We start from the raw sequence: 142,212 nt of genomic DNA, 5'->3' as shown, positions 1-142,212 counted from the left end.
TGGGGAGTGGCCTCTTTCTCAGGTGCTTTATCTCAGCACTAGGGATAAAGGCTACTCCCTATATTTGCTATTCTTTGGAGTGCTCTTTACCTCTTAGTAGCCAATCTCCCATTACTCCAATTCCCTGTTATAGTTAATTACTTATATTAAACATGCTCTCTTCAAACTCCTGTGTGATTTCTGTCTCTTGATTGGGCTCTAAGAATAAACTAGGTAACACTGGAGTGTTCTGACTAGTCAGTGAGCACATTTAGTGCCCAGATCCTGTTTCTCAATACCATTCTCCAATAAAAGGAGTTAGGGCTTCTTGGAGAAGTGGTTGAGTCCAGGGCTGGAGCAGGGAAACTACAAGATGAACCTGAAACATCTTGTGGTGCCAAAAAGTAAGAACGTACTCAAAAAAGGCAGGGCGTGTCAAAAAGATACAGAAGCCAACCCAGAGGAGCTCCTAATGGCCAAAGCTAGAAATCTGAGCAACAAAACATAAACAATAGTATTGGATTATAACCCATGAAATAAAAATGAATATCCATAAGTCCATACTGATATAAATACATGATTGAATAAATTAATAAATGGGAGAGATGAGACAGATAACTTGGAGAATTTCAAATAATGTGTGTAGATATTTCCCCGTCCAGGAAGTAGTGGTTAACATCCTCTCCCCATCCCTGGGTGTGCTTAGTGACTTGCTTCCTAAGAGTGGAGTATAGAAAGGGGGTGGGGAGTAACTTTATAGTGGAGAAAGCTGGCAAACCTCTGCCAAGGCAGTGATCAAGGTTAACATTATTGGGGATAAGTCAGGTTCATAGCATGTACCCCTGATATGAAGTGATGAGAATGGCACTTCACTTCTGTGGTATTCTTCCCAAAATCTCAAACCCTAGTCTGGTAATGAGAAAAGTGTCAGATAAAACCAACTGAAGAATGTTCTATCAATCACTTGACCAGCACTCCTAAAAACTGTCAAGGTCATCACAAACAAGGAAAGCTTGAGAAACTCACAGTCTAGGGGAAGCCAAAGAGACATGATGAATAAATGTAATGTGGTGTCCTGGATGAGATCCTGCAACAGAAAAAAAAAAACATTAGTTTAAAACCAAAGAAATGCAAAAAAAGTGTGTAGTTTAGTTAACAGTAATGTACCAATGTTGGTTCCTTAGTTGTGACAAACATACCATAGCAATGTAGGATGTCAACGATAGGGAAAACTATCTTTGAGACTTTTCTATAAATCGAAAGCTATTCTAGATTTTTTAAAGTTTATTTAAACAATAAATAAAGGACACATTAGCCAACCTGAAGGAGCTCCAAATGGTCACAGCTGGGAGAATGTGAGCAACACGATCAATAATGCTAGTTCAGTAGCTCCCCCCTTATCCATGGGGGATATGTTCCAAGATCCCCAATGGATGCCTGAAACCCCATATTGTACCGAACCTTATACATACTATTTTTCCCTATACACATACATGCCTATGATAAAGTTTAATTTATAAATTAGGCACAGTAGAGAATAGCCAAACTGCCAGCATCACTACTCCTGCACTTTGGGGCCATTATTAAGTAAAATAATGGTTACTTGAACACAATCACTGCTATATTGCAACAAACGGGTGGGATGCACTGGATGAAGGGATGATTCACAGCCCCAGGCAGGACGAAGCGGGATGGCGGGAGATTTAATCACACCACTCAGAATGGCACACAATTTTAAAACTTATAAATTGTTGGTTTCTGGAATTTTCCATTTAATATTTTTGGACCACATTGGACCATGGGTAACTGAAACTGTGGAAAACTAAACTGCGGATAAGGAGGGGCTACTGTATTGGAGGATAACCCAGAGAATAAAATAAATATCCATGAGTCCATACTGATATAAATTAAAAAGTGAATAAAAAGACAATAAATAAGTGAGAGGGGAGGGACAGCTCTTTCTTAGAGAATAATCCCAATTAATAAATGTAGAAGGAATGAAGGAAATACAAAACCACTATTGGGCAAACACCACGGTAATAATTGTTGTAGGCAAGATCCACTGATAAATGCTAAAATTAGTGGGCAAAAGATTGAATAGAAACAGAATATTCGCATAGTCTCAAAGTATCTTCCCCAAGGTATTTATTAAGTACAATGCGAAAAATAGAAACTTTACAATGGAGAAACCAGCAGATATTACCTTAACCAAGTGATCAAGGTTAACATCGACATCACGTACCTCCTCAAGAAGTGCACTGAGGACATTTCTGTGGCATTCTTGCTAAAATGCAAAACCACAATCTAATCATGAGAAGATAACAGACAAACCTAAGTTGAGAGACATTCTACAAAATACCTGAACTGTACCTTTCAAAAGTGTCAAGGTCATTAAAGACAAGGATAGACAGAGGAACAGTCAAAGGTTGGAGAAGATCTTGAAACAAAAAGAACACTAGTGGGAAAAATGGTGAAATTTGAATTAGGTCTATAGCTTATTTAACAGTATTGAGCTGGGGGAAAGCAGCTCTGGTGGGGATCAACTGAGCATGTGCACAGAGCCAGTGAGGACTGAAGGGCCTGTGCGGGGCATCAGGGGGTAGCGTCTCCCTGACTGGGGCCTGTGGTCACCTCCACCCAGACCTCGCTCGCAGACACCCTGCAGGGAGCTGCCTCCCCCTCCTCTAGGCTGTGGGGCTGACCCTCCCATCTCACCTTTCCTCCATCGGCTGCATCACATTTTCCACTGAAACAGGAAGGGCTCTGGATGTGGGACACCAGCCACGTGGTGTTCATGCAGCAGGAAGATGGTGACCTGTCTCAGGGACACCAAGTCTGGAATTTGCCTCTGCCCTGAGGCCCTGGTGATCAATATCAGGTACCTCATTTAATTTTCACTGCAACCTTGTCAGCTACCTGACAATGATCATCATTAGGACCATTTGACAGTAGAAGCAGCTGAAGCACAGTGAGGTGAAGTCGGTTGCCCAAGGTCACACTGCTAGCAAGTAGAAGGACCAGGAAATACTTGAGCCAAGTTCTGCTGACTCCAAAGTGCCCATACTCAGTCATTCTGCGATTGTTTTTTTTTTTTTTGGCCGTGCCACGCGGCATGTGGGATCTTCCCCAACCAGGGATCAAACCCATGCCCTCTACATTGGGAGCGCAGAGTCTTAACCACTGCACCACCAGGGAAGTCCCTGTCACTCTGCGATTCTGAACCCCATTCAAGGTTGGCTCCCAATAAACAATATTCCTATTTTCCATTGTCTTCAAAGTGCTCAGGCTGACGGGAGACAACATCTTGTGTGCATAAACTGAGCTTCTGCATGTTTCAGTGCACATCCAGGGCAACCTACCTGGTCCTCCCTCTTCTGACAGAGATGAAAACTCAAACTCACCCTCCCCACCCACTTCTTAGACACTGAAAACCAGGTGTGCACCAGGTCCTCCAGTGATTGACGAACTCAGGAAAGTTGATCTCTGGTCACGTGAGGTCCCAAATCCCTGGGACCATGCCCCTGATTCCTCTGGCTGCCAATCATTCACTGACCAGCAGAAGCCACCCGTGGCTGAACTACAGGGACTGCCAGTGGACACTTCAAAGTCCCCCAATCACTGGCATGGCCAGACTCTTCATATCACTAATCCACAGTGATGACCACAGGAACCCTGAAGAATGCCCAACACAGGCACACCAGTGCCACACCCCCAGCAGGTTTCCAATCATCCATATTCCCAGACTACCAGTTACTGACCCACATAGTTTCTAAAACCGAAACTATGGAGCAGCCAAACACTGAGCTTTCCTGAAGGATGTTATGACTTTCATTTCAGAAACCAACTCATTGCCTTTCATGGATGTGCATAGCTACATTATTCATAATAGCTCCAAACTATCCAACAACAGGTGACTAGTTTAACAACCGTTGGTACATCCATACAATGAAATACTATTCAGCAATAAAAAGGAACAAAAAACTGATACATGCAACAGCATGGAGGAATCTCAAAAGCAATATGCTGTGTAAAAGAAGCCACAAAGAAAAGAGTACAATCTGTATGATTCCATTTACTTGAAGTTTTAGAAAAGCAAAACTAATCTATTGTGATAGAAGTCAGAATAATGGTTACTAATGGGTGGGGAGGATTGACTGGGAAGAGATCATGATGAAACCTTCTGGAGTGATAGAAATATCTTGGTAGGGGTTGAGGCTACATGGGTCTATATATTTGTGAAAACTCAACACCCTACATACCCTAAGATGGTAGCATTTTATTGTATGTAAATTATACCCCAATAAAGAAAATAATCAGAAATATTGTGGGAATGTTTATTTCGGATCTGTTTGTACCAGCAAGATAGTTACTTGTATGCACGTCTATGTAAAATCCGCCGGATACTGACTCTTGGGAAAAGATCTGCTGGGAACCAACGGAAATGGAGACCATGGGAAGAGACTGACAAACAGCTCCCACTGTTCCACCTTATTGCAGCCCTCTCTCCTTGAGTGAGGATTTTTCTTGCACACAAACCAAGTAAGTTGTGGGGAACCATGCACCTTAAAAAGTTCAGAGATGAAATGTCCTCTCAGTTACTGTAGGAGGCTTTCCAGTGTCATTCATTCAGCACATATTTATGGCACTAACCCTGGTCCAGGCATTGTTGAGGTGTGAGGAAGACAGCATCAAACAAAATGGAGGGCTTCCCTAGTGGCAGCGCAGTGGTTGAGGGTCCGCCTGCTGATGCAGGGGACGCGGGTTCGTGCCCCTGTCCGCGGGGATCCCACGTGCGGCGAAGCGGCTGGGCCCGTGAGCCATGGCCGCTGAGCCTGCGCGTCCGGAGCCTGTGCTCTGCAACAAGAGAGGCCACAGCAGTGAGAGGCCCGCGTATCACAAAAAAAAAAAAAAAAAAAAAATACAAAAAACAACAAAAAAAAAATGGATCCATCCCCTCTACTCAGGCAGCTATCACTCAGTCCCCAACGCCTTCAGGTGAGACTTCAGGCAGGGAGAGGACCACAGAGGAAGATCCCATGGGTGCAAACGTTAGAAAATTAGAATCTGTCAAAGCATCAATATGCTTGGGAAAAACAGACCTATGCCTCTTGGAAAAGGTGTGGGTTACTATTATTCTGAGGTAAATCCTGTGTTCTAAGTTTTGTTGTTTTTTAAAAAACTTTTCTTTTATTGAGGGATAATATACACAGTAAGGTATATAATGTGCTCACATATTAAGTGTACAATTTGATGAGTTTTGACAACTCATTCAAATCAGAATATAGAATAGTCCCCAGAAGTCTCCCTCATGATACTTCTGGTCTATACACCGCCTCCAACCTGAGGTAACCACTGACCTTCTTTATGTCACCATGGACTAGATTTGCCTGTTCTAGAGTTTCAGGTAAACATACAGTACAGAGGCATGCATATGGAGTTATAGAGTGATATGGAGTTTAGATATATGGGGTCACACAGTATGGTCTTTTGCGTCTGGCTTCTTTCACTCAGCATAACACTTTTGAAACTCATTTGTATTGTATGTCAGCACTTTTGCTTCTTTTTATTGCTGAGTAATTAGCCACTGTATGGATGTATCACAATTTGTTTATCCATTCACCAGCTGATGGATATTTGGACTGTTTCCTGTTTTGCCCTATTACGAATGAATTCTAAGACTTACCAGATGCATTATAACTCCATCCTTGACTTCTTTCTTGCATTATAGATGGTCGGGAGGAAAAACAGGAAGCCCAAAGTCACTGAAAGAGAAAGAAAATGCAACTTGGAAAGGAATGTGGTTGTGAAGCTGGCCATGGTCCTCATGGCTAATACAGGGGAGCTAGAAAGATAAACAAACTAATAAAAAAGTTTCGCCAGGGTTTTAAAAAATTTTTTTACCAACTTCAGGAAAGGAGAGTGAGAGCTTTCCAGAACAAGTCCCCCCAACAAGGTGTCAAAGTGAAGGGATTTCTGCACCCCACAAAGCAGGGCTTTTCTGTGATATATTATGGGTAGGTTGGACAGGGAGAGATCCTACGTCCAGTTACATGTTCAGCTGATGAGAATAGAAAATGTTAGGAAAAGACAAAGAGGCAGAGGACCTAGGCACAAGCATTCCAGATCCCAATTAGGGCATAATTATGTTCAGTCTTTCCCAGAGCTTATGGGACATAACTCTTGGGGTGGCAATGAGGAAGAGAGAAAACACTTGGAGTACCTCATCCTACATAATTGGCCACAAGTGAACGTAGTGTCCACATTCTGCTATTATAAATATGTCATTCCTGTTGCACATATTATGAAAACTTCATGTGACAGCTCTGTTTTCCATGGCCCAGGGCACTCATAAGCCCCTCACAGAATAACAGTGACCTGCTGAGAGCCTAGAAAGGTAATGGGATTTGGGAAGGGAGATCCCGCTGAACCTTGGCATTTCATCTAGGCAGAACCAGCGATGGAAGTGATGGGCAGAATAAACTTTCCAACACATGCACTATATAGTTTATTCCCAACTATATCCCCAAGGGATAAAGATTTTTATTGCCGTTTTACTAATGAGAAAACTATAGCTTATAACTGAACCACTTTTCTGTACACCTGAAACTAGCACAACATTGTTAATCAACTGTACTCCAATATAAAATTAAAAGTTTATAAAAATAGGACTACCATATGACCCAGCAATCCCACTACTGGGCATATACCCTGAGAAAACCATAATTCAAAAAGAGTCGTGTACCAAAATGTTCATTGCAGCTCTATTTACAATAGCCAGGACATGGAAGCAACCTAAGTGCCCATTGACAGATGAATGGGTAAAGATGTGGCACATATATACAATGGAATATTACTCAGCCATAAAAAGAAACGAAACTGAGTTATTTGTAGTGAGGTGGATGGACCTAGAGACTGTCATACAGAGTGAAGTAAGTCAGAAAGAGAAAAACAAATACTGTATGCTAACACATATACATGGAATCTAAAAAAAAATAAATGGTTATGAAGAACCTAGGGGCAGGACAGGAATAATGTAATGACGCAGATGTAGAGAATGGACTTGAGGACACAGGGAGGGGGAAGGGTAAGCTGGGACGAAGTAAGAGAGTGGTATGGACTTATATATACTACCAAATGTAAAATAGATAGCTAGTGGGAAGCAGCTGCATAGCACAGGGAGATCAGCTCGGTGCTTTGTGACTACCTAAAGGGGTGGGATAGGGAGGGTGGGAGGGAGACGCAAAAGGGAGGAGATATGGGGATATATGTATATGTATAGCTGATTCACTTTGTTATAAAGCAGAAACTAACAAAACATTGTCAAGCAATTATACTGCAATAAAGATATTTAAATAAATAATAAAAGATGAGGAAACTGAAATAAACAAATAAATAAATAAAATTAAAAGTTAAAAAAAGAAAAGAAAACTATAGCTTAGAGAGATTAGATTAACATGTCTGAATTCACATAAATTCTGTGGTAGAGTCAAATATCTCTCAGCGCTGGAGTGATAGCTGAAGGTGCTCATTAGAGACATCTCGTCTGAGTTGTCCCCCGACATCCTAGCCAAGTACAAGTGATAGTTGAGAGCAGTAATGTATGATATATATTAGATTTCTTTTCTTTTTCCCTAGTAGTACTATCAACTTTGTCTTGTATGTCTTGAGACTATTTTTTTCATTTTTTAAAAATTTTATTGAAGTACAGTTGATTTACAATGTGTTAATTTCTGCTGTACAGCAAAGTAACTCGGTTATACATATATATATTCTTTTTCATATTCTTTTCTATTATGATTTATCACAGGATATTGAATATAGTTCCCTGTGTTATGCAGTAGGACCTTGTTGTTTATTCATCCTATATATAATAGCTTGCATCTGCTAATCCCAAACTCCCAATACTTCCCTTCCCCACCACCTTCCCCTTGGCAACCACAAGAGACTATTATATATTAATGCATATGATTTTAGAATTAAAACTTCTTAGTGAATTGAACTTTTTATCATTATGCAGTTATTCTCTTTATTTTTAGTATTTTTTGCCTTAAAGTCTGTATTGTCTGCTATTAATATAACCACACCATCCTTTGACTTTCCACCTTTTCTGTCCTTATGTTTTAGATGTCTCCTATAAACAGATGGTAACTTGCATTTTTTATCCCAGTGACAAAATTTAATCTTTTAGCTGGCGAATTTCTTCTATTATATTTATTGTGATTATTAACATATTTGCATTTATTGCTACCATCTTATTGCATGCTTTCTATTTGTCTTATTTTTTCTATAGTTTAAAAATTTTTATTTTTGGTTGCGTTCAGTCTTCATTGCTGCACGCGGGCTTTCTCTAGTTGTGGCGAGCGGGGGCTACTCTTCGTTGCAGTGCATGGGCTTCTCATTGTGGCGGCTTCTCTTGTTGCAGAGCATGGGCTCTAGGCATGTGGGCTCCAGTAGTTGCAGCACACAGGCTCAGTAGTTGCAGCATGTGGGCCCTTAGAGTACGTGGGCTCAGCAGCTGTGGTGCTTGTGCTCTAGGGCACGTGGGCTTCAGTAGCTGTGGCACGAGGGCTCAGTAGTTGTGACTCGTGGGCTCTAGAGCACAGGCTCAGTAGTTGTGGCACAAGGGCTTAGTTGCTCCATGGCATATGGGATCTTCCCGGACCAGGGATCAAACCAGTGACCCCTGCCTTGGCAGGCGGATTCTTAACCACTGCACCACCAGGGAAGTCCCTTTTCTATTTTTGTTTGTTTATTTTTCTTGCTTTCTAGCTCTTTTTTAAGACCAAAGTTTTTTTGTTCTCAATTTTCTGTCATTCCATTTTTCCTGCTCTGACTTGTAAGTTGTTCATGTCTATTCTTCTAAAGGCTATTTGAACTACTAAGCATCCATAACTACATAAATGTCTGTGAGTATTTTTACCTATATCAAAATAGTACAAAGGACTAGAAAATTTTAAATCCAGCCTGACTTTTCACCTGTTTACAAAAGGCACAATAAAAACCTAAATTTCCAGAAAGATTGAAAGTAAAAGAATGGAAAAAGTAAACATGGTTAAAATGGCACATTTTATGTTATATATATTTTACCACAATAAAAAAGAATGGAGATGTACCAAATAAACAATAACAAAAAAGCTGATATAGTATATTGATACTAGACAAAACAGACATTAAGGGCAAAAAGAAATGCTGTCTTTCTTGACTGTCTCCAATTCCTGTCCTTCCACTTTCTCTCTAATCCACGCCAATCAAGATTTTGCCCGTATCACTACTTAGACAAAGTCACCAATGACCTTCACAATTTTCAGTCCAAAACTAATTCCTCATCTTACCTGACCCTATCAGTACTTGATAAAGTTGATCCCTCGCTTCTTGAAACATGTTAATCACTAATTTCCTAGATATGATTTTCTTATTTCTCCACTCTCTCAGTCTCCTTTGCATGTTACTCCTCATCTCCCCAAGCTGTAAAAGTTGAAGTACCCCTGGGATCAGTCCCCAGATCTCGTCTCTTTCCTATCTATACTCACTCTCTAGGTGATAACATCTAGTCTCATGGCTTTGAGTACCACTTATAGGCCCAAGACATTCAAATTTATATCTATAGCTTTACCTCTACATCCAGACTCATGGAAAACTGCACACAGACATTCTCCACTTAGATGCCATCTAGGCATGTCTAATTTAACATGTTAACAACCAAACTCCTTTGTCCTCACCACTGCCACCCATGCCTACTGTTCTCACAGTCTTTCCCCCTGAGGAACTAGAAACTATGATATTCTGATTTGCTCATGTCAGAAACACTTAGCTGCTACTTTTGTGTCATTTTTTACTTCTTTTTTTCTCTCACATACCACATCCAACCCATCAGAAAATACTGTCAGTTCTATCTTAAAAATATATCCAGAATCTGACAACTGCTGCCACCCTAGTCCAAACCACTATTATCTCTCACCTGGATTTCATAAAAGCCTTCTAACTGGTCTTCCTGCTTCTGCCTTCATCCCTCTACAGTTGATTCTAAACATAATAGCCATAATGATCCTTTAAAACCATATGTGATATCATTGATATCTCTGCTCAGAACCGTCTAATGGATCCCCACCTCATTGAGAGTTAAAAGGCAAAGTTCTTATGGCAACTTATAAGGCCTTATATGGTCAGGACTCGCTACATCTCTGATTTTACTTCCTTCCACCCTTGCCTTTATTTGCTCAAATTCAGGCTCACTGTCCTCCTTGCAATTGCTGGAACACCCCAGCCCAGCTTCAGAAACTTTGCTCTCTCAATTCACTTTGGTCTCTTTTCAAATCCCTTAACTGGGAGGTTTTCCTTGCCCATCCTCTACAGAATATAAACCTCAACCTCCCCACTCTCTATCTCCCTCTGCATGCTCTTTCACTGCATTTACTGGTTTATCATCCATCTTCTCCCACCCCACCCCACCCCCGGCACTATAATGTAAGCACCATGAGGGCAAGATGAATGAATGAAAATTCACTGTTAGTGCAAAAAGATGATTCCTACATAAGAATAAAAGGAACAATTAACCAGAAAGAAATGAAATGTCCAAACTTCTTTGTACTTAGTAACACGGCCTCAGGAAAAAGAAAAGAGAAAAAGATATCAAGATTACAAGGAGAATTTAACAATCCATAATCATAAAAGAAGATTGCAACACATGTCTAGCAGCAAGTGACAGGTTGAAATAAAAATTCAATAGTACAGGGCTTCCCTGGTGGTGCAGTGGTTGAGAGTCCGCCTGCCGATGCAGGGGACACGGGTTCGTGCCCCTGTCCGGGAAGATCCCACATGCCGTGGAGCGGCTGGGCCCGTGAGCCATGGCCACTGAGCCTGCATGTCCGGAGCCTGTGCTCCGCAACGGGAGAGGCCACAACAGTGAGAGGCCCGCATACCACACACACACAAAAATTCAATAGTACATATCATACTTGAAAACACATTTAAGTGTGTTTAACACAAGCACAATCTAATAGACATATATATGAAGTTTTGTAATAAAATTATAGAATATACATTTTTTTCAACTACACATGGATAATTTTTTTTAACCTATTCCGGGGTTTTATTCAGCTGTGATAGACACCATCCTACACACAAAATGGTGACTTAAACCGAAAGCAAGTTTACTTTTATCATGTCACAAGAAGTGCAGAAATAGGCAGTCTAGGCTTGATGCAACCACTCAAAGATGGCATTGTGGAGCCAAGATGTGTTTTTTGTAACTCCATCCTTAGCCTGTAGTTTTAATCCTTGTCATGGACCACATATTTGTGTCCTCCCAAAAGTTGTATATTGAAACCCTACCTCCCAATGTGATGGTATTAGGAAGTGGGGCCTTTGGGAGGTAACTAGGATTAGATGAAGTCATAGGGTGGATCACTCATGAATGGGATTAGTGGCCTTATAAGTGTCACAAGAGAGTTTGCTTCTTCTGGTCTGCTTTCAACCATGTGGGGATACAACTAGAGGTTGACAGTCTGCAACCCAGAAGAGGGCTCTCACCAGAACCCAATGTGCTGGCACCCTGATCTCAGACTTTTAGCCTCCAGAACTGTGAGAAATAAATATCTGTTGCTTATAAGCCACCCAGTTTATGGTTTTTGTTTTGTTTTGTTTTGTTTTTTTTGCGGTACGCGGGCCTCTCACTGCTGTGGCCTCTCCCGTCGCGGAGCACAGGCTCCGGACGCGCAGGCTCAATGGCCATGGCTCACGGGCCTAGCTGCTCTGCGGCATGTGGGATCCTCCCAGACCGGGGCACGAACCCGTGTCCCCTGCATCGGCAGGCGGACTCTCAACCACTGCGCCACCAGGGAAGCCCTATGGTATTTTGTTATAACAGCCTGAGCAGACTAAGATAATCCTTGTGGCTATAAAAGGGCTCCTCCAACCCTAGGCATTGTGCCTACTTTCCTGACAGGAACAATGGGAAGAGGCAAAGAGAAAATTGTGAAGAGAGTAAGCCTGATGACACACTTCCCTTTTCAGAAGTTTCTTTGAAGCACCACCCAGTGATTTTTTAAAAAAAATTTTATTGGAATATAGTTCATTTACAATGTTGTGTTAGTTTCAGGTGTACAGCAAAGTGAATCAGTTATACATATACATATATCCACTTTTTTTTTTTTTAGATTCTTTTACCACCCAGTGATTATGCTAACTTCCCACTGGCCAGGCCTATGGATTTTAGACTGCAAAGAAATGGCTGGGATAGAGATTATATTTTATAGTACATGTTACTAAGCTAAGAAAAATCAGGGTTTCCTAAGCACAGAAAAAGGGGAGAATGGATAATAAGTAGTTAGAAGTATTTGCTACTTTCAGCTATGACAGAAAACAAGTCCCAACAAATATCAAAGAATCAATTTAATAAAGGCAGTGTTCTTTGTACAAAATTTGATGTTACAAAACAAAAATGTTATTGAAATATCCACATACTGATATTACATAAAATACCCGTAAATAATCCACGGATCACTTAAATTGCCATTATGGAGATTTGACGATATTTATAATGAACTCTTAATGCAAATGCTATATAAGCCTTGTGTGATGTAATGAAGTACTTACTTAAAGGGACACTTATAGTCTTAAAAGTTTACATTGCAAAAGAACAAAAATTAATGACTTTAGTGGTCCACTCTGAAGATGAGACACTGACAAAGGCAATTACATATCCATAATATTTATAAAGTCTTGCTCCCATTTTAACTCCTTTTATGCACAGTAAGTGAAAACATCCACAGTTTCCCTCCAGCATGAGTCCTCACATGTTTCCTAAAGGAAGAATAATCACCAAAGGCTTTCCCACAGGACTTGTGTGGATGGAACGAATCAATAAACAATCTGTAATAGGAATAGAAAAGAGTTTCATTTGAGCCAAACCGAGGACAATAGCCTGGGAGACACAGATTCAAGAAGCACTGAACTGTGTTCTACAGGACTACAAAATGGGAAAAGGGGGTGTTATAAAGGCAAAAAACACAAAATTTCATAAGTTGTTTGTTAAGAATTAGGATTGGAGCTAGCAAGAAATAAGTGTGCTTGTTAAGTAAGGATTTGTTGGGGTCTGAAATGGTTGCATAGTTACAAGAGACCTTGAAACCATAAGCTTGCAGCTGGCAGCTGCTAGCAGGATATTATTTTGAGGACGGCTGGTGGTGTCCTTGAGTCTGACACAGTTCAGAAAATTCAAGTTCTCAGTGATGCAAGAATGTGTCTGAAACCACATCCACAGTGGCCACTTAGCTTCATTTTGGATTCCTGAACCACAGTTACTCCATTTTGATTTTTAAATGCATTCTTTTCTTTAATGGTTAAAACAGATATACAATGTATGTTTGACAGGCCACAAAACAGGCTATAATAATTAATATAAATTTAAGTTAGGGCTTCCCTGGTGGCGCAGTGGTTGAGGGTCCGCCTGCCGATGCAGGGGACGCGGGTTCGTGCCCCGGTCTGGGAGGATCCCACGTGCCGCGGAGCGGCTGGGCCCGTGAGCCATGGCCGCTGAGCCTGCGCGTCCGGAGCCTGTCCTCCGCAACGGGAGAGGCCACAACAGTGAGAGGCCCGCGTAACGCATAAAAAAAAAAAAAAAAAAAAAAAATTTAAGTTAAATCATGTATAAGCCAGAACGACTTCCACATACCTCAATATGTGAAAATTTCTTCCATCACTTGCATTCATAGAGGTTTCTCCCCAGTATGTATTATCCTGAGCTCTCAGACGGAAGTCTTTTCTACATTGATTATACTCATAAGATTTTTCTCCAGTGCAATCTTCATGTGACTCCTAAGGGAAGTAGAACAACTAGAGGCATTTTCAGGATAACTTTCATAGAGTTTCTACTCATTATATATTCTCTTCTGCTGTTTAAGGTGAGAGTTTGTGCTGGAGGCTTTCCCACATTGATTTCACTCATACCATTTGCTCTTTTGTGAATTCTCATGTATGCCTTAATGGATATACTTACACCAAAGGTCTTTCCACACAGAATTCATCCAAAGGATTTCTCTCCAGTGTAAGGGTTTTTTTAAAATAAATATTAAAAATTTATTTATTTTTGGCTGTGTTGGGTCTTTGTTGCTGTGCGTGGGCTTTCTCTAGTTGCGGCAAGTGGGGGCTACTCTTCATTGCAATGTGTGGGCTTCTCATTGCGGTGGCTTCTCTTGTTGCGGAGCACGGACTCTAGGCGTGGGCTTCAGTAGTTGTGGTGCGTGGGCTCAGTAGTTGTGACTCGCAGGCTCTAGAGTGCAGGCTCAGTAGTTGTGGCACATGGGCTTAGTTGCTCCACGGCATATGGGATCTTTCTGGACCAGGGATCAAACCTGTGTCCCCTGCACTGGCAGGTGGATTCTTAACCACTGCGACACCAGGGAAGTCCCTCTCCAGTGTAAGTTTTCACATGCTTCCTAAGAGAAGGGAGATCCCTGAAGGCTTTCCCAAAGTCATTGCATTCATAGATCTTTACCCTGATATGTATTCTCCTGTGCTGAGTAAGGTTAGCCCTCATGTTGGAAATTTCAAAAGAAATATTATATTAATTGGGTTTCTTTCCAGAATACACTCTCCTGTTAATGAAGAGATGAGCTATGACTGAAGAAATTCTTCTATTCATTACCTTCATTGGAATTCTCCCCTTCTGTTATATATACAGTGGACATTATATTTTTTAATGATTTTCTATGGGTGTATATGGTTCCTGCCTTAAGTTTTTTTCTTTTTCAGGTTGAAAGGGTGACTCTTCTGCAGTAAGGCTCTATCATGCTCATTATCTTCATATGGAGATTTTCTGATAATTGTTTAAGGCTGAATTATTTTATAAACACTCAATATCTGAGTCAAATTAATGGAAATATGTATGTATGAATTCCCAGTGAAAAACATGTTTTGAGCTAAGTTAATAATATTTATAGTATCTTTCCTGAGATACTGCTTTCTCCTGTGTGAATTCCACTTGCCTAAATGACTTTCCCAGTTCTTAGATTGCATATTAGTTTCCTGTTGCCTCTTTAAGAAGTTACTACAAATTTAGTGGCTTAAAACAACACAAATTTTTAATCTCACAGTTCTGGAGGTCAAAATCTGAAATCAGTTTCACTGGGCTAATGTCAAGGTGTTGGCAGGGCTGGTTCTTTCTGGAAGCTCTGAGGAAAGAATCTGTTTCCTTACCTTTTTCAGCTTGTAGTGGCCACCTGTATTCCTTGAGTATGGGTCTTCCCTCCATCTTCAAAACCTGATTCTCTCATCACATTGCCTTCTCTTCTGTAGTCAAAACTCTCTCAGCTTCCCTTGTATAAGGACACTTGTGATTACATTTAGGGCCCACCTGGATAGTCCAGCATAGTCTCTCTGTCTCAAGATCCTTAGCTTAATCACATCTGCAAAGTCTTTTTTGCCATGTAAGGTAACATTCACAGGCTCCAGGGATTAGGACCTTGATATCTTTGGGGGTGCTATTATTTAGCCTTCCACACATGGCTTTTCTAATTCAGGGCCTTTTCAATATTCTCTTAATGTAAAGGACAAAGAATCATCCCTTGTGACTCTTACCATGACAGTTCAGGTCATTGCATGGCTGTTCCCCCAAACATCTCCGACTGAAAACTTGACCCTGGGTGTTTAAGTAAACTCCCAATCAGAAACAAACTTGACAAATATTTAAAACGTGGAGAAAGAAACACCAGAATAAAGGTTTAGAAAGTCAACATGGGGGGTCAAAAGGTATAAACTTCTACTTATAAAATAAATAAGTCATGGGGATGTAATGTCCAAAAAAGTCAGTACAGCCAATACAGCTTTCTTCCAAATTCAAAATACAGACCCTTAATTGGAAAAGAATGCAATCATGAGTAAAGACATACTTTGAGAACCTTGGCTATATGAACGTGTTGGCAATTACAGGGATAAGGTGTAGACGTTTAGTTAATTTGCTAACAATAATTCTATGACAATTGAGACTGATGTTGACAAAAAGAAGTTATTATCAGAAATCCCCAGTGGAGGGACTTCCCTGGTGGCACAGTGGTTAGGAATCCGCCTGCCAATGCAGGGGACACGGGTTCGATCCCTGGTCCGGGAAGATCCCACATGCCACAGAGCAAGTCAGCCTGTGCACCACAACTACTGAAGCCCGAGTGCCTAGAGCCTGTGGTTGGCAACAAGACAAGCCACCGCAATGAGAAACCAGCACAACACAACAAAGAGTAGTCCCTGCTCGCCACACTAGAGAAAGCTCACGTGCAGAAATGAAGACCCAATGCAGTCAAAAATAAATAAATAAATTTATTTTAAAAATTAAAAAGAAAGAAAGAAATCCCCAGTGGAGAGAAATTAAGAGCCCATATTAAGTGCAGAGCCCTAACCACTGAACCGCCAGGGAATTTGCTAAAATGTTAAATTTAAAGAAGATAAATAGGCCTTTCTCTGGAATTTCTATGCCGAGTTTGCATGGTTAATGCTCTATTCATGGGAAAGAATACATGAAGTGGGATGACTGTATAGAAAATAAGACCTTCCATGAAACAGCTGCCAACATTTTCACCCTCAGGGATTATAAAAATAGGCAAGTGTGAATGTGAGAGCAGCAAATGAGCATACCAAATCTCTCATCAATCAAATAAAAGTCTTTAAAAAGGATCCCAAACTCAAATATCCATTCTGTGCCTCTAATATACTGAGGATCTCTGATCTGAAACTCATGCCCAAGCTTAGATACATATTTAAGGAAGCCCAAGCATTTTAACCATGGAGGAAATAAAAAGTCAGTAAAAAGTACAGGTCTTCATTTTCGTTGGGAAGTCATTAGACAATAAGCCTCATGATGGCAAGGATCATTTTTGTCTCATGTACTGGTGTTTTCCCAGTCCCAAGCCCACATCCTGGAACCGAATACGTGCTTAAGAAATACTTGCCTCATAAATGACTAAGCGAAGGAATGATGCCATCTGTGCATATTGTCACCAGATTGCTGTAGTTCCTCAGCATCACATCTCTGTATAAGTTACGCTGAATGAGGTCCAACAGATTCCACTCCTCCCCAGGGGAAGTCCATAGCCACATACCTGAAGACTGCTGATTTTAGTAAAATCATACAGATTCTGTCTTAGTGAGATACTATATCCTTTAATGTTCATATGAGGACGAATGAGGTGATAGCCCTGTGGTATGAAGACCACATTCACAGGAAATTGAGTTGGGTCTTCTCCCCTTAAGGCTCAGTGTCCACACTCACTCCCAAAGCAACCATATCCAGTCTCATGACTCTAGTAGCACCTCTAACACATGCCTTAGCTTATATTTCTAATACTAGAGTTCCTCTAAACTGATTCCTCTCTTTCTCCAACACTGAGCAGAGTCCCAAGAACAATGTAGGCATGAGCAAAACACTCAGTAACTGAAAAATTATTTCCCCACTGAGAACATGGACCTCTTGAGGCAAAGACATTTTATCTCATTCTGTAGTGTCCACCGTAGCACTCAGCAGAATGTGATGCCCAGGGGAGGGCATGTCAGCCCAGGCGAAGAGTTGAATGGGAGCATTTCTGTGTAGTCCACCCTACCCACAAGCAGCCCAGAGACCTGACAAAACATGATCAGGAATCCAGGCAGTTATTGCTGCAGTCTGTTTTAGGAAACTCCTAGCCAGGCAAAGGAGAAATGTCTACCTGGTGTCTGCTTTTTGAAAACGAATGAAATTCCTACTCACCTGTGAAAAATTTGTCATCAACCCAGAGCCATTATTTTCTCCCCTTGTGTCTCTTTCAGGAGACAGGCAGGCTAATGAGACAGTGGAACCAAGAGAATACAGGCTTCTTACATTTCATAGTCACAAGCCTGGATGCTTCCACATACACTAATTCTGAGCTCCTCCTCTCTCCTTACACAGTTACACACTGCTGTCATAAGAATTCAGGGTAGTCATGTCTCACCCAGCACCAGAAAAGAGGACTCTGGATGGCAGGCAGGGGGAGAGGGAATTGGATGAAGGTGTCAAAAGGTACAAATTTCCAGTTTTATGATAAATACTAGGGATGTAATGTACAACATGATTAAGATAATTAACAATGCTGTATGTTATATATGAAAATTGTTGGGAATTCCCTGGCAGTCCAGTGGTTAGGACTCTGTGCTTTCACTGCCAAGAGCCCAGGTTCAATCACTGGTTGGGGAACTAAGATCCTACAAGCCACATGGCATGGCCAAAAAAAAAAGTTGTAAGAGAGTAAATCCTGAGTCCTTATCACAAGGAAAAACCTTTTTTCTTTTTCTTTTATTTTGTATCTATATGAAATGATAGATATTCACTAAGCTTATTGTGGTAATCAATCACAGCAACATGTTTTTGGATCCATCTGTTAGAGTAATGGAAATAAAAGCAAAAGTAAACAAATGGGACCTAATAAAACTTAAGAGCTTTTGCACAGTAAATGAAACCATAAACAAAGTGAAAAGAACCTACAGACTGGGAGAAAATATTTGCAAACAATGCGACTGACAAGGGATTAAATTCCAAAATACACAAACAGCTCATAGAACTCAATAACAACAACAAAAAATACACCCCAAAATCAAAAACTGGGCAGAAGACCTAAATAGACATTTCTCCAAAGAAGACATACAGATGGCCAATCGGCACATGAAAAAATGCACAACATCTCTAATTATTAGAGAAGTGAAAATCAAAACTACAATGAGGTATCACTTCACACCAGTAAGAATGGCCATAATTAAAAAGTCTACAAATAATAAATGCCAGAGAGGGTGTGGAGAAAAGGGAACCCTCCTATACTGTTGGTGGGAATGTAAATTGGTACAGCCACTATGGAGAACAGTATGGAGGTTCCTCAAGAAACTAAAAATGGAGTTGCCATATGATCCAGCAATCCCACTTCTGGGCATATACCTGGACAAAACTATAATACAAAAAGATACATGCACCCCAATGTTCATAGCAGCACTATTCACAATAGCCAAGACATGGAAACAACCTAAATGTCCATCAACAGATGAATGGATAAAGAAGATGTGGTATATATATACAATGGAATACTACTCAGTCATAAAAAAAGAATGAAATAATGCCATTTGCAGTAACATGGATGGATCTAGAGATTATCATACTAAGTGAAGTAATCAGAAAGAGAAAGACAAATACCATATGATATTACTTATATGTGGAATCTAAAAAAATTGATACAAATGAATGTATTTATAGACTCACAGACATAGAAAACAAACTTATGGTTGCCAAGGTGAAAGGGAGGGAGGGATAAATTAGGAGTTTGGAATTAGCAGATACACACTACTATATATAAAATAGATAAACAACAAGGACCTACTGTATAGCACAGGGAACTATATTCAATATCTTATAATAACCTATAATGGAAAAGAATCTGAAAAAGAATATATATATGTATATCAACTATATTCAATAAAAAATTTTAAAAACTTATTGTGATAATTATTTCATGATGTATGTAAGTCAAATCATTATACTGTACACTTTAAACTTGTATAGTGCTGTATGTCAACTATATATCAATAAAACTGGAGTAAAAAAAGAAAAGAGGACTCTGGGCCTTGCTGCCCATGAGGAAGAGATTAACAGTTCCAGCTTGAGAATATAGCTGGCCAGGTCAACTTCATTCCCCCTTGATCCAGTGGAACCTGGAGTCCTGTATTATCACCAATCATCAACCAACAGTAATGCGACCTAAATCATTAGCTATCTCATGGCAGTGGACCAGACCACACATGGGAAAGTCTTTTAAAATGTAAAGTGCTCTACTATATTCATATTAATTTTTAAGTGCCATTTACTGAGGACTCACTGTGTGCTGGAGATTGTCCTGAAAACTTTACCTGCATTTGTCCATTTAACTCATAATTCTGCCAAGTACATATTATTCCTCCCATTTAATAGCTGAGGAAACTTGGGCACAAAGATGAATATTAACCTAAGACAGACAGGGTTATTAACATGCCCAATGGGAAAGTGGTTGAATTAGGATTTGAATGCAGGTCTGTCTGTCTCCAAAGGCTAAATTCTCCTAACCACTACATTTCTATAAAAAGAACCTTAAAGTTTTGGAGTTATTGGGAATGTTATGATTCCTTAACATAACTAGGAGATGGTTATACAATGTTGCTAATTCATGTGTGGTGTGTGGACTAGCAGCATGACCTGGGAACTTGTTATAAGTGAAGAATCTTGAGCCCCAACTCAGACCTCCTATGTAAAAATGAGCATTATCCTGAACAAGATGCTCAGGGGTTTCCGCTGCATGGTTGAATTGGAGAAACACTAGGGTAGAACTCTGCTGGTCACCATAAATTACTAGCAAATGAAATGGTCTATTCCATTCCGATGTTCTGGAGCTCCTCCTGCTGGCAAAATACCTGTGTTTCAGGCCCCACTGCCTGCATTCAGGCCTTTACCTCTACTAGCTCATTTATTAAATTCAGAACTTGCTACACTGAGGCACTGAGGATTCATCAGTGAACAATCACAAATCACAGCACACATGGAGAATTTACAATCTACTGGTGGAAGGCAGAGATTAAACTAATAATAAATTATATATTGGATGATATTAAGTTCTGCTGGAAAAACACGCCAAAGACATGCACACAGCCAAAAGTAGTTGTATTGAGAAGCACGACTGATTTTGAGCTAGATAAGATAAATAATTATCTTTCTGAGCAGAAAGGTAAATAACTATTTCATAGAGCACTATAAATTGAGACCTGGTTTGCTCAAAAAAAAATGTTATTGGGGACTTCCCTGGTGGCGCAGTGGTTAAGGAGCTGCCTGCTAACGCAGGGGACACGTTTGATCCCTGGTCCGGGAAGATCCCACATGCTGCGCGGAGCAACTAAGCCCGTGCACCACAGCTACTGAGCCCACGTGCTGCAACTAGTGAAGTCCGCACGCCTAGAGCTGTGTTGCACAACTAGAGAAGCCATCGCAATGAGAAGTCCGAGCACCACAACAAAGAGTAGCCCCCACTCACTGCAACTAGAGAAAGCCCACGTGCAGCAATGAAGACCCAACGCAGCCCAAAATTTCTTAAAAACTGTTACTGAAACACCCAAAGCATTAGAAAGAACTAGAATGTCATGGTTTTTCAAAATCTCAGGAGAGATTTCTGATGTTGGTCTACTTCAACTTACCCTAACCAGAAGATGTTGTAATCAAATAGTTCTTGGCCCCCTTCATCTGTAGAGAGCAGAACTTAGGTATCCGCCTGAGATGTAAAGAGGCAGGGCAATGAGGGTCTAAAGAGTCCCCAAGCCAAAAATGTGTTCTATTGTCATCCCTCTCTATATCCATACTAAAATCTAATCAAGATAAAAATATCAGACATATCCAGATTGGGGGACATTCTATAGAATACCTGGCCAATACTCCTCAAGACTGTCAAGGTCATGAAAAACAAGGAGGGAGTGAGAAACTGTCATAGACTAGAAGAGATTGGAGAAACATGACAATTAAATGCAACGTGGTGCCTAGATTGGATTTTAGATCAGAAAAAGAACATTAATGGAAAAGACTGCTGAAATCCAAAAAAAGTTTGGAGTTTTACTTAACAGCAATGTATCACTGTTGGTTTATCTGTTTTTGACAAATAAACCATGGAAATGTAAAATCTTAATAATGGGGAAAATTGGGCGAGAGTTATACAGAAACTCTTCACACTATCTTTGCAACTTTTCTGTAAATCTAAAATTATTCTGAATTAAAAGTTAAATTTAAAAAAACCCCTCAGTTCAAATACTGGCAAAAGGTTGATACTTGTTGAAGCTGGGTGGTAAGTACAAGGTGAAGTCATTTTATTCTTTTCTTCACTTTAAAGTATGTATGAGAATATCCATAATAAAACTATTTTAGAGAAAAAAGCTCATTCTGATGCTTTGAAATATTTCATAAAGCAAACATGTCACAAAATGAATTAATAAAGAAAGGAGAGAAAAGGCATCCCAAATATAGACAACAGTCACTTTAAAAGACTTACAGAATATTGTAAACAATTATGCATTAATTCAAAACGTAGTTGATACTACCTGAATCTGCACACTAATCTTAGCATTATTAAAGGCAGGATGACAGACATTGTCAGTCAACAGGAGTATATGGCAATACAAAGTACACAACATAGATAGCCTCATCCACCAGAGGGCACACAGCAAAAGCAAAAACTACAATCCTGCAGCCTGTGGAACAAAAACCACATTCACAGAAAGATAGACAAGATGAAAAGGCAGAGGGCTTTGCACCAGATGAAGGAACAAGATAAAACCCCAGAAAAACAACTAAATGAAGTTTAGTTGAATATGCAACCTTCCAGAAAAAAATTCAGAATAATGATAGTGAAGATGATCCAGGACCTCAGAAAAAGAATGGAGGCAAAGATCGAGAAGATGCAAGAAATGTTTAAAAAGACCTAGAAGAATTAAAGAACAAACATCTAGAAGAATTAAAGAACAAACAAACAGAGATGGACAATACAATAACTGAAATGAAAAATACACTAGAAAGAATCAGTAGCAGAATAACTGAGGCAGAAGGATGGATAAGTGACCTGGAAGACAGAATGGTGGAATTCACTGCTGCAGAACAGAATAAAGAAAAAAGAATGAAAAGAAATGAAGACAGCCTAAGAGACCTCTGAGACAATATTAAATGCAAAAACATTCTAATTATAGGGGTCCCAGAAGGAGAAGAGAGAGAGAAAGGACCCGAGAATATATTTGAAGAGATTATAGTCGAAAACTTACCTAACATGGGAAAGGAAATAGCCATCCAAGTCCAGGAATCACAGAGAGTCCCAGGCAGGATAAACCCAAGGAGAAACATGCAGAGACACATAGTAATCAAACTGACAAAAATTAAAGACAAAGAAAAATTATTGAAACCAACAAGGGAAAAATGACAACATACAAGGGAACTCCCATAAGGTTAACAGCTGATTTCTCAGCAGAAACTCTACAAGACAGAAGGGAGTGGCATGATATATTTAAAGTGATGAAAGGGAAGAACCTACAACCAAGATTACTCTACCTGGCAAGGATCTCATTCAGATTCAATGGAGAAATCAAAAGCTTTACAGACAAGCAAAAGCTAAGAGAATTCAGCACCACCAAACCAGCTCTACAACAAATGCTAAAGGAACTTCTCTAAGTGGGAAACACAAGAGAAGAAAAGGACCTACAAAAACAAACCCATAACAATTAAGAAAATGGCAATAGGAACATACATATCGATAATTACCTTAAACATGAATGGATTAAATGCTCCAACCAAAAGACACAGGCTCACTGAATGGACACAAAAACAAGACCCATCTATATACTGTCGACAAGAGACCCACTTCAGACCTAGGGACACATACAGACTGAAAGTGAGGGGATGGAAAAAGATATTCCATACAAATGGAAATCAAAAGAAAGTTGGAGTAGCAATACTCATATCAGATAAAATAGACTTTAAAATAAAAAATGTTACAAGAGACAAGGAAGGACACTACATAATGATCAAGGGATCAATCCAAGAAGAAGATATAACAATTATAAATATATATGCACCCAACATAGGAGCACCTGAATATATAAGGCAACTGCTAACATCTATGAAAGAGGAAATCGACAGTAACACAATGACAGTGGGGGAATTTAACACCTCACTTACACCAATGGACAGATCATCCAAAGAGAAAATCAATATGGAAACACAAGTTTTAAATGACACAATAGACCAGATAGATTAAATTGATATTTATAGGACATTCCATCCAAAAACAGCAGATTACACTTTCTTCTCAAGTGCGCACGGAACATTCTCCAGGATTGATCACATCTTGGGTCACAAATCAAACCTCAGCAAATTTAAGAAATTGAAATTGTATCAAGCATCTTTTCTAACCACAACGCTATGAGATTAGAAATCAATTACAGGGAAAAAAACGTAAAAAACACAAACACATGAAGGCTAAACAATACGTTGCTAAATAACCAAGAGATCACTGAAGAAATCAAAGAGGAAATCAAAAAATACCTAGAGAAAAATTCCAATGAAAACACAACAATCCAAAACCTATGGGATGCAGTAAAAGCAGTTGTAAGAGGGAAGTTTATAGCAATAGAAGCCTACGTCAAGAAACAAGAAAAATCTCAAATAAACAATCTAACCTTACACCTAAAAGAACTAGAGAAAGAAGAACAAACAAAACCCGAAGTTAGTAGAAGGAAAGAAATCATAAAGTTCAGAGCAGAAATAAATGAAATAGAAACAAAGAAAACAATAGCAAAGATCAATAAAAGTAAAATCTGGCTCTTTGAGAAGATAAACAAAATAGATAAACCATTAGCCAGACTCATTAAGAAAAAAAGGGAGAGGATGCAAATCAATAAAATTAGAAATGAAAAAGGAGAAGTTACAACTGACACTGCAGAAATACAAAGCGTCTTAAGAGACTACTACAAACAACTATATGCCAATAAAATGGACAAATTCTTAGAAAGGTATAACCTTCCAAGACTGAACCCGGAAGAAATAGAAAATATGAATAGACCAATCACAAGTAATGAAATTGAAACTGGATTAAAAATCTTCCAACAAACAAAAGTCCAGGACAAGATGGCTTCACAGGTGAATTCTACCAAACATTTAGAGGAGAGCTAACACCCATCCTTCTCAAACTCTTCCAAATAATTGCAGAGGAAGGAAGACTCCCAAACTCATTCTATGAGGCCACCATCACGCTGATACCAAAACCAGACAAAGACACTACAAAAAAAGAAAATTACAGACCAATATCACTGATGAATATAGATGCAAAAGTCCTCAAGAAAATACTAGCAATCAGAATCCAACAACACATTAAAAGGATCATACACAATGATCAAGTGGGATTTATCCCAGGGATGCAAGGATTCTTCAATATATGCAAATCAATCAATGTGATACATCATATTAAAAAACTGAAGAATAAAAACCATATGCTCATCTCAATAGATGCAGAAAAAGCTTTTGACAAAATTCAACACCCATTTATGATAAAAGACCTCCAGAAAATGGGCATAGAGGGAACCTACCTCAACGTAATAAAGTCCATACATGACAAACCCACAGCAAACATCACTCTCAATGGTGAAAAACTGAAAGCATTTCCTCTAAGATCAGGAACAAGACAAGGATGCCCACTCTCACTACTATTATTCAACATAGTTTTGGAAGTCTTAGCCATGGTGATCAGAGAGAAAAAGAAATAACAGGAATACAAATTGGAAAAGAAGAAGTAAAACTGTCACTGTTTGCAGATGACATGATACTACACATAAAGAATCCTAAAGGTGCTACCAGAAGACTACTAGAGCTAATCAATGAATTTGGTAAAGTTGCAGGATACAAAATTAATGCACAGAAATCTCTTGCATTCCTATACACTATGATGAAAAATCTGAAAGGGAAATTAAGGAAACACTCCCATTTACCATTGCACCAAAAAAAATAAAATACCTAGGAATAAACCTACCTAGGGAGACAAAAGACCTGTATGCAGAAAATTATAAGACACTGATGAAAGAAATTAAAGATGATACCAACAGATGGAGAAATATACCATGTTCTTGGATTGGAAGAATCAATATTGTGAAAATGACTATACTACCCAAAGCAATCTACAGGTCCAATGCAATCCCTATAAAATTACCAATGGCATTTTTTACAGAACTAGAACAAAAAATCTTAAAATTTGTATGGAGACACAAAAGACCCCGAATAGCCAAAGCAGTCTTGACGGGAAAAAATGGAGCTGGAGGAATCAGACTCCCTGACTTCAGATTATGCTACAAAGTTACAGTAATCAAGATAATAGGGTACTGGCACAAAAACAGAAATATAGATCAATGGAACAGGATAGAGAGCTTAGAGAAAAACCCTCACACCTATGGTCAACTAATCTATGACAAAGGAGGCAAGGATATACAATGGAGAAAAGACAGTCTCTTCAATAAGTGGTGCTGGGAAAACTGGACAGCTGCATGTAAAAGAATAAAATTAGAACACTCTCTAACACCATACACAAAAATAAAGTCAAAATAGATTAGAGACCTAAATGTAAGACTGGACACTATAAAACTCTTAGAGGAAAATGTAGGAAGAAGAACACTCTTTGACATAAATCACAGCAAGATCTTTTTTGATCCACCTCCTAGAGTAATGGAAATAAAAACAAAAATAAACAGATATGACTTAATGAAACTTAAAATCTTTTACACAGCAAAGGAAACCATAAACAAGACAAAAAGACAACCCTCAGAATGGGAGAAAATATTTGCAAATGAATCAATGGAGAAAGGATGAATCTCCAAAATATATAAACAGCTCATGCAGCTCAGTATTAAAGAAACAAACAACCCAATCCAAAAATGGGCAGAAGACCTAAATAGACATTTCTCCAAAGAAGACATACAGATGGCCAAGAAGCACATGAAAAGCTGCTCAACATCACTAATTATTAGAGAAATGCAAATCAAAACTACAGTGAGGTATCACCTCACACCAGTTAGATTGGGCATCATCAGAAAATCTACAAACTACAAATGCTGGAGAGGGTGTGGAGAAAAAGGAACCCTCTTGCACTGTTGGTGGGAATGTAAATTGATACAGTCACTATGGGGAAGAGTATGGAGGTTCCTTAAAAAACTAAAAATAAAATTACCATATGACCCAGCAATCCCACTACTGGGCATACCCAGAGAAAAGCATAATTCAAAAAGACACATGCACCCCGATGTTCATTGCAGCACTATTTACAATAGCCAGGTCATGGAAGCAACCTAAATGCCCATCGATAGACAAATGGATAAAGAAGATGTGGAAAAAAAAAAAAAAGATGTGGTACGTATATACAATGGTATATTACTCAGCCATAAAAAAGGAATGAAATTGGGTCATTTGTAGAGATGTGGATGAATCTAGAGCATGACATACAGAGTGAAATAAGTCAGAAAGAGAAAGATAAATATCATATATTAACGCATATATGTGGAACCTAGAAAAATGGTACAGATGAACCAGTTTTCAGGGCAGAAATAGAGACACAGATGTAGCGAACAAATGTATAGACACCAAGGGGGGAAGTGGCGGGGGGTGTGATGAATTGGGAGATTGGGATTGACATATATACATCAATAAGTATAAAATGGATAACTAATAAGGACCTGCTGTATAAAAAAATAAATAGAAAAAGAAAGTACACAACACCCCTATGAAGCAAGACAAAAAAAAAAAATTGAAGCTAAATCTAATCCAGCATCTAGATCTAGCTCATGTTTACAAGAAATACTACCAAGAATGGGAGAAAATTTAAAAGACATTATGATGAAAATAGTCAGCTGAATCCAGGTTGTGAACCATTGTACAGGGCAAATAATAATTCTCCGCCAAATCGATTTCATTAAAGAAACATAACAGCCAAATACAAGGTGTGAACCTTCTTCTATAGCCCTGCCTTATTCCCTCCGGATTATTTTGAAGAAAATTGCAGACATACTATTATTTCTTCTTAAATATGTTTAATGTTACTTTCCCAAATAAGAATGCCTTTGAAAATAATTATTGTAATATCATTACCACATCTAAAAATCTGACAATTCCAGATTAATGGCAAGTATCCAGTGTTCAAATTTTCCCAGTTGTCTCATATATATTTTAATGAATTGTTTGAATCAGAAAGCACATATGGCTCATAGATTATAATTGGTTGATATATTTCTTAAATTTCTTCATCTATATGCTCCTCATTTACCTCTTTTATCCCTTCTTGCATGTATTTGTTGATTAAAAGAGATAGTCTTGAAGAAGTTCCAAATGAATGTATTTGGAATGAATTTCCAATTGCACTCCAGGGTGTTATTTTACATGTTCCTCTGTTCTCTATATTTCTGGTAAATTAGTGGTTAGGTCTAAAGTCATATCTTCGATATATCTTGAGTTCAGTTCCAGACCACCACAATAAAATGAATATCGCAATAAAGCGAGTCACCTGAATTTTTGGTTTCCCAGTGCATACAAAAATCATGTTTAGGGCTTCCCTGGTGGTGCAGTGGTTGAGAGTCCGCCTGCCGATGCAGGGGACACGGGTTCATGTCCCGGTCCGGGAAGACCCCACATGCCACAGAGCAGCTGGGCCCATGAGCCATGGCCGCTGAGCCTGCACATCCGGAGCCTGTGCTCCACAACGGGAGAGGCCACAACAGTGAGAGGCCTGCGTACCGTAAAAAAAAAAATATCCATGAAGAAAGATAATTATTTTTAAAGGTACCAAATGAAAATTTTGGAGTTGAAAAGTACAATAACTGAAATGAAAATTTCAGTATAGGATCTCAAAAGCAGATTTGACCTGGTAGAAAAAAGAATCAGTGAATTGTAGATCAATAGAGGTTGTCTAACTTGAAGAACAGGAAAAAAAGAATGAAGAAAAATGAAGAGAGCCTCAGCGACCTATAGGACAACATTAAGTGTACAAACATACCTGTAATAGGAGTCTCAGAAAGAGAAGAGAATTAATAGGGAAAAAAATATTTGAAAAATAATGTCCACTTACTTCCTAAATTTGATGAAAAACATTAACCTACTCATCCAACAAGCTCAACAAACTCTAAGAAGGGAAAACACAAACAGACCCACACCTAAACACGCCATAGTTAAATTGTTGAAAGACAAAGAAAAAACCTAGAAACTGACAAGAAAAAAAATCACACAAAAAAGGAATCACAATACAATTAAAGCTGACATGTCATCAGAAACAATGCAGGGCAGAAGGCAATAGAATAATATTTAAAGTGCCGAAAGAAAAACACTGTCAATCAATAACTCTATATCAAATATGTGCTTCAAAATGAAGGCAAACTATCTCTGTCCATTCGTGCCATTGTAGTTTCAGAGGGGGCTGAATGGGAAGCCAAGATTTTCATTCCCACCCTGCAGTAATGAAGCTACACCCCTTGTGATGCCCCAGACACCTAGACACTCCGTAAGGAACCTGGACTTCCACACCCAGCAGTAACAAAGATCTTACCCACTGGTGTCGGTGGAGGCCACGTGGGAAGCAGCAATGAGACCCTGACCCCTTCCTAGCCAGGGCAGTGTCAGCAAAGGCCTAGTGGGTAGTATTAACTCCCACCTCTACCCAGCAATAATAAGGTACCCCCACCAGGGTATCAACAGAGGCTGTGGGGGGAACTGGGACTTTGACCACTACCTGGCAGTAATGAGGCAATACTCCCTTTTTGCTGTCAGCACAGTATCTCATATCATAATACCCACAAGTGAAGGATGCAATGGAAAATCACTCCTAATACCAAGAATGAGGAAAATCCTATGTTGAATGAAAAAAACAAACAACAGATGCCAACACCAAGACAATACAGATGTTAGAATTATCTGACAAGGATTTTAAAGCAGCCATCATAAAAATGCTTCAGTTATGAACACACTTGAAACAAATGAAAAAACATAGAATCTAAGCATAAGCAAAGAAACAAAAGATACAGAGAAAACCCAAACAGAAATTTTATAACTGAAAAATACAATAACTGAATTTAAAAAGCTCAATGGATGGGTTCAAAAACAGAATGGAGAGGACAGAGGAAAGAATCAGTGAACCCGAAAATAGAACAATAGAAAATACCTAATCTGAACATCAGAGAAAAAATAGATTGAAAACAATGAGTAGAGCCTCAGGGACCAGTAGAACATAAACTCCAACATTTGTGTCATCAAAGTCCTGGAAGGAGGGGTGAAAGAGGGCAGGGCTGAAAAAGTATTTGAAAAAGTAATGCCTGAAATTTTGCCATATTTGGTGAAAAATATAAACCTACAGATTCAAGAGGCTGAGCAAACTCTAAACAGAATAAATCTAAAGAAACCCATGCCTGGACATATCATTGTCAAACTTCTGAAAAACTAAACACAAAAATTCTTGAAAGCAAAGAGGGAGAAACAATACTTTATATGTGTGGGAAAACAATTTGGATGACAGTGAATCTCTCATCAGAAAACGTGGAGACCAGAAGGAATTGGCATAACATTTTTCAAGTGATGAAGTAAAAAAAATGTCAACCAAGAAGTCTTTAACCAGCAAACATACCCTTTAGGAATAAAAGGGAAATCAAGGCATTCTCAGATGAAAATATCTTAGAGAATTTGTCACCTGCAGACCTACTTTGAAAGTATGGCTAAAGGAAATCCTTGTAACAGAAAAGTAATGAAAAAAGGAATCTTGGAGCACCAGAATGGAAGTCAGAACAACTGAAGGAGTAAAACAGGGGTAAATAAAATAGAGTTGATTTCTCTTGAGTTTTCTAATCATGTTTGATGGTTGAAGCAAAAATTATAATACTGTTTGATGTGGTTTTCAATGTGTGTAGAGGAAATACTTAATATTATAAAAGGAGGAGGATAAAGGGACTTAAATGGATGTAAGGACTTTACATTTTACTCTACTGGCAAAATAGGGGAAAATGTGGTATATCCACACAATGGAATATTGTTCAGCCATTAAAAGGAATAAAATACAAATAAATATTACATAAAAAGGAATAAAATACAAATAAATGTTAAATGAATGAACCTTGAAAACATCATGCTAAATGAAAGAAGCCAGATACAAAAGCTCACATATTATGTTTCCATTTATATGAAATGTCTAGAATATGCATCTCTACAGAAACAGGAAATAAATTTGTGGTTGCTTAGGGCTGGAGTGGACTGAAGAATGGGCACAGGAGTTCGATTTGGGGTGATGAAAATGTTTGAAAATTAAATTGTGGTGATGTTGCACAACTCTGTGAATATACTAAAAACCATTGAACTGTACATTTCAAATGTGTGGATTTTATTGCATATGAAGTATATCTCAATAAAGCTGTTTTTTAAAGCATCGTAAACTTAAGTGTAAAACATAACACTACAAAACTTTTAGAATAAAATATAGGAGAAAATCTTTGGGAGCTAGGCTTGTGAAGATATAACACCAAAAGCATGATCCAAAAAGAAAAATAATCAATAACTTGGACTCCAAAAATTAAAACCTTTTGCTCCGCAGAAGACCACATTAAGAGGACAAAAAGACAGTTGGAGAAAATATTTGCAAACCATATGTATGACAAAGGATTTGTATCTAGAGTATGTAAAGAACTCTGAAAATTCAAAAGTTTTTTTTAAAAAAAACAAAACCAAGCCAATTAGAAAATGAGCAAAGGATGTGAAAAGACATTTCACCAGAGAGGATATATGAATGACAAACAAGCACAGGAAAAGATATTCCACATCTTCAGCTATCAGGGAAATGTAAACTAAGGCCACAATGAGATATCACTACACACCTATTAGAATGGCTAAAATTGTTAAAATAGTGACAACACCAAATGCTAGAGAAGATGCAGATAAACTGGGTCACTCATACATTGCTGGTGGGACTATAAAATACTACAGCCACTCTGGAAAGTAGTTTGGCAGTTTCTTAAAGAAATTCAACATCACTACCATGCAACCCAACAATAGCATTCCTGGACATTTAACCTAGAGACATAAAAACTTAAATCCACACAAAAATATGTACACAACTGTTCATAGCAACCTTATTTGTAATAGCCAAAAATTGGACACAGATGTAAAGAACAAATGTATGGATACCAAGGGGGAAAGGGATGGGATGGGAGGAATTGGGAGACTGGGATTGACACATATACACTATTGATAATATGTATAAAATAGACAACTGAGGGGAACATACTGTATAGCACAGGGAACTCTACTTAATGCACTGTGGTGTCCTAAATAGGAGGGAAATCCAAAAGGGAGGGGATATATGTATATGTATATGTATGGCTGTGCAGTAGAAGCTAACACAACATTGTAAAGCAACTATACCCCAATAAAAATTAATTTTAAAAAACAAAGGCTTCCCTGGTGGTGCAGTGGTTGAGAGTCCGCCTGCTGATGCAGGGGACATGGGTTCGTGCCCCGGTCCGGGAGGATCCCACATGCCGCGGAGCGGCTGGGCCCGTGGGCCATGGCTGCTGAGCCTGCGCGTCCGGAGCCTGTGCTCCGCAACGGGAGAGGCCACAGCAGTGAGAGGCCCTCGTACCGCAAAAACAAAAACAAAAACAAAAACAAAAATTGGAAACAACCTAAATGTCCCTCAATAGGTGAATGGTTAAACACCCTGTAATACATCCATACCATGGAATACTACTCGTCAACAAAAAGAAGGAGCTATTGATACCTGCAACAACTTGGATGGATCTCCAGGGCATTATGCTGAGAGAAAAAAAATAAAGCTCAAAAGGACACATACTGTATAATTCCATTTATAAAACATTCTCGAAATTATAGAAATGGAAAACAGATTAGTGGTTGCCAGGAGTTAAGAGATATTAGGGAGGGGTGGTGTGTGACTATGAAAGGGTAGCATGAGGCAGATAATTTCAGTGAGAGAATATTTTTGTATCCTGATTGTTGTAGAGGTTATTGAATCTGCACATGTAATAAAACAGCATAGAACTATCTATATACACACATCATACTGATGTCAGTTTCCTTTGTTCAATATTGTACTATAGTTATGTAAGATTTAACCATTGCAGGAAACTGGATAAACGTGCACAGGACCTCTCTGTGATATTTCTGCAAATTCTAGTGAAACTACAATTATTTTAAAATTTCAAAAATTTAATGAAGACAAAATACATTTCTAGAGAAACAAAGACTAAGAGAATTCTTTGCTGGGTGGTCTGTCTGGCTTACAAGAAATCGTAAAAGAAATTTTAGAATTTTATTTGTAAACTTTATTATTTTGAGGCCATGTTGTTGGGTACATACAGGTCCTGGATTATAACTTTCTGGTGAATAGTTCATGTTCTCTTGTACAGATGTACCTTAATTAGACCCGTCCACCATTGATGGACATTTAGGTTGTTTCTAATATTTTGCTAATACACACGATGCTGCCATGCATGTTCTGGTTGTACTTCAATACATAATGGTGCTAATATACCTGTAGGATAAATTCCTAGAAGTGGAATTTCTGGATCAAAGAGTTAGGTGTACTTTAAACTAGTTAAAGATATTCTAGATGAAAAAGTTCTGGAAATGGATGGTGGTGATGGTTGCAGAACAGTGTGAATGTACTTAATGCTACTGAAGTACACTTAAAAATAGTTAAAATGGTAAATTTTATCTTAGGTATATTTTACAATAAACAAAATTTTAAAAATTCAAATATATATATATTCCTCTGTTTACTCCCCAAACAGCATGTAACAATATTTGCTTTCCCACATAGCTGTCAAGTGCGGCCAACGTGGAGATGAGCCTGTCAGACTCCTCTTCAAGAAAGGACTCATTGCCCAGCTTCAAGAGGTATGGTTACTTGAGAGTCTCCAGTTGTTAGCTCTGCTGCGGTTCACCTCAGCTTTAGCGCCAAGGTCCCACTATCCCCAGCCAATTACTGAGCAATGAGGTGGTTCAAAGTGTGAGGCAGGACTCCTCTAACAGGTAATCTTTGCTCTGGAGCTCCTCGTTTGGCTAGCTGCAAATTTGTCAGGCTGACATCATGGTCTGACAGCTTCCAATCCTGCCCAATCTTCCTTCCCCCCTTTTTCTTTCACAGGTGTTACTGCCCAATAAACCTGCACTTCTAACTCCATCTCAGCATCTACTTCCCAGAGAACTTAAGCTGTGACACCAACAGTATATAGCTGACCCTTGAAGAACACAGGGTTTGGGGGTCTCCCCATAAGAATCCACGTATAACTTTTGACTTCCCTAAAACTTACCTACTAATAGCCTACTGTTGACCAGAAGCCTTACTGATAAGGCAAACAGTTGATAAACACATATTTTGTATGTTATATGTATTATATACTGTATCGTTACAATAAAGTAAGCTGGAGAAAAGAAAATGATATTAATAAAATCATAAGAAAGAGAAAATACATTTATAGTACTGTACTGTATTTATTGATAAGTTTAAATCATCTGTTTACAAGATGAATCGTCTGTCAGTACCTACATCAATATTGCCTAATATGATACAAAGCACTGTAGGGACTTCTCTGGTGGTCCAGTGGCTAAGACTGCACGCTCCCAATGCAGGGGGCCTGGGTTCGATCCCTAGTCAGGGAACTAGATCCCACGTGCTGCAACTAAAGATCCCGCATGCCACAACTAAGACCCGGTGCAGCCAAATAAATAAAGAAACATTAAAAACAGAACACTGTAGATGTTATCTGTATTACTAACAGTAGACATCAAAAATGAAAAGATAATGTGAAAAAGATATTCATATTTATTTATTAGTTATGTTTCATGCATTGATAGTGAAGAAGCACAATATGATTGCTTTATGATAGGCTAGTATAATTGATACAATTGTTTCACAGTAGCCTAGCCTATACACTAATAAATGAATCATTATAAAATTTTTATGGCATACAGTATTTGTCATATTCATAATACAATATTAGAAACACTGTTACTTTTTTATTTTTACTTTTTAAAAAATTTTAAATTAATTTTTATTGGAGTATAGTTGATTTACAATGTTGTGTTAGTTTCTGCTGTAGAGCAAAGTGAATCAGTTATACATACACATATATCCACTCTTTTTTAGATTCTATTCCCATATAGGCCATTACAGAGTACTGAGTAGAGTTCCCTGTGCTATACGTAGGTTCTTATTAGTTATCTATTTTATATATAGTAGTGTGTATATGTCAATCCCAATCTCCCAATTTAGAAACAAGTTTACTGTTAAAAAACCAACAGTTACCTGTGATTATAGGCTGATACTCAGTTTCTCCAACTGAGAGAGAGAGAGAGAGAGAGAGAGAGGAGAGAGGAATACTGTATGGTAATGTTATTCTTTGAAAGCAAAGTTATAAAACAGTAAGAAAACTAACACTATTAATTTTATATTTATATCACTCATCTTATGCCTGTGTAGGGATAGACCAGTATCTACATATATTTTACACATTCATGATATACCTTTTTCTTAATTTTTTCAATATTTCTAGGCTACATGTTTCATCTGCAAGTTTTTTCAAATTGTCACAAATCTCCAAAAAATTTTCCAATATATTTATTGGACCCATGCAGATCAAACCCTAATCCTGTTGTTCAAGGGTCAACTGTATTACAAATCTTTCTGGTCTTTTCCAACCTGATAGATGAAAAACAGCATTTCATATCTTTATCTTGCATTTCTCTTTTATGATTTAGGATGAACACATTTTCATGTATTTAAAAGTGATTCGTGGGACTTCCCTGGTGGTCTAGTGGCTAAGGCTCTGTGCTCCCAATTGCAGGGAGCTCAGGTTCAATCCCTGGTCAAGGAACTAGATCCCAAATGCATGCCGCAACTAAGAGTTTGCATGCCACAACTAAAGATCCTGCAGCTGCAATTAAAGGTCCCGCATGCTGCAACAAAGATTGAAGATCTCGTGTGCTGCAACTAAGACCCGGCACAGCCAAATAAATAAATAAATAAAATTATAAATAAATAAAAGTGATTTGTATATCTATGAATTGTCTCTGTCTAGTTCCTTTTAAATTATTGGCCTTTTATATTGATTTGTAAGAGCTCTTTATATATTAAGTAAACTAACGATTGATTGTATCTCTTGCAAATTTTTCTTCACATTTGTCATTTGGCTTTAAGGCTTTTTAAGTTAATCATGCATACATTAATTTTATGTACACAATGTATCAATATATTCTCTCATGACTTGAGAATTTTATGTCATGATTAGAAAGGACTTCACTCTGAGAGAATAATAAAAGATTCTTCCATTTATTTCCTTCTAGCACACTCATAGTTTTATTTTTACATTTAAATCTTTAATCCATCTGGAATTCATTTTAGTGCAGGAAGTGAAGGAGAGCTCTAATTTTATAGTTTCCTGCTGAGTGCCATGAAATATTTCCTTCTGCTGATGAACTGGTATGCTTTTCCTTCATAAACAATACAAATCACATAACTGATGAAAGAAATTTTCACATTCTGACTTACTTCACTCTGTATGACAGACTCTAGGTCTATCCACCTCACTACAAATAACTCAATTTTGTTTCTTTTTATGGCCGAGTAATATTGCATTGTATATATGTGCCACATCTTCTTTATCCATTCATCTGTTGATGGACACTTAGTTTGCTTCCATGTCCTGGCTATTGTTAATAGTGCTGCAATGAACATTATGGTACATGTCTCTTTTTGAATTATGGTTTTAAGTCAGAAAGAGAAAAACAAATACCGTATGCTAACACATATATATGGAATCTAAAAAAAAAAAATGGTTCTGTTGAACCTAGGGGCAGGACAGGAATAAAGACGCAGAGGTAGATAATGGACTTGAGGACACGGGGAGGGGGAAGGGTAAGCTGGGACAAAGTGAAAGAGTAGCATTGACATATATACACTACCAAATGTAAAATAGATAGCTAGTGGGAAGCAGCTGTATAGCACAGGGAGATCAGCTCGGTGCTTTCTGACCACCTAGAGGGGTGGGATAGGGAGTGTGGGAGGGAGACGCAAGAGGGAGGGGATGTGGGGATATATGTATACATATAGTTGATTCACTTTGTTATACAGCAGAAACTAACACACCATTGTAAAGCAATTATACTCCAATAAAGATGTTAAAAAAGAAAAAGAAATTTTCACATATTGAGGTATAGGGAAGTCATCCTGGCATATACATAAGTTAACTTGAATTTTATGCTAACTAAAACTGCCTGTGGCCTATCAAACTTACATTGTGCATCTGCTTTAATTATTAAAGAAAAGGGTGCATTGACCAGCAGTAAAAAATGTCCATGTTAAAGATAAAGATTAAATGCCTCCCTTCCTGGGTTGCCAATGGTTGTATTCCAATGTTTAAGACGCCCTTCCCAGGTGTCAAGGCTGTACTGACTCATTCTGTACGTGCTGATCTGTTTCTTTTTTTTTTAACTCTGAAGGAAGTATCCCTGACTTGTTGGATGTTCTTTCTTCTGACATGATATAAAACCAAGCTTCTCCGGAGCAGTTCCTCAGAGTTATCTGAGAGAGACTGCCTTCCGGGCTAGAGTCCCCAATTTGGCGCAAATAAAACTCTTTTCTATTCCTATTATATTTAGATTGTTTAATGATTATTTTCATTGACATAACTAACCCAATTTCCTTTTTGCTATGGCTGTGGGAAGATCAGAGAAAAATTCACAGCTATGCACAGATGTGAATTTCATACCTACTTCCCAATCTTCTTTGATGTTAATCTTTTACTTGCTTTATATTTTCTGTGATCTTACCTTTACTTTTCAATTTAATGGGATGTATTTTTATCAGGTTCCAAATATCCAGTGGAAAATAAAGTAGGTAGTGAATGAACAAATGAGCTATAACTCACCTGGGCCTCAGTTATTTCTTACTCTTCTTGGGTAAAGGCAAAGGCAGAGATCTCTAAGTCAGAGCTGGGGGAGGTTAGGGAATAGGAGGTTGGACCGGAGGAAGAGAAAATATAAATAGAGATATAAGAGCCTCATATCTCCCAGAAGCCTGAAAACGTCCACCCATAAGCCAGTAAGAGGTCACAAGTTGAAGCCAGGGAGGCCCGTGTGCTTATTATAGTCCCAACCTATGTATTGGTGACTGACATGATAGTGTAGAGCTAGGATTGGCAAACTTTTTCTGTAACGGGCCAGATAGTAAATTCTTTAGAATTTTTAGGCCATATGGTCTCTTTGGCAACTACTCAACTCTGCCATTGTAGTGATGACAAATTGAAATTATAATGGAGTAATCACAGTTCAGACATACAAAAAATGGAGTCGGGCAGCTGTTGGGGATCTGGTCTCAGACACATCCCTGCACCACTGAGAACTTGAATTTTCTCTGAACTGTATCAAACTCAAGGACACCAGGGACCCTTTTCAAAACAATATCTGCTAGCAGCTGCTAGTTGCAACTTTGTAGTTTCAAAGTACCCCCTTTCTGAGTTTTATATCTTGTCAGAACAAAGAATATCAAACAGGTCAGGGATACATTCCTTCAAAGTTAAAAAAAAAAACAACAGATCAGCACGTGCAGAGCAAGTCAGTATGGCCTTAGCACCAGGGAAGGAAGTCCTATCATTGAAGGAGTACCAGCATTGGCATCCCAGGAAGGGAGGCATTTAATCTTTATCATTAACATGGATATTCTTTACTTCTGGTCAATGCGCCCTTTTCTTTAATAATTAAAGCAGATGTACAGTGTAAGTTTGATAAGCCACAAACAGGCTGTTTTGTTTTAGTAAGCATAAAATTCAGGTTAACTCACGTATAAGCCAGAATGACTTCCCCATACCTCAATGTGTGAAAATTTCTTTCATCAAAGTAAATGAATGAGTGTGGCTATGTTTAAAACTTTACTACTGGACACTAAAATTTGAATTTCATATAATTTTCACATGTCACAAAGTATTCTTCTTTTAACTTTTTTTCAAGCCTTTAAAAATTGTAAATAGCATTCTTAGCTTGCAGGCAGTAGGAAAACAAGGGTCAGCAAACTGGGGGCCACAGTGTGCTGACCTCTATGTAAAACTTGGATGAGGAAGTTTGTTATTGGGAGTAGGTGTACAATTGTCACTTAACACTTGCTTTACAATACAGTGACCTCCTTTAGATCAATAAATTACAGTCCTAGAAAATTTGTCACAAGAAAATAAACATGGTTGCACACAAAATTTTGAAAGCAAAGACTGTTACCTTATCCTGGATTATAACAATGAAAAAAACTGGACACATCCAAACATCGAGGAACAGAAGACTGGATCAAAAATCTGAGGCCATCCAAAAGACAGAATGCTATGCAGCCATGTCAACAATTATTGCGTGGTCTGAAACGAGAGAAAGCAAATGCTATCAAATATTAACATTTGGTGAATCTAAGTGAAGGCTATATTGGTGTTCAGTGCCCACTTTTCTGTAGGTTTGAAATGTAAAAAATAAAGTTGGAAACATTTTTAAAAAGAAAAAAAATGTTTTGGGGGGAATGTAAGTTAATAGACTTGCACAAACCCATCTCCAGCTCATCAGAACTCTGTGCTCTCCATGTTAAGTAAAGATAATAAATGTAACACCTTTTTTCACAAGAAAATGATATAGATTAACTCGATAATATTTGTCTAACTACCTAGTGTCTGTTTTGATCAAACTAAATGTAATTGTAACCATATGTAACATGAGAAGATTTACAAAAAAAATTTTTTAACTCACAATATTTCCTTTGCAATCATCTTGTTCTAAGGGCAAAGAAAAGCTTGACTTGCTCAGGTTTTGAGTATTTGAAACAAAGCTTGCTTAAAAGACACGTAAACCCGCAAATTATCTGGGGAGACTTCCCTGATAGGGTTGGGTGCTCTAGGCCCTGAAGGTGGGAATATCATTTGGGGGATCCAGCATCCAGGTTCTCCTCCAGGCTCAGGCTTGGACTTACTGGGTTAGATGCTATTATTTGAAAATTTAACATGGGAAATAAATCCATTCGGTAATTTGAGCGCTTAAAAATAAAGTAATAAAAAGCTTACACATTTAAATAAAAACATAGGAACTATTTCAGCTACAGGATAACCTGTCTTGGGCAGAGGACTTCAGTGACCCTCCATTTGACGCCCCTATTAAATGACGTGATTAGACATACTGCATTGTCAATCTCTGCTTGAACCTCAGTTAGATTGCGGGCCACAGAGCTGGAGTCATCAAAGGTGCATTTTAGAAAAACTGTCTCCTTTTAAAAACGTTTTTTTAATGCTCACAGTCATTTCCATTATCGGGAGTCAAACCCAAACTTCCCGTGTGAAAAATCAAAATCCAGGGCGATACAAGGATGTACTTTCCTTTTTACAGACCAGATCCATGATCGATTCTAGCCCGTCTGCTTCTGAAGCTCGGACTTATTTATGTATTTATTTATTTATTTTCAACACCTTTATTGGAGTATAATTGCTTTACAATGGTGTGTTAGTTTCTGCTGTATAACAAAGTGAATCAGCTATAGGCATACATATATCCCCATATCTCCTCCCTCTTGCGTCTCCCTCCCACCCCAATCCCACCCCTCTAGGTGGTCACAAAGCACCGAGTTGATGTCCTTGTGAAGCTCCTACTTTTAAATACTAAACGCTTTACTCTCTCTACTTCCACCTGTGCGTCCCGCCTCCTCTGGAACCCGCCAAATCCCATTAAACCTCACCCCCACCAACCACGCACTGTCCTCATAGGCTCCGCGCTCAGTCCCGGTTCCCACCCTCTGCAGCCTTCCTTAATCTCATAGGATTTTGTAAAGCCCCGCCCTTCTCTTCTCTCAGGCGTTTTCTTCCGTTCAGGACCATCCCACACTACCTGGTTATTTGGTTGGCCAGCACCCTCGTTGTACGTCATTTACCCGCGCCACCCGGAAGCTAAGGTTCTTACCAACCCTTCTTTTTGCCGGCGGCTCTCAGGTAACGGCCGCGTTTGGGTGTGCCTGTGTGACCGGGTCCCAGAGTTGGGAGGGGCAGAAGGCTGAACCCCCAGTTTGAGCCGGATGACCCCACTCCTAACGTTGAGAGGGTGCAGATGTACTGTGCTTGAGAGCAAACTGAGTGGTTATCGTGGTCTTCCCCCTCCTCATTCCTCAGGAGCCCATCATGGCGACGCCCCCTAAACGGCGGGCCGTGGAGGCCACCGCGGAGAAAGTGCTGCGCTACGAGGCTTTCATCTCTGACGTGCTGCAGCGGGACCTGAGGTGAGTGACAGAGTAGGGGGCGGGGCGCTTGGAGCGGTGCACGTGGTGAGCGGGGCGTTGGAAGTCAGGGCGTGTCCTTCTGATTGGTGGGTGAGGCGTTCGGAACCCGGCCCCGCGCGCCATTCGAGGGGGTAGGAGGGGCGATATCCGGGGTGCGACGGGGTGGGGGGGGGGAGGGAAGACATGGCGGTCTCAATGGAGGGTGTGTCCGCGCATGCGCGGGTTCAGATGGCGTTAAGGGTTACGAGCGAGTTTTCAGGTTCGAATCCTGACTTGGCCGTTTCGTTTTACGTGTGAACACGTTGTACCTCACCTCGAGTTTCTGTGCCTCAGTTTTTTCATCTGTGAAATGGGGAAGTTAATGCAACCTTCCTCATGTGGTGGTTTTGAGTTTTCAACGTGTTCAGTCCTTGTAAAGGATTTAACTTGGATACTAGAGGCTCAATGAGTATGAAAAATTATTATTCCTATCATTATTAATCTGAGGAGGAAGTAGAGTTTTCAGGTCTAGGATTATGAGCATCCTAAAAGGGATGGAGGATTATTTTCTAGGGTGAGAATGGGGTATCCTGATTGGAGGGAGGCATTGGGAGTAGAGTGAAATAATACTAATAAATAATAGCTAACACATATATAGAGCTTCTTGTTTGGCAGGCACTATTCTAAATGCTTTTTAGTAAACTCATTTAATCCTTCTAATGACTCTGTGAGGTAATACTCGTTATTCCTATTTTAAAGATGGGGAAATTGAATTCCAAAAAGGTTACTCACTTGCCAAAGTCTCACAGCTAGTAAAATGGAAAGCCTGGATTCAAACCGAAGTAGTCTGACCCAGAGTTCAAATCTTGACTTCTGCACTAAAACACCTCTTTAGGACATGGTGACATGAGAGTCTCAGAGGGTCATGATATGAGGTATTCCAAGAGAGACAGGGTTTCCTCTTGGTCACCATTTTACTCTTGTCCCATTAGAAAGGTGCTGGACCATCGCGACAAGGTATATGAGCAGCTGGCCAAATACCTTCAACTGAGAAATGTCATTGAGCGACTCCAGGTAAAGATGCCAGGGTTAGGTACCATCTTTTTGTGGGCAAAGGAGGGGGAAGAGAGGAGATACCCCAGACCAAAACCTGTCACCTAACCTAAAACTTGACCACTGATCCCTACCTCTTTTTCCCCGGCCCCACAGGAATCTAATCACTCGGAGTTATATATGCAGGTGGATTTGGGCTGTAACTTCTTCGTTGACACAGTGGTGTGAGTGTCTACCCACCCCTCTGAGCCCACAGGGTTCAGCTTCCCCTTTCCTTCATTCAACAAAAAAATTTTTTTGAGTATTTGCTATGTACCAGACACTGCTAGGTGCTGGAGATGTGACAGTAAATAAGATAGGACAAAATTCCTGCCCACCCAGAGCTTCAATTTGGGAAGGTGGGGGAGAGGGGAGTAAAAAAAATCTCAAACTGTGTGGTGTGCTAAACAGTGATAAGGACTTCCCCGCTTCCTCTAACCACTGTTTCCTTAGCCCAGACACTTCACGGATCTATGTGGCCCTTGGATATGGTTTTTTCCTGGAGTTGACACTGGCAGAAGCTCTCAGGTTCATTGATCGTAAGAGCAGTCTCCTCACAGAGTAAGTCCATTGCATGAGGATAGTGCCTAAAAAGCACTACCATTTGCCACACCCTTCTTCCCCCTTTCCCCATGGCTGCCTGGGATGATACTTAGGAACCCATCTCCCCTCCCCCTCAGAGCTAGGGCTGAGGAAAGTGGGGATGCAAAGCTTAGCCCCAGGTGTAGAACATAATAAGCACTGATAAATGGTCTTTTTATTGTTCACTCACACAAAAATTTATTGGGCATCTGCTGTGTGCCAGGCTCTGTGCTTGGTGGTGGGGAGGCAGCAGGGAACAAGACAGAAGGGTTCCTTGAAGGCTTACCTTCTAGAAGGCTTACCTTCTAGAAGGACTAACTGTTACACATCAGCACAGTTTTGACCAGATCCTGGAGGTCTCAGCCTATAAATCAGAAACAATAAAACAAATTACCTCTGACTTCACCTCCTGCTAATTTTCCTGCTCATCCACTGTGCTCTCACCACACTAACCTTCACAGGCTTCTTTAAACACCCTCAGAATGATCCCACCTCAGCGTGATTGCAGGGGCTCTTCTCTCTGCCTACAGCACTCTTTCCCCAGGTACCTGCATTGCTTCCTTTCTCCTTATTCAATTTAAGTCTTGCTTAAATGTCACTTCCTCAATGAGGCTTTCTATAACCTAACTTTAAAATTGCAACCCCTGGCACTCCTGATTCCCCTCCCTTGTTCTACTTTTTCTTTTTTTCCTTAGCACTTATGACCTCCTAATGTTTACTGTGTAATTTACTTCTTTACAATGTTCATTGCCTCCTCGCATTAGGATATAAGCTTTGCAAAGGGAGAGAGTTTCTCTATATCCCAAGTCACTAGAATAGCACATAGCATATAGTAGGCACTCTGTTGAATGAATTTAAAAGCATATGCTGGAAATAGATTTAAGTGGGGATTGAAGCAGATCTCTGTTGGTGGTGATGGGGAGGTAATGTGGGGATAAAGGATGGGCTCCAGTTGAGTTTAAGATTCTGTGCAGGGAACGGGAATTGGGAGTGTGGACGGGAGGTCTGAAATGTGGCTAGGGAAGGCCTCCCAGAGGAAGTGACATTTGAGTCACTTGGTTGAGTGAACAAGCCATAGGGCTCTCTGGGGAAGAGCATTCCTGGCAAGGCAACCAGTGTGCCTGCCATGTTAGGAGGAGCTGCCGAGAATGGTGAGCATTCACTCACTCAGAAGGAGTGAGTGAGGGGACGCTGAGCAAATACACTTAGATTAACAACATCTCACAAGTGTGAACCCCACCGATCTAAGATTCCTTCTAGGTTATATTTCTCTTTATTCCTACATTCATTTCTTCCAGAGTTGCCTCCCTTAGGTTGCAGTAATTCTTCTCTTTTCAAACCTTTTCAGGATTTCAGTGTCCATAGACCCAAATGAGCCTCAGACCCACTGGGATTTCTAAGTCTTACTGATCAGGCCAGTTGGTGAATAGTTTGGTCGAGGGACCTGGTTTCATAGGCCAATGCAATTCTGAACTTGGTGGACATTTAGACCAAGTCCAATTTTTTATGACAAAGCCTTCCTTGTTATGACACAGGATTCCTGAGCCTTTCAAATAGGTTTTAATTTTATGAAACTTGATGTCTTTCCCCAAAATGAGGTATTTGTCATTGCCTGCCCCCTGTCTGGTCTTTCTGATTTACTGACCTGGTCTATTAGTGTGATGAGAAATGTGAATCTCTTACTACTTTATGATAATTAGTAGGACTCCGTAGTAATTGAATCTTTCTAGGAGATGAAGATTTGAGTCTGTGTAGCTCGCTCTCTTCTTTAAAATACTTGGTTATTCTGGACACATTTTAAAGTAACTTTCTTTCAGGTTATTTTATGTAACCAAAATGGCCTATCAGTCCTTCCTGTTCTTAGTCTGTTTCTTTGAGGAGTGGGAGGATCAGGTCTCTGTGTACATTCTTTCTGATTACAGAGAAAGGAGTACACATCCATACCCATAAGCAGACATGATTATAGAAGAAACAGAATAACCATATGACTATTAACACTGCCTTATATACTAATCAGTAGCAATAAGTTAAACATATCCCTTTTGTGTTACAACTAGCATTTGGTAAACTTTATTCTTTTCTCCTCCTTTTTTATTTTAAGCGTTGAAACCTTTCACAGACTAAGCTTGTACATTGAGTGCCTACTATGTGCCACATACTGTTTTTGTTCCTGAGGATACAGTGGGAAACAAGGCAGACCAAATCTCTGCCCTTACGCAGCTTACATTCTAGTCAGGGAAGACAGACAGTAAACAAATAAGTAAAGGATGTAGTATGTCACAGGTTGACAATGTTGCAGAGAAAAACAAGGATTGGAGGTGAGAAACATTGCCTCCGAGGGAGCAGTTGCAATTTTAAATAGAATGCTTGATTGGACGTGGGGTGTGAGAAAAAGAGAGGAGTCTAGGTTTTTGGCTGAGCAACTAGGAGGATGGAATTGCCATTTTATGAGATGGAGAAGATAAGGGAGGAGCAGATTTGGAGGGGAAGATCAGGAGTTCAGTCTAGGACCTGTTAAGTGTAAGGTGCTCGTTAAACACTGAAGTAGATTTTCTGAAGATGTAGTTAAAACTCCTCAACTCGGGAGAGAGGGCTGCATTGAAAATATAAATTTGGGAGATAGTGATATATAAATGGGTTCATACTATTTTTTCCCAATTTGACATCCTATGTTGTTGCCTTCTACTTTTCTTAACAGTATTTTGTTTCCTTAAAACACTCCTACACTGACAGATAGCTCAGCCAATAAAATCCACATTCCTATCATGATATCAAGACCCTGCATGATCTAGCCCCTTCCTTCCTCTTGGATCTTATCCTGTGCCTCTTTCCTTCCACCATTCGCTTAATTTCTAACACTGGTCTCCTGACAGCTCCTCAAAAAGCTCTTTCCTGCCTCTTGGACTTTTTGTGGAAAAGACCGTCTTACTGTTTAACTCCTACTCATTCTTCAGAAAGGCCTTCCTTGATCCTTTGTATCAATTAGGATTCTTTTGGGTGAGACTGGTCCCAGTTGGCATAGATATAAGGAATTGACTAGTTCACATAACTCAACAGTCCAGAGCCAGAGTGGTTTCAGGCAGCTCCAGCTTCCCAGTTGCTTAGGCCTTGGTGTCTTTCTTAAGTCCTCTCTCGTACCCAGCATCCTCCTTTGGTAAATCCTGTTGACTCTACCTTCAAAATATATCCCAAATCCAATCATTTCTCATCACCTCAACTGCTGCCGCTGTGGTGTGAGTCTGCATCTCTCACCTGGACTATTTCAATAGCCTCCTCACTGGGCTTCCTCTTCCACACTAGCTGTCCTTATCCCTAGTCAGTTCTCCGCACAGCAGCCAGATGGATCCTCTTAAACCCTAGTTGTTTCACATCCCTTCTCTGATCACAATCATCCCCTGGCTCCCATCTCACTTAAAGTAAAAGCCAGAGTCCTTACCATGGCCTGGCAGCTTTTACATGATCTGTCTCCCCCACTTCCCTCTGTGACCTTAACTCCTACACCCCACCTTCGCTTATTTTTCTCCACCCATGCTGGCCTCTTTGCTGTGCCTCAGACATGCCAGGTACACTCCCACCTCAGAGCCTCTGCATTTGCTGCCCCTTGTGTCTGGAACACTCATCCTCCGTGTATTCACATGATTCGCCTCTTCATTTTAAGTCTTTACTCAAATGCTTCTCAGTGAAGCCATCCCTAAGCACTCTAATTAGAATTACAGCCCCCATGCCTGCACTCCTTATCCTCTCTTATCATTTAATTTTTTTATTGTACTTACAACCATCTGACATACTCCATGTCTTATTCCATCACTGTCCTTCTTAATGAGAATTTGAGCTTCACGATGCTGAGATTTTTGTTTGTTGTGTTTGCTGCTATCTCCCCAGTACCTAAAACGACCCGGCAGAGAGTAGACGTTCAATAAATGTCTCTGAATCTGTGCCGTCCAGATGGCAGCCAGGCGTCTCTGCATAGGAGCAGGTCAGGTAATCGGATGTCCTACCACCTGCCGTGTGGAAGTCATCCAGGATGTAGGTAGTTCCTGAAATGATGAGGAAGCATCATCCTCATGATCATAAGTGGGGCCCACTTTGCCCTTTCTTGTTTCTTTTCTCCAGGCTCAGCGACAGCCTCACCAAGGACTCCATGAATATCAAGGCCCATATCCACATGTTGCTAGAGGTGAGAGCAACTCACCCCATTCCCAGACACTATCTCCAAATGTTTAGGGCGGTGACCTGAGGAAGAGAGAGAGCCAGAGATGGGAAGTACCATCTTTCCTCCTAAACTGGAGTCAAATTGGAGCCAAGCTGGCTCGGAGGGAAGGGAGTTCTGAGCAAGCCTGGGGTAGGGCCTGGACCCAGGCTCCGTTCAGTCTTTTCTGTTCTCTTTTTCAGGGGCTTAGAGAACTACAAGGCCTGCAGAATTTCCCGGAGCCTCACCATTGACTTCTTCCTACCTCCCCTGACATTAAAGAGCTTGAATGTCTTTGAGTCATATGGCCCTTCTTTCCCCCCTTAACCCTTGCTGTTTGCGAAAGTGCCCTGTTTCTAAAGCACAAAGTTACTAGGAGGCCCAGAGATCCAGTCTGTATGGAACCTTTAAAAACCACTTAAGTCCCGTCTTCAGCCTGTCCCCTGGCAGAATGTGCCACTTGACTTTCTGATTTGCCCTCTATACCATCGCCTTCACAATCTGGGCCCCCACCTGACCCTTCCATTTCTTTTCCTGTACAATACTCTCAGTTACCTTAGAGAATGGGCCGATTCAGGGTGGAGGTTTGTTCCCCAAGGCAGCCTTTCACTCCTGGCCCTAGGGTTTACCCTTCTCCCACACCCCAGTCATTTCTCAGGTACCTTAAATTACACCCACACCCGTCTAGGCCCAACTTTGGCGTTGCCCCAGCTTCTAATTATCAGTAGTTCCAGCTTCCAGCAATGGGCCTAGGGCTGGTCCAGCCCCTATTCTAGGTTGAGTCCAGCTTCCGCCAATCGATGCAGAGCCTGATTCCACTGCTTTATTACTGGCTGCAGCTCGACCCGCCCCCGTAGGCATTTAGTTTCCGCCACTCAACACTCCTTCGCTAGTCTGGCAGCTGCTCGGTTCTAAATTCGTCTTTTCTAGCCAATCACTACAGAGTTACCCTGCCCGCCTACGCAGAACCCTGGCCAGACCTCCTCCCTGCGGGCTGCTACGCCTGTGTACTTCTATACAAGTCCCGCTTCCGCTGAGCTGCGTAGAGTTTGGCACCTCCCCGTTAGGGGTTCTGGCAGCTAAGAGTCCCTCGGCCGCCAATAAGCAGAAAGCAGGGCCTAACCACCCCTATCCTCGGACGCTGGCTGTCTTCCATCAATCCCATATAGGCCAATCAGTGCGAGGCAGGCGTCCCCCGAACCTTGTCTGTCGCCCATGGCCTAGCAATCTGTCTTGAACCAATCAGTGTGGAGCACCGGCGGGGCCGAGCACGCCCCCTCGGAACCCAGGCGGCCATCTGCGTTCCATCAGTTCCCCTCGGGCCAATCACAACATAGCTCTGTGGAGCAAGGCCCGCCTCCCCAGCCCTGGAAGCCGCACCGTTGATCCACGGTACTTTGGCCAATCAGCGAGCAGCGGAACGTTCGGCTCCTCCTTCGTGGGCCCACGTGAGCAGTGGGGAAACGCAGGGGCGGCTTCTAGGTGCTGCCGCCGCCACCACCGCCACCACCGTCGCCTCGGAACCCGGGCCTGGGGGGCGGTGGGGCCGCGCATGGAGCCCCCGCCCCCCGGAGCTGCCAACACCGCCGCTGCGCTACACACAGGTGAGCCCGGGGCCTGGAGGGTGGAGGGCCTGGTCCGTGACCCTACGTATCCTTCCCGCCCCCGCGCGGGGGGATGTGGCTTGGCCTGTGGCCTGCTGGTGTTCGACTCCCCACCACCACCACCTCGGCTGGTGGACCTACCTGTGCTATTGTCCCCTCCCTTTGGCCCTTTGCCCCGTAGCTTAACCCCCCTTCCTGTTTTATAATGGGTCGGCCTGCGTGCTTGAATTTCTCCCCACCCCACCTTACAGTAGACTCGGCCGTGGTCTTGCCCCAGATCCCCGCTTATAGGGGACCAGTCTCTGGCAATGTCCACCTCCTTGACAGTAGGTGCGTCTGAGTGTTTGTATTCTCCTGTCCTCAACTTTCAGGGGCCCCGTCTGTGGCCTTGTTTTTTCATCCCTACTGTTCCTGTAGTGAGTCAATACGTAGCGTTGTACCCCCCCCCCGCAACAGTGAGTTAATCTGTGAATTTGTATTCCTGCTTCCAATCCCCCAATGCATCAGTCTATGGCTTTATCAAACACACACACACACACACACACACCATTTTGCAGTGGATCAGTCTAAATGCTTGTTTTCACGTCCTCCTGCTTATCAGCCCATTGCCCTGTCCTCCCTTTTTTGTAGACTATCAGTCCAGTCCTTGGGCTTCTTCTCCCTTCCTTTTACTAGTGGGTCAGTTTAGTGCTTTATATCTCCCCATTTTCAGTAGCCCAGTCCATGGCCTTGTCCCCCTCTCCTTTTAATCAGTCTGTGGGGTGGCTTTTCTCCCTCTCCACTATTGTGCATGAGTCAATGTGCTTTTCTTCTCTCCTTGCCCCTAGTAAATAAGGTGAGCCTTTACACACACACACACACACACACACACACACCTTTTCAGTGGATCTGTTCATTGGCCTTCCTGCCACCCATGTGCTTGCATTCACACCCCTCCAGTATACCCTCCTGTGAGTCCAGTGCTTTGTAATCCCTCCAGGAGGGTCAGACTGTGCTTTTATTTCCCGCCTCCTTTCCTTGTGCTGGATCAGTCTGTGGCCTTCCCTGCCACCCTCCCTCCTTAATAGTGGATCAGCCTGTGTGCTTGTTGAACCCAGGACTTTTTTACTCTAGAACACACCCTCTCATACACACTCTTAACCAGTAAGACATCTTGCCTCCCTCCAGTAAATGAATACATTAATGATAGTGATAATGCCAATAGGAGCCAACACTTATTGAGCACCTACTGTGTACCAGGCAAAATGCTGTATGTTAATGAGCTCATTTAATCCACCCTATGAGCTAGGTACTGAGGGAAGTTTGGCATAGGGAGGTTAAATACCTTACACAGAGGTGATCAGTAGGTACCAGGTTAGGTTACCCCTCAGAACATAGGATAACTTTTTTTTTTTTTTTTTTTTTTGCGGTACGCGGGCCTCTCACTGTTGAGGCCTCTCCCGCTGCGGAGCACAGGCTCCAGACGCGCAGGCTCAGTGACCATGGCTCATGGGCCCAGCCGCTCTGCGGCATGTGGGATCTTCCAGGACCGGGGCACGAACCCGTGTACCCTGCATCGGCAGGCGGACTCTCAACCACTGCGCCACCAGGGAAGCCCCCTAGGATAATTTTTGAGGCTTTCCTCTCTCACTACATCTCACCTCACGCGAGGCCCCACTCCTTAAAAACCAAATTAGTTCCCATCTCCATGCTTTTGTTTTTGCTGTTCCCTCTGCCTGCAGAGCTGTCTCCATTCCACACCTTGTCTCAGCACCCATCCACCCCCGATCCCAGCAGCTATGTGACCTTAGTGGCTTAACCACTTTCTCTCTGCACCTCTCTCCTCACTGGTTAAATGGGGGAATCAGAACTAGAATACCCTCCAATGTAAATAAAGAATACCTGTGAGTTAATAAAACAAGTAACTTCTCTGGCCTTACCTCCTATGCACCGCCCCCCAACTCTGTTCCAGCCACATTGGCCTCCTAACTCATCCTCAAAAACACCAGGTGTGACCCAGCCTTGGGGCCTTTCCCTTGGCTATTTTTTCTGCCCAGAACACTCTACCCCCCTCTCTGTGTGGATCCTTTCAGGGCTCTGTTCAAATGTCAACCCGTCCCTGACCATCTGAACCTACACAGCCAGCAGGACTTAGACCCCTTCTCTGCTTTATTTGTGTCTTTGCCCTTTATCACTGTCAGGCACACTGTATATTTTACCAGTTTGTCATATTTATTGTCTTTCCCCGTTAGAATGGGAGTCCCATGAGGGACTCTTTTTGTCTGCTTATTTACTGCTGGGCCTCCAGCACCTAAAATTCTTATCCAGTACTTGATAAGAATTTATTGCACGACTGAATGGAAAAATATAATGTCAGATAAATCAGGGTAGGGGGCAGATGGAGATGAAGAGGGCATAAGAGAGCTAGTTAAAAGAGGCTGGTTAGTCGGGACTGTTCATTCAACAAACACTTACAGAGCACCTACAGAGCACCAGGCATTCTAGGTTCTGGGGATATGGGAGGGAACAAAACAGGCAGAAATTCCTGCCTTTGTGGAGCAGACATTTGCTAATAGTGCAGACTGTATAAATAAATAAGTCTAATTAGTTAGCATGTTAGACAAGTGCTAAGGAGGAAAAGTGAAGTAGGGAAGGTAGGAATAGAGTATCAGGGTGGTTGAAATCTTAGGCACAGGGCAGGCCTCACTTAGAAGGTGCTTCTTGAATTAAGGCCTGAAGGAGTTCAGGAAGGGAGCCATAATGCCTAGGGAAAGAGTGTACCAGGCAGAAGGAACAGCCGGTGCAAAGGCCCTGAGGTGGGATTGTGCCTGGCATGTTCAAGGGCCATGAAGGAGGCCAGAGTGGCTGGAGCAGAGTGGAGGGAGAGGTAGGAGGCAAGGTCAGAAAGGTGGTGGGAGCCAGATGGTGAGGCCATACTGATACATAAGATTGTGGGGGAGGGGCTGGGGAGGGAGAAGAGTGTCACGCCAGCTAATTGTAACATTTGAGTGTCTGCTATGTCCCAGAGATAACTTTTCTAAGTCCTTTACATACACTGACCTTTAATCCTCACAAAGGCCTTTGAGAGTAGGTGTATCTTGCAGATACTTTACTTTGAGGGTGACATATCCCCCATTTTACAGGTACAGAAGCAGAGCCAGAGAGGTTGAGTAACTCGCTCAAGGTCACACAGCTAGAACAGGACAGGAGTACGAGGCTGGAGACCCAGAGAGAAGAACACATTTGCAAGGACAGACAGGTTATTCGGCACATTGGATCACACAGAGGAAGAATTAATTCTGTCTGGGAGATACCAGAACTTGATGATGTGTGTAATAAAGGGTTCATCATGTGTGGGGAAGGGGGAAGGGCACTCCTGGCAGGGAGAACAGCACATACATATTTTCAGAGATGGGAATTGGATTAACTCAGGGTGCCCATGCCAAGCTTGGGCCCACCTCAGAGCCTTTGTGCACACTGTTCCCTGTGCTTGAAGCACCCTTCCCACAGATGTCAGCATGGCTTGCCATCTCCCCTCCTTCAGATCTCTGCTTAAATGTCACTTCCTCAGGGAAGCCCCCCCTGCTCACCCTATGTAAATTAGCATCCCTGTCCCCCTGTAGGACCTTACCCTTCTGTTTTGCTCTATAGAGAGCTGGTGGAGCAAGGTGTCCAGGATCACTGCCTAGTGCCAAACTGCCTGGGTTTGAACCCTGGCTCTGCTAAATTCCAGCTGTGTGACCTTAGCCAAGTTACTTTACTTCTCTGTGCCTCCATTTCCTCATCTGGGAAACGGGAGAGTAATAATAATGCCCACCCATAGTGTTGGTTTGAGGATTGAATGAGTTAAGTGACTAAAATGGTTTGCAGTACACAGTAAGGGCTCTGTGACTGGTTCCTATTGTTTAGATTAGTATTATTCCTGGCATACACGTAGGTATCTCACAGGGCCTCTGAGACTGACCATCTCCAAAACTGACCTCCTGATCTCCCCTCAAAACCTGCTCTCCCACAGTGCTGCCATCTCAGGTGATCAGGCCACAAACCTAGAATCACCTTTGGCACCTCTCTCACTCCACCCTACCCCCATCCTATCTGCCAACAAATCCTGTTCAGTCTGTCTTCAGATTTTATCCAGAACTCAGCCACTTCTCACCAGTTTCACTGCTGTCACCACCATCTCTTACGTGGACTATTGCAGTGGCCTCTTCAGCCTGTACAGTTGGTTCTTCTTACAAGAGCCAGAGGGATCCTGTTAAAATCCAAATCACAGGCTGTCACCCCTCTATTCACAGCCTTCTCATGGCTCCTGTCTCACTCAGAGTCAATGTCAAAGCTCTTCCGGGGCCCGAAAAAGCCTTACTCAGTCTGGCCTCTGCTGCCCCTCTGTTCTCATCTCCTGCTACTTTCCCGTCACTGCCTTCTCTCCGACTACGCCAGACTCCTTTCCCTTCCTCTGACCTGACAGGCTCTCCAGCTTCAGGGCCTTTCACCCTATTTCCTCTGCCTGGATGGCTGCTCCCCAGGTTGTCACAGACCTGACGCCTTCACCTCTCTTAGGTCTTTGCTCAAATATCACCTCCTCGTGACTACCCTCCCCTGACTACCCTTTCAAAAATAACAACTCCTTCCCTGCTTCGTTTTGTTTTTTTTTCCCCCAGAGCTCTTATCACCATCTGACATATTCTTGTTTATCTTGTTTCTTGTCTGTCTTCCCCACTAAAATGTGAATTCCACCAGAGCAGGGATTTTTGACTGTTGTATTCACTGCTGTATCCCCAGCACCTGGCCCACAGTAGGCCCTCCAAAAATGCTTGCTAAATGAACGAAATAAAGAGAAGTAAACACATCTGAGTGAGGCATATGACTAGAACTCTTATTAGGGGTCACGTGGGAGACGTGATAATAAACAAAATACAAAACCCCATGTGCTGCTGAGGCTTGAAGCCAACCGTCAGGTTTCACCTTAAGTAAAAGATTCTGTAGCTACTGAAAGAGGAACTGGTAAAATTGCCTGTTGTCACCACCAGGAGTCACTGGTCTCTTTGTGCCTCTGAAACAAACAGGCCTTCCAAATAAAAACCCAGCAAGGTCTCTGATGATGGGACTCTGATCTGGACACTTCGTGGCCTTGTGACTTACATAATTGCCTAAAATTGTGTCTGCAGAATGAACTTCAGAATGAATAGCTCAGATATAAGAGGATCAGACTGTATTTCATTACAGATTAAAGACTCAAGCTATAAATAATAGAGGGAGGTTCTTTGAAACCTTCCGATTTGGAAGGTCTTATTAACCCAACAGTCCCAACAGCTGGGTGAACAGTTGATTGATGAAAGCTCATTCCTTAAGGAAAAGGAACCTCATGTTTATTTCCAATTCACACTCAGCAAAGGGAGCAGTTATGGGGTGGGTGGGGGCGCCAGGAGGGTCCTGTTCTCTGCTCGACATGCTGAGGGAGCAGTCAGTGCAAGGGGCAGTTTAGTCTAATGGTTGAAAAGATCAGACACCTGGAACTTGGCTGCCTGCGTCCAAATCCTGGCTCTGCCACTTAGGGCTGTGTGGCCTGTACAAGTCATTTAGACATTTTGTGCCTCCGCTTCCTCATCTGTAAATTAGAGATAATAAGAGTACCTATTTCCCAAAGTTGTGATGAGAGAGAAATGAGTCAATAGCTATAAAAATAGCAATCCAGGTCTACATGCCCTTATCTAAAACCCTTGGGGCCAGATGTGTTTCACAATTTTGCATTTTTCAGATTTTAAAAAGGTGACAAGGTATACATACAAGATGTTACATAACACCCTTAGTGGGCTCTGTAATCAGCCACATTCAGATTTCTGCAGCAAGATAGATGTATGAACAGTCACACCAAGTGAGGATCAGTGAAGACCACAAAAGGCCTTATTTTGTTTCAGATCAGGTTTTGGCATAGCAGATAAGGAATTATGAACAAATTAGAAACTAATATTTCATAAGAGCTTATCATACCCCTGGCATAGTATATTTAATCTGTACGATAACCCTATGAGCTAGGTGGTATTATTATTATCCCTATTTTACAGATGGGAAAATTGAGGCACAAGAGGTTAAAGAACATGCCCAGTGTCACACTGCTAACAAGTAGCAGAACCAGGATTCCAGCCCTGGCGGTCTGGCTCTGGAGGGGCTGATTGTCCAGTAGGCCATATTGCTTCTGATTGGTACAATGCCTGGCATGTATTTAGCACTCAATAAATGTTCATTATTGCTGTTGTCAAGAAGGAGAACACAGAGGGACAGAGACAGGTCAGAGGAGCGTGGGATAGACAGACAGAAGAGAGCAGACATTCAGTGTCAGGAATTTTCATAAAGGCAAGGCCCTTGGGGCTGGTAACTGAACAATGGAGAAGACTTCCAGGCAGAGGAAGGGAACCCAGCATGAAGTGAACAGCCTTTGCGAGGAGCTGGCATAAGGAACCTCCTGGAAAACTTAATATTTGATGTGGTAGAAGATGCAAATGAAAATGTTCAGGTGAGGGGCCTTATTCTAGTTTCCTATTCGTGCTATAACAAATTATAACAAACTTATAACAAACTGATTAAAACACAAATTATTCTCTTAGAGTTCTGGAGGTCAGAAGGCCAGCACAGGTCTCACCAGGCTAAAATGCAGGTGTTGGCAGGGCTGTATTCCTTTCCAGAAGCTCTAGGGGATGATTCATTTCCTGTTCGTTTAGGTTGTTGGCAGAATTCAATTCCTTGAGGTTGTAGGATTTGTATAAAATAAATAGGCAACAAGGGTATATTGTAACCACAAAAAAAGTTCATGTGATGAGATTGAGCTCACCCAAATAGTTTCTAGCTTAAGGCCCATAACCTTAAATTCACCTGTAAAGTTCTTTCTGCCAGGTAACATAATATACTCACAGGTTCCAGAAATTAGGATGTGGACATCTTTGGGTGAGGGGCATTATTCTGCGTATCACAGTCTGCCCTCTGGACCCCAGAGGTTCACATTTGTCCCACACGCAGAAGACATTCACGCTATCCTAGTATCCCCGGAAGTCTCATCGCATTACAGGAGTCATCCAAAGCCAGGCTGAGGGCGTTCAGGGAATGGTGGTGGCAGTTGGAGACAGAGGTGGAGGCAAGATGGCAAGAAAGGAATCCACCTCCTGCTGACCTCTTCCCCTTCCTGTGTCTGCAACCTCTCAGCTCTGAGCTTTCTGCCCTCCAGGTACCCCTGGGATGGCGTGAGCGCTCGCGCAGCAATGGACCCTTCTGTGACGCTGTGGCAGTTTCTGCTGCAGCTGTTGAGAGAGCAAGGCAATGGCCACATTATCTCCTGGACCTCCCGGGATGGCGGTGAGTTCAAGCTGGTGGATGCTGAGGAGGTGGCCCGGCTCTGGGGGCTGCGCAAGAATAAGACCAACATGAATTATGACAAACTCAGCCGGGCCTTGCGGTACTACTATGATAAGGTAAGGTGTTTGAGACTAGGGCCAGGAACCCCACCCACTCGCCTGTGCCAAACATTTAAATCAGTTACGTCATTTTCTTGCCCAAATTGATAGAGCTCTAACTTTGAAAACGATATTAAAATTTACCATTTCTTACCCCATCCTCTGGTACTCTTACACGAACATGGGGGCCCCTAAGCATTTATCTCAGTTGTTTTATTGTATTTTATTTTAGCTTCGACTAGAACCTTCATAGCACCATTAACACTGACCCCCTACTCACTCCACTCTCTCTGAGATACCCAAAGTCCTGCTGTCGCACCGTGCCCCGCACGACATTTCATCTTCTTGCCTTATTCCTCTGGCCAAAACTTTTGAAAACTCTATTACTAATGACTCTTCCTCATCCTGGGCCAGTCCTGGGTTCCCCCAGTTATTTCATAATCTGCTCTTATCCCAGAATAAGAATTCTGGAATATCCTTATTCTTAGAATCAAAGCCTCCATGACAGCATTATACTAACTTTTCCTTACCTTATTCTCCAGGACCCTCAACGTTTTTATCAATTCTTTTTATCTCTTACTCTGTTAGCTAAGACCTCAAAAACAACATGTATAATGCCTGCTCCACACCCCATCCTCTTGTATTCCCAGAGCAACACTGGTCCACTCCAATATTTATATCAATTATTTTATCATCTTATTCCTATAGCTAAAATTATACATTCTCCTTACCCTTTCAGACTCCCAAACCAGTGCTAGATACCCCCCCATATTTATGCCAGTTATTTCAGTTTCTTATTTCTTTTTTGAAAAAAATATTTGTTTATTTATTTATTTTTAATAAACCTGCACCGGGTCTTAGTTGTGGCATGCAGGATCTTCATTGCTGCGTGCGGGATCTTTAGTTGCAGCACGTGGGATCTTTAGTTGTGGCATGCGGGCTCTTAGTTGCGGTATGCGGGATCTAGTTCCCTGACCAGGGGTCGAACCCGGGCTCCCTGCATTGGGAGCGCGGAGTCTTAACCACTGGACCACCAGGGAAGTCCCGTCAGTTTCTTATTTCTTTACCTGAAACTTCCAAAACAATATTTTTCTTCTTCCAGTTTTATTGTGATATAATTGACACGCAGCACTGTTTAAGTTTAAGGTGACAGCATAGTGATTTGACTTATATACAGTAAGAAATGTTCATCACGATAAGTTTAGTGAACGTCCATCATCTCATATAGATACAAAATAAAAGAAAAAGGAAGAAAAAATCTTGTGATGAGAACTCTTAGGATTTACCCTCTTAACAACTTTCATATGTAACATACAGCAGTGTGGATCATATTTATCATGTTGTACATTACATCCCTAGTACTTATTTTTCTTATAACTGAGAGTGTGTACCTTTTGACTGCCTTCATCCAATTCCCCTTCCTTTCAACCCCCTTTGAAACTTCCAAAACAATATTAATGAACCCTCCTTTTCATTCCTTTTCTGAGAAACACAGACCCACCCTGTGATATACATGAACAACACTTAAGATGTTCCCAGGGTGCTCTAGTGCCCTCCAGATACCTCTTGTCCCCCAGAACAGCCCTGGACCTGTGCTGCACACCCTTAACTCATTTATAGCATTTATTCCATTTTTATATTTTAATCCTTCAGCTCAAACCTCCAAAACAATATTAATAATGAGGCTGCCTCACTCTGTACTCTGAGACCACCAGAATATCCCTGAGAGCCTCCAGACCTGTCCTGAAATACCCCAAACGTGCTCTGTGACCCACCCAAGCCAGCCTTAAGATTCTCCCAATATTTATACCAGTATTTTAAATTCTTGTTAGTTGCTATCAGTGACTTCATTTTCCAATTGCCTCAGCTTAAACCTCCCCAACAGTATTAAGAATGAGGCTCCTCATCCTGTCCTCCCTGATGACCTTGCCCTGTTCCACGTCTGTGTCAAGAGCTTTAAATAATCCTGTAATAATTCATGTTTATTAACAATTCATCACCACATTCTTCTACATTCATTTAGTCTCTTCCAACATTTATTATCAGTGACTTCATTTTCCTGTCTTACTGCATAAACTAGACTCCAAAACTGTCCTGGCAGCCAGCCCCAGGGCCTGGCCCTTGTTAGCCCACAGACACTCCTGGTTTCTGGAGCCAGGAGGAAAGCCTGCTCCTGGATCTACTCCCCTACGTGGGCCCCAGTGTGGAGAGGAGCCCGTGGGTGTGGCTTTGTGTATCTGAGGTGGGGGTGGGGGAACTGGACAGATGGAGATGAAGAGAGTGTGACAGAGGGAGACTTGGAGGGGGATGGACAGGAAGGAGATGTGGAGGGGAGAAGGGCATTAGACTAAAGGAAGGATTATGGGTCGGGGGGGACAGAAAAGGAGGAGAAGCTGGGGGAGAATACAGAGAGGGGAATCAGGTTGGGGGAGAGCGGTAGAAACTGGAAGAGAAGGGAGGAGACCCCAAATTAGATGAGTGAGCTGTGAAAGAAGCTGGGAGGGGGAACCTATGGGGAGGCAGACACTGAGGTGGGACGGTGTATATGTAAAAGGACAGGAGAGGGGCACGAGGAAAGAAAGGCACTATAGGAGACACACCCCTTCACCCCCTCACCATCCATACCCTCCCTGGCCCTTTCTTCTAAGACCCTCTATCCTGTCTCCCCCTTCCCAGAACATCATCCGCAAAGTGAGTGGCCAGAAGTTCGTCTACAAGTTTGTGTCCTACCCCGAGGTCGCGGGGTGCTCCACTGAGGACTGCCCGCCCCAGCCTGAGGTGTCTGTCACCTCCACTGTGGCAAATGTGGGCACCACAGCTGTACACGCCATCCCCGGGGACACTGCCTCTGGGAAGCCAGGCACACCCAGGGGTGCAGGAGTGGCAGGCCCAGGCGGCTTGGCACGCAGCAGCCGGAATGATTACATGCGCTCGGGCCTCTATTCCACCTTCACCATCCAGTCCCTGCAGCCGCAGCCACAGCCACCCTCTCATCCTCGGCCTTCCACAGTGCTCCCCAACACCGCCCCTGCAGGAGCAGCAGTGCCCCCCTCGGGGGGCAGGAGCACCAGTCCAAGCCCCTTGGAGGCCTGCCTGGAGGCTGAGGAGGCCGGCCTGCCTCTCCAGGTAAGGACTAGAGTATGGAAAGTCAGCAAGAGGAGGGATGTACAATTCCCAAGTGAGGAGGGGGGCTGGGAGGAGGGGAGACATAAACGTCCTATTAAAGGAGATATAGTGGAAGGAGGGACACAGAAGTCCCCTTGGAGAAAGGGATGGGGAGGAAAGCTATGCAAAGCCTTGGAAGGAAGAAAGAAATTAAGCACACAACAATTAGTAGTGCACCCAGCATGTAGCAGGTGTCCTGAATGTGTTTGCTTAATGCACTGGTTCTCACACTTTTAGCACTCATCAGAAAGCACCTGGAGGGCTTTTTAAGCCACAGATTTCGGGGGGCCACCCCCCAGAATGTCTGTTTATGTGGGTCTGTGGATGGGTCTGAGAGTTTGCACTTGTTTAACAAGTTTCCAAGTGAGGCGTATGCTGCTGGTCCATAAAGCAAATTTCTGAGAACCACTGCTTTCGTGAATGGGGGCAGCATCTCCTGGTGTCCCGCCCCTAAAGGCAGCTGTGCCGCTATCAGGTGTCTCACCCCTCCCCTGCCCCCAGATAGGAGGACCTACTCCAGAAGGAGCCCCACTTCCTTGGCAAAGTCCCACGTCTTGTTGGAGGACCTGCTCCCACTACCAGGTCCTGCTTTCCAAGGGAAATAATTGGCTTCACTACCCCAGCAATCTTTAGGCACCCCCTCTGCACTTGTTCCTCTCCCAGGTCATCCTGACCCCACCCGAGGCCCCAAACCTTAAATCCGAAGAGCCAAATATGGAGCCTGGGTTGGGCCGACCACTGCCCCCAGAAGTCAAAGTGGAAGAGCCCAAGGAAGAGTTAGAAGCTGCAGCCACTGGGGAGGCGGGGTTTGTCCTGGAAGCCGTCAAGGCCGAGCCCTTTGAGCCCAAGGCCGAGCCAGAAGCCCCTCCCGCGGAGGGCGTGCCAGCCCGGCTGCCTGCGGTCGTTATGGAAACTGCGGCGCCGGTGGGCGGCCTTGCGGCTTCCACAACTTCCACCACGGAGAACGCCCAGCCTCAGAAGGGCCGGAAGCCCCGGGACCTGGAGCTTCCACTCAGCCCGAGCTTGCTGGGTGGGCCGGGACCCGAACGGACTCCAGGATCGGGAACTGGTTCCGGTCTGCAGGCGCCAGGCCCAGCGCTGACGCCTTCCCTGCTACCTACGCACACATTGGTGAGAGCCTTTGTAGGGGCGGGGCTGGCACCTGGAATGAATGGCATTGGGGCGGGGTGGTGGTGGGAGGAGTTAGGCTGACTGCGAGGGCCAATACGGTTACCTCTGAGTGACTGGGAGGGTGGAGCCTTCGAGTGGGGTTGGCTGCGCGGAAAGACGGGGCTTGATTGCTACAAGGCGAACGAGCCTGCAATGCCGAGGGGTCGGGTCCCCAAAAGAAGGCAGGTCTGGGGAGTTCTGTGGGCAGGGACTGGGGGGCCCGAGAGACTTTCTGCAGGAACTGTTTCTGGGTTGGAGCATAGCTTGAGGAACCTAAGCGGGGCTTTTGGGTCTGGGATTTGCTTAGCGGGTTTCCTGTGAGGTATGCAGGTGGGGGATAAGAGTTGGAAGTTGACCCTGAGCTACTGGGATGGTGAGGTTTGAAAGCGGCATGTGGGTGGGGTCTTGTAGGTGGTCTTGCCCAATGAGGCTGGGGTGGGCCCTCAGGAGTTAGAAGGGGTTGTCTGTGTAAAGCTGGAGAGCTGTCACGGGCATGGCCTTAGTAGTTATGGTCTAGGCCTGTGTACTTTTGAGGAGTGATCTCATAAGTATGAGTGGGAAATCTGGCGGGGCTGGAACCAAGTTCCTTTGGTTTTCCCACACCTGCCCTCTTGCTCACTTGCGCCCTGACCACCCCTTCCCCACAGACCCCGGTGCTGCTGACGCCCAGCTCGCTGCCCCCCAGCATTCATTTCTGGAGCACCCTGAGTCCCATTGCACCCCGTAGCCCGGCCAAGCTCTCCTTCCAGGTAGGATCAGCTCCCCCCATCTCGGAAAGGGTGAGAGGCCCTAGCACGGTCCCAATCCATGACCTCTCCCTATTTTTGTCCCCAGTTTCCGTCCAGTGGCAGCGCCCAGGTGCACATCCCTTCCATCAGCGTGGATGGCCTCTCAACCCCCGTGGTGCTCTCCCCAGGGCCCCAGAAGCCATGACTATCACCACCACCACCCCTTTCTGGGGTCACTCCATCTATGCCCTGAACTTCTCTCCAGCCAGCCGTCTCAAGGAGAAACGTAGTTCAGCTGACAGACTCGTGCTGTGGTCATGGTTGGGTGGGGATTCTTAGGAAAAAGGATCTCTCAGTAACCCTTCCAACAGAAAACATACAACTTCTCTCTTCTTGGTCAGTCCCCCAGTGGCCGCTCTTACACGTCTCCTACTGCAGTGGTGGGGACGGTTTATTTATTTATTTTTTGAAGGCCACTGGGAGGAGCCTGGCCCAACTCTTTCGTGGGGCGGGGGCGGTTGGCGAGGGCATCTCCCCCATCTCCACATTTTTTCCCCAAGGTGAGATTTTCAGGGTCTGGCTTGAGAAGGAACTAACTTTATTTATTTCTCAGGCTGCCCTTGGGGAGCTGAGGAAGCCCTGTCTCCATTTTGGGGTGTGGGTAGAAGAGCTAGATTGCTGTAGTTTATTATTCCTGGCCCTCCACAAGGGTCCAGGAAGAATTTTTGCTGTTTAACATTTTGGGAGTTTTGGCCAAGGAAGACTCACACCCTTGGGAATGGGAATTTCCACCTCCCCCGGCCTTTCTCTCAGACAGCTTGTCCTTTTTCAGCCACCTTTTTTGGCCGGGGAGGAATGCCCCTTTTGTTCTTCTTCCCCTGAGAAGCCATTCCTGTGTCTGCCAAACTCCTGGGGTCCTGCCTGTTACCTCCCAATGGAGGGTTTTTTTGGGGAGTGGTCCCCGTCTGGGGGGCCCCCTCCAACCAGTACTCCAGGTCTCCCTGTCCCCCACCCCCTGCCATTTTGATAGTATAATCTATTTTTAAACAGGGCTTTTCAATAGGGGAGAGGGAGGCATCTCTTCCTATATCTGAGATAGGGTGGGTGGGAAGGAAGGGATTTGGGGGGGTCTTCCTGCCGCCCCCAAGTGTTTATTTTTGATACCAAACGTATTTTCAGCTCCCTCCCAGCCCCCCAATTTCCTGCGGGCGGGTACAAAGGACCCTTTAAGTGTCCCTGGAGTTGGGAGGGAGGAATGAGGGACATAAAGCCTGTCCTGTGTGAATTCCAGGCTGGAGAAGGGCGGGTTCAAAGGACTCCTGGGTTCACTTCCCGTCAGCACCGGCCCAGCCTGGGCCTGGGGACCTGGGGGTTGGTGATTTGGGGGACGGTGCTACACCTGTCTCCACTGTTTGTTTTACTTCCCCAAAAATGGATCTTTTTTTCTAAGAGTCCCAGAGAATGGGGAATTGTTCCTGTAAATATATATTTTTAAAGGTGATGCTGGAGACTGCTAGCATTTTTTTTCCCCTAAAGCCATTGGGAGTAACTGTGTGCAAAGGCGTGACTGTGTGAAAGGCGGTGAGGGTGTGAGATTGATCGTGAGAGCGAGAGAGCATAGTGATGTGTGTCCGAAACAGTGGTAGAGACTGTAGATTGGCAACCAGGTGTGTGAAAAAGAGAACACTATGGAAAGCTGTGATTGCGCACGTTCGTTTGTGAAGCCATGTGTTGAGAGAGTGGAAGTTGTAACCACAAACTTGACATTGTGCCTATGTGAGAAATCATGGCTGGGTGGCAGAAAACCACTGTAAGACTGAATGAGTGATTAAGGTACTATACGAGAAACTGGTGGTGTGTGTGAAATAATGTTTATGAGAAGGAAGTGGGGACTGCGCATCAGTCACTGTTGAACAGGCTGATGGTGAGCAAAACAGACTGAGTAACCAAAACAACGTGTGAGAGCCTGTATGAGCACGAAAGTGCCATAGAGATCGTCAGGGACCGTGCGTAGGTAAGGAACTTCACTGTAAGTAAGCAGGTGACTCAGCGTTTGGGAGATGGCTTGTGCATGAAACTGTTCACGCAAGGCTGTTGGATCAACTAAAGTAATGGGAGTGCATGTGTGAGAGGTTGATGGTATGAGAGAAAATGTCTGTGAGGCCAGATGGGTGCCTGAGACGAAAGATACCAGAATATGCAATTGTGTGTATGAAAACCATTCCTGTGAGACTAAACTAGCAAAGACTGCGTGAGAGACTGAGAAAATGTGGCTGCAACTGGAAGAGCGTGAGAAGCTGTAATTTGTGTGTGTGTGTGTACATGTGTGGGTGTATACCTGAGCTTAGTGGCAGATTGATTTGCAGTTACTACTCCGGTCTAGCCCACAGGTTCAGGGACTCTGTAAGAGAAAATGATGGTGAGACTGAGTGAGTGAAAGTAAGCTAGAGACCACCTCACTGTGAGTGAGAGGCAATGAGTAAAAAAGAAGGAAGTCAGTGCCGCTGGAGAGAAAACTGATGACTGAGCAGCATGTGAGAGTGTGAAACGTTTCATGAGAGACTGTAAACCAGAGACTACATGCTGGTGAAAAACAGAGAAACTGGAACAGAGTAAATGAGACATAGAGACCATGTGGTCTGGTGATCAGTGTGTGTGAGAAACTGATGAGGCTGTAATTGTGTCTGAGGATACACAATACGCTGGCTGGATGCAGCAGATGATGGCGTAAACGACTAAGACGGGCCATGAGAGGCTCTGTGTGTGAGACTTACTGAGAGCCTAGTAACATTGGTGAATTAGTAACAACAGGATGTCAGAGGCTGAGTGAGGGCAAGTGACCGTGACACTGATTAGGTGACTGAGAGTGAGAAAACGAGTGACGGAGAGTGTCTGAGAAACTGTGTGGGTCTGTGTAAAACTGCAAGAGACTTTATTAAAGGATGTAGAGCAAGGACTGGACATGTTGGAAGCTGCTTGCAAAGAAATGTGAGACTAGGCGACTAAGACAGTGTCTGAGACGCTGTGCGATTGTGTATGTGTGTGAAACTCTTACCATAGTGACTCTGGGTGTGCAGAATGGGTGTGAGTGTGAAGAGGTGGGAGAAAGAGTGATTGTGGGTGTGGGTGTGTGCGCGAGAAACTTCCAGAGAGACCAGTGGTGGCTATAAATCACTAACCATTTGTGTGTGTGAGAAGATGACGGCCCGAGTGAGCGGTGGAAACATCCTATCAAAAGGCGTGACTCTGGGGGCTTCCCTGGTGGCACAGTGGTTGAGAGTCCGCCTGCCGATGCAGGGGACACGGGTTCGTGCCCCGGTCCGGGAAGATCCCACATGCCGCAGAGCGGCTGGGCCCGTGAGCCATGGCCGCTGAGCCTGCACGTCTGGAGCCTGTGCTCTGCAACGGGAGAGGCCACAGCAGTGAGAGGCCTGCATACCGCAAAAAAAAAAAAAAAAGGCGTGACTCTGTGTGGATGTGCAAAACTGACCCGTAAGGGTAACTGTGGTCTTGGCCGAAGGAGACCATAGTAAGACTGGGGGCCAATGACAGTAAACAACTCCCTGGGTGGCTGGGAGAGGCTGTGCATTTGAGTATGTATGTAAGCTTGTTCGTAAGAGACTATAGTAGAGAGAGACTGTAAATTCAGAAGTGTGTGTGTAAATATGTAAAAAAAAGAAAAAGAGAAAATGACTGAGGCTGAATTCGTGTGTGAGAGCCCATGGATGGAATGTGCCAGGCCTAGGGGAAAGCCCTCTTCCATCTGTCCTCTTCCTCCTCAGGCCCCTGGGCTGGCTTCTCCCAGTTCTCCAAAACGTGAAATGCTGGAGTTTGCCGGGGCTTTGCCTGGGCTTCCCTTCCCTCTTCTCACGAGCCAAGCCCTCTCCAGGTGGTCTGGTCCAGTCCCGGCACTTGAGACACTACTTCTCCCTGCCGTGATGCTCGCATTTTTACCTCCAATCCAGATTATTCATCTTCACGCTTATCAGAATCTCTAAAGTTCTGTTTATTGCATTTATTTACTCATTCAGCAGAGGTTTATTGAGCACCTACTGTTTGCTGGTGCCCATCCAGGACCTCCAGACACAGCAGTTAACAAAACCAAACACAAATCCCTGCCTTTGTGGAGCTGGCATTTTAGTGAGGACAACAGACAAACAAATACATCATATTAGGTGGTGTTGCAATGATTACATGAGATAAGACTCAGTCTTTGTTTAAATAAGAACTCTGCAGTCATTTTATTGCCCAAACGTGTAGAAGATGAAAGTGGTGACAGTCCTCTTCCCAAGGGAATCCAGTGAGTAGGTATACAGTTTAGGAACAAAGGAAGTATTGATTATAACATTATTAACCAGGCCAACAGGTGATTAGATAAAGCAGCCAACCAGAATTACAGGTTTCTTGCGGAGTTTGTTTTCATAGGATAACCACTGATGTCTGAAGTCCTAGAAGCATAACAAGACCCCTTAGTTCAAAGCACACTTTCAAAGACAGGCTTATGTTATCAGGAAACAGTACATCTGTAATGGATATGTCAACACACCTTATCACCCATGAAGCAAGACCAGTATTCTTGAGAAAGTTCTGTTTTAACACCTGACCAAATCAAATCCTTCAACCTTGTTATAATTTGCAGAATGGTGTTCCTCCTTGGATGCAGGGGAAATGAGACATTGCCTTCCTAATTCTTAGACTCCTTTTTGTTGATTAAAAAGATTCCTGTTTTTATTTTACTTTATTTTATTTGCGGTACGTGGGTTTCTCACTGTTGTGGCCTCTCCCATTGCAGAGCACAGGCTCTGGACGCGCAGGCTGAGCGGCCATGGCTCATGGGCCCAGCCGCTCTGCGGCACGTGGGATCCTCCCAGACCGGGGCACGAACCCGTGTCCCCCGCATCGGCAGGCGGACTCTCAACCACTGTGCCACCAGGGAAGCCCAAGATTCCTGTTTTTAAAGCAGGCTCTGGAATTTCACTCATTAGGACTTACTTAAAAACAAAAAAGGCTCTGTGGAGCATGGAAAATGGGCTGCATTGGAATTAATTATTAAGAGAAGGATTATGAAGAATAATTTTTCTACATGAGATCCACAAAGAAAAGTAAAGGGTCAGGAACTAGAATGATGGATCTTAAGGTGTGGTCCCCGACCAGCAGGGTCAGTGTCACCTGGGACATTGTTAGAAATTCACATTCTTGAGCCCCACCCCGGACCTACAGAATCAGAAACTGGGGTGGGGCCTGGCAATCTGGATTCAACAAACCTTCCAGATGATTCTGATACACATATAGGTTTGAGAGCCACTGGGATAGAGAATGAGAGGTGCCCTACAAAAAGCTGAGGAAAGCTTCTGTGAGGGAGGTGACATTTATTGTCTGCCTCTTTTAGAGCATAAATCCCCTGAGGGCCAGGATTTTGGGCTGTCTTGTTGTCTGTTCCAGCCAACGCCCAGAACAACTGGCACCCAATAGTTGCTCAGTAGATGTTGCATCAGTGTATTTAACAAACAGCACCTGCTGTATGCCAGGCACTGGCCTAAGGACTTTTAAAAATCTTAACTCCCAGTCTTCGCAACATGCCCTAACATGCCCTGTGTATGGGGTGGGGCGGGGTGGCAGGTATTACCTACCCAAGATACTTGATGGAACATGGCAAAGCCAACCATCCCCTTCCTCGGGCCCTGAGGGTGTCCCCAGCTGGCCCCTGGGGCAGTGGATATACCCAGTTCAGTCCTTCTGAATTCTCCACCCCATACTCTTGCCACTTCCCCTTCTCACTTCCCTTGTGCTGACCTCCCTTCCACATTGCTGACCACAAAGAACCTCACTTTTAGGAAAGAGGAGGGTGGTGGTGAAGTCAGGGTGGAGGATGAAGTAGTTACCTCGATGCCCACTCCACCCCACCCCATGAGGAGGGACACGCTGAGCATGCCACGCTCACTTCACCCTTGTTCAACACCCCCGTGAGGTTGGCCCTGTCATTGTGGTAGAGGGCGTGCATTTTACAGGTGGAGAAACTGAGGCTCAGAGGTTCAAGTGACTTGCTCAAGGTCACACAGCGAGGGAGTTCAATCTTGCTTCCAACTTCCAGGCTCCACTTCCCCCTCAGTAAGAATTTGTCCCAAGAGCATTGATTGAGTGCCACTGGGCTGCTGGGCGGGGCCTGGGGTGCTGGGGACACAGTGACAAACAAAACAGACCAAGCGTGAGGCAGGAAGTAGGGAGGGGAGAGGAGAGGAGGAAGCTCAGGGACAGGTGGCAAGGGAGAGGTCGGAGCTGAAGAGACCTGCACAATACCCTCTCCTCCCCGCCATCCCCCATCACCACTGCTGCCCTTCACCCTCCTAGTTCCTCCTGCCCCTGGTTCCTCTTTCGCACTGACTCTAGGATCAGATAAGCCCACATAAAGCCGGGCCTCCTTTCTGGCGGGGCTGCAGAAGTACAGTGCCCAACATGCCCACCCGAGCGCAGACCCATCGGTTACTGCTGCTACCGCTGCCGCTGCTGTTGCTCACCCTGCCAGCCACAGGTGAGTGGGTGGGGGCCCGGCTGGCCCCCAGGGGTGCCTGGGCCCCCCCACACTCCTGACCGTGCTCCCCCAACCCGTTACAGGCTCAGACCCTGTACTCTGCTTCACCCAGTATGAAGAATCCACAGGCAAGTGCAAGGGCCTCCTTGGGGGAGGTGTCAGCACGGAAGACTGCTGTCTCAATGCTGACTACGCCTTCCAGGAGCCCGGCAGCAAGCTCTGTATGGCGTGCAGGTTAGGGGGAGCCTGGGGTTTGAGGGGGGCAGAAAGGACTGTCTGCAGGGCGACCCAGAACTTGGGCTCTGGCCTTCTCTGAGATTCTCAAGCGTGGCTCCAAGGCCCTGATCGTGACCATGGCTCCGGGTGTCTCAGCCTCGGCTCTGTTGACATTTGGGGCCAGAAAATTCTTTGTTGTGAGGGCTGACCTGTGCGTTGCAGGATGTTTTGTAGCATCCCTGGCCTCCCACTAGATGCCAGTAGCAACTTGCAACAACTAAAATGTCTCCAGACAGGTAAAAATCATCCCGAGTTGAGAACTGCCATGGCTTACATGTATTGAGCGCTTCCTGCATACCAGAAGCGTTGTGGGTGGGATGCAGCTCAGGTATTTCTGAAGGTAGCTCAAGTCCCCAGATGGTGATGACAGCTCATACGGAGCATTTACTGTATACAGACACATTGCTGGAGGGGGAGAGTTTGGGCAATTCTGAGGGCAGCTGCAGGTCCCTAATTATAACGACACTTCATATTCATTGAGCACTTCCAGCATACCAGATGCATTGCAGAGGTTGGGGGTAGCCAGAAGATTTCTGAGGGTAACTCTAGTCTCCTAATCGTGATGCCAGCTTACGTGTACTGAGCCCTCTCTGTATGTCAGACATATTTTCTAACTCTTTACTATATATATCCCAGGTACACCATGGGGATGGGGAGCTTGGGGATTTTTGAAGGCAGCTCTGGGCTCCTAGTTGTCAACAGGTCCCATCTGTCTAGCATTATGCCGTGCAGGGGCTTGGATCCGGGGTATTTCTGATGGGGTCTCTGAGCTCATTGGGATGATGGCTCCTATTTATTATGCACTTCCTGTTTGCCTGCTACTATGCATGGCTGTGGCCTGGTAGGCTTCTGACAGCAGTTCTGGGCCCCTAGTCCTTGTACTTGTTTACTGTGTGCCTGGCACTGTCCTTGGGGGACTTCAAAGGGTAACTCCAGGTTCCTGATCATGAAGGTAAATGATATTTAAGTATTTGCTGTGTGCCCACCTCCTCCCCAGCATCACGAAGAGGTAGATACTCTCATCACTCCATTCCACATACATTTATCCCGCACCCCTGTCTGTGCCTACCCACACTCTGTGGTCCCATACACCATCCTTGTCAGAGCGTGCCAAGATGGGATGTGTGCTTCTCTCTGCAGGCTCCCACAATGGTCACCGTGGTCCGAGTGGGCCCCCTGCTCAGTGACCTGCACGGAGGGCTCCCAGCTGCGGCACCGGCACTGCATAGGCTGGGGCGGGCAATGCCCCGAGAAGGTGGAGCCTGGGACCCTCCAGTGGCAGCTGCAGGCGTGTGAGGACAAGCCGTGCTGTCCTGGTGAGAAGGAGCAGCAAGGCGGGCGAGCGCTGTCAGTTACCCGGCACTGGGAACTATCAGGGCAGAAGCCCTGAGGGTGGGAGTGTGCTTCATGTTTGTGAGGTCGAGGAGGAGGCTGGCGTGGCTGAAGGAGAGTGGTGGCGGGTGAGATCAGAGGGGGACTTATCCCTGTGGGCCACGGTGAGGATGTTGGCTTTTACTCTGAGTGATGTAGTGATGGTGGAAAAACATGATCCGACTTGAGTTGTGACAGATCCGTCTCACTGTCAGGACGACAGACTGTATGTGGTGAGTAGTGAAGCAAAGGGACCACTGTGAAGGCTACTGCAATAGTCCAGATGAGCAATGATGGTGGGCCAGGTGTGGCAGAAACAATGGGCACAGGATTAGCTGATGTGGGATACATGAGGAAGCCTGGACCCCTGAATGACACCACCACCTCCATCTTGTCCCCCTCTTTTCTCTCCCACAGAGATGGGCGGTTGGTCCAACTGGGGGCCCTGGGCATCTTGCTCTGTCACCTGCTCTAAAGGGACCCGGATTCGTCGTCGAGCATGTGATCGCCCCACCCCCAAGTGTGGGGGCCACTGCCCAGGAGAGGCACAGGAGTCAGAGGCCTGTGACACCAAACAGGTCTGCCCCAGTGAGTGAGGGCAACCACAGGGCAATGATGTGGGCACCCAGGGTGGGTCTGGGGGTTACAGCAGGGAACTTCCAGGGTGGGAGGACTTCAGCATGCATGACCACACTTGGCATCTCCCCACCCCAACCCCATCACAGCACACGGGGCCTGGGCTGCTTGGGGCCCCTGGGGCCCTTGCTCAGGCACCTGCCACAATGGACCCAAGGCATCTGAGGAGAGACGAAGCCGCACATGCTCTGCACCTGAGCCCTCCACGCAGCCTCCTGGGAATCCCTGCCCAGGGTCATCCTCTGAGCAGCGGGCCTGCACTGGCCTGCCACCCTGCCCAGGTACTCGGGGATGAGGCCTCTGACACTCTGCTCTTGATTTAGGCACAGATGCTCTGCCATTTCAAGGGACAGCGATCCGAGACCATGTGACCATGGAGCTCTTCGTTTGGGGGCAGTCCATCTCAAGAGTCTAGGGGCTGAGGGGGGAGATTGAGGTGGCCTTTCTCCTCACTCCTGTCTCCCCCAACAGTGGCTGGTGGCTGGGGGCCATGGAGTGCTGTGAGCCCCTGCCCTGTGACCTGCGGCCTGGGTCAGACCCGGGAACGACGGACATGTGATCACCCTGTGCCCCAGCACGGGGGCCCCTTCTGTGTCGGTGATGCCACCCGGACCCACATCTGCAACACGGCCATGCACTGCCCTGGTCAGTACCCCAAGATGCACCATTTCTATGCCTAAGCCCCCCACCCATCTCTGCTGCCCAGTTCCCACTGTTAATGCCTTGTTCCTGTCTCTAATTCCTCCATTCCTGGCTCCGATGCCTTGGTTCCAATTCTGATGCCCCTTTCCCACATCTGATCATTCCCACCCCATCTCCCAGCCCCCATTCCTTCCTCTGAACACCCTTGCTGGCTCCTTTCTTTGGTGCAAGCCCAGCTGCCCCTGTCTCTGCAGTGAACGGAGAGTGGGAGCTCTGGGGGGAGTGGAGCACCTGCATCCGCCGGAGCATAAAACACATCAGCTGCCAGGAGATCCCAGGCCAGCAGACCCGCTCCAGGCTCTGCAAGGGCCGCAAGTTTGACGGACAGCGATGTAAGGGGGAACAACAGGATATCCGGCACTGCTACAACATCCAGCGCTGCCTCTGTGAGTGCCCCCAGAGACCATGCTGTGAGCGTGCAGCAGCCCGTGCAGGGACAGGGGCTTTCTGACTCTGTGCCGCAGACCGCATGTCCCTGCAGCCTCTCTCTCATCACCCCACCAAGACCTCTAATTCTGACTCGGGAACCCCTCCCCTCCTGGCAGGGAAAGGCTCCTGGTCGGAGTGGAGTACCTGGGGGCTGTGCATGCCTCCGTGTGGACCCAACCCCAACCGCACCCGCCAGCGCCTCTGCAAGGCCACGCTCCCCAAATTCTCGTGAGTGAGGGGGCAGTGCGCCTTGGAAGGGGTCTTGATATTGATATGGTGGCAGTCAGGGTGGGAGAGTTGGCCACCCCCAACCAGGGCTTCCACCACTGGGTCCATAGGTGCCTGTCTGGCTGAGTGCCATCTCCCAGCTGTAGGAAGAGGGGAGAAACTAAAGAAGAAGCTGAGAAAGAGGATGTTGAGGGGAGAATCAGTAGCCTCCGTGCCCTTCAGTGACTCATTCAGTCACTCAGCCATTCTCCCATTCACTCCGTCCTTCCTGTGTCCATGTGCTCTGCCCCCTCAATTACCCAAGCTTTGACTTGCTCGTTCAGTCACTCATGCCTCCATTCACTTTCTCATTCCCTCAGTCACCCGTGCCCCAAAGCACTCTAAGGCCTTTTGGGTAACAACCGTTGCAGACACACAGAACCCAGATCCCATGGATTCCCCCACGGGATCCAGGTCTGCTGGGCCCTGACAGAAGGCATCTGAGAAATGGTTGGTGTGTGGAAAAGGGACTGCCACCTCAGTCTGGGTCCAGGAAGCTGATTGGGCCTCCCCTGGCAGGAGGGGGTTGGGGAAGGCTTTCCCACCATCAAAACTGTGTGAGCAGAGTCCTGGACACAGGTGATCAGCTGCCCGAAGTGTTTCCAGGTGGCCAGGGTGGCCCAGGTGTTGGAGAGGGTTAAAACACTCACTTATCCCTTCCTTATTTCCACATGCATCAAACTACTAGATTAAGTGGCCTCTTCCCAACTCGTGGAAAGCCTGCCATCTGGTCTCTGGGTTTGGGGTGTAGAGTGGGTCCAGAAGATGAGTTAGGGGTGTTGAATGGAGGCATGAAGGGCTTGACAGAGGGAGGGAATGAATGGAGAAAGGACTGATTGAGAGAATCGGAATGGGAGTGAGTGGAGAGCTTGCCTAGTGGGACAGATAACCCAGGCAAAGACCATTTTGGACATGCGGCTTTGAATAAAGTGGAAGAGAGAACTAGAGATTGACTTGGGGGCAGGGATTTGTGCCTAACAGCAAGGCTTGAATGCCAGGGCAAGGCATTTGGGTTTTTTCCAGTGGGCAATGGGGAAATAAATAAAAGGTTTTAGAGGTGAGAGAAGGTAGCTCATATCAACAAATAATTACCAGCATTTATTGAGCACTTACTGTGTACCCGACATGACTCTGAGCACTTTACCTGAATCAACTCATTTATCCTTACTCAGCCCAGTGAGGTGGGTATTACTAGTATTCCCATTTTTCAGATGAAGAAAACTGGGGTACAGGGGAGATAAAGAAATTGCCCAATATCTCACAGCTTAAAAATAAATCGTGTTGGGCACACAGTAGGCACTCAATAAGAGTTTGTTGAATGCATTCTTGCCTTCCCTGAGCTTCTCGCCTTCATCCCCCACCCCTAACGCACCAGGCCCACCGTTACCATGGTCGAAGGTCAGGGTGAGAAGAATGTGACCTTCTGGGGGAAACCGTCGGCATTGTGCGATGTGCTGCAAGGGCAGAAGGTGGTGGTGGAGGAGAAACGGCCATGTCTACACGTGCCTCCCTGCGAAGAACCCTGAGGATGAGAAGCTCTAACATCTCTCTCTTCCACTCTGACCCCCTGACCTCTCAGACTTCAATAAACCAGTCTCTTCCCCAGGAGTGGGGCCATGGCATCTTCTAGGCCAAAGAGCGCAGCACAGGCAAAGTCGCAGTGGCCTGTGGTGGAAAACAGTATTTTCCACCGTGGCCACGGTGTGACAGGAGTGAAGGCGAGTGTCCGTTCCTGCTGTAGCCCTGGTATCTGCCCCTCTTCCCCGCAGTGCCCCGGGTCACCCAGCACGTCCCTCTGCAGAGTCCCGATTTACGAATTACGGGCTTCCTGATTGGCTACCCTCCCTGGCAGGCACTTTCTGATTGGTCGGAGTGCTTGTTTTCCATCTCCCCGCTCCTAAAGCTCCCTCCGCTGGCGAATTCCGCGTCATTTGGCAATGAGGCCTGGCAGGGGTTGGCGCCCAACTGAGCGAACACCTGCACGCACCCACTCCCAACAGCCCAGCTCCAACGCTGCAATTAGCGGCGACAAATAGCTCCCGCGAGGCGGGGGGCGGACCGAGGAAGTGCCTACGAGGTGCTTTGAGCTGGGACAGGGGCAAAGAGAAGCTAGAGTCAGCATCTGCCAGGAGGAGCCCCCCAAGACGCTCAGACACATTCCTTTAGCATTTGTTCATTCATTCAACACTTATTAGCATCTACGGTGTACTAGAGCTAAGTCTGGGCATCGGGTGGAGTAGGGCTGGTAGAAGGGGAGGACATCTAAGCAAGGGAACAGACTAGAATGGGTGATCCTTTCATTCGAACATTTTATTCAACACTTACCAACGCCTACTGTATACTAACAATAGCGCTGGACATCATGGGGGATGGGGAAGAAGAGTCAGAGCCGTGTGTGTCTCCACAGTAAAGGGAACAAACCCAGGCTGTGTGCCTGGTAGTGTTTTAAGACTTTCCATAGCATGAATTCATTTAATCCACAATGAACATATGAGGTCAATATTATTATCCTCGTTTTACCAAGGAGGAAACAGGCACAGATAGGTAGTGGGCTGGACGTTTTTGAAACACCATGTCAGGAACAGAGTTTAGGACTTTGTCCTATGAGTGGAGGGGCACATCTGTGTGGGAGGCTTCGGATGGGAAATCTGTGACACCCGGAGTCTGTCAGGGCGCTCACTTCTCTGGGTCAATTTTCCCTCGTGTAAAATGGGTCAACTGATGGATTGGGGTGAAGATGAAATCGGGATAAATGTATGTGGAATGGAGTGATGTGAGGGGTTCCGGTGCTACTGCCAGGGTATGAGAAAAATATGTGTTTATAAGAAAGTGGAAATTTGGCTCTATGTGTGCGTTATGAGGCACATATCTCTGTGAATGTGTGATATGCAGACCTATGGGTCTGTGCAGGAATTAAGTGTATGTGGAGTGCGTGTGAAGTTACAACCGTGTGCACATAACAATGTGTAAGTTATAGGAGTGTGGGTGTGTGTACATGCTCATTAAAGTGGCATGAATGTGTATGTGTGAGTTATAAACATGGGTACAATACTGATTACGAACATATGTCAAGTGTGTGTGTTTCAGAGTCATTGCTTACCAATGCACAACAAAGAAATACATTCTTGGAGCCCCTTCTGTATGTGTCTTCCTGTTGGAGAAGATGAAGCCAGTACAGAGGAGCCTTACCTCTGCCTCAGGGAGTTGAGACACTCCTTGGGTGGGGGTCAGGGGAATCTTCGTTCTTCTGCGAAACAGTGTACAAAAAAATTAATTTCTGGAAAATGAGCCACCTGGAGAAAGGGAATGACACTGGGGGACATGAGTACTAGGAACCTGGCAATGGGGCTACTGGGAAGAGGCAGACTGGAGACAGATTCCTAAGGAGCCCAACTTCTCACTCCCAGAGGAGCCAGAAAGATCTGTAGACCTGCAGCTGCTCCCATCCCCCAGAGAGGGCACCACGGGCCCAGCAGAGCTTGTTTGCTTGTGTTACTGAGCAAAAACTGGGGAGCACATACTTCAAAATGTTGGGAGATACCCAATTTCTGGAGAGTTCCCCATTTGGGGAACACTGGGATATGGGATGCCAGAGAGGGTATCCATGAGAGGGGGAGGGAACGGCCAAAGCAGAGGCCTGCAGGTGGACTGAAGCTGGCTGCGATGGAGGAGGGAACAGAGATAGTGGACTGTGAGAGCCTAAGGGAAGAGGGGACTTCCTGGAGGCCTAGGCAAAAGATGATCCTTGAGAGAGAGAAGGAAAGGACATTCCTGGCAGAGGTCACAGCACTCCCCCACCCCCACCCTCTTAGAGTTGGGTCGGGTGATCATTTTTACAGATGAGGAAGCCAAGTTTCAGAAGCCGGTAAGTTACTTTATTAAGAGTATAATGGAGGCCCAGTTTGAACCCAGGCTCTCTGACTCCAGACCTCACACCATGACCTTGTTTAAACAGGCCAAAGCTTTAATGAATGAAGAATGTATAAATGAATAAGTGGATGATTCACTTGAAAATCCTGATGGCACAAGGGACTCTAAATATGCCTACTTCTTGCCATATCTTCTTCCACCTCACTTGGTCCACCATTTATCGCTCACCATGGCCCACAAGGCCCTGCTCCATCTGGTCCCTGCTAACCTCTCTGACCCCATCTCCTGCCACAATCTCCCTCACTCACTTTGTTCCAGCCACACTGACACCTCTTTCTGGCACATTCTTAAAAGAAAAAAACAAATGTATGGATCACAAAGTGAGCATGACCCTTTGGGAATGAATTGGAGTTCGTGGATTCCATCTGTAAAATGGAAATCATATTACCCGCTGCATAGTATTGTAGTGAGGATTGGGTACACTCGGTCAACAAACGATTATTTTTAAATGGATTTGTGTTTTCATTGTAGTCAGGATCTTACAGGAGCTTCCACAGCCCACCTCTGCCCAACCTATAAGGATCATTTGCTCACGTGGCAAACACTATTTGGCACCTACAGTTTGCATACCCTAGGATGGGTCTGCCTCTGTCTGTGGAAAGTTCTCTGGTGCAGAGGAAGATGGCCTTGGGCACTGACAATGCCAGATGGTTATTATCGTGGTCTTTGACTGTGTCCAGGGCAAACGGATGGGGACCTACAGGCCAAGTGTGTGTGTAGGGGGGTGAGGTGGGGAGGTGAACACACATCAAGGCTAGAGCTTCAGGAAATGTGTCTGTGTGGAGATCTAGGTTTGTCCATGATTGTCTGTGGGTGTGTTTTGTCTCGGTGTGCATGCTCATGTGAGTTTCCCTGGGGCTCCGTGTGTCCGAGTGGTGCCTGTGTGCGTGTTTAGGCGTATTTGCATGCATGTATGCATGCATGTCCATGACTGTTACCCTGGGCTTATGTGTGTCTGTATAGATACCTAGATCAGTGTGTTCTCTCTCTGCACATGCCTCCGTATGTTTCCTTACTTTTGTGTGTGTCTATGTTTCTCCACATATGCGGCATTCCCTGTATGCCTCCAGCCCCCCGCCCAGCGCAAGGGTATGTACTCCCCACAAGTGTCCACGTCCCCCTGTCTGATGCTGTCTACACCACCCCCGCATGCATCTCTCTGCCTAGCTGAGCCTATGTGGACGTGGGAAACTGATCTCGCGGAGTACTGCATGTGACCCCCAACCCTCGCCGTGAGGGGGTTATTTCTCTACTTTTGAGTCTCCGGGTGTTCCCACCCCGCCAAATGCCTCCTGTGGTGAATATCAACACTGGAAACCGAGTATCTGCGGAGGGTCCTGTGTGTGAGTGCGAGTGCGTGTGAAGACCAGGATGAGGCGGGGTGGGGGCTTGCCTGACGCACCCACCCGGACCCTCCGGACAAACACCCACCCCGCCCCCACTCCCCAAATTGCGCATCCCCAATCGGAGGCGGGGGAGGGGAGACAGGATGCGGCGTGGCGCTTGCGCAATGACGCCTTCAGCACCACGGACAGTGCCTTCGCCCCCGCCTGCCGGCGCGCGCCACCGCCACCCCAGCCCTGAAGGCGCGCTGACGTCACTCCCCGCTCCTCCGCAAACTCCCCTTCCCAGTCGCCTTGGTCGCGTCCGCGCCGCCACCGGCCCAGCCGGACTGCACCACGCGGGGCGCGAAAGAGGGGGTCACGGGCGCGACCATCCGCGCTGCGGCGGCGGCGGCGACTCAGCGCTGCCTCAGTCTGCAGCGGGCAGCGGAAGAGTCGCGTCGTGCCTGAGAGCACAGCTGTGCTCCTGGGCCCCGCGCGGTCCGCCCCCGCGGTCCTGACCAGACTGCTCCTAGGACCCCCTGCCCCGCGTCGCAGCCATGAACTACCTGCGGCGCCGCCTGTCGGACAGCAACTTCATGGCCAATCTGCCAAATGGGTACATGACAGACCTGCAGCGCCCGCAGCCGCCCCCGCCGCCGCCCGCTGCCCCCAGCCCGGGAGCCACGCCCGGTCCTGCGACCGCCACTGCTGAGAGGGCCTCATCGGCAGCCCCCGTGGCCTCTCCGGCTGCCCCTAGCCCCGGGTCCTCTGGGGGCGGTGGCTTCTTCTCGTCGCTGTCCAATGCGGTCAAGCAGACCACGGCGGCCGCGGCCGCCACCTTCAGCGAGCAAGTGGGCGGCGGCTCTGGGGGCGCAGGCCGTGGGGGCGCTGCCGCCAGGGTGCTGCTGGTAATCGACGAGCCCCACACCGACTGGTAAGCCACTGCTGCGGACGTCCCCCCGCGGTTCTGGGTCCCCAGATCATTCCATCATGAGCAATTATCGAGCGCCGCTTGTGTGCCCTGTGCCTGGCCCCCTCGCCCAAACCCTTTTCCTTTAAATTATTATGCGAAGCGCTTCATGTGTGCCCCGCCCTTGCCTCCCCCCTCCCCCAACCCAGACCTTCTAGATCCATACAGGGAGCAGTTATCGGGCGCCTGCTGTGTGCCTCCTTCCCAAAAGCCTTGACTTCAGTATATCCTGTGAGCAATCAAGAGCCTGATGTGCCCTGCACCCCCAACCCGTGCCCAAAGGTCTTGTCCTCTAATGGATCTTGTGAGCATTTATCAAGTACCTGGAGTGTGCCTCAGTGGGAGCCCTTCCTCAAGGCCTTTGGCTTACGTGAATTTTGTGAACATTCGTTGAGAGCTTGATATGTGTCTTGTCCCCCTCGGTCCTTGCCCTAAGGCCTTCTCTGATCTTGTGAGCATGTATCCAGAGTGCGCTATGTGCCCGCAACCCAGCCCTTACCTCAAAAACCTTTTAAACTATTCACTAAATACTGATTGAGTGCCTGCTGTGTATCCCATCCCAGATTCTCGCCCAAAGCGTTGCCTTTAATGGATCCTGTGAGCCTTTATTGAATGCCTTCTGTGTGCCCCAACTCAGTCCCCCTCTCTAAGAGCCTATTTCTCCAAAGGACCTAGGAAGCATGTATTAAGTGCCTGGTGTATGCCCCACCCCAAGCCCCTTCCTCAAACATATTTTCCTCAAGTGAGTTCTATGAGCATTTTTGAACCTTCTGTGTGGGGCTCATCTTCAGACTCTCTGCTCCAAATCCTTTTCCTACAACGGATCTAGAAAGCATTCATTTGAGTGCCTCCCTTATCCCCTGTTCTCAAGCTACTTCTTCAAAGACCTTTCCTTTGGTGGACCCACTTAGCATTTATCAACTGCCTGATCTAAAGGTGTGAGCCTTCTCTAAAGGCTCTTTCCTTCATTGTATTCAAAAAGCAATTATTGAGTGCCTGCTGTTTACCTCACCCCAGACCCTTTTCCCAATGCCTTTTCCTCCAGTGGCTTCAGTCTGTATATATTGAGCACCATCTGCATGACCCAACCTTAGACCTTCTCCATAAAGGCCTTTGCCTCCAATTAATAGTGATCATATATCTGCACTTACTGCGTGCACCGTTTCAATCTTTCTTTCCAAAGACCTTTTTAAAAAATCACTCCTGGAGCATTTGTGGCACACCCACTGTGTGCCTGATTCTGTGCCTTCTCCATAAAAGCCTTTCCTCCCAAGAATGGAGAATCAAGCTTACATAAATCAAGTTACTATATCCCCATTCCCCTTCCCCCAAAGACTTTTCCTCCAATGGATCCAATGATGATATGCCCATCTCTAGCCACTCCCCTTCCCCAAAGACCTTTTCTTTTAATGGATCCAGTGAGCATTTAGTCATTGTCTGCCAGGTGCTCGATTCTAAATCACCTTCCCCCAAAGGCCTTTTCTTCTAACAGCTCCTGTGAGCATTGATGGAGTGCCTTCTGTGTGTTCTATAGTCACACCTCCTCCCCAAAGTGCCTTTCTTCCAGTGGGTCCAGTGAGCACGTATGCAGTACCTGTCGTGCGTAGGAAGTAGATTCCCCTTCTTTACTCCTAGGATAACCTGTGCCAATCATAAAGCCTCTCCCCAGGGTCCTTTCCTTCAATAAATCTAGAACCAAATTTAGAAGGGTTACCCTTTTCCCACTCCCTTCAGTATCGCTAGGATTCCCTCTCCCAATCTTAAGTCTATACCCCAAAGGGCCTTTTTTTCTATTTAAGCCAGTAAACGCTTACTGAGCACCTACTATATAAGAGCCATTCACAACTTCCTCTTGCCAAGCTTGGAAGTTCCTTCCCTTGTCTCAAGAGCTCTCTCTCCGCCTGAATTTATTGAGTACCACCTCTTTACTGGTTAGTCACCCCTCTCCCCAGGAGCCCCTACCCAGAAGCCTTTGGCTCTATTTAGAGCTCTCTCTATTTATTCATTCTACAGATATTTATTGCATACTTTCCATGTTTAAGAGTATGGGAGGCATTTACTAAGCACTACTATATACTAGGATGAACCCTCCTCAGTTCCCTTTCCTTCTAATCCCAACCACCAGCTGTATTCTCCATACTTTCTCCTCCACTCAGCCCCAACAATCTTTTAATGAACACTTACTGTATACTACTGAGAACCCCATATTCAGTGCCTCTTCTCCCCCTCCTGTAGCCCTAACTCCCCCTTCGACAATCTCCATCCTGCATTTCACACGACACAACCGAAAGCTCATGATGTGTACCTACTATTTTCTGGCTAGGTTCCCTCCCCCACATAGTAGCCATCTTCCCAACTGCCCTTTTCCCCCAATTAATCCAAAAAGCATTTATCACTCTTTTACTGTGTCCCGTTCAAACAACGACATTCCCCTCCCTGCAGCAGACTCCTCCACTCTCTTCTCCCTCAATCCATAAAGCATTTATTGAACACGTGTTGTAATTCCTTCACTAACACCCACTCACACAGATGCCATCTTCCTGGCTAAATTTGCTCTATTGAAGTCAACAAACCTTAATGAAGCCCCTGCTGTATATTGGTAACCACCCTCCTTTAGACTTTCCTTCTTCACTTCGACCCTCCAGGCAGGTCCCTTGCTGCCTTTTCCTTCGTTCCATCAAGCATTTATTAATTATCTACTGACTACTGACAAGGCCCTTCCCCTTTCCATAATCACAACTCCAGTGTTTTCCACTTTTTTCTTCTAACTTGTCTAGCGAGCATCTATTGAGCATCTGCTGAATTCTGTGAACAATTCTTCCCTTCCACTTCTGTATCCCAAAAGCCCTCCTTTATCCCAGCAGCCACTCCAGTCTTTTCTTCCAGTCAACCTAGCAACCATTTATTTAGTGTCTGCTATAGGTGGGGTGGGGTGGGCAAAGGGAGAGAGCCTGTTACACCAGGTTCAGTGTGAGGAACAGAGACCTCTGCATCACCAACTTGCAGACCTTCAGAACCACGCAAGCTTAGGGATTTCAGCCTGGAATAAAGGAGGAGTTGTGCAAACTCTGTAATGGATTGTACACCTAAGTACAGTCTGATGCCCTTCCCACCAAACCTCACCACTCTCATTCCTTCCTGGGTCTTGAGTCCTGTGTGGTTTAAAGTTGCAGACTCAGTTGAGACTTGTCACCTCTTTTTACAGATAATTTAGTCCAGTGTTTTTTTCGGCTGTGGGTCACCTCTTGGCTTGTGACCAGCATTTCATTTTCTTCATGAAATGAAAGTAGAACTATGATAAATAATAATATCGATACATGAAAATAGTAACAGAGTATATTGCACATAGTAAGTGCAATTATTATTTAATGAAACTGAAACTGTTACTCCAATAAGAAATGTAATCAATAATGTATACCATATATATTATGTATATTCTCTAATACATTTGTTATATAATGAGTTTATAGTATATAATACTTATATATGTGTACGTTTTTCTTCATGAAATGGAATAGAATAGGAAATATCAGACTCCATTGCAAATACTAAAGGTAATTATTTACTGAAACTTTCATTCTAATATATGTATATTTATACACATTCTAGGTAATGTAACACATAATATATAATATGCAATATGTTATATAAGACATCCTATATTAAATTTTCTGTACATTATATGTCTTATATAATATATATTACATATATAGGATGGGTTATTATGTAAATATGTATATGGTGGGTTATATATTTCTTCTTGTGGCTTCTTTTCTTAGACTTTCCTGGAAGCAGACCCTGAGACTCTGATATTTGTGTGCAGATTGATCGGAGAGAGCTCTTGGGAATAACACCTGTTGCAGGGGAGGAGTGGGGGAAGCAGGATTTGGCAGAAGGAAAGGCTGAGCTGTGATGCTTCACAACAGTTGTCCCAGCCGATCATCTGGGGAGCTCTGGAGCTGGGATGACCCTTCAGAGTTGTCCCCGTTGAGATGGGGTGGCCAGGCTTTTGTAGTCCTGCATCAGTCAGTCATTGGCTGCAGGCTGCCCTCTGGGAGGAGGCATAATCTTGCGGAAGGTGAGTCCCTGCTGCAGAGGGCAGTTCCCAGGGACGGACAGCACTGTGAGCCTTCAGCAGCAGGTATTCCCAGAAGCTGGGGGACAGATGTGACAAGAAGGAGGAGTGTGAAGATCTGGGTGGAGCGCACAGCCTACCCCCTGGACTGCTCAGATTCACTTGCTTTTTAGAAGTAAGTTCACCCATCTGGGAACAGCGTTTCCAGGATTCTAATTGATCTTGTTTTCTGGGGGACACTTGAAAGAGCACAGTTAGTTGGACAAACTACAGCCTCCACTGCCATAGTTGATAAATGTGGCATAAGTAAATGATGCATTCCTTCCTCTACCTCACATTCTAGATTCCCCTCACCCTCGGCTAGCACCCCCCCCCCTTGGTCTCAGTGGCTTATCTGGTGAGTGATCCATTCCCTCATCCTTGAGGGATCCCTGAGCTCTTGGTCGCCATCCCCTCAGGCTGTGGCTGCTGTACTCGTCCATTTGCCATCAATGTTAAGCAAGGAGTACCGACAGATGCCCAAGCAGATCACCTGGGGGCCAAACGTATTCCTCCCTGCCCCCACTGTGTAACAGCAGCCTTATCTCCTCCTGATGATTAGGGTCACGTGCCCCTGCCAAGACAGTGACTCGTGTTCCATTCCGTTGGCATGAGAAGCCTGAAGTGTCCAGGTAGCAGTCAAAGCTTAGAAGGTAATGGGATTCTTGCTGTGTCCCCTGGTAGCAGTGTTCCCCCTTGGAAAACCAGGACCTCTAACCTTGCAGAACCCTGAGGGAACAGGAAGCACACATTCCAAAAGTGGATCACTGGAATTGATGGTAAGCTGGGCCACTCCTACTTTCACCTCCAAGTCCCCAGACCGGTGTATTCTACCTCTAAAGAGCACAGCACAAACAACAGATTTAGCATGTACACCGTGTTTTGGAGGATGGTATCCCATTCCTGCACGGTATCACCTGCAAGCTTAGGTCTTAGCTGTGGCTACACCACGTTGTTCTTTCACTCTATCAGGCCAGCAGCTTCTGGGTGGTGCGGTATATAATGTCATCAGTTGATTCCATGGTCGTGGGCTTACTTTTGCACCTCCTTTGCTGTAAAGTGTTTCCTTCAGTTTGATGCAATGTTATGCGGGATCCCATACTGGTGGATGAAATATTATGTAAGCCCTTGGACGGGGATGCTGGCTAAGGTCCTGTAGTCAGGAAGGGCAAACCCATATATAGAATATTCCAGTCAAAATCAGTCATTACTCTTTCCCGAGTGGAAGGAGCCCAGTGTAGTCAGTTCGCCATGGAGTGGCCGGTTGGTCTTCTTGAGGGATGGTGCTGTGTCAGGGACTCAATATTGGTCTCTGGTGCTGGCAGTTTGGACATTCAGCAATAATGCCATAGGCCTCACATGCTGCCTCTGTCTCTGTTACCCTTGCCACTTCATACGTGTGCCCATCTGCCAGCACTGGCTGATTCTAGAAGCTGGCTGACATCATTTGGCTGAGTCATTCTGTCTACCTGGCTGCTTAGTGCCACTTCCAGGGTGGATGCTATCTGGTGGGTGTTAACACACAATACAAAGATCTTCAATCCTCACTCTGTTTCATCTCCACTCCCGTACATCCACCCACATTTCGGTGTCCCAGACCTCCTTTTCCTGATCTTCCAATATTGTTCATTCAAGGCCTCTGTCTAATCAGCCAAGCCATTTACCACTGCCCATCAGTGAATATGTATTCGAATCTTGGGTCACTTCTCTTTCCCCACAAAATAGATGACCAGGTGCACAGCCCAGAGCTCTGCCCATTGGGAGCTTTGCCACTGTTTTTCAAGACCACTCTGAGTGGGGCTATAGCATCGTCACTGTCCATTTTTGGCTTCCACCCACGTACCAAGCCAACCCATTTGTGAACCAAGCTTAGGCTTTTTCTTCCTTCATCTGCTGGTTGTAAGGTGTTGCCTTAGTGAGCTGAGGGAGGCACTAACACAACAGTGTGGATGACACGGGCATCCGGGTTACTTGCTCAGGCAGCTTGCATGGTCCTGCTGGGGTCGATCCTGGCTCCTGGGCCCATCTGACTTCATTACTTGGTGGGCCTGGCAGGACCCAGCTCATAATAGGCACCAGGATACGTGGGTCCTTGGCACCCCACGGTCAAGCATTCTGTCTCTCTCAGGGCCCAGTACTACACCAGGATTTGTTTCTCAAAAGCTGTGTAATTCTCTGCTGCAGATGGCATGGCCTTGCTCCAGAACACCAGGGGCCTCCCACTCAGGCATCCCATAAGCGCCACACTGCATTTTCCCCACTATCCAGTATTGTAGGATCTGCCAGATCATATGCCCTGAGTGGCAAGACTGCTCACACCACAGCCTGGACCTGCTCAGGGCTGGCAGCCTTACGTGTTACCTGAAATATGGATCGGAACAGCATTTCCAGGTGTGGAATACGCTGCCTCCAGTACCTAAAGAGACCTCTCCTCTGGACCTGAAGAGGCCTTCCTCATGGTGGAAGGTGCAAGATGCAATGCTTTGCACGATTATTTGGAGGGGCTGTCCTGGCATAACTTGACCCACTGAATCCCTAAAAATCGCACTAATGTGGCAGGACCCTGAGTCTTTTCAGGGTTTATCTCCCACCCTCTGAAGTGCATGTGTCTTATCAAGGCAATGTGCTAACCATCTCCTGCTCATCTTGGCCAATCAATATGATGTAATCGATATAGTAGTCCAGTGTGATATTCTCTGGGATGTAGAGGTGGTCCATGTCCTCTTGGACTATATGATGACATAGGGTGAGAAAGATAACATAGCCCTATGGCAAGACCATCAATATATATTGTGGTCAGTCCCATATGAGTGTGAAATGTCTCTGATCCTCTCTTCTGATCAGGATAGAAAAGCAGTCATTCACTAAATCAGTGCCCACCTGCTGTACCTGAGATCCTTTAATTTGCTCCAGCAATGACAGCATGACCAGTACAGCAGCTTCAATCAAGGCTACCACTTGGTTGAGCTCGCAGTAGTCTACATTCTTTAGGATCCATCCAGCCTCCTCAGGGCCCAAACTGGTTAATTCAGTGGAGATATGATGGGACTAACACCCCTGCATCCTTTAGCTCTTTCAGAGGAGCACTAATTTCCACCATCACCCCTAGGATAGATACAATATTGTCTTTGATTTACAGTTTTGATCAGGGGAGGCGGGTATAATTTCCGAGGCATCCATTTGAACTTCCCCACTACCATAGCTCTGCCCCGGCAGGCCAAGGAACTCGTGTAGGGGTTCTGAAAACTACAGATATGTCCATTCCAATTATGTATTTGTGAGCTGGGGAAAGTGACCACTAGGTGGACCTGTGGACCCAACGTACCCACTATGAGCAGGACCTGGACCAGGACTTCATTTATGACCTTATGTCCACTGTGCTTCTCAACATGGCTGGTGCCACTCTCACCAACGTATTCCTCACTTTGTAAGTCGGGTATATCCTCTGGGCCCTCCCATAGAATAGAGTCAGCTGGTTGGTTTTCCAGACTTAAGTAGTGTATCTACTCTAACACATCTGCTCCTCTGAGCCCTTTGATCCTTTCCTCCACAATCTGCCATGGAAGTCTGGTATTTCTGCTTCACTTGGTGTGGGCCACTGTTTTTTCCAAGCTACCACAAGTCATCCAAAATTGTATCAGCAACGTTTCCTGGAGTTGTTGCCATGGTTTTAAGTTCTGTGTCCTAGGAGAGTGCTCCAAGTTCATGCTTCACTCCCTTGGTCCATTGTCCTCAGCATCCAGTCTCAGGCATGCTTTCCCAGCTCCTGCTGATACATGTTAGCCAGATTCTTCAGTTTCTGTGTATCATTCCTTTCCTTCCTTTGCAAGCTTAGAACCTCTCCAGTCAGGTTGTGCTAGGATTTGACCCTGGTTATTGATCTGGTTGCCGAGAGGGGAAGGGAAGTTGATTCTGAAAGGGATAAGAATTGTTTTATAAGACACATGCTTCGTTCGAGGCCTCTGCATTGTTTTCAAGCAAAGGGAAGTTTCTGTATTCTAACAAAGAATGGGCTACTCCAGCAGACCCAGTGGGTTCAGGTGAATCTGTAAGTTCAAGGTGTTACACGCATCTTCCCAGATATCCCCATCACAATCTCAGGGCTCCACTCCTGTCCTTTTAGGGCCCTGAGCATGGCATAGGAGATGTACTGGGCCTGAGAATTCAACCTTCTCTGAAGTTCGACTACACTTACAGTTAAGTCCTAAGTCTTATCTTCTCCTCTGTCTGCCCTCTGGTTGCAGAAGATTGGGGTTTCCTTAAGTACAGCCAAGGAGGGGCTTCCCTGGTGGCGCAGTGGTTGAGAGTCCGTCTGCCGATGCAGGGGACACGGGTTCGTGCCCCGGTCCGGGAGGATCCCACATGCCGCGGAGCGGCTGGGCCTGTGAGCCATGGCCGCTGAGCCTGCGCGTCTGGAGCCTGTGCTCTGCAACGGGAGAGGCCCCAACAGTGAGAGGCCCGCGTACCGCCAAAAAAAAAAAAAAAAAAAAAAGTACAGCCAAGGAGGTCTTCTGCCTTTTACATTTTGCTTTGAATTGGTGATTATTCACACTGAGCATGTCATATCTTTCTTCAGCTAATCAAGGGTGTTTAGCGAATAGTCACCCAAGTCTGGTTACCATTTCCCTCACACCTCTCTAGTACCAGGAATATTTCACCAGCTAGTGCATTCCCTTCCACTAGAATCTCATTACAGTCCACCATCAGTTAAAGTTACTTCTGCTTCAAAACCCCATAGGCCTGCACTATAATTCTCCCACTCAGGAGAATCAACTCCACACTGCATCTTTTCTCACTACAGACATCTCCAGTATCATAGGGTTTGCCAGATCATATGGTTCAAGTGGCATCCTGCTTGCACCACAGCGCAGACATGTCACAGGGCGCTTTGTGTTGCTACAGCACATCAGGGACTATTGTGCTCCACCCCCACAAATGATGCTTCGTTATTGCCTGCTGGCTGCTGGGTGGCCTGGCTCCAGAAAGGCAGTAGAGTCTTCTTTGTAGTTTGACTTCTCTGGCCCACTGTTTTAGGTTGGGGTCTCTGAAAACAGATTTTGAGACAGAGAATTGCACGCACAGGCTTATCGAGGAGTGCCTTTGGAATCAGCACCTGTAAGGAGGGCAAGGTTGAGCAGAGGGAGAAGTGGGTCCCCAATGCGGTTGCATCCAAGGCCTCAGCTGATCCTAAGGGGGAGCTCTAGAGCTAGGATGGTCCTTCAGAGTCAGCCTATATTGAGGCAAAGAGGCTGGCCTTTGTACTCACTCACAGACCAGATATCAGCCATGGGCTGCCAGTAGGTAAGTATAACCTTGGCCAAGGAAGTTCCCTGTGACAGAAGACAATTCCCAAGGGGACACAGCTGTGATCTTTCAACAGCTGATATTCAGGGTGCATTGGCCCTGAAGAGGAGATCTGAGCAGAACACCACAGTATCCACTACATTTATGGTCAAAAAAGTTAAAAAAGTTTTTTTAAAAAGTGATATATATCATGTATATATACCACAGTATCCACTACATATATGGTCAAAAAGTGATATATATATATATATATCACTTTTATTTATTTATTTATTTGTTTTTCCATTCATCTAATTTTTTTAAAAAAATTTTTTATTGGAGTATAGTTGATTTACAATGTTGTGTTCGTTTCAGGTGTAGGTGTACAGCAAAGTGAGTCAGTTATACATATACATATATCCACTCTTTTTTAGATTCTTTTCCCATATAGGTCATTACAGAGTACTGAGTAGCGTTCCTTGTGCTATACAGTAGGTCCTTACTAGTTATCTATTTTATATATAGTAGCGTGTCTATGTCAATCCCAAATTCCGAATTTATCCCTCCCCCCTTTCCCCCTGGTAACTATAAGTTTGTTTTCTACATCTGTGAGTCTATTTCTGTTTTGTAAATAAGTTCATTTGTACTATTTTTTTTAGATTCCACATATAAGTGATATCACATGATCATCATCATTTTCTAAATGAAAAATGCACAGGTCTAAGAGATTCTCTTCCAACATCTGTGAGGGGAAAGTGTCAGTGATGGAGTAGGGGGTAGGAGGGAAGAGGGAGAGAGAGGAGAAAATAGCTGTGCTTGGGATCTTAGGGGTATGTCAGTGAAATCACTAGGGCCGGTTGTGCTGTGTATATCAGAGATCCTGATTGTGTGCATGTAGGCAATCCCAGGAGTGGCTCCTCCCCTCAGCCTTCTTCTACGGGAAACCTGATTGGGGATGAGCTTCTGTCTGTGGAGAAGTCTGTCAGGAAGGAATCCTGGGCCTGGGAGAGAAGCCCATATGGGAATGGGCCCTGGGACAGTGACTTAGCAGTTCGTGATGTATCTACTGCTGTTCCTACGCCTCTCCAATCCTGTGGCTTCCCCTCATCCTCAGCTGCATTCCTCCTCACCCTCATCATGGCTGACTCTGGCTTCTGTAGAACCCCCACCAGCCTGCACCCCTCAATCTGCTCCTCCTTTTCTAATGCAGCTGCCCACTCATGGCTGCTGTGTCCCTCTCAGTGCACAACCACACGTGGTGAATGTGTTCTTCCTTGGGAAAGGGCTAGAGAGCAGAGAGATGCTTCAGGCCACACAAGCAGACATAGGTGCTGACACATACCTGGGCACACTCCATATATATATACCCCCTAAGGTTCTTTACCATTTACAAACCTCCATGCAATTTCAAAGTATGTTACACTTTACAAAGCACTCCTTGTTTTGCAAAGCTTTTCAGATAGCAGTGTGACAAGCAGACCATACTTTGGGAAATGCCTGCTCTCTGTGTTTTAAGAACTTGTTTTATAGTTTGCAATCTCCTTTGACATTTACATACCTCCACAAGGATTACAACAGACTTCATTGTTCACAAAGAACTGTTAGGTTTTTCAAAGTGTTTCAACAATTATAAATCACATTATAGTTTCTCTAGTGGCACTGGAGGGGCAAAGGGGTCAAAGGACCAGCCTGGGTTTCGTCTTCCTGAGATTGGAGCATTGATGGATGTGCTCTGCTTTTCCTTTTCAGGGCGAAATACTTCAAAGGGAAAAAGATCCATGGAGAAATTGACATTAAAGTAGAACAGGTTAGTTGGGGCAGGTGGACATGGGGGTCAACTGTCCAGACTGCAAACTGAGTGGTCTTTTTTGTGTGATGTGAGTGAATCCCTGATTTTTTTTCCTTCCCAGGCTGAATTCTCTGATCTCAACCTCGTGGCTCATGCCAATGGTGGATTCTCTGTGGACATGGAAGTTCTTCGGAATGGGGTGAAGGTTGTGCGGTGAGTGTAAATAGGTTACCTTGGTATTATGGGGGAGGCATAAGGGCTCCCTTAGAGCTGAGGGAGAGTCCCCACCTCCCCTCCCATCCTTCTGTGAGCAAGAACTTAGGCACATTGCAATAGCCAACCTAAGTATCCATCAACAGATGAATGGCTAAAGAAGTGATACACACACACACACACACACACACACACACACACAATGGGATGTTATTCAGCCATGAGAAAGAAGGAAATCCTGCCATTTGTGACAACATGGATGGATCTTGAGGACATTATGCTAAGTGAGATAAATCAGACAGAGAAAGAGGAATACTGTATGCTATCACTTATATGTGGAATCTGAAAGAGCCAAACTAATAGAGACAGAGAGTAGAAAGGTGATTGCCAGAGGCTGGGGGGTGGGGTGGAAGAATAGGAGAGATGTTGTTTAAGAGTACAAACTTGCAACTGGTAGATAAATAAATCCTAGAGATCTAATCCACGGTACGGTGGATACAGACAACAATATTGTATCATAATCAGCAAACCTGCTAAAAGACCAGATCTTAATTATTCCCACCATGAAAAAAGAAATAATTATGTGACATGGTAGAGGTACTAACTAATGCTACAATGGCAATCATATTATAATATATAAATGTATCAAATCAACATGTTATACACCTTAAACTTATAGAATAATTGACATATAACGTGCCAATTATATTCCAATTTTTAGAAAAAGAACTTAGGCACAGAATGTAAGGAGATAGTTTCTCTTGTGGAGAAGAGCCAAGGATCCCAGAAGACCACAAGCCAAACTTTTCAGTTATTGGATTGGCCAAAAAGTTCGTTCGTGTTCTTCCATAACATCTTACAGAAAAATCCAAACGAACTTTTTGGCCAACCAAATATTAATTCAACAAACATTTCTTGAGCATCTACTGCATGCCAGGTGCTGCTCTCAGCATTTTACATTCAACAAATATTTATCCAGTATCTACTGTGTGCCAGGAGCTGTTGTACATACTGAGGTCCTGGCAGTGAACAAAACAGACCCCAAAAAAGACAAAATAAAAACCCTCTGCTTGGGGCTTCCCTGTTGGCGCAGTGGTTGAGAGTCTGCCTGCCGATGCAGGGGACACAGGTTCGTGCCCCAGTCTGGGAAGATCCCACATGCCGCGGAGCGGCTGGGCCCGTGAGCCATGGCCGCTGAGCCTGCGCGTCCGGAGCCTGTGCTCCGCAACGGGAGAGGCCGCAACAGTGAGAGGACCGCGTACCGCAAAAAAAACAAACAAAAAAACCCCCAAAAAACAAAAAAAAACACCCTCTGCTCTCGTGAAGCTTACATTCTACTGTGGGATACACACAATAAACAAATAAAGAAGGAAATGTCAAAGTGCTCGGAAAAAATATCAGCAAAGGGATATAGGGGATTGGTGAAGGGATTGGGGAAGGGTCTGCAGTTTGGTTGGGGGTAGACCAGTAGTGTGAGAGACATTTGAGGAAAGACTTGAAGGAGGTGGAGGAGTGGGGCATGTAGAAATCTAGGGAGGAAGCGTTTCAGGCAGAGGGAATAGCCCATGTAGAGGCCCTGAGGCTGGAATTTATTCTGGGCAGCATCCTTCGTGGACAGAAGTAGTCTGAGAGATTGTGACTGGGAGCTGTGAGAGCTGAGCAGGCAAGTTGCAAGCTCACCTTGGTGAGGAGAGGAGCAGGCAGGAAAGGCTTAAGAGGGCCATCAGATGAAGAAAGGGTAGGAAGGGCACATGTGGTGGAGGGAACAGCTTGTGTATGTGGCTGAGGTGAGAAACCACTGTGTAGTTTCTAGGAGCTGTGGAGATTTCAAGACTTGACCTTTATTCTAAAGGTGGTGGGGAGCTTCTGGGAGGACCATCTACACTCTACCCTTGCCACCCCAGGTCTCTGAAACCAGACTTCGTGCTGATCCGCCAGCATGCCTTCAGCATGGCACGGAATGGAGACTACCGCAGTTTGGTCATTGGGCTGCAGTATGCCGGAATCCCCAGCGTTAACTCTTTGCATTCTGTCTACAACTTCTGTGACAAGCCCTGGGTGGTAAGTGACAGAAGGGTGCTACTGGCAGAGAGAACAGCTCATACATGCATGCGGGAGCTTGAAACCACTGTGATCTGGGGGAACGGAGGAAGTTTGGAAGCTTGGAGTCCCAGCTTGGAGACTCCCTCCAGGTAAAGGGACTTGCTGACCCGTGTCTCCTGCCTCTCATAGTTCGCTCAGATGGTTCGACTGCACAAGAAACTGGGGACAGAGGAATTCCCTCTAATCGATCAGACCTTCTACCCCAATCACAAAGAGATGGTGAGTCTGGGGAAAGGGAGTTAGCTGGAGGGAAAAGCATCATGCCTATTGCAATAGTATGGCCAATGGCTGTATTACCAGTGGTATGCTATCAGAGAGTGCAGCCGGCACATGCACATGGAGGGTGACGTTGCTTCGTGATACGGTTTATTACTACCAGGAATTTACTGTGTAGTTACAAGTGTGATTAAATCATTGATCCTGTTATAGTATCTATTCTCACCAGTATTAAAAAACTGATTTCTAATGAAAATTAACAGAATTAATGTAATGATTCAGATTATGGTGCTCACTTCGGCAGCACATATACTAAAATTGGAACAATACAGAGAAGATCAGCATGGCCCCTGCGCAAGGATGACACGCAAATTCGTGAAGCGTTCCATAATTCTAAGATCCCACATGCCTCACGGCCAAAATACCAAAACGTAAAACAGAAGCAATATTGTAACAAATTCAATAAAGACAAAAAAAATGATGCACATCAGATTATGTTACATATACAAATCAAGTCATTGTTACTAATGTTACCAAATATTCCTCCTGATAGAAATGTTAATAGTGTTTCAAATTAGGATTGCCAATAAAAATTATCAGTAGCAATGTTAAAAATTAGATTGTATACAAATAGAAAATTGGATTGTTGGCTACTTTTACCACAAATATAATCACTAATATTATAAATTATAACCAGTATTACAAATTACTGTTATTGATAAAAAATTGTGAGTGCCAATGTTATGAATTATAGTTCCTAATAGAATTTGAGTAATTATTACTAGTATCATTGAAGATTATAACTATTATTACAAATTATTATCAATATTATAAATTATGCTCTAATATAAATTATAAGTCCCTGTTTTGAATTATATTATACTTAATAATAAAAATTGTATTACCATTACTAATATCATCAAATATTACAACTAAGATTACAGTTTATTACAGTGTTACAAATTAAGGTCATCAATATAAATGATTAGTGCCTATGTTGTGAAGTAAGTTATAATTACTAAAAGAAATTAAACTATTAGTACAAACATTGTAAAGTACTGTTACAAATTACTGCCAATGTTACAAATTAAGATCACTAATATAAATTATGAGTACCTATGTTTTGAGCTATCCTACAGTTACTAACAGAAATCATTATTAATATGGTTAACATCCAATTGATATCATAAATAATTACTAATACTAAAGTTATGTTTACTAGTATAAGTTATGAGTACCACAGTTATGAATCAGGTTTTAGTTACAAATAGAAATTGGAAAAAAAAAAGAAATTGAATCACCATTACCAACGCCATCAAGTTTTATAACTAATTTGACAAGGTTTTTACAATGTTACAAATTATGTTTACTTATATAAATAAACATCACCAGTTTTATGAATTAAATTACAATTAAATATCAATATTGACCCAGCTTTAGCAACTTAAATAAACATTGGTACTAATATTAAAAATTCTTACAAGTATTACAAATTATGGTCACTGATATAAGTCAACAGTACTATGAATTAAGTTTACTAATAGATGAAGATCAAATCATTAGTTCTTAGGAAACCAAGTTTGCTTATCATTATTATTATTTTACATTCACTGACAGACAGTATAGCTGACTATGGTTAAGAACATGGACACTGTAGTCAGAATTTCTGTATTGTAATCCTAGCTCCACAACTTATTAGCTTCCGAACATAAGAAATGTTAGTTAAATGCTCTGTGCCTCAGTTTTCCCATCTGTAAAATATGGCTAATAATAGTTCCTGCCTTACAGAGTTAATGTGAGAATTAAATTATTTAATGAACATAAAGTGGTTACAACAGTGCATCTGACATTTATTAACTGCTACCTAAGTGTTGATGAAGTTCCCTTCTATTCTTTATTTGTTGAAGTGTTTTTATCATGGAAGGATGCTGGACTCTGTCAAATGCTTTTTCTATGTTTATTGATATGATACGGCTTTTTGTCCTTTATTCTATGAATATGGTGTATTACATTAATTGATTTTCATGCAAATTGAGTCACACTTGCATTCTTCAGCCAGATCCCACTTGGTCTGACATATAATCCTTTTTATATGCTATGGGATTCAGTTAGTATTTTGTTGAAAGTTATGGTATCAATAACCATAAGGGATATTGATCTGTAGTTTTCTTATGATGTCTTTGTCTGGTTTTGCTATCAGGGTGATAGTAACCTCATAGAATGAAATGGACAGTGTTCCCTCCTCTTCTATTTGTAAGAAGAGTTAATGAAAGATTAGTGTTTATTTTTAATTTTTAAATTTTTAAATTTTTTTATTTTTTTGCTGTGCCGTGCAGCATGTGGGATCTTAATTCCCTGACCAGGGATCAAACCCGCGCCCCCTGCAGTGGAAGCATGGAGTCTTAACCACTGGACCTCCAGGAAAGTCCCTAGTGTTAATTTTATTTTAAATGTTCGGCATACTTCACTGGTGAAGACATCTGGTCCTGGGTACTTCTTTGTAGGAAGTTCTTTTGTTTTTTTAAATACTAATCCAATCTCTTCACTTATTGTAGGTCTATTCAGATTTTCCATTTCTTCTTGAATTAGTTTTGGAAGTTTGTGTCTTCCTAGAAATTTGTCCATTTCAACTAGGTTTTCTAATTTGTTGGCATAGAATTGTTCATAGTGTTCTCTTATAATCCTTTTTATTTCTTTAAGGTCAGTAGTTATGTCTCTTTCATTCCTGATTTTAGTAATTAGTTTTCTCTTTTTTAAAATCTTAGTTTAAAAAATAAATAAATTAATTAATTAAATAAAATCTTAGTCTAAAAGTTTGCTTATTTTGTTGATCTTCTCAAAGAACCAACTTTTGGTTTCATTGATTTTCTCTATTGTTTTTCTATTCTCAACTTCATTTATTTCCACTCTAATCTTTATTACTTCTTTCCTTCTGCTTTCTCTGGTGTTTGTTTTTGTTTTTTGTATAGTTTCTTAAGTAGATTAGGTTATTGATTTGATATCTTTCTTATTTTTAAATGTAGATGTTTACAGCTAAAATTTCCCTATAAGCAATTTTTGTATGTTGTCTTCATTTTCATTCATCTCAAAGTACCTTCTAATTTTCATGGTGAGTTCTTTGACCCATTGGTTATTTAGGAGTGTGTTGTTTACTTTCCACATATTTGTGAATTTCCCAAATTTCCTTCTGTTATTGGTTTCTAATTTCATTCAGTTGTGGTCAGAGAACATACTTTGTATGTTTCAGCTCTTTTACATTATTGAGATTTGTTTTGTGGCTTAACATATAGTCTGTCCTCGAGAATGTTCTATGTACACTTGAGAAGAATATTTATGCTGCTGTTGTAGGATGGAATGTTCTATAGATGTCTGTTAGGTCTAGTTGGTTTATAGTGTTGTTTGGGTCTTCTCTTTCCTTGTTTATCCTCTGTCTAGTTGTTTTATCCATTATTTAAAGTGAAGTATTGAAATCTCCAACAATTATTGTTTTTTTTTTTTGGCTGCATTGGGTCTTTGTTGCTGTGCATGGGCTTTCTCTAGTTGCAGTGAGCGGGAGCTACTCTTCATTGTGGTGCGTGGGCTTCTCATTGCAGTGGCTTCTCTTGTTGCAGAACACGGGCTCTAGGCACACGGGCTTCAGTAGTTGCAGTGCATGTGCTTAGTAGTTGTGGCTCACGGGCTCTAGAGTGCAGGCTCAGTAGTCGTGGTGCACGAGCTTAGTTGCTCCATGGCACGTGGGATCTTCCTGGACCAGGGATTGAACCTGTGTCCCCTGTATTGGCAGGCAGATTCTTAACCACTGTGCCACCAGGGAAGTCCCAACAATTGTTATTGAACTGTCTATTTCTTCCCTTCAGTTCTGCCTGTTTTTTTTGTTTCATGTATTTGGGGCTTTGTTGTTAGCATATATGTTGACAATTGTTATATCTTCTTGATGAAATGACCCTTTTATCGGTATAAAATGTCCTTTTTTATCTCTAGTAAAAATTTTTGTTTTAAAGTCTATTTTATCTGATGTTAGTATAGCCATTCCAGCTTTCTTTGGGTTACTATTTGCATGGTAAATCTTTTTCCATTCATTTACCTTCAACTTATTTGTATCTTTGAATCTAAAGTGTGTCTCCTATAGACAGCATATAATTATGTCATGTTTTTCATCTATTTTGCCTATCTCTGCCTATTAATTGGAGTGTTTAATTAATTTACATTTAATGTAATTACTGATAAGGTAGAATTTATGCTTGTAATTTTGCTATTTGTTTTCTATATTTCTTATGCCTTTTGTGTTCCTGTATTCCTCCATTAATGCATACTTTTGTGTTAAATAGATATTTTCCTGTGTGCCATTTTAATTCTCTTGTTGTTTCTTTTTCCATGTTTTTTAAAAAATTATTTTCTTTGTAGTTTCCCTGGGGATTACAATTAACATTTTAATTTATACCACTCTCATTTTAATTAAAACCAATTTAATTTCAATAGTATTAAAAAAAACTTTGCCTTTTTATAGCTTTATTCCCTCACTCTGCCTTTGTGCTATTATTGTCATACAAATTACATCTTTACACATCATATGTCCATGAATATAGACTTATAATTATTGCTTAATTCAGTTATCTTTTAAATCAGATAGGAGGAAAAAAGCATTACAAATAAAAAATGCATTCACACTGTCTTTTATATTTATCTATGTAGTTACCTATACAGGTGCTCTTTATTTCTTCATGTGTATGTGAGTTACTGTTTAGTGTCATTTCATTTCAGCCTGAAGGATTCTCTTAGTATTTCTTGTAGGAGAAGTGTGCTAGTGACAAATTATCTAAGTTTTTGCTTATCTGTGAATGTCTTAACTTTTCCTTCATGTTTGAAATATAGTTTTGAAGGATATAGAATTCTTAGTTGACAGTCTTTTTCTTTCAGTGCTTTGAATAAGTTGTCCCACTGCCTTCTGGCTGCCAAGGTTTCTGATGAGAAATCAGCTGTCAGTCCTACTGAAGATCCTTTGTATGTGAAAAGTCACTTCTCTCTTACTACTTTCAAGATTCTCTCTTTGTCTTTCACTTTTATAGGTTTGTTTATGATGCGCCTAGATGTATATCTCTATGAGTTTATCCTATTTGAAGTTCAGTGAGCTTCTTGGATGTACAGATTAATCTTTTTCTTCAGATTTGGGAGGTTTTCAGCCATTATTCCTTCAAATATTCTTTATTTCACTTTTCTCTTTTCTCTCTCCTTTTAGGACTCCCAATATGTGTGCGTTGACATGCTTGTGGTATTTCACAGGCCCCTGAGGCTCCAGTCATTTTGGTTATTGTTTTCTTTCTGCTTCTCAGATTGGATAATCTCAGTCGGCCTATCTTCAAATTCACTGATTCTTTCCTCTGCCAGCTCAAATCTACTGTTGAGCCCCTGTAATGAATTTTTCATTTCAGTTATTGTGTTTTTCAATTCCAGAATTTCTATTATTTTATAATTTTTATCTCTTTATTGATAGTTTCTGTTTGTTAGAACACCATTCTTATACTTTCATTTAGTTCTTTAGACATGGTTTCCTTTAGTTCTTTGAAAATCTTCCAAGTAGTTGATTTATAGTCTATTAATTCCAACATCTGGACTTCCTCAGGGACAGTGTCTACTGACTGCTTTATTTTTCTGTGTTTGGGTCATACTTTATTGTTTCTTCACGTCTTATAAATTTTAGTTGAAAACTGAATATTTTAAATGATATAATGCGACAACTCTGGAAATCAGATTCCCCCTCCTCCCCAAGGTTTGCTTTTGTTGTTCTTTGGGGGGCTTTTTAGGGACTTTCTTGAACTAATTCTGTAAAGTCTATATTCTTTGTCATATATGGTCATTGAAGTCTCTGCTTTATTAGCTTAGTGGTCAACTAATGATTGGACAGATATTTCTTTAAACACTTGGATCTAGTAAGTCTCCCAGCCTTTGCTGATGAGCTCTGAGGGCATGTTGGGGCATGCCTTCAATGTTCAGGCAGGCTGTTTACAGCTTTGCCTTAGCCTTTACTTCCTGCTTGTGCAGAGCCTCAAGGTCAGCCAGAGATCCTAGGCATGCACACAGCATTATGCATATTTATGGCTTTCTAGATTCCTAGGAATATGTCAGAACTTTTCAAAACCTCCTATATGAACAACTTATTACTCAGATTTTTCTGTTAAGTTTTGGTCAGCTTGTTGATTGTCTTAACTGTAATCATTGCCTCAAACAGCTGCTGTGTTAAAACAATTGCTGCTGATTATTTTTGAAGAGCACCCTCAAGAAAAACTGTTCACACCAGGTGAATTCTGAGTCAGGTCAAATAGACAAGTCCTGTGAATGGAGTTTTCTGGGGAAGTGCCATACAGGTCAAATAAAGATAGTTTCTGGGAATGGGGCTTTGGAGGAACTCCTACCCTGTTCTGCTTCCTCCATTGGCTGCTAGCCAGCCTGCTGTGTTTTCATCAGAATTGCAAGGGTGTTGATTTTAAAATCTGTTGTGGAAGTGGGAAGAAGAGAATGAGAACAAGAAAAGTTCAAATGCCACAAAACTTACTGTTCTTAGTGAGATTCAGCCTTTTTCTTCAATAAATGCTTCCTGAATTATTGTAAACCTCTGGTCAGTTTCTGGAGTTCTGATAAAGTTGATTGTGGCAATTTTTACCAATATTCTCATTGCTTTTATGGAGGAGAGGATTTTTATAGGCCCTTACTTGGCATTTCGGCCAACGTCACCTCCAGGCATATCTTGTTCTTTCACAACCCTAGGATAATGGTATTTCCAAGCCAGGATCTGGGAGCTAGATGTACTCATTGCTACTGGAATGTCCTTGCTTCTAGATCCTCTCATTGTGCAGAGCTTAGGAAATTTCCTTATATATATATGAAATATATACATATGAAATTTTATATATACATATATATGAAATTATATGAAATGTGTTCATACTGATACTTTTTGGGGGGTTTTTTTGGCTACACCATACGGCTTGTGGGATCTTAGTTCCCCAACCAGGGATCAAACCTGGGCCCCCAGCAGTGAAAGCGCCAAGTCCTAACCACTGAACTGCCAGGGAATTCCCCTGATACTTTCTATTTTTATTTTAGAATTAAATTGTTTTATTTCTTTATAATAAATTTATCAACAGTAGTGTGAGCAGTGACTGCCTTCTTTTCATGGCATACCTGATGACACGGAGCCTACATTATTTCTATGCTTTGTAAATTGTCATCCTCCTTGCCAAGTTTGGATCAGCCTTCCACATTGGATCCTTTGTGTTTCCAATGTCATGAAATTTCCCCAGAGTTTTGTTAGTCTGAAATTTCCTGGCTGTGTCACTTCATCTGGGACTTCTTCAGAGTTTACTTCACACACTTTCCTCCTTCCTGCATCTCTGGGAGATGGGGGGATGTGAGCCTGAGAGGAACAGAAGTCATGGAGAGAGGGGTCGCCCTTGACTGGTTCAAGATCACACGCAGGAAAATGGAGGGAGAAGGGTCTGGATTTACATGCCTTTTATCCACAGGAGGTGCCTCACCACATTGTCTCACTGTGCAGGTTGGCTCCATTGAAGGAGAAAGGGTGCAGATCAGCAAGTCACTGGAACAGCAGGAGGGAAGCATTCCTACCAGTATTAGTGTGGTGTATCTGATGAAAACTGTTTTTTTCATTCTGGGCAGAAACTCACAGGATCCTGGTGATCAGCAGTCAGTTGGACCAGGGAATTGGGAGGAGTTTCTTCTCTTTGAGCTGGGATCCCCGATACTTTCAATTCTAATCCGACACAACATAGGGTTCCTTCTAGCCTTCCCCCTTTCTATATTTATATTTCTCTTCTCTAACATTGAGAACCCTAGCTTCCAGCATCATCAATATATTTACTCATTTGCTCAATCCTACAATACACAGAAAGTATTTTTAGAATTTCAACACCCGTACCACTGTGAAAAACAACTGTAGTAAGGTATAGCTTGAGATTTGTTTGCCCTTTTTATGTCTTTAGATGAGGATATACAAGGTACTGTATTCAAATGTTACATGGTCTAGTTCATTTTGTCATTCAACATGGTTATATTATTCATGTTATTTCAAATATAGTTTGTTTCCCTTTATATTAAATTTTAGGTTTTTTCCCATCTATACTGACTTAATTTTATGCATTTAAATGTAATATGTTAGCATGATTCCAAAAGTTAAAATATAAAAAGGCATACACAGATAAAATTTTAAACCTACAGGAAATGGATAATTTTCTAGGGAAACACAGTTTACCAAAATCGACCCCATTTGAGCTTAACAGATCAATTTCCATAAAAGAAATAAAGTTATTAAGGAACTACCCCCTAAAAAAGCATCAGGCCCAGATGGTTTCACAGGGGAATTCTACCAAACTGTTAGAAACCAGTTAATCCCAATGCCACATAAATTGTTACAAAGAACAGAAAATGAAGAGAAACTTCCACATTATTTTTCTAAAGCAATTATAACATTGATAACACAAAAAGAAAAGCATAGACCATTTTCAATCATAAATATCAATGCAAAAATCCTAAATAAAATATGAACAAACAAATCCAGAACTAAATTAAGAAAATAAGATAGCATAACTGTGTAAGTAAGTTTCCTTCTTGGAATGCGAGGATGGTTTGTTATAGGTAATGTATTAATATAATACAACGTATTAATAGATCTGAGGAGAAAGTCATATGATCATTTCCATAGATATTTTAAAAGCCTTTAACAAAGTTCAGCACCCATTATGATAAAATCATTCAAAAACAGAAATCAACTCATGCCTTCTTAACATAATCAAATTTGTATACCTCAATCCAAAAGTTATTATCAACTTAATAGGACAACATTGAAAGCATTTCCACTAAGGTGAGGAACAAAGCAAGGTGCCCACTCTCTCCATTCCTTTTCAACATTGTACAATACTTAGAGGTATTAGACCAATGCAGTTAGACTAGGCAAAGCAATTATAGATGCAAGAATGGGTAAAGGGGATGTAAAAATATCTCTATTAATAGATGATATGATAGTATAGCTGGAAATCCCCCAGAGAACCAATAACAAATTCAAACAATAAAATAACTTAATAACATAGCAGAATATAAAGTCAACATACAGAAATCAGTAGTTTTCATATACACAAACAACCAGATAGAAGAGAAAACCCCATTTAAGGTAACAACAAAAAAGATGATAAAATATTTCAGGATAAATTTAGCAAGGGGTGTGCAAACTTATATGAGGAAAAGTTTAAAACACTCCTGAAAGACTCAAAGGTAGACTTACACAACTGGAAAGGCATTCCTTATTTGTGGATAGGATTAATTAACATCATAAAGATGTCAGTTCCCCTTCTTAGGTCTCTATTTTTAATTTATAAATATAATGTGATCCTCCAAAATATACCTATAAGCTGTTATCTGGAGCTGGACAAGTTGATAGTAGAGTTCATATGGAAAAGAAAACATGCAAGAATAGCCAGGAAAACCCTGAAAAAGAAGAGCTATGAGAGGGGACTAGCCCTACCAGCTTACAAGGAGTTTAATGCATTTGCCAGCAAACATTTTATGAAGCTTTTCTAATTTAAACAATATGATGCTGACACATGAATAGATAGACTAACAGACTAAAAGAAGAAAAATTAAAAACCCAGATTTAGATCCATGTACATATGGAAATTTAGTAGATGATAAAAGTGGCAAGCTTTGTTTTTGACATTTAAGTTCTTCATCCATCTGAAGTTGATTTTCTTTGTTTCTTTTTAGCATTCTTACAAACATCTTTATTACATGTTTTCTTTAACGCTTCTCTACATGCATTACAGAGGGGTCATCACATCCATTCACTTACATTACACTGTTCTCAATGTAGCAATCAAGTAGCACTCTTCCAAACATCTTTATTACATGTGTTCCTTGAAATTGATTTTCACATACAGTGTGAGATAGGTAGGGATCCAGTTTCATCTTTTTCCTTATAGGCAACACTTTTTTCCCCACTGATCTGGTATGCCACCTCCGTCATATCCTAAAATCCTATATATGTGTGGGGCAAGTTCAGGACTCTCTGTTCTACTCCGTCGGTCACTTTCTCTATACCTGTTCCAGTGCAGTACTGTCTTAATAACTATATTTTCTCATTAATTCCTGATATCTAGTAGGGCAGACGCACCTCCTGGCTGTCTGTAGCTGTGCAGAGGCTATTTTTGTCAAGGGACAGAAAGAACAGGACTTCAGAGGCCAGGAAGAAGACAAAGTTAATGGTGGGTAATGGTGGCGAGTGGTGGCAGAAGCATTAGACTTCCCACAGGCCAGCTTGCCTCCCCTGTTTCCTCTTTTGTCCCCAACCCCACTGTGCAGCATGGAAGGGCAAAAGCTAGGCCTGGATTTGTGGGAGCAGTCTTGCGCCACCCCGTACTTTGAAGCTGGAAGACACATATCAGGACTCTGGCCCCCCTACCCCATCTACTCCCATCCAGTTTGGAGACCACCAGGAATCCTCAGGAATACTCATCTCAATGTGTCTAAATAGTCACCAGTCAGGGGTGGGGCACAGGGAAGATCTTGTGAAGCACAGTTTGACTTCTTTTCACCCCGACTTTCCTAGCCTGGTGATCTACTTACATCAACTTGGTCATGCAGACCTAGAGGGTGGGGTGCTATGGGAATAAGGACTTCCCTTCCCTTGCTACCTACACTCCAGGTGATTTGTGGCTCAGCAAATATTTGCAGAGGGTTCATGATGTGACGGGTGGAGTCCAACACCAAGGTCTCTCTGGATCCAGTCCCCTCTCTGGGCCCAGGATTCATGGTCCCTGTGCTATGAGGAAAGAGAGGGTGCCTTGGGGTGAGAATCAACAGGGTCAGGGATGTGGGGATTGTGTGAAAAGAGAGAGAGCAGGAGTGAGGGAGCAATTGAAGTAAAGAGCGAGGGAGATATGTCAAGAGGGTGGGGGTTTCTTTTTCTTTCCTTTCTTTTTTTTAACTTATTATTTTGTTATTGAAGTATAGTTGACTTACAATATTATATTAGTTTCAGGTGTGGAACATAGTGATTCACAATTTTTATTGATTATACTCCATTTACAGTTATTATAAAATATTGGCTATATTCTCTGTGCTGTACAGTATATTCTTGTAGCTTATGGGGTTTTGTTTTGAGGGGCCAATTTCATTGAGGTGTAACAAGTTCGGAAAAGGAGACATATCATAAGTGTACAGCTCATTGAATTTTCACAAAGTGAACACACTCCTGTCTTCTGCACCCAGATCAAGAAACACAACACAAACCAGATAGATCCCTAGCACAGTTAGAAGCTGGTGGTCTTTGGGAGGCTTGAGGGGGTGGTGGGGGGAGGTGGATGGGCTTAGATTTGTTTGTGATGTTGAAGGAGGTGAAGCGTCCCCAGCCCACTGTGGCTGAAGAGAAGTCTGGGTCCAAGGCCAGAGGCTGTTGTACAGGAAGATTCAATAGCAGATATCAGGTCACCGGGGAAGGCAGCCAAGTTCATGGCTTCATGTTCTTCTTGCCGGTGCTCAGATAAACAGAGGTCCCTCCATGGACACTGTGCAAGGTTGGGACTCAGGTATGTGGCTTTGCGGGGGTGGCAGGGAGGCACCTGGGGGTGGTTGGGCAGGGCACTCCTCCACTCACTTCTCCTCATAGCTTCTGCTCCTGGAAGAGAAGGGCCACAGACGCTAAGGATAGGCAGGAGAGCCAGGGACCCATGAAAGGGAATAGCAAACAGCGAGGAAACAAAGAGGAGTGGGGAGCAGAGAGGAAAGAAGAGAGCGAGAAGAGGGCGCAGCAGCGGGGGGAGGGATAGAACACAGAGAAGGAGCAGGGGAAGGAGATCAGGAGAGGAAGTAGGGACCAGCAAACAGGAACAGGGAGCAGAAAGAACAGGGTGGAGCTGTGGCTGCAGGCATACCTGAGAGGCACACTCAAGGCCCCAGGCATCCTTACCTGTAGATATTCAAGATACCTTCCTGATATACTCCTCTCCGAGCCCCTTCCAAGGCTACACAACTCAGTGCAGGTTCCCAACCCTCAAAGAGCCTAGAGGGGATGGATGCCATATCCTGATGGTCAGTAAAGTGTGACCAGATGTCATTTGGCTGGGACAGATTGTGGTCCCCAGGTGGTCAGTCCCAAAGATCCAGGGCATTATGGGTCAGGGACAGAATTTGCTGTGGTTGGCTGAAATCAGGAGCACAGTATCCTGAGGTTGGGAGTATTTGGTGGAAGAATGCCCCAGGGAGGGGCACTTTGTTCCAGGGCTGGGACAGAGCCAGAAGTCTGAGGATGAGGAGTCCACGCAGGGTGGGGACAGGCTGGCTGACCTGAGATAGAAGAAAACTTCTCCCCATGGATGTCACCAGCACTGTTCTTGGTGGGTGTGTAGATAGATACAACCACATTGCTCTTTATATTTGGGTACTTTCATGACCCAGAGTTTCAGGACCCCTTTCAGAATGTTGATTGCCTGTGAGGGGGGGAAAGAGAGAGGGACACTGGGACTGAGGAGCATTTATGGGGTGAGGGGCTGGGCCTTAGTATCGCATCATTAGCTTTTGGATCTCAAAGACCCACCCTATTCCCTCAGTCAGAACAAGGTAGGGGCTTGTATTTTGGTTGGGAGGTGGGTACAGGGAAGAGGTGAGCAGGGAGCCCTGGTTACTTGAACTCATAATGCCTCATGGTCTCAGTGAGAAGACCCAGGAATTAAGCCACAAGGACTAAGCGTGGGAGAAATGTGTCAGGGGACCCCTTGGGGTTCAAACATTCAAGATTTTCCCTGTCCCCAAGACTCTTGGGAAAAAAGGGTTTGCAGAGCAGCTACCATCCAGGTTCAACCACCTCAAGGGGCTTTATCCACCCTTCTGGAACCTAACTGTGAGTCCCTGCGTCGGAGGCTTCTCTGAGGTCTACCCAGACTTACCCACGTCTGAGTTACAATAAACAGTATGAGGGCCAGCCCAAGGGTGGTCAGGGACAGAGCCAGGAGCAAAGCAGGGACCAGCAGGAAGTCGGAACTCATGGCAAGGACCTGGAGACACAGTGGGGGTGGGGGGAGTTGAAGCATGACTTTTCCCTGGCCCAGCTCACCCGCAATCAAGAGAAGATTCAGGGAACATTTAATTAACACTACTACTTTCCAGGGGCCTGGGGTCAGGGGAGGCCCCCACGGTGTGGTGGGGGGGAAAGGACACTGAGACTGGGCCTCTGGTACCAGTGGCCCCATGTCCATTCATCAGAGCTGTAGCTCTCCACAGAGGTTCAGCAGGAGGCCCAAGCTCAGTGGTGGATAAATAGTCAACAACAGGGAGATGCGGCCTGGGCATTCCTGCCCATTTGAACCCTCTATTTTACTCTTATAAGAGATCATGTCTTCAGCCTTCTATTGGAGTGGGGATTGGTATTTGGGGTGTGTCTGGTGTTCTCACAGCTTCTCATGCAGACTTTCAACTAATCTCTTTTTTAAACTCCACCTTCACCCCTACATCCAGAGAGAACTTGTGCCCTAATCATTTCCTTTGGTGGGCGCTCTACAGTATAACTGGGGTTGGTCCTCAGATTTCACCACTACTGGCATAGGAAGTGTCCAAGGCTGGAGAGTGAGACGTAGGTGTCGGTATTGAAAAAAAGGAAGGGTTGTTCGTGTAGAAATCTACCTCTTCATCTGTCATTGGGGGGTGTGGAGAGATGTTTCAACATACAGGGTAATATATTGGGAGCTGTTCCAGCAGGGAGATTTTCCAACTAGAGATATCTAAGGATGGGGAAATGTGTCAATGGGGGGAGTCAATCAAGAGGAGCTATATGGATGGATGGGGTTTTATGAATGGAAAGGTTTTAAAGTGGGCTTATCAATGAGGTACATATCAATGGTGGGTATTTCTGAATAGGAAGATTGACAATGAGAGCATTTTGATGGGCATGTCTGAATGGGAAGATATGCCAGTAGAATACATGGGAAGATTTGTCAATAGAAGTTGTCAATGAGAATTATGTCATAGAAAGGTATTTATGAATAGAGAGATTTGTCAACTGAGTGATCATAGGAGATATGCCAATGGATTAGGTAATTATGAAGAGAGATATTTGTCACCGGGGTCCATGAGTGGGTGATAGATTACTGCTGGGTATTTGTGAATGGGGATATTTGTCAATGGAAGGGGTCTTCAATGGAGATATGTCAATGGGATATTTATGAATAAAGAGGGTAGCTCAACAGAGGTATTTGTTAGTGGGGTATTTGTGAAAGAGGTATTTGTACAATGAAGAGAGGGGACTTTTCAAAGGAAACATTTACCAAGGGCTTAGAGATTTGTCACCTGTAGTTTTGGCAACAATAGAGATTTATAAATGTGGTGATTTGTCCACAGTGAGGATTTTATAGTGGGGAACGTTATCACTGGGGAAGGGGTTGTCCTCAGAAGTCTTTTTAAATGTTGGTATTTTTAAGTGGGGTGAGTTGCACACTGGGAAGCAGTGTAAAAGTTTCATAGTAATAAGAAAAAACAAATGAGCATATTAAATATTTGTAACATCTGTGGGCGAGATTATCAGGATCACGAGTTAAACTAAGGTTTCCAGGGTGCATTCAATTATTACTACTGATATTATACATTATTTCCAATATTGTAAATTATCATTCCTGACATTTAATGTGATTTTCAATATTGTAAATAATCATTAGTGAGAAGAATGATCACTACTAAAGTTACACATTAAATTACATTTATCTTACTACTACTAACTAATACTTGTAAGTGCTATGTGCCTAACACAGTTCCAGGCACTTTACACATAAAGTTACATTGTCCCTAGGAGTTAGGCATTCGTTTTATACCAACTTTACAGATATGGAAACTGAGGCATAAAGAGATAATATGATCTCCCCAAGGTCTCAGAGCTAGTACATGGAAGGGGCAGGATTTGACTGCAAATGACCTGGCTCTAGTGTTTAGGCTCTTAACCACTACACTACACTGCCAGTCTAGAAATTAAAATCACTGTTAGTAATCTTACACAGGAAGTTATTGTTATGAGAGTTTCATGTGTTTTGACCCCCCCCCAAATACCCAATGAATGAATGCACCCATTAATCATCCTCCAACCCTAGCACAGACCTCGGAAGGATTCTGGGTAGGGACTGTGAGACCCATTTTTCAGGGAGAAGTACTGAAGGTTGGGTGAGGGTAGGGCCAGCCCCCAGGCTACCCATGGAGCTGGACCCCATGCCACACCCCCTCAGCATTGGTCCCAGGGTGCTCCCACCAGGTCGTCTGACATAGGTTTGTTCCCAGACACACTACACAGGGACACTGCCTGCTGAGTGGTAGTTCTTTATTGCATTGTCTTGGAGAAAGAAAGGCGGGAGTGGGAATGGGGGTGAACACTGTTCAGGCTTCAGCTTCTGCTGGGGGCAGGATTCAGGCCATCCGGGGCCGCAAGGACTGCCAGGTGCACAACCCTGGCTCCCGGGGCAGGCAGGCAAGGTGGCGGCTCTGGAAGCCCTTGTCAGAGCCTGTGAGGAGCTGGTCCGTCCACAAGCAATGAGTGTCACTCTGCAGTTTGCAGGGGATGGATGAACAGGGAAACACCTGGAGGAGGGGAGGGAGACACATCTCTGAGGGCTTCTCCTCCTGCCCCTACCTCCCCTCCAGAGGATAACTTTCTGCTCCTCAGATTTTAACTTGGAGCTGCTGGGGAGACCTGGTGTCACCCCACCTTGGGTACAGACTCAAGAACACTCCCTCCCATTGTGGGGAACAGTCATTGGGCTTGAGGAGGTGACAGCAATCCAGGGAAATGATCAGCTTCCCGGAATGGTGTTGGGGGAACAGTCAGGCAGGTCTCCTGGGAACCTGTCCCATTGGATAGGGAACAGCTGGCAGTAGCAGGGAACAATCGGTGGGCAGGAAACTTAAGCATAAGGAGACGTGGGGCTCAGAGATAGTCACTGGGGTCAGAGGACATTCAGGGCCATCAGGGAGCAGTCTTGGAACAGAGTGGCCGAGCAGTCACAAGGGGGAGTCAGAGGGACAGGAAGCAGCCAGAAAGTCCAGGAAACAGCGGATTCCCAGGTATCAGACACAGGGCCAAGGAACAAGCAGAATGTCCAGGGGAACAGTCTCAGATTTGAGGGAACAGCAAGAGAGATCAAGGACATCCCTAGGGTTTGGGAAGCAGCCATAGGGACAAGGAATAGTCAGAGGGAACCAAAAACAAGCCATGGTTTGGGGAAGAGCCCAAGGACTGCTCTCCAGGCGGGGCAATGTCCAGGCACTCACTGTGCATTCCTCACAGCCAGCAGCATAGGTCTTGGTGAAGCCCCGGCGCTGAGCGGAGCTCAGACTGTTCCAAGGAGCCACGAAACTGCAGGTGGTGATGTACAGGTTCCCGTTCGACAGTTGTCCTGCGTGGGGGTGGGGGGGGGCGGGGGGGGGGGTCAACAGGCAGATTCTGATTGGCTGGGCCAGGGACAGAGTGGCGCCAGATTGGTGTCCCAGGACCACAGACCCCGCTGGGCAAAGCCCCAGCCTTCTGATAGGCTGAAATTGGGGCGGTCCCCATTTCAACTGGGACCATTCCCACAGAGCCTCCCCTCCCTCCCTTGCAGTTGCCAGGCAGCAGCGGAGGGGTGGCGTGGCACAGGGCGATGGGGCGGGGCCTCACCAGCTATGAGAAACTCCTCACTGCGGTTCTGGGACCTGTGGAAGTATCCGCAGACGCTCTCCATGGCAGCGGTGTAGATGAACCGGATGTCAGAGGCATCCCCCAAGGCGTTGAACCCTTTGAACATCTGTCAATGGATGAGGGGAAGAATCTTTTACTGACATAATCCTCCCACGCCACATTCTTCCCTGAAGTCGTATAGCACTCTGATATCACAGCTAATTTCCACGCCAAACCAGTGGCCAAAGGCTTTTATTTTGACAGGGAGGGAGATTTTAGGAACTGCTGGGGGAAGGGGCAGGAGGGATACCTTGGTCATCTTGATCTCGTAACGCCGGTATGAGGTGGTCTGGTTGACTTCTGCAGTCCCCACAAACTTGGCCCTGATGACTGCAGGAGAACAGGGGGAAAAAACGAGTAAAAGGGACTGCATGAGCCAATAAGAATAATCACAATGATAATACTAGCAAAGCGCATACTTAAATAGGGATTGCTGAATGCCGGACAGCACCCTAGTGACTTATGCATTTGTTAATTGCTTCATCTGTATGTTGGTGCCTACTGTTAGCCAAGCACTGCTTCAAGCCTTTTTTCACATATTCATCATGTGTTCGTTCACTCAACAAATATTTTGGAGTGCCTGCTCTGTGCCAAGCACTGTTCTTGGTGTCAGGGACATAACAGTGAACAAAACACAGAAATCCGTTCCTTGTGGAGCTCACATTCTAGCCAGGAGAAGAGAGACTAAACACAAGCAAAATAATTAAGTATATAGGAAGTTAGATGGTATTGTGATGGGGAACTTCAGAGCTGGGTGAGGGGATCAGGAGTAGTAGGGGACAGGGGCTCAAGTTTTGAACAGGGTGGTCAGGGAAGGCCACCCTGAGAAGGTGACATTTGGATATCCCCATGTGGATACCTGGGGGGATGGGTATACCAGGCAGAGGAAGTAGACAGTACAAAGGCCCTGAGGTGGGATTGGGCCTTGAGTAATCAAGAAAGTGTGAGGGTGGCAGAGCGGCTAAAGCAGAGTCAGTGTGGGGCTGAGTGGAATTGTTCTAGAGGTAGGCACCATTGTGAACCCCACTGGACTGAGAGGGAAACCGAAGCCCAGAGTGTGTGGGTAGGGCAGATACACTCACCGAGGTCAGAGCTGCAGAAGGCCGTCTGTGGGTGGGGTGGGACACAGGTACAGGCTCGGCTGGGGGCCATCAGCCACAGCAGCAACAGGATGCCAGAGGCCAGGGGTGCAAAGGGGGCCATGGTGCGTTCTGTGGGGGTGGGGAGGAAGGTTCAGAGGGCCCCCAGCTCAGCCGATCCATGTACCTGGGCAGGCCTCCCACCCCATTCTACCCCCCACACACACACCGGGTTGGGGAGTTTGGGGATTTTAAGGGGCTTGGGGATTTGAGAGCCCAGGGGAGTCTAGGGGGGTAGGGAGTCAGAAGAGTTTAGGAGTTGTGGAGTTTGAGGAATTTAGGGGACTAGGTGAGTGGGGGAGTTATGGGGCTGTAGCGTTTGGGGAATAAGGGGGCTGGGGAGTTTGAGAATTTAAGAGTGTTGAAGAAGTCGGAAAGTGGGGGCTGAGGAATTTGGGCTTTGGGGAGCTGGAGGAGTTTTCGGGGAGGCTGGGAGTTTGGGGGTTGTGCATATTGAGAGGTGGAAGAGGTGGGGGAGTTGAGGGAAGTTGAGGGATTTGGAGGAGGTTGGGGATTTAAGGAGTTGACGGAGTTTGGGGGCTTAAGGGAGTGGGAGTGCCTGAGGGATTTGGGTTCAGAGGAAGCTTTGAGTTTAGAGATTTGGGAGGCTGGGGATTGGGAGGCTGGGGGAGTTTAGGGAGCATCAGGGGTTTGGGTTGTTGGGGGACAGGGAGAGAATTTAGAGGAGTTGGCAGCTTGGGAGGCATCTGATGTTAGGGGCTCATGGCTTTCGGAGAGCTGAGGATAGATGTCAAGGGTTCAAAGGAATTTGGAGTGTCGGGATTGGAGGAGCAGTTCCAGCCCCCCACCCTCTTCCCCTGGACCAGCCTAGGCTCCCGGTACCCGCTGGCCAGGCTGAGCAGCCGAGTATCATCAGTCAGGAAAGCTCCAGCCCAGTTCCAGGCCCTGCGGGCCGCCCAAGCCCCTGCCTACCTCTGGTGTAGCCTCTCTGGGCGCTGGGTCTTCGGCGATGGCGGCAGGGCCGGAGCAGCGGAGGATAAATATCCAAGCGAGGGGCGGGGTGGCAGCTGGTAGGAAACCACAGGCCTCCAGGCTTCCTGGATGCATTACTCATCCGCCCACCATCCGTGTAGGCCAAGGGGCGGGCCCTGGGCTGCCGAAAAGGAGATGCACCCTCCTCCTCTCCCTCCCCCTGAGCCTCGCCCTGACCATCCCCCTCCCCCATCTCCACGTCAGGCACCAGTCCCTCCAGGCGGTCTCACGGAGGGCTTACAGGCCGGATTCCACCCAGTGCAATTCCCTAAAGTCTCCAAAATCTATCCGATCACCCACATTCCCGAAAATCCCCATGGCTAAAGCCCAAATTAGTTCATTCCTTCAATAAGAATTTCTTGTGCACCTACTGTTTTGGGGGGGGCGGTGAGCAGCAGAGAGCAAACAAGTAGAAGCAGTGAAGGGAGATAGGGCAGGTGAATGGAGGAAGGATACAAGGTAGGGAAACTGAGGCACGGAGACGTTAAGTGATTTATCCAAGGTCACAGTTAATAAGTGGCAGAACTGGGATTGGAATTCAGGAGGCCTGGATGGAGCCAGAGCCTGGGTCTTACCCCTTCTCAAAAAAAAAAAAACCCACACACACAGGCAAATAGTCAGCATTTATATAGCACCAACTGTGTACCGGGCGACACTCGGCATAATTTATCTCACTTAAAGCTTACGATAAGCCTCTGAGATGGTTATCGGTATTATTCCCATTTCCCAGACGAGGCATAGAGGAATTGAAGAACTTTCCCAGGACCACAGGGCATGGCTAGGATTTGAACCTAGGCTAACTGGCACCAGGATCTTAACCCAGGCTGGGCACAGTCCTGGCAAGCGGGGAGGTTGCTGGTGAATGAATGAGCATTGGGGTGGGGGAGTTGGATGGTGGTGAAAGAAGCCAGTGAGTCAGTAGAAAACTGATCCCCTCCCATCCTGCCCTGCCCCTTCCCCACCAACCCTCCCACGCCCCTGGTAGGGGTCAGCGTGAGGCAATCTCTGTCCACCAGCTTCCAGATGCTGCCTGAATCTTCCCTGGGGTCCTGGGAAAGGGCTCTGAGGGCCGATTAACATCCTTGGTTAGGTCAGGGAGGACAGGCCAATAATAATAATGACAATGGTAGTGATGATAGGAGCCACTTATGGAGCGCTTACTGTGTACTGTGCCCTGAAGCCTTTGTGTAGTTCTCTCATCCAATCCCCATTACCCCCTTGCTAATTAAGCTTGATTAACTCAGAGTGGTTAGCACAACCATCACCACCAACACTACCACCACAACAGAAACTACTGCCAGCACTATGAAGTGCTTACTATTACTATGCATCAAACACAGCTCTAAAATCTTGGGAAGTACTTTATCTGTCAGTCAATCCCGATTACCTCCTTGTTAATTAATATTGGCTAACCTAGGGATATTAAACCAATAATAATAATAGTACCCAACACCTTTTGAGGATGGAGGCTTCCTGTGTGCCAGATACTGTGCTAAGCATTTTGCCCAAAATAACTAATGTGTTCCTCACAACATCTGTGCGTTAGAGACTGTTCACGTTCTCATTATACCAGTGAGGAAAATGAGATACACAAAGGGGTCAAGTGATCTGCCCAGGAAGGAGAGTGACTCTTTTGGGGGGGCGGGCAGGACCAGGTAAGGGGGAAGAGAAGTAAACCAGGAATCTGGAGAAGCTGATTGTGAAAGTGGGGAATGAGAGTGAATGAGACGGGGGCTAAGTTGCTGGTGGGTGCAAAGGGGAAGTCCTGCTGCAGCATCATGACTTTGAAACCTGAGTCAGCACGGAGTTTTGCCCACTGTCTACATGTGAGGGGTTGTGTGGACCCGGGTTATTGTGCAGGTTCTGAAACTGGTGGGGTTTCATGGATGGGTGTCCAGCTGTATGGCCACCTGGCGAGCTGGATGGGTGTGAGGGGCGTGGGGTCCAGCTGGGTGTGCACAGCAGACACCTGGCAGTCCCCACACACACCAAGTGCTTGGGCCTGATTGTACCCTTTATACAGATCAGGAAACTGAGGCCCAGAGAGGGTTAAGTGACCTGCCTGGGGTTGAACATGGCCTTAGAAAGAGGAGAGGCCAAGATTCAAACCTCGGGTTGGCCAGGGGATCCCAGTATTCAGAGCTCCCTGCATGCACACATGTGTGGGCACATACATATACACAGTGTTGTGTTCAGGCTCAGGTCCAGAGAAAACAAGGAAGGTTTGTGAAAAGAGCCTAAAAACCTTGGGGCAGGGGGCAGTGTGCATGTGTGCTTGCACACAGTTTCCTGCTGTGTCTCTGCCTCTGAGGGTTGCGTGTGTGCCTTTAGGTGGTGTGTGCCCCTCTGTGGTGTGTGTGTGTGTGTGTGTGTGTGTGTGTGTGTACTTGAGTGTACCTGAGCCCAGTATGGTTTTTTTGTTAGTGTTTTTTTTTAATTGTATTATTTATTTATTATTTTTGGCTGCATTGGGTCTTCGCTGCTGCACGCGGGCTTTCTCTAGTTGCGGCGAGTGGGGGCTACACTTCATTGCGGTGCATGGGACTTCTCATTGTGGTAGCTTCTCTTGTTGCGGAGCATGGGCTCTAGGCGCACGGGCTTCAGTAGTTGTGGACGCAGGCTCAGTAGTTGTGGCACACGGGCTCAGTAGTTGTGGCACGTGGGCTCAGTAGTTGTGGCGCACGGGGCTTAGTTGCTCCGCGGCAATGTGGGATCTTCCCGGAACAGGGCTTGAACCCGTGTCCCCTGCATTGGCAGGCGGATGACTAACCACTGCGGCACCGGGGAAGTCCCAAACCCAGTATGTTTTGTGCTGCTTCTGGAGTTGTGCCTGCCCCTGTAAAACAGGTCTGGGTTGCGAATGGAATTGAGGATGTGCTGTCACCTCTGTGAGCTGTGTATGTGCCTGTGTTACGTCACCTGCCATTTCAGCCTGGTTTCCCTGGAATGCTAATCAGAGCATCCCGGTAACAACTCAGTGCCTCTCAGCGCCCCATCCTGACGCCAGTCATTTGGGAAATGAGGAAGGTGGGGGGGGGGCGTGCAGAGGGAGGGTGAGGCCTGAAGGCCAATTGGTCATCCTGACCCTGCGGGCTTCCTGCGCCTGTCGGGAACTGGGAACCGCCACCGCCCCCAGCAGCCCCTCTGGGGATGCCATCCTCTACCCTGTCACCCCTGTCCGCACAGAGGAGAGAGGGTGAAGCCCTGCATGTTCATCCGTGTATGGTGGCGCTGGGGTCGGCCAACTAGGTCCCCTCTACTCCACCCAGGGTTGGGGGAGACTTGAGGTATCCCCATGCCTGAATGTGAGTGTGTGTGCATGTACACACCCCAGGGTGTTGTCCATGTAATTAGGAGGCTGTGGGTGTCTCTGGTCGTGTGCATGCCTCTCCATCTGTATATATGGCAAGGCACGTTTTTTGTGTGTGCGTCCCTACATACACTTTGCGTGTGCCCAGGAGTATGAGTCTCTGTGTTGTGGGTCTCGGTGGTTTTGTGAATACCCAGAAGTGTGAATACCTGGAAGTGTGTATACCTGTCCATGTGGTGTGGGGCCTTCTGTTTGTTGTGTGTATGCCTAGGAGCATTGCGTGTGTATCTGTCAGTGCTGAATATGTGCCCATTTCTGTTGTGTGTGCCTGTCAGAGTTGTGTGTGCCTCTGCATTCTGTGGCTATGCCTCTGAGGGTTGTTCGTCTCTGTGTTGCGTGGATAACCTTCGTGTTGTGTGTCCCTCTGTTACGTGGATTTGGGTGAGAGGAGGAGGGCTGTGTGTATGTCTCTGCCCAAAAGTGTTGATTGTGTGTCTACGAGTGTTGAGTGTGTGCTGCTGGGCTGGATGGCTGGCTGTGAGGGTCTCCGTGCAGCCACACAGCAAGGCATGCTCCGGAACCGGTGTTGGTGGTGGATCTTTCCATCGCGTGGGTCTCAGCATGTGTGGGAAGCTCTGGGTTTGGCTGTGCAGATCTGAGTTCTGAGGGTTTGTGTGTCTCTGGGTTGTGTATGCGTGTGGAGGAGACACACACAAGGCCTGGCTGAGGGGTCCAGTTGCTACATGCTCGCCACTACACCCCCACGCACGCACATGCACACACTCACTTCTCTGTCATCCATTCACTGTAAAAACAAACTTTCCCTTTTCTGGAAAAGTCCCCCACCCCTATCCCACGCCTCTGCCCAGGAAAGCAGAGGCGGGAAGTCTGGGACTTGTGGGTGGTGGAGGGAAGGATAGGCAGGCAGGGCTCTGGGTTCAATTCTGGGCTCCGGGGTATTGTGTGACCCCCAGCTGGTGGCTGGCTGTCTCTGACCCACCTCTTCTGGGAAAATCGCTCTCAGTGTGGCTCCCACTGGATGGGCTCCCCTCAGCACCACCCCCAGCCATGGCTGTCAGCCCTCCTGCCCTGACCATGCTCTCCCTTTCCACCCTACCAGCTCAGCAGCACAACGTACCCTGTGGTTGTGAAGATGGGGCACGCACACTCTGGGATGGGTAAGGTAAGTCCCCGGGTGGGCTTTGTACGTGCGTGCTTGTAAATGATGCATGCTCCTGGCATCGTGCGGATATAAGTACAGGCATACCTCGTTTTATAGCACTTCGCTTTATTGCGCTTCACAGATACTACATTTTTTTTTTTTTTACAAATTGAAGGTTCGTGACAACCCTGCGTTGTCAGATGATGGTTAGCATCTTTTAGCAATAAAGTATTTTTAAATTAAGGTATGGACATTGTTTTTCTTAGACACTTAGATGTATTGCACACTTAACAGATTACAGTATAAACATAACTTTTATACGCACTGGGAAACCAAAAAATTTGTGTGACTTGCTTTATTGTGACCTTCGCTTTATTGCGGTGGTCTGGAACTGAACCCACAGTATCTCCGAGAAGGTATGCCTGTTAGAAGTATATTGTGTATTCAGTGCACACAATAATTCTGTATAATTGTGTGTCCTTTATCTATTTGTATTTTTCCTCATATTCTTACATTTTGGTGGCCCAATTTTCTATCATGTGTTCAGCCAGTTTTGTGTGTCCTGTTATTTTGTTAGTGTATCCAGCACTGTGTCTGTATATAGGCAGGCCTCTGTGTTGAATACACACTACATCATCTTTTACATTCAAGGGTCTTGGGGTCCTGTATGCTGTCCATCCGATTTTGTCTGTATGTCCATAGAAAAAAGACGTAATTTGTATGTTTGAGTGTGTCCATGCTTCCGTATGTTTATATATTGTGTGTACAATTGATTTTGTATGGGTGCCCACATGCATATACTGTATATACACACAATTTTTCCCACAGCTTTATTGAGATATAATTCACATACCATACAACTTAACCATTTAAAGTAACAAGTCTAAAAATCGGGTTTTGTGTGTTCACAGAGTTGTAGACACCCAATTTGGTGTCTGTGTGTACATGTAAAAACCAGGAGACCCAGAATTAATGCATGCTTGAGTGCCTTGGGGTATCCACCGAATTTCTGTGCACTCACCTCACCTGTGTCATTTGCCCTAAGGCACCCCGACTGCCGCCCCCTCCTGACCGGGCCCTGCTCCCCACCCCACTCCCACAGGTCAAGGTGGACAACCAGCACGACTTCCAGGACATCGCAAGTGTCGTGGCACTGACCAAGACATATGCCACTGCCGAGCCCTTCATTGATGCCAAATACGATGTGCGCGTCCAGAAGATTGGGCAGAACTACAAGGCCTACATGTGCGTAAGGAGACCAAGGCCTGGGTAGGGGTCCCCTGCCCTGCCTTGTGCAGCCCAGGTCCCCCAAGCCTCTCTCCTGTCTCCTCTTACTCTCCAGGAGGACGTCAGTGTCAGGAAACTGGAAGACCAACACCGGCTCTGCGATGCTTGAGCAGATTGCCATGTCTGACAGGTGGGCGGCCTGAGCTCGGGGGTGGGGGGTAGAAGTGTGGCCGCCCAGACCAGGCACTGACGGGCTGCCTTGCCTCGTGTCTTGGCAGGTACAAGCTGTGGGTGGACACGTGCTCAGAGATCTTTGGGGGACTGGACATCTGCGCAGTGGAAGCACTGCATGGCAAGGACGGAAGGGATCACATCATTGAGGTAGGAGCACTCCAGAATTTCGTGGGGGCACAGAGTGGGGAGCAGGTGCAGGGCAGCAACACTGTGAAGCACCCCAGGGCCTAGAAAGCCCTCAGCGAATGGCAAAATGTAAAACTGTAAAGTGCCTTGTGAACCAGGACATCCCTGGCAAATGGCAAAATACTTACTAAATTCTAAACTGCTCTGTGAACTTGGACATCTTTAGTGAAGGGCAAAACACTTGTTAAGCTATAACGTCCTCTGTGAACTGAGACACTCTGGTGAATGACCAAGCACTTAGTAATCTTCAAAGTGTTCTGTGAATTTGTACTTGGCCAACAGCAAAGTACTTTGTAAGCTATAAAGAACTTTATAGAGAGTGGCGGTTGATACTAAAGCATTCTGTAAACTGTAAAGTACCTTAGGAAGGTACTGCTTGGTGAACAGCAAAGTACTTTATAAAATTATTTTAAAGAGGAGCTCTGTAAACTGGGAAATCCTCGTTATTGAAGCAAAGCGCTTTCAAAATTCTAAAGCTCTTTATAAGCAGCAGTGTCCCCGGTAAACAGTAAAGCAATTTGCAAACTGTAAAATACCTTAAAACTTCTGAGTGCATGGTAAATGGTAGCACTTTATACATGGTAAAGCATCTTGTAAACAGTGGTGCCCTTTGCAAAGCACTTTCCAAAGTCTAAACACACCATATATGTAACAGTCCTTTGTAAAGGGCAAGGAGCTTTGTAAACTGTAAAGTACCATGTAAACCACAGAGTTCTTTGTAAAACACAGAGCACCTAGCAAACTATAAAGCAGGGACTGCCAAACGTTTTCTGTCGAGGCCAGACGGTGCGTATTTTAGGCTTTGTGGGCCATACAGTCTCTACTGCAGCTCCTCAATCTGCAAGAGCAGCCAGACAATATGGCAGGAAAGTAAGGGTGGCTGTGTTCCCATGAAACTTGGTTTATGGACAATGAAATTTAAATTTCATATAATTTTCACGTCATGAAATCTTTTGATTTTTTTTCAATCATTAAAAAATGTAAAGCCCATCCTTAGCTCCGGGGCCTGGAGCTGCACAGAAACAGGTGCTGGGCCGGATTTGGCCGGTAGGCCTTCATTAGCTCGCCCCTGTTAGTATGTCCTAAGCTGTAAGGTATCTTGTAAAAGACAAGCCTTCCCCACGCTGCGTAATAGGTGCTTCTCATACTGAAGCTGGTTTCCTGGGCAGCCGCCAGTCATACCTTTTCCCAACTTACAGCACTTCGTCATCGTCACCCTCCCATGCACTTCCTGCTTCTCTCCTCACTGGATCCCTTCTCCTCCCCCAGGTGGTGGGCTCCTCCATGCCACTCATCGGTGACCACCAGGATGAAGACAAGCAACTCATCGTAGAGCTTGTGGTCAACAAGATGGCCCAGGCCCTGCCCCGGCAGCGGCAGCGGGATGCCTCTCCCGGCAGGGGCTCCCACAGCCAGGTCAGGCCCCTGGCTCTGGCCCTTGGAGGCTAGTGGTGGGCAGGCCAGCCCTTGGTCATACTGTGTCACAGAGCTGATAATCAGAAGGCTAAGGGCATCGCCATGACGCACCCGTGTCGCAGCAGTTACCAACTATTTTTTAAAGTGATAAATAGCTGCTACCGTGACTTCCCTGAGTGCCTCCTGACCCCTCCCCTGGGAATGAGTCCCGCACCCCACAACCTTCCATCCCCTCAGTTCAGCCACAAATGCGGCAACACCCAGCACACAGGGAACCCATGTCATTCTGATTGGCTGATGCTCCACCGGCTGGTAACTATTTTTAACCTCTCCTGCTCCACTCCTCTGCCGCAGACTCCGTCCCCAGGGGCCCTGCCCTTGGGCCGCCAGACCTCCCAGCAGCCCGCGGGGCCCCCAGCTCAGCAACGACCCCCGCCACAGGGTAAGTGAGGGGCCAGCTTCCTCGGCCCTGACCCTGCCGGCAGCCCCCCACCTCTCACTTGCTCGCTCTCACGTGTGCACTTTCTCTCTATCCCTCAGGCGGCCCTCCACAGCCGGGCCCAGGCCCCCAACGCCAGGGACCCCCGTTGCAGCAGCGCCCGACCCCGCAGGGCCAGCAGCACCTTGCGGGCCTTGGACCCCCAGCTGGCAGCCCCCTGCCCCAGCGCCTTCCGAGTCCCACATCAGCGCCCCAGCAGCCTGCGTCCCAGGCCACACCACTGCCCCAGGGTCAAGGCCGCCAATCCCGGCCAGTGGCGGGAGGCCCCGGGGCACCTCCAGCAGCCCGCCCACCCGCCTCTCCCTCTCCCCAGCGCCAGGCAGGCCCCCCACAGGCTACTCGTCAGACATCGGCCTCTGGTCAGGCTCCGCCAAAGGCCTCAGGGGCTCCACCGGGTGGTCAGCAGCGCCAGGGCCCACCCCAGAAGCCCCCAGGCCCTGCCGGCCCCACACGCCAGGCCAGCCAGGCGGGTCCCATGCCCCGCACTGGGCCACCCACCACGCAGCAGCCGCGACCCAGTGGCTCCGGCCCCGCTGGACGTCCCACCAAGCCACAGCTGGCCCAGAAACCCAGCCAGGATGTGCCACCACCTGCCACTGCCGCTGCCGGGGGACCCCCACACCCCCAGCTCAAGTAAGGGGACCCCACAGCAGCCCTCGCCTTGCTGCTCACCGAATGCGCTCCTGCACCTGGAGGGCAGCCCCAGCTCCCAGGCTCCTCAGACCCAGGTCCTGTACACGGCTCCTGAGAGCTCTCTCTCCAGTTCCAGTCTGGGCCAGACCCCTCCCAGTTCACAGAGGCTCCTGCCCTCCATCCCAGAGAAACCCCCTCTGAAGTGCAGAATCCTCCCAGTAGGCCCTGGGAAAGCCCCCCAGCCCAGCTCCTCTCGGCCCACCCCAGGCACCTTGCTGACCCTCCTTCAGTACTTCCCTGCCAAACCCATCCTCCTCGTGCCCCACCTGACTCCCCCCAGCCAAACTCACAAACTCCTCCCGGCCCAATCCACAGTCCTCCTATGTTACTTCACTCTTCCCAGTCGTCCTCATGCTTTTCCTACAGTCTAGGCTCCCCTCTAGCCCATCTCAGTCTCCTCCCAAATCACACCATCCTCTGCCTCTTCTGGTCCATTCCAGACCTCCTCTCTTAGCTCAGAAGTCCGCCCTGCCCCACCCAACTGCTCCCCCTTAGATTTGCCCCTTCCAGCCTGTCCTTGGTCCAAGCACCACCACCCCCTTTTCTGGACTCCTCACCCTTAGACTGGAAACCTCCCTGCCCATCGTCACCTTTATATCAAACTCCTCCCAATCTAGCCTAGAATTATAAGAGAAGATTCAGCCCAGAACTCTTCCCATCAATCCCAGGGTTCTTCACCTTGGATCCAAGTCCTCCCAGCCTGGCCCAGGGCTCCTCCACTCGTCCTGAGAATCCCTCAGGGTCCAGGCCCGTGCTGGGGGGTGGGAGGGTCACAGGCACAGCCCCAGGACCAGAGGGGCAGGGCTGGGGCCGGGCCTGGGGTAACGTTGTGTTTCTCTCCCCCTCCTCCCTTCCTCTCCCCCCCTTCCTCCCACGCCTCCACCTTGTTTCTCTCTAGCAAATCCCAGTCTCTGACCAATGCCTTCAACCTTCCAGAGCCAGCCCCGCCCAGGCCCAGCCTTAGCCAGGACGAGGTGAAAGCTGAGACCATCCGCAGCCTGAGGAAGTCTTTCGCCAGCCTCTTCTCCGACTGACACCCCACCCTGAGAGCCCCCAAATCCCTGGGCAACCCCTGTCTGGGCCCTGAATCTATTTCTCACTTTTGGAATCTCATCCCTTGAGAAGCCCTCTCCTGGATCGCCAAGATAGATCCCTCTTCTCACTCCTCAGAATGCCCAAGTCCCTGGGGAAACCTCACTCCTGGTCCTAAATCCAGTTCTCATGTTTAGAATTCCCAAGTCCTTTCACAAACTGAGACCTACTTCTCAGTTTTAGAACCTCCAAATCCCTGAAGACCTCCACTCCTGGTGCCCTCAGAGTGCATTTTCCTTTCTGGAAGCTCTCCCGAACACCAGGCAACCCCTCCCGGAGCCCTGAAATTCCTGGAAAACCCCACTCCTGGTACCAGAGCTCTCAAGCACACCTTGTTCCCCATCAAAATTTCCCAAATCCTTAAGAAACCCCTACCTTTGAGACCCTTTCTATGGATCTCCCATCTCTGGAGATCCACCTCTTCAACTGCCCCCACCCAGCTCCCCAAGGATTTCCCTTCACCGCCCCCCCCAACCAACCCCATGCAACACACTGGGAGCTCCTCCCACTGCTAGGACCCCTCAGTTCCCCAGGGACCCCTGCCCCACTCTCCTGCCTCTTGACAGCTGTCTTAAATATGCAAACTCCACCCATCCTCCCAGAATCCTTTGCACACAGGCCAGTGGTCCCCCACTTCCCCACCTTTGCAGTGATGTCTGTGTCTGTGACTGACGTGGCCTCCTCTCGTGCCGTGCTTGGCATATGTGGTCCTCGTTCATCGTGCCGCCTGTGGTGATGCGTGCAGTGGCGCTGTTTGTGTGGTCCGCACCTCCCCCCAACCTCCAACCCTTGCCTGGACTCACCCTCACCCCTCAGCGGCTCTGAACCCCATGAGAAGAGTCGGGAAGAAAAATAAACAAGCAAAGGCCCAGCAGAATTCTGTGCTTCTTGGTGAAGAAAGAGGGGAGTCCTTGAATGGTGGGAGACAGAGGGGACCCCCCAAATCCACATGGGGTGCTGGAACCCCAAAATCCAGTGGAAGGCACATCAGGCACAGATTCCAGAGAGGTTCTGAGTGGAATCCCTGCCACAAATCCCAGCCGTTGGAGATGGAGGAGCTCCTGAATTTAGAAGTATCACCAAAGCCAAGAGGAAACCGAATTATGGAGGAGGCAGGGGTCTCGGTCTTCGAGGGTCCCCCAATTCCAGAGGAATTTGAAAAGTACATGGGCACCCCCTCATCTCCCAGGGCAGGGATGGGGGATCCAGAGGCAGTAACGGGGCAGAGACAGAACATTGATTGGTTGGTGGGCAGGGCTCCTTGGCGTGGCAGGTTGAGATTGGCTCCCTGGTGGCTGCGGGTGGGACCTAAGGCACAAGGCGGGCTGCGCTGAGTAGGCAGGCAGGCAACTCATCAGCCTGGGTACGGTGCAAGGAGGGTTCGGAGGCACTCCGCTCAATCTTGGGGAGTGACCGCTGCAGCAGCTCAATCGTGGCCAGGATCTGGGGGCAGGGGCGGGTGAGGAGGGGTGTCCAGAGCCGCGTGGGCACCCCGACACCACCAGACCCCAGCCTAATGGGGAAGCACACACTCACACACATTGTACACCTCGGAGCCTTGAACACAACACAGTTCACATTCACACCTTAGAGTCCTTCTCCTCAGAGGCTCCCTCCCCAGGGTGTCCAGCCCTCCTCCTCGGCCCACCTGGGGGAAGAGGGGCCGCTCCTCCCGCTGGAACTTGAGGCAGTCAGACAGCAGGCGCCTCATGGCCTTGGGGCAGTTGCTGGAGATTTTGCTGAGGTCCGGGGACAGATAGCCACGGCCCACCATAAAGATAATCTGGGAGGGGGGACAGGAATGGGGTGATCTGGGGGTCTGGGCTGGGAAGCCCAGGGAATTCTGGGTCTTGAGGGACCTGGAGGGCTCCTTTTAGGAGAACTGGGGTATTCTGGGTATTGGGGCCCTGAAGATTGTGGGTATCTTGTGGATCTAAAGATTCTGGGTCTCTGAGGACTTAGAAGGATTCTCTGCTTACAAAACAGAAGGATTTAAGCTTGGGGGAAGTCAAGGACTGTAGGTGTCCGGGGCCCAGATGATTATGGGTCCACAGGTTTCTAGGGGGCTTAGGGGCCTAGAAAGTACTGAGTCTGGGGGAAACATGAAGTTCTGGGTCTGGAGGAAGCTAAAGGATTCTAGCTCTCAGTAGTCTGTATTTCTGTAGAGGTCTGGGGCCTACAGGACTATGGGTCCACGTGGTCTGTACGACTGTGAGTGCTCAAGACCCAAAGACTATTGGTACGTGAAGCCTACAAGATCCTGGGTTTCTGAAGGTCTGGGAGATTCCAGGCCTTGAACCTAGAGAAATGTCTGGGGCCTAGAGTACTGTGGATTCAAGGGCCCTGAAGTCTGACAGATACCTAAGGCCTGAATGGTTGTAGGTATCTGTGAGGATTCCAGAAGTACAAAGGGATTGTTTCTGGGAGAAATGGGATTCTGGGCTTTGGGGACTTTGGAGAGTTTGAGTAACCAGGCCAGAGGACTGTGGGTGTCTAGGGATCCAGAGGGCTTCTGGGCTTTTGGGGGCCTAGGGGGATTCTGGGTATAAGGGATTCAGGAGATTCTGGACTTTGAGGACCCAGAGGAGTAGATGTGGGTGAAGGAGGGAATTCTGGGTATGGAAGACCCAGAGGAATCTGGGAATCCTCAGCTCAGAAAACTTGGGGTTTCTGGGGGAAGTGTGGTGTTCTTGGTCTATGCAAAGGTGGAGATCTGAAGTTTGGAGGCTGAGGGGATCCCTTGGCCTGGGAGATAGCAGGTGTAAGGCATGGGGCTCACCTGGTCACGGCTGCCAATGTGGCTGTAAGGCAGCGAGCCGGTCATGAGCTCATAGAGCACAACCCCATAGGCGTAGACATCCGACTGGAAGCTGTAGGGGTTCGGGTCCTGCATACGGATCACCTCAGCTGCCTTCAATAGGCCGGACCGGGCAGGAGGAATGTGGAGGTCAGCAAATGACTGGCCCATAGGCCCAGGGCCCACCAGCCACACTGGGTGTAACTCAGAGCCACCCACACGGGGTGAAGCATGGGCAGTCCAGACACCCACACCTCGGGGTGCAGGCATCCCCGGCCCCACTCGGCCTCCCACATCCTAGCCCAGCAGCCCACGTCCCTATATGCCCCCAGTCCAGCCTGGCCCAACTCACCATCCATAGCACAGAGCCCGAGGGCTGCTCCAAAGGCTGGGCCCCACTCCACCGCGTCTTCACTGTGGCCAGGCCGAAGTCCCCGATCTTCACCGTGAGCCCCTCGTGTAGGAAGATGTCCGCCAGGGTCAAGGGCCACTACAGGGACTCCCAATAGCCAGGCTTCTCGCTGACTGGGAGGCTCTCGTTGACACCTCCACGCCAGTCATGCCTCTAACCCTGACCAGAAGCCCCGCAATGTCACACAAACTAGCCACAACCTTGACTTGGGTGGGGAGCTCCAATTAATGCCCCCTACACTTGGCCCTCCTGTGACTCCTGACTAGGAAGCTCCTCTAATGGCACCCACACTCACCATGCCTGTGACACTGGTCAGGAGCTCCCTCTAACGCCCTCCACAGCTGCCGCTCCTCAGACCCTGACCAGAGTCCCGAAGAACAGCACCTGAACCAGCCAAAACCCTGACTCCTGACCAAGAGACTCCCATTAAAGGCCCCTCACCAGCCACAGCTCTGGCACCTGGCAAAGGGAAATGCCACATGTGCCCCCAGAAAGCCTCCCACAAGAGCCATCCCTCTAAGCCCTCATCCTGTTTGATGCCCCCCACCCCAGCCCAGCCCTCAGAGAGGGACATGTAGATACTGTTAGACTTGAGATCTCGGTGGATGATGTTCTTGGCATGGAGGTAGCTGTTGGGGTACAAGCAGGTGTCAGACTGTCTGGGGGCTACCTCATCTCCCCACCCCCAGATCCCCCAGCCCCCTCCCTAGTCCCCGGGCCAGGACGCTCACTCCATGCCCTGGGCAGTCTGCCGGGCCACATCAATGAGCTGGACCATGTCGAAGCGTGTGTCGGCCACGTGCAGGTGGTGGTAGAGGCTGGAGCCCTCGCACCACTGTGTGATGATAGCAAATCCCGGCCGGGTCATGAAGCCCATGAACAGCAAGATGTTGACGTGACGTGTCTTCCTGCAGGCAGGGCAGAAGGTATCAGGGCAGGGAGGGTAAACAGCAACTTCCTGAGCATTGGGAATGGCGCTGTTCACTGCTGCCTTCTGCCATCATTCCCACCCTGGCTTTCAGGAGGCTCAGGGCCAGACTATGGCCAGATTCAATGAAGTTGTCAGATATGTTTGCTGGGCTATGATTCCACGCTGGGCGCTTATGTCCTGGGCTTCCTCATCCAAGTCTCCCAACAAAAGCAGGAGGGAGAGATTACCCCTCACCCTCTACTGACCAGGAGTGTCTTAATCATCAATACCTGCCATACCTCTGACCCTGACCATGACCTGAGCCTGTGACCATTTGAGATGAGAAAGTGGAATGCCAACCTTCATCAGTGATATAGCAACATAATATTGATAAATGCTGGGTAAAAATATCAGTGATGTGTGACTATATCCTGTTAACCATGAGAGGCTTAGAGGTAAAGAGCTTGGGATTTGGACTCAAATCAGATCCTAAGTTCCAATCCAGGCTTCCCTGGGTCCTCACTGTACAATCTCAGGGAAGACACTTAACTTCTCTGTGCCTCATTTTCCTCAACTGAAAAACTGTGATAATTCTGTGAGCTACCTGACAGGGGTGTTGGGAGGAATATGTGAGTAAATAACCTGTAAGGTGCTTATTAGAACAGCTGAACACAAGCAAGCACCCTGAAAATATCACTGTCCTTGCTGTTATCGTTACTGGGTACCTAGGTTACCTGACAGAAACTCTGTCCTGTATGAATGGAGCCACCCTCATTTAGAAGAAAACTTTCATTCCTTATAGAAGTATTAACTGCAGTTACCATGGTAACTTACACGCAAAGAACATCGACAACGCTCTGCAATTTTGCTCACAGCGCGTTAGTATCTTCACAGCAGTTAGGTTATAGTTTCAATACGAACACAATGCAAATTCACAGCCCGCTCAAATCACTGCCATTTCATAGAGAGGAGCAGAGACTGAAAATTTCCTTACTGTGGCATCCATTATGAGGATGAGTATTAAAATAGCACAAGGAATTATGATAACGTCAACTCTGCAACATAATTGTGCCCACTTGTCAGAGGGGAAAGCCCACACTGGCAACCCCAGGAGTGGTAGGAACTAGGGTAGCAAAAAGGGAGCGCCAGGGTTTCTTAGCACAAATGAGTTAATATAGTATGAATGATATATTAGGTAGAGCAACCACAATCATTAATCAAACAATGATTAAATTATGGTTCTGATTATAGTTCTAATACTGTTCTTTAAAGTACAGTATTGTTATAATTAATAACAAGAAGGCAACACAATAAACATATACTAATGATGCAGAACAAGCAGACGAGAGGCAAGGACGCCAGGCTGCCTGGCGATGCAGTTAACTCACATTATGCTATCGATGTAAGTACCACAGTAACACTGGTGATACCCATTTCACAGCAGACAACTGAAAAGACCCACATTTTGGAGGCAGAGCCATTAATTAATATCAGTATTTACACAAACACAAACACCAATGTGACCAGAGGTCCTCTAAACATACCCCTTCCCAGAGGGGAAAGGGGCTTCTCTGATAGAGAAGAAACTTACCGTTATGGTTATAACACCACACAAACACAGGGGATGTGCAGGAAGTGCCTTCAGTACGGCCTTTACCCAGAGAGGCACCAAGGCGGTGCCCACCGCCCCTGCCCCCATCCCTGCGCGCGAGCAATCTCACCTGAGCACCTGCATCTCGTTCTTGAAGGCCTGGGCCTGCTCAGCTGTGGGTTGGGCCACCTTGAGCACCTTCACGGCCACATCGCCGTGCCACCGCCCACGAAACACGGTCCCAAACGAGCCCGTCCCGATCCTCTTCAGCAGCTGCACCTCACTGGGTGGCACCTCCCAGTAATAGCCCGAGTCCCGGTACCCCAGATTCTTCTGCGGGCCACAAGGGCGGCATCTCAGGGGCCTGCCCACACCCCTCATCACTCGGCCTGCGGTGCCCCCACCAAAGGTGCCCCCTGGAGCTCACCACTTTCTTCTTGTCATCGGCCAAGGACTTCCGCTCCCGCTGCTCTGATGGGGACTTGGAATGTGGGGACTTCCTCCCCGAGGACATGCTGGCTGGGCTGGGGCTCCCCCGGGGGGTTCCATCGCCACCACCTCTATTCCCGGCAGCTGCAGTTGCGGAGAGGATGTGAGTGGAGCCGGGTGGGGTGGGGTGGGGGACTCAGGGTGCAGGTAGCGGGGGGGGGCTCACCGTCAGTGTTGAAACTCTGGGCAGGGAGCTGGAAGAAGAGGGCTGGGTGTCAGAGAGAGGACATGGAAGACAACAGGAATGGCCCTCCCCTCTGCCCGGTGCTCCCCTGTGACCTCCCGCCTCGACACCAACCTGGATGAGGCCGGAGTCCATGGGGGCCGTGGTGCTGACCATGTGGACGTTGGGGGTGGATGTGGAGCGGATGCGCTGGAGGGGGGCGTTGGCCGGGGCAGGGAAGGGGAAGTGCTTGGGATCGCGGTGCTGGGTGCAGGAGCTGGCAGGGGAAAGGCTGTGAAATCACTGTCGAGTGAATGAGAAAACCAGTAGAGCTGCCACCACCGCCCACGCCCCGCCCCGTCCTAAGTGTGTGTTTAGCTCACACAGAGTAAACGTCCACTGTCATTACTATTATGCATTTGTTCAAGAAGCATTGACTGAGTGCCTGCCATGTGCCAGATACCATTCTAGGTAGTGGAAATAAAACTGTGGACAAAACAAATAAAGGTTCTACACGCATGCTGATTTGAACTGTACTAAAATTTTAAAATTAAAAAAAACCCAAAGAAACAAAAAACAAATAAAGGTTCTTGCCCTCATGGGGCTGACTGCAGCAGGAAAAAAGAGAAATAAAAAACAAAGAATATTTAATATGTCCAATGGTGACAGGTGCAATAAAGCAAAAACTAAAGCAACATAAGGAGACAGGAAGTGTCCCTGGTGATGTCAGGAAAGGCTTCTCTGAGCAAGTGACATTTGAGCAAAGACTTAAAGGAAGGACAGCAAGCCATGCAGATAGTGGGGGAAGAGCAATATATAATATTGTATAACTATATGTACTATTCAAATATATTATGTATTATATAACATACAGTATGTTATCTATATTAAAATTACAATGCTTTACACATATTATAATAATGTTATACGTCATACATACACATCTGTTATACATGATATATACTAAATATATTATAATGTTACAAAAATATTTCTTAATGGTCCCTTCACTATCCTGAAATGCTATTCATAGATCATTTATTCACATATACCCATAATTAAAAATAACATAATGCTCTAACTTTACTATTTCATACATTACATAAAAATGTTTGATGTTCTACATTATATGAAAATATTATCAACATAACACATAATACAATAGCATAAATATATCATATAAATATTGACATTATAAAATATAGATATATAAAATGCATATCATATGAACATGATATATTAGAGCAATAATATATTTCAACATTGAAATTGAATTTACGATAAAATAATATGTATTTCAAAGTGGAAAGGCTTGAGCATGGTTATAATGGAAGAATTCACTAAGTAGTCAGATGCATATATATAGATATATATTATAATTAATAAGAACTTATCTTATACCAGATCTTGTTCTAAGCATTGGACATGTCTTAACTCATTTAATCCTCACCAGAACCCTATGTGGTCATTATCTGCTCTTTACAGATGAGAAAACTAAGGCCCAGAGAGATTAGGGGAACCACCCAAGGCCCCGGAGCTCCATGCCCTTACTCACACTTGTAGGTGCTAAATAAATGTTCATGGAGTAAACAAATGAATTAAGTATGGCTTGTACTCTACAGAGGCCTCCAGATCTTTTTCTTCTGACAGCAGCCCTTCAGCTACGGCGTTCCCTACCTGGGACCCTGAGGGGTGAGTGGCTCATTCAGGGGGCGGTTCGAGGGAGCCTCATGCTGTCTGGAGCCTCCGCACAAATCCTGGACACTGTGGTAGAACCTTGAGGGCATTCAGGGTGTAAAGCAAGGGAACATGGGTCAGCTGTCTGTAAGAGCCTTGTGGCTGGGTCTCTGTCCTCCCCATCCCCCTGCCCACCCCAGGCCAGGCTCACTGTCGGCGGTTGGTACTCATGTCAACACAGACTGTGGGGACCTTGGAGGAACAATGCTGGTGGAACTTGTATCCACAGGTTTGGCAGCGGAAGCCATGGAACAGAAACTTAAGGCAGAAGTCACAAAAGGCCAGGCTGAAGAACGTCTTCCGTACCTGCTGTCACAGAGTAGAGAAGATTGAGGCCTGGTCAGGGACCCTCCCGCCACACCCACGGTCTGCCCCCACTTTCTACCCTGCACTCACAAAATTGTGCATGGTCAGGGGGACGTCTTCGAGGACCTCCACAATGAGCTCCTCGCCATCCAGGGGTGCAATGGCTGTGTCCCAGGCGGTGACTGTCTTTCGACTGTAGAAGGCATGGAAGGGAGTGAGTGGGAGGGTGGATGGGGCCATGGGGAAGAAGGGAACCCCCCAAAAGTCCCTCCAAGCTTGCCATCCATGCAATAATAGATGGCATGTTTCATTCTCAGTACAGCAACTCTAGGAACTAGTACTATCCTTGCCCCCATTTTACATATGGGGAAACTGAGGCTCAGGGGGATGAAATGACTTGTCCAGAGCCACAAGGGATTGTAAGTGGCAGGACAGTGCGAAGAGTCCATGCTCTTAGCCACAAGACGAGGAGCAAATGAGACTGAAGAAACATCTAAATCTTAGAAGTCCTGAGCAACCCCCAACAAAGCAGCTGGTGAGGCACTGAAATAACAAATAGAAAGCAATGCGTGAATTGCATACAAAAAAGTTAAGGAACTCTAAAACAGAGGAATAAATGGAAGGTTAGCGAGGCGCAGACAGAGAACAAGGAAACGGAGGAAGGAGAGGGCTGACAAATTGATAAAACAGTGAAAGATGAAACAGATGAATTCCGGGAGGACATGACGGAGCACGGTGAGGATGTGGGGTGCGAGAAGAAAATGAGCTGCTGACCTTACAGGCCAATAAACTAATGAAGTAATGAGACAAAAGCTGGATGCACTCACGGATTCACTGAATGAAAGGAAGACTAACGGAGACTGCACGGCAGAGTGGAGAGCCGCATGACTCTGAGGAGGGGCTGGAAGGCTGCGCGCCCAGTTGGAGGTGGCGGTGCCACACTTACCCCTTGATGAGCCGGTAGACCACACAGCAATCCTGATTGAGTCCCCGCACCTTGAGGGCCTTGTCTAAAGAGTCGTAGACACTCATGCCATCCCGGACAGTCACCTGTGTGTGTGTAGATGTGAGGAGTCAGCTCTCAGTGGGGTCCCCAGCTGACTCTCCCAGCCCTTGTCACCTTTCTGATCCAAGATTTACAACCGGGTCCATGCCTACCCCTTGCCAGTTTTGCTCCCATCAGACTCACCACCGTGCGTTGCTTGTTGGGCAGGTACACTTTGACGGTGCCCACCGCCCGGGATGGTTCGGCCCCGTTGGCAGGGGGGCCCCGTGGTGGCTCCATGGAGCCTAGGACTTTGTCAAGACGGGCTAAGGTGGGGCTGGGCAGGTGCCATGGGGCTCCTAGAAGACAGAGGGAAAATTCAGAGGTCCCATAATGATGGTCTGGAAGCAAAGTGGCAGGGGATAAAAATTCAATCTCCCAGCTCCACGTCACCCCTTGTAGCCTAATTTCCACACAGCCCAAGGGATCCAGTTCCTCCTCTGCTCAGCCGCTCCTGTTGTCTGTCTCACACTTAAGTGCCAAGGTCTCGGATTCACTGCGTAGGGCGGGGTGGGGTGGGGGGTAGGACATAGTGAGAGGTACACACACTGTCCCGGAGGGCACAGGAGCACGTAAGTCTCCGTGCTAGGGACTAACGGGGAAGTCAGCACGCACTGCACTGGGGCCTGTCAGGTACGTAATGGACATGAACAGGCTGCCCTGGCTTTCTAATGGAGAAGGGGGTTCAGATGCTGTGGTGTGGGGTGAGTCACAGATAGGGTGATGGGGAACTAACAGAGGATCATCAGATACTGCCCTTAGTTTGAGGGAAATGGGAATTGCACCAAACAGTGTTTGTAAGGGCACTGTGGGCATCCCAAAGCCCTGAACTGTAATGATGGTAGGTCCATGGATACTGTGTTAGGTGGCTAATAGGAGTCACCAGACTATGATGGGGAGTTCATAGAGGCTCAGCAGACACTACGCTGCGGGGAGATGTAACAGGGGTCACTAGGGACTGTAATGGGTAGAAGAGTGGATAACGGGTGTCACCAGACACTGTGATGGGGGAAAGGAGGGTAATGGAGCATCACCAGACATGGTTGAGGTGAGATAAATGGGGGTAAAGCGCGGGTGGGGCGGAGGGCGCTCCAAAATTCTCCCTGACAACTAATGAAAGGGTTGCAGTTATATTACTGGTGATAATGGAAGGAGGCTGGGGAGAGTTAAAGAGGAGGAATGGGGGAATCCTCAAACATTCTCCTAGTGGGCTAGACATTGATCCAGAATAAGGAAAGCGAGAAGTGAGCTTCGTCTTCACGCATTCCCCGTTGTCGGTAAGCAAGGGTCATCAGATACCTTAAGGAGGTTAAGAGGGACTGCACATGACAAGACACCACAACCCAAGCCCCGTTCGGCCGGGCCCCGCCCACCGAGGGCCTTCCAGCTCTGCGCAGGCGCGCTGCCACACGCGACGGGCGAAACCATCCCCCGCAGCCTTGCACCCCTATTCCAGTCTACCCCCCCCCCCCGCGTTGTCGAAGATGGTCTCACCCCGGGTCAAACCACTCCTCCGGTTCCGGGCGGGGGGCATCGGGGCCCAGGGGCAGCCATCCTGGAGCTGAGCTTTCGGTCCCGGCTCCCTACCCGAGCCCAGCAGTCTCTCCAGAAACCTAACCCTGCCGGGCCTGCCCTCACCTGTCACGCCGCTACAGCCGCCGCCGCCTCCATCTTGGGCCTGTCTTCTAGTTTCCTTACAGAGTCCGCCTCCACCGCCCCTCGGGCTTTGGCTATTGGCTCCGGAGGACTCAGCCCTCTATTCTTATTGGATTAGGGTCACGCCTGTCAAGGCAGGACCGGCGGAATGTGGTTCGTGTTCCGCATTAGGAGAGGCTGCCTGAAACGTCAGGGTCCAGGGCAAATTCGCACGTCCTGACTCGCGCAGGCGCAGTCGGGAGGAGACCAGCGTTCCGTGGGCTTTAACCCCAATCGTGCCGTAGTGGAATCAAGCAGGGTGTTTTTTTTTTTTTTTTTTTGGTCACCTGGGACTGACTTTAGGGATCCCCGAATTTGGGCGGAGGATCCTTAAGCGTCCTTTTTGCTCCAGTGTGACCCAGCGCCCTAAGTACCCATTTGGGATTTTCCTATGTCTCAGTTTTACCGTCTTTGAAATGGGTTAGAATCAGACCAAATATCTGCAAAGTTTTCCAATTCTAAGAGACTGTAGTCATAGCCTTTGATAACAGCGAGTCTCTAGTGTGGCCGTGGCTGTGGCTCTAGGAGTAGCGGCCTGCTGTTTGGGGAGGCTTCCTTTAGGAATGGAGTTGATAAGGATTTTGAAAGACTAATAGTAGAAGGTCAGGGGAAATTGTGGACCTGGAGTAGGGCATAACGCAGGGAAGAGGGTGGAAGTATCGTAGGGTAGACACAAAGTTTTTAAAAGTTGAAGTTTTCCTGGTGTCACAAGTGAAAGAGACTTTCCATCCTCCCTTTTCTTGGAGTATTTCCTTAAGAAAACGTGTAAATTTTTTCTCCATACCTTCAAGATATATGTAACTCTTTAAAAAAAAGCTAAATAGGCCTCCTGCCAGTTTTACAACTCAGGAATGTTGTTCTTGAGGGCCTGGGAGCCATCTCTTTGAAATGTAAACGTCAGCAGAGATAGCACCCTATCTCCACGACCCTAAGGAATTTGACCTAGGAGGCTGGTTCCAAGTCTTCACCTGCTTGTCAAAGAGATATGTGTTTTATTCTTCCTTTGCCTAAAGGCAGATGGCTACACTGATTACCAGGGAATTTGAGATGACCTGTGTGTAGTAAATGGTGCTGTCAAGTTCTCTTGAGGGCAAGTTATCATCTGTCTTAAGAACATGTATGCAATGGGTTGTATCTACCTGGCTATATAAAAGGATGAGGTTTCTTTCCTTCTCTGAAATCTGTTCAGTGAATTGCTTGTGATGCACATCACTAGCTGGTTTAATGCTTATTCGACAATAAAACTATTTCGTTCTTTTCTACCTTTGTTGAGCGAATTCACTGGGTTGGCACAAGATTTTATTTTTAATTATTCCCCAACAGTATGAACGCGGCCTGTTGTGCTTGAAGTGACTACCTTCTCCCATTAGGAGCCTCAGCATTCCTCTGCGATGAAATGGGAAAGATCAGGGAAAGGGCATTATGTGAGGGGATCTCAACATGCTTCAACTTGTATTTACTGAGGACTTTCTCTGTCTATAAGGAGAGAGACAAATGTACAGCTTACTGGGCTGCCATATAACCTCCATTTCCCATCGCCCCTCTTCTATTCAGATCTTCATTAAATGGCTAAAATTAAAAAGACTGACAATACCACGTATTCATGAGAATGTGGAGCAACTGGAAACAGTTTGGCAGCTTCATATAAAGTAAAACAGACATATCATGCAATCCAGCAATCTCACTCCTAGGTATTTACTCCAAAAAAAAAAAATAAGAAGAAAACGTATGTCCAATGGTGTGCTGGTAAATGTTTACCAACCAGCTCTCCGGGGGGGAAAAAGCTCTAATTTGTAGTGATTGTCAACTATGGTGTAAATACTCCCATCATGGCTTATTTCAAACTGTGTACTAATATGACGTCAGAGAACCAGAGTTGAGAAGAGATTTGCAAAGTTGGCTCTGGTGAGCCAGCCACAGCATGCTACCGCAATATGTCCACACAAAAAACTTGTGCTCAAATGTTCCATTAGCTTTCTTCATGATAGCAAAAAAACTGGAAACATCCCAGGAGTCCAACAACATAAGAACTGACAAAGAAACACAGCAATGGGATCATGGAATACTACTTAGCAAATGAAAGGGACAAACTACTTCATATGTTTGTGAAGTTCATAAGCACAAGGTTGAGTGAAAGAAGCCAGACACAAAATAGAAATACTGTAATTATTCCATTTGTATGAAATTCTAAGCCAGGAAAAATAATCTGTAGTGAAGGAAATCAAACTAGTTGTTGTCTTGGGGGAGAATGACTGGGATGAGCATGAAGGAATTTTGGAGGTTGATTGGGCCGTTCTCTATGCATTTGTCAAGATTCATTGAACTCTATACTGAAAATGGGCATATTTTATTGTATGTAAAATGTACCTTGATTTTTAAAATGCATGGCAAAAAATGGCTTCAAACGTAATTCTGAATACTTGATTTCTTATGAATTCTTATTGATTAGAGGATTTAAAAAACAAATTATCTATTCTGAAATTGGATCCCTGGACCAGGCATGCCTGTCTCCCAGTGCAGGAGCCCTGGCGGCCACCTTAGCGCCACGTGGGGTAAGGAACAACTCCAGCTGGAGCTCAGTGAGGGGCTCCAAAATGCTCACCAGGAGAAACAATAATTTCATGGATGGGGAGAGTGTATTTTAAATTTCAATTCATTTAAATATTATTTAATTTGATTAAAAACTTTAATTTCTAGGCAGTATTTGAAGACAGATTTCTGACTCCTTTGCACAACGTTTATAAAAAGATGAGCAAAATCCCAGGGTAAGCTCACTGCACAGTGCTGTGTGGAGAAGAGGAAGGATGGGGCGGGGAGACGGGGGATGAGGGGGGCGAGGCTCACTCAAAGGCAATCCGTTCTCTCCAAAGACTCATAGACTCACTCAAAACCCATCCCAACTAACACGACTTCAGCCATGTACCTCACAGGTACCTGACAAGCCATGAAGGCCATTAAAGGGATTTGGGTTTTTAATCATCATCATCACATTAAAATCATCAGAAGCACCATGTATTAAAACAAAAATTAAAACCCAAACTAGCTGACTATGGTTTTCAGACATCACTCTCGAAATTATCCACCTAAAATTTTTTAAAGATTTTAAACTCGTTGTTGATTTTTGTTAGTGTTGATTTTAAATTCTGAGAAACATTCAAAACCTGAAGTGTTCACCAACTGCTGTTGTAAGGCTACCCATTTTACAGCTGAGCAAATTGAGGTTCAGGCTGCCCTTACTGGACAGAGGTGAGGGAGCCCCAGGAATAAACGTTTGGTTAACAAAAAATGTTGAACAAGGATGAAAGCCAGGGACACCTCCTTAAGGAATCTTGGATCTACCCCAGCAGTCCTGCGTGCCTGAGGCTCCCCTCTGAAACCTGCCACTCCGATTTCCCAAGGCCACTGCTCGCCCCTGTGGCCGCCAGGTTAACGCCACCTCTGAAACCCCATCACCCTGCCTCCCGCTCAGCAACCCATTACAGGAGAGATGACTGCGGGAGGGGACTGCGTATACACATGTTGCTGAGTGACAAACCAAGACTTAGCCAGGAGTCCCACAGTCCTGGCTCAGCGCCCTCAATTATCGGCTCCTCTAGGCCACTGCAGTGGTCTGCAGGGAGTCATTCTGAGCCCAGGTGGTCTTTGGGCCATCCCAGCCAATGAGAGGTGGTGCAGGCCTGAGACTTGCTGCAAACCAGCTTTAATGTTGTTCTTAGATGAGTGCCAGTGCAACTGTAATCGTTCCATCTAAAGCAGAGTGTGGAAGTTTCCATTTCTGAATATTTCTTGAAGACATTTTTAATATACAACCCAGGGGTCAGAAGTGTGGGAAATTTGCAAGTGAACCGAAACACTACCTGTAACATTAATATTCCTTATTAAAAAGTCTGTCCTACAAGATGCATTGGGTGGTAATTTGAATTTGCCATCCCTGTGATCCAAATGGATGAGAAGCATACCATTAAACCAACAGACAGGGTTCTTTTGTTTTAAATTAATTTTTTTAAGGTTCCTTATACGTTAACTATGATACTTCCATGTTTTCATAAAACGTGCGGTTTTGTGTATTTTCAGTTTCCAAACTCAAGGACCAGATGAGTTAAAAAAAAAGAAAAAGTCAACTATTTCTCAGTAAATCTGGGGGAAAAAAGAAAAAAATAATTAAACCAAATAACAAGTCCTGTAATTCTGTTATTGAAGTTTACTCTGATGAGGAAATCCTTCGGTGGCTATGTTTATTTCTTAGAAATAAAGCAAAACTCGAATATGAAAATATTTAATAGTCAAACAAAGGGATCAATATAAATCTACAAACTGATCAGTGGAACCATCTTTGAAATGCCATGAACAGTGACACACACCTCTGGCCCTCCCTGGTAGCTCCTTTGGTAGGGATTGCAATTCAATATGTTCAGCAATTATTTTAAAATTTTTAATTAAACAAACAAAAAGCAATTTCCCCAAAGGAAGTGATTCTGAAATGTTTGCTTTTGGTTTTGATCAGAAATGCATTTGGTAAAAAATTTCTCAAGGTTAACATATTTATTCCAAGCACATGTACACTGACCCACAGGTCCATCAAAGGTGAAAAAATAAGTTTAAAAATCTGTTGGTTTACTTCACACATATTCAATAAATTTTTATTCAATTTGTAAAACCATTGTAAATGAGATTTCAGACAAATATGCCCCAAATAAATTTTCATTATTTCTGGATAAATGACCCACATGTGGTCTTTGCTATATCATTCTTCATATTATATATGTATTATATTTAGTCCTTTGTATATATAAAAATTCCTCACAGTTTTTGGGCCGCCCATATACATGTTGTGTACCATCATGTAGTATGAGAAAATCAATTCTGAAGTTACCCAGAATGTCTTAAGAGTTGACCTTTTGTCTAGTTAGAGTGTGTGAGTATCCCCATGTCCTGCTATGTAACTGTGTGACCTTGGACGAATTGTTTCCTTTCTCTGTGTCTCAGTTTCCTTATCTTTAATATATATATTTTTTAAATACTTCCATCATAGGGTGGTTGTAAGATTCTGTGAACTAATCTATATCAAACTTTACACAGTGCCTGATGCATAGTGGCTGTGCAGTAACTGTTAGCTATTCCTATTATCACTATCATCACCACTGATATTAATAAAGTATCAAAGCAAAGATCTATGTCCCTTGGCAGAACTTAATGTATGATCCAAGTTCAAGGACACTGACAGGATTACGAGAGATTAAACATCTCAAAGAATCCAATACGAAGGCTAGTTTCATTTCAGAAGGCTCATTCCCAGCATTGACAGATGTTTTAGCAATCCTGGTGGCCTGCAGGTCCCCAGCTTCGCCAGCCAGGGCTATGGCCTTGAGGAGCTCTGCTCCTTTTTTTCCCTTTCCTTTCCTTTTCCCAGATACCCTATGAAGTTCCCTGTTATCCTAATTTTCTGGGGGTTTTGTCAAAATGAGTAATCAGATTTTGTGAAATGCTTTTCTGCATCTATTTAGATGATCATATGGTTTTCTTTTTTACTTTGTCATTGTGGTAATTGTGGTGTGAATCACACTAATTGCTTTTCAAATGTTAAGCCAATTCTGCATTACTGGGATAAATCCCACTTGGTCACAATGTATTATCATGTTAATATATTATGGAATTCGATTTGCCAAAAATTTGTTTAGAAATTTTATATCTATATTACTGAGGTATATTGGTCTGTAGTTTTCTGGTAATGTCATTGTCTGATTTTGGTATGAGGATAATGCTGGCCTCATAGGTTGAGTTGGGAGGTATTGCCACCTCTCCAATTTTGGGGAAGAGTTTGTGTAGAATTGTTATTATTTCCTCCTTAATATTTGGTAGATTCACCAGTAAAGCCACAGCCTGAAGTTTTTTGTTTTTTGTTTTTCTGTAGAAACATTTTAAACTACAATTTCAATTTCTTTAAGGCTAATCAGATTATCTTCTGGAGTGAGCCTTGGTAATTTGTGTCTTTCAAGGAACTTGCCCAGTTCATCCATGTTGTCAAATTTATTACCATAAAGTGGTTCGTAATATTCCCTAATTATCTTTTTTAATGTCTGTAGAATCTGTAGTCATGTCACCTCTTTCATTCCTGATTTTGGTAAGTGGTGCCTTTTTTTCCTCATCCTCATTTTTTCCTCATTTTCCTCATTTTATTGATCTCAAAAAGGCAGCTTTTGATTTCATTGATTTTCTCTATTGTTTTTCAGTTTTCTGTTTCATTGAGTTTTGCTTTGATCTTTATTACTTCCTTCTCTCTGCTTACTTTGGATTTAATTTTCTCTTCTTTTTCTAGTTGCTTAATGTGGAAGCTAAGCTCATCGATTTGAGATCTTCTTTCCTAATATATATATTTCCTCCTAAATACTGCTTTAGCAGCATCCCACAAATTCTAAGATTTTTAAATTTTTTCTCTTGATTTCTCTTTGATCCATGGGTTATTTAGTTTCCAAATAATTGGGGATTTTCCAAGGATCTTTTTGTTATTGGTTTCTGCCTGCTGCATCTGTCCATTTATGAGAGAAAGGTGTTGAAGACTCCAACCACAATAGTGGATTCATCTGTTATTGGTTTCTAATTCAATTTCATTTTGGTCAGAGTACATACTTTGTATGACTTTAATCTTTATAAATTTATTGAAACTTGTTTTATGGCCCCAAATATGGTCTATATTGGTAAATGTTCCATGTGCACTTGAGAAGAATATATTCTGCTGTTATTGGGTGGATTGTTCTATAAGTGTCAGTCTGGTCAAGCTGGTTAGTAGTGTTGTTATAAACTGAATTGTGTTCCCCCCCAATCATATGTTGAAGCCCTAACCCCCAACGTGACTATATCTGGTGACAGGGCCTTTAAAGAGGTAATTAAAGTTCAATGAGGTCATAAGGGTTCGTCTTAATCCAGTATGACTGATGTCCTTTTAAGAAGAGGGAGAGTCACCAGGAGCACACACACACACACACACACATACACAGAAAAGACCATGTCAGGACACAGTGAGTAGGTGGCCATCTGCAGCCAAGGAGAGAGGCCTCAGGAGAAACCAAATCTGCCAACACCTTGATCTTGGACTTCCAGCTCCGAGGACTGTGAGAAAATAAATTTCTGTTGTTTAAGCCACCCAGTCTTTTTTGTTATGGCAGTCTGAACAGAATAATACAGTGTTGTTCACATCTATTATATCCCTGTTAATTTTCTGCCTACTTGTTCCATCAGCTTTTGAAAGAAGGGTATTGAAATCTCTATTTCTTCTTGCAGTCCAATCAGTTTTTGCTTCATGTATCTTGATCCACTGTTATTAGGTGCATAAATGTTTAGGATTGTTATGTCCTCTTGATTAATGGGCTACTTTATCATTATGAAATGACCTTTTCTGTGATATATTCTTTGCTCTGGAATCAACATTGTGTGATATTTATATAGTCACTCCACTAGTGTTCACTAGTATTAGCACAGTGTATCTGTTCCCACTCTTTTACTTTTAACCTATTTCTGTTTTTATATTTAAAGCATTTCTTGTAGGAAGCATATAGTAGTGTCTTGCCTTTTTATCCAATCTGACAATCTGTGCCTTTTAATTTGGATGTTTAGACCATTTGTGTTCAGTGTGATTATTGATATGGTTAGGTTTGAGCCTATCATCCTGCTATTTATTTTCTGTTTGTCCCATCTGTTCTTTGTGCCCTTTTATCTCTTTTTCTACCATCTTTTGGATTGATATTTTTATGATGATTCCATGTTATCTCCTTTGTAGACTTATGAGCTGTAACTGTTATTTTAGTGGTAGCTTTAGGTTTCATAGTAAGCATATTTAACTTATCATAGTCTACATTCAAGTTACAATATACCACTTCATATATGGTATAAGAACCTTACAATATCATACTTCCATTTCTACCCTCCTGAAACTTATACTATTGTTGTCATGCATTATATTTTTACATGTTATAAACCCCATAATGCATTATTATTATTTTTGTTTAAACAGGCAATTTTTTAAAAGAGATTAAATATACAAAATCTTATATATTTACATATGTAGTTTCCAAGGCCAGTGTTCATCATTCCTTTGGGGTTTTTAAAATATTTAATTAATTAATTTATTTGTTTTTTGGCTGCGTCGGGTCTTAGTTGCAGCACGTGGGATCTTTCATTGCTGCGTGAAGGCTTCTCTCTAGTTATGGCATGTGGGCTTAGTAGTTGTGGCATGAGGGCCTAGTTGCCCCGTGGCATGTGGCATCTTAATTCCCCAACCAGGGATTGAACCAGCATCCCCTGCACTGGAAGGCGGACTCTTAACCAGTGGACCACCAGGGAAGTCCCTCATCATTCCTTTGTGTAGGTCCTGATTTCCATCTGTTATCATTTGCTTTCTGCCTGAAGGACATGCTTTAACATTTCTCATGCTGCAGGTCTACTAGTGATTAATTCTTTCAGCTTTTCTATATCTGAAAGCACCTTTATTTCTCTTATTTTTAAAGTTAAGGTTTTTTAAAACTTCATCTTGACATAATTGTAGACTCACAGGCAGTTGTAGGAAATAATACAGAGAAGTCCTTGTACCCTTTTCCAAATTTCCCCCAATGGTAACATCTCGCAAAACTGTAGTACACCATCACAACCAGGAGATCTTCTCAACTCAAGGAGTCTATTGGGCTTCATCTCATTCTCTGACGCTTTGCTGGGCATGGAAACTCTCTCAAGGCAGTAAGCTGGGGCAATCACAGGTCTCATCTTGTTTATGTTCCATATCTCAGGGATCATTGTCCTTCATTGCCTGATATCCAGTGTCTTAAAAAACCATTGTTTCATTTATATTGTCCACTGTCATTTATATTGTTTCATTTATTTTGGTTCTTTCAGATGGGAGGTTATATCTGTTACCTGTTACTTCATCTTGACTGGAAGCAGAAGTGCCTGCTCCTTTTCTTAATGACTCCACGCAATCTCCCAAACCAAGACCTTGGGTGCTTTTTCCAAAATAATGATATAACTCTGGCTAAAGTCTCTTTAAAAGCTGCTGTTTCCCTGAAACTTTTGGGGTTTGTTTTTTTTTTTCACAGTGGCAGAAGTTTTGCTACACACAGCATCCTTCCTCTTGAAAAGGCCTGTCTGTTATTCCTGGGTTTAATTCTAGGTTAGCAGTTAAATGCTTAATATAGAAATAGTCTAGGTATACAATATGCTTCAGCACAATATTTCTGTCAATCAGATATTTTATAGGAAACATAAATACCTTCAGGCATAGAGAGAATATTCTCTGAGCCTTCTGAAAAAATTTTACTATGCTGTGGAATTCCATCTTTAGCTTTAATATTTAAAGAGATTTTACCAATATATTTATGGGGAACAAGTACATCCAGTACATTCAGCTCGTTATTTATGGAAGAGAATGAAGGCATCTTCACCATATGTTATGGAGTGAATGTTGCGTCCCCTCAAAATTCACATGTGTGGCTAACCCCCCAGTGTGGTTATATTTAGAGATGTGGCCTCTAAGGAAGTAATTACGGTTAAGGGAGGTCATAAGGGTGGACCCCTGATCTGATGGATTAGTGTCCTTAAAAGAAGAGACATCAAAAAGTGCTCACGAGCTTTATCTCTCCCTCTCTCCATCTCCCTCTCTCTCTTTCTCTCTATCCCCCTCTGTCTTCTCTCTCCCTCTTTCCCTCTCTTCCTCCCTCTCTTCTTCTCACTCCCCTCCCCTTCACAAAGAAGAGGTCAGGTGAGCACACAGTGAGATGGCAGCCGCCTACAAATCAAGAGAAGAGGTCTCAGAATGAAATTTACTTTGGGAGCAGCTTGATCTTGGACTTCCAGCCTCCAGAACTGTGAGAATTAAATTTCTGTTGTTTAAGCCACCCAGTCTGTGGTATTTTGTTATGGCAACTCCAGAAGCTAAATACACCATATTTCTCATTCAAGGATAAGGATCTGGGAACATTTCTTTCCTCTAGATTACACAACATTTTTATCTCAGTTTCATGTTCTCAACAACTATGTGAGCAAAGATGATGTTAGCAAAAGGCATGGAAGGAAAATATTCAAAACCTCTTCTTATCAGCGTTCCCTTGAGAAATCACTGAAAAATAACAATTCTTGGCATTCAGAAATGCACACTCACTTGAAAATATTTACAATTTTATAGATAATGCCTAACTTTCCAGTCTAAAGGTCATTCTGTCTCACGCGAAGCCTCTTCCAATGCAAAAGGAAAAAGAGGTGTCTTAAGGCATTAATGTAGAGTGAGGTGCCCAAAGGTTGAGATAGTCTAGGCAGAGGCTGATAAACATGAAGTTGGAACAAGTAAGGAGAATAAGACTCCCTTTCTTCCTTCCCTGGTCCTAAGGATGAGGGGGCTAAAATTGCCAGGGACAGAATGAGGGGGCCTAGACCCACCCTTCCCAGCAGGGCCTAGCCTAGCTCTCTAAACCTGTGTCCACTCCTTTATTCCCAATCTTGCTCCTAAAACAATGCAATTTGCATTGTAATACTAGAAGAAATTTAATTGACGCTAAAAACGGTGCCAAAGCGTTTAAGAATGCCATAGAAGGGTGAGTTTCGTTTAACTTTTTTCTTTAAAAGTTCAGGCTCCCATAAGAAAAAATATATATATGAATATATGTGTGTATATATATATACATATATATATAACTGAATCACTTTGCTATACATCTGAACCTAACACAAGATTGTAAAAGGATGCAAATATTTTGCTCTGAGTTCAAATATTCCTGTTCAGATTAATCTTAAAATTTATGTCACACTAAAGTATAAGAAACACAAAAAGGCTAAGATGGTAAAAAACATTTCATCCTCAATATGAAGTTTTAATTCAGATAAGATTCTTACATTTCTAGATCACCAGATTTTTTCTTTTCTTTTTCTTTCTTTCTTCTTCTTCTTCTGTTTTTTTTTCCAATTAATGGGCAGGTTTTCAGGTTTAATCCAAGAATCTGAGTGCCTTAGTATTCGTACAAACTAGTTGAAATCTAAGCTGAGTTAAAGGATTTTTTTCCATTTATATCTTCAAAATGCACACGTTTCACAGTAGGCCAAAGCTTTGCAACTTGAGGTGTAGTCTAGCTATATAATATTAGCTATGTTATATACAGAAGTTTGTTGAAACCATATGCCTTGAAGCCAAAGACTCATCCATCTGACCTGGTAGTTGCAATGTTTGTCGTTTCCTTTAAATCCTGAGAGCATAGGCAGCAAGATAGGAAGGTGGTATTGCTGGTGGGGCTCTTTAACAAGCAGACCCCACGATGGAGTTTAGTGTTCAGACTGTTTGCTCTGGAATGTTCTTGGTATCGGTGCATGTGGAGGGGAGGTGCAGAGGCCAGACTGGACAGAGGGACATGTCAAGTTGTTATGTGCAGTCCCTAAGATAGCCTTGGCTGATTACACAGGAAAGCTCTGGAGATAGGTTGG

At 45.0% G+C, this 142,212-nt stretch overlaps 6 protein-coding genes and 1 non-coding gene across 9 annotated transcripts; 5 read left to right on the top strand and 2 right to left on the bottom strand.

Moving 5' to 3' along the window:
- The first annotated feature begins 40,527 nt into the window (after positions 1 to 40,527).
- Positions 40,528 to 46,962, top strand: UXT (ubiquitously expressed prefoldin like chaperone). Its single transcript, XM_065900971.1, has 7 exons — positions 40,528 to 40,542; positions 40,720 to 40,826; positions 41,798 to 41,879; positions 42,015 to 42,082; positions 42,351 to 42,458; positions 46,593 to 46,656; positions 46,872 to 46,962. The coding sequence occupies exons 2-7, from the start codon at positions 40,729 to 40,731 to the stop codon at positions 46,920 to 46,922; spliced, it is 471 nt and encodes a 156-aa protein (XP_065757043.1). The 5' UTR covers positions 40,528 to 40,542; positions 40,720 to 40,728; the 3' UTR covers positions 46,923 to 46,962.
- Positions 46,963 to 48,194: 1,232 nt separating this feature from the next.
- Positions 48,195 to 61,129, top strand: ELK1 (ETS transcription factor ELK1). The gene is made up of 6 exons (XM_065900964.1): positions 48,195 to 48,272; positions 55,471 to 55,714; positions 58,373 to 58,822; positions 59,525 to 59,992; positions 60,679 to 60,780; positions 60,866 to 61,129. The coding sequence occupies exons 2-6, from the start codon at positions 55,505 to 55,507 to the stop codon at positions 60,962 to 60,964; spliced, it is 1,329 nt and encodes a 442-aa protein (XP_065757036.1). The 5' UTR covers positions 48,195 to 48,272; positions 55,471 to 55,504; the 3' UTR covers positions 60,965 to 61,129.
- A 6,004-nt stretch (positions 61,130 to 67,133) lies between these two features.
- CFP (complement factor properdin) lies at positions 67,134 to 72,574 on the top strand. Its single transcript, XM_065900962.1, has 9 exons — positions 67,134 to 67,288; positions 67,372 to 67,522; positions 68,705 to 68,880; positions 69,353 to 69,523; positions 69,661 to 69,852; positions 70,043 to 70,216; positions 70,468 to 70,659; positions 70,819 to 70,930; positions 72,345 to 72,574. The coding sequence occupies exons 1-9, from the start codon at positions 67,213 to 67,215 to the stop codon at positions 72,493 to 72,495; spliced, it is 1,395 nt and encodes a 464-aa protein (XP_065757034.1). The 5' UTR covers positions 67,134 to 67,212; the 3' UTR covers positions 72,496 to 72,574.
- Positions 72,575 to 76,653: 4,079 nt separating this feature from the next.
- Positions 76,654 to 120,487, top strand: SYN1 (synapsin I). 2 transcript variants are annotated; one of them, XM_065900955.1, is made up of 13 exons: positions 76,654 to 77,158; positions 88,341 to 88,398; positions 88,502 to 88,593; positions 90,498 to 90,654; positions 90,826 to 90,915; positions 114,225 to 114,287; positions 115,369 to 115,511; positions 115,609 to 115,683; positions 115,772 to 115,874; positions 117,183 to 117,329; positions 117,684 to 117,771; positions 117,870 to 118,461; positions 119,458 to 120,487. In XM_065900955.1, the coding sequence occupies exons 1-13, from the start codon at positions 76,782 to 76,784 to the stop codon at positions 119,483 to 119,485; spliced, it is 2,013 nt and encodes a 670-aa protein (XP_065757027.1). In that variant the 5' UTR covers positions 76,654 to 76,781; the 3' UTR covers positions 119,486 to 120,487. The 2 variants fall into 2 exon arrangements, with proteins under 2 accessions (XP_065757027.1, XP_065757025.1); XM_065900953.1 differs by having other exon boundaries at positions 76,658 to 77,158; positions 119,420 to 120,487.
- Positions 91,201 to 91,307, top strand: LOC136143185 (U6 spliceosomal RNA). The gene has a single exon (XR_010657880.1). It is a non-coding gene; the product is annotated as a U6 spliceosomal RNA (small nuclear RNA).
- TIMP1 (TIMP metallopeptidase inhibitor 1) lies at positions 106,254 to 109,802 on the bottom strand. The gene is made up of 6 exons (XM_065900969.1): positions 109,735 to 109,802; positions 108,745 to 108,873; positions 107,913 to 107,992; positions 107,603 to 107,729; positions 107,218 to 107,342; positions 106,254 to 106,527 (listed from the first exon to the last, which is right to left on the bottom strand). Exons 2-6 carry the CDS (start codon positions 108,863 to 108,865, stop codon positions 106,357 to 106,359), a joined length of 624 nt encoding a protein of 207 aa, XP_065757041.1. The 5' UTR covers positions 108,866 to 108,873; positions 109,735 to 109,802; the 3' UTR covers positions 106,254 to 106,356.
- Positions 120,488 to 120,921: 434 nt separating the features above from the next.
- Positions 120,922 to 129,303, bottom strand: ARAF (A-Raf proto-oncogene, serine/threonine kinase). Of its 2 annotated transcripts, none has more exons than XM_065900957.1 (15): positions 129,208 to 129,303; positions 128,965 to 129,068; positions 128,109 to 128,211; positions 127,864 to 128,018; positions 127,653 to 127,760; positions 126,111 to 126,252; positions 125,979 to 126,006; positions 125,751 to 125,896; positions 125,454 to 125,656; positions 123,554 to 123,730; positions 123,403 to 123,451; positions 122,763 to 122,879; positions 122,393 to 122,524; positions 121,262 to 121,396; positions 120,922 to 121,056 (listed from the first exon to the last, which is right to left on the bottom strand). In XM_065900957.1, the coding sequence occupies exons 1-15, from the start codon at positions 129,301 to 129,303 to the stop codon at positions 120,922 to 120,924; spliced, it is 1,830 nt and encodes a 609-aa protein (XP_065757029.1). The 2 variants fall into 2 exon arrangements, with proteins under 2 accessions (XP_065757029.1, XP_065757030.1); XM_065900958.1 differs by having other exon boundaries at positions 127,653 to 127,751.
- Between the last annotated feature and the right edge of the window lie 12,909 nt (positions 129,304 to 142,212).

This window comes from Phocoena phocoena, chromosome X, assembly GCF_963924675.1.
Source record: "Phocoena phocoena chromosome X, mPhoPho1.1, whole genome shotgun sequence".
Lineage (NCBI taxonomy): Eukaryota > Metazoa > Chordata > Mammalia > Artiodactyla > Phocoenidae > Phocoena > Phocoena phocoena.
Note: the sequence above shows the minus strand (reverse complement) of the source record. Positions and strands in the feature narration are given on the sequence as shown.

What these genes read in the sequence shown, in the direction of transcription:
- UXT (XM_065900971.1), top strand. Translation starts at nt 40,729, where the DNA reads ATGGCGACGCCCCCTAAACGGCGGGCCGTGGAGGCCACCGCGGAGAAA. An exon ending in GTGCTGCAGCGGGACCTGAG is followed by an intron (nt 40,827 to 41,797) that starts GTGAGTGACAGA and finishes TTGTCCCATTAG; the next exon opens with AAAGGTGCTGGACCATCGCG. An exon ending in ATATCCACATGTTGCTAGAG is followed by an intron (nt 46,657 to 46,871) that starts GTGAGAGCAACT and finishes TCTCTTTTTCAG; the next exon opens with GGGCTTAGAGAACTACAAGG.
- ELK1 (XM_065900964.1), top strand. Translation starts at nt 55,505, where the DNA reads ATGGACCCTTCTGTGACGCTGTGGCAGTTTCTGCTGCAGCTGTTGAGA. An exon ending in TGCTACCTACGCACACATTG is followed by an intron (nt 59,993 to 60,678) that starts GTGAGAGCCTTT and finishes CCTTCCCCACAG; the next exon opens with ACCCCGGTGCTGCTGACGCC. An exon ending in CGGCCAAGCTCTCCTTCCAG is followed by an intron (nt 60,781 to 60,865) that starts GTAGGATCAGCT and finishes TTTTGTCCCCAG; the next exon opens with TTTCCGTCCAGTGGCAGCGC.
- CFP (XM_065900962.1), top strand. Translation starts at nt 67,213, where the DNA reads ATGCCCACCCGAGCGCAGACCCATCGGTTACTGCTGCTACCGCTGCCG. An exon ending in TGGCCTGCCACCCTGCCCAG is followed by an intron (nt 69,853 to 70,042) that starts GTACTCGGGGAT and finishes CTCCCCCAACAG; the next exon opens with TGGCTGGTGGCTGGGGGCCA. An exon ending in CAACATCCAGCGCTGCCTCT is followed by an intron (nt 70,660 to 70,818) that starts GTGAGTGCCCCC and finishes CCCTCCTGGCAG; the next exon opens with GGAAAGGCTCCTGGTCGGAG.
- SYN1 (XM_065900953.1), top strand. Translation starts at nt 76,782, where the DNA reads ATGAACTACCTGCGGCGCCGCCTGTCGGACAGCAACTTCATGGCCAAT. An exon ending in TTGACATTAAAGTAGAACAG is followed by an intron (nt 88,399 to 88,501) that starts GTTAGTTGGGGC and finishes TTTCCTTCCCAG; the next exon opens with GCTGAATTCTCTGATCTCAA. An exon ending in AATGGGGTGAAGGTTGTGCG is followed by an intron (nt 88,594 to 90,497) that starts GTGAGTGTAAAT and finishes TTGCCACCCCAG; the next exon opens with GTCTCTGAAACCAGACTTCG.
- TIMP1 (XM_065900969.1), bottom strand. Translation starts at nt 108,865, where the DNA reads ATGGCCCCCTTTGCACCCCTGGCCTCTGGCATCCTGTTGCTGCTGTGG. An exon ending in TGAGGAGTTTCTCATAGCTG is followed by an intron (nt 107,343 to 107,602) that starts GTGAGGCCCCGC and finishes ACCCCCACGCAG; the next exon opens with GACAACTGTCGAACGGGAAC. An exon ending in CTGGCTGTGAGGAATGCACA is followed by an intron (nt 106,528 to 107,217) that starts GTGAGTGCCTGG and finishes CCCCTCCTCCAG; the next exon opens with GTGTTTCCCTGTTCATCCAT.
- ARAF (XM_065900957.1), bottom strand. Translation starts at nt 129,303, where the DNA reads ATGGAGCCACCACGGGGCCCCCCTGCCAACGGGGCCGAACCATCCCGG. An exon ending in CCCTGACCATGCACAATTTT is followed by an intron (nt 128,019 to 128,108) that starts GTGAGTGCAGGG and finishes CTGTGACAGCAG; the next exon opens with GTACGGAAGACGTTCTTCAG. An exon ending in ACATTGGCAGCCGTGACCAG is followed by an intron (nt 121,397 to 122,392) that starts GTGAGCCCCATG and finishes CCCCCCTCCCAG; the next exon opens with ATTATCTTTATGGTGGGCCG.